The following is a 144,179-nucleotide window of genomic DNA, read 5'->3' as shown; positions in this document are numbered from 1 at the left end:
CTGTGCATAAGGCCTCCGCTTTTGTTTGAAGAATCTCAGCTTTCATTTAAAAAAAAGTTTCTAATATTCATGAATACAAAGAAAAGCTTGAAAACATGATCCAACTCAAACTGTAGCATCTGATTGAGATTGCAGACATCCCAAAAAAGCTCCAAGAGATGCAAACTGCCCCTTTCATGTTTACTATGAAACCTGCTGCCACCCCAAGTAGAGGTGGGGCCTTGACATGGGAGGAGGACCATATTGTGGGATGTTGCTATAGGGACCTCATGTGGGGTGTGCATAGGACCATCATCTTAACTTGGCTTTACTGAGAGATATTTGGGCTGCTGTTCAACCATACATCACTTCGTTTGGTCATAGTTGGAATCAACCTCACCATCAGTTTTTACTTTAATTATCTTTCCAATCAATTCCTCTTCCTTTCTGAGACTTCTGTGATGTGTTGATTTGACAGCCTGATCCAAACTCTAGTCAGTGATTTGGAGCCAATTCTATTGGCTTCACCAGCTTAGGATCAGATCCTGAATGTCCTACTGGACTTATAGATTAATAGTCTAGGTAGTCACGTAGAAGCATAGAACTGTTTAGGTGTGTCTTCCACCGCCTTTTCATTGCTTTTATAAGTCTTTATTCTGATCAGCCTGATCAAGCAGAAGCTGGCTGGGGGGAAGATCTTTTCTGAGTCAGACAGGCTGGGTACTGCGCTGTGGTTCCCAAAGAACACAGAGATGATAGGTAACACTATTCCACACTAACTCTCCATGTGGACATTCTTATTCTGCAATGTTGTTGTCATTTAGGTGGATGTGGATTAGCCTAAACCACATAAAGTGCAGAATAAGAATGTCCACATGGGGGCTATTCCATACTAACTATGCTATGCCCCACCCCCACCCCTAAGTAGACAAGCCCAACAAAGAGTAGGAGAAGGAGTTACTTCTCAAGATTACACAGTTGGTCAGTAGCAAAATCAGGAACAGAACCCAGTGCTCCTGACTCCCGCTGCAATGTGCTGTTTACTAGACCACAGTGCCCTCATGTCTCTGTAGCCTCTTTGTGTTCTGTTAGGTATAAATTAGTGTGGCATAGTGCCATCTTTTGAATCCTGTAGTTATCTAACAATAAAAAGGTAAAAGGAAATCTGAGTGAGCTCACTATATCATATCAGATTGTCTACAGATATCTTTAGTATATAGGAAACAACCATTCTGATTACAGTTTATTGCCAGACAGTTCATGTAAAATGAAATTTCCAGAGCTACAAGATAATCAGTGGATCAAGAAGTTTCTAGTATTCATGAATACAAAGAAAAGCTTGAAAACATGATCCAACTCAAGCTTTCTTACTACAGAATGCCGGCTCTGTGCTCATCTGTCCAACAAAAAAATTAGCAACCTGTATCTCAATATATATTGCTTGCCAAACCTCCAAACAAACACGATAACTAAGTTACAACAGAAAGATAAAGAATGAGTCTGCTCTTGTTTAAGACCACGAATAGTCCTATTATACCAAATATAAAAAAATCCATAAATAGTTCAAATTATGTCTGAATTGGAATCTCATTTCCCACTATGATACTGTGCACAATTCAAACAAAGCAGGGAATAAACAGAAAAGTGCCAGGGGCTTTTCTGACTTAGCTTGGGTCACTACCAACAGTATCACTACAGAGAGAAGCTTACGTCTAAGATGTAATTAGCACAGCCCCTTCGCAGATACAGGAAGGCTCCTTTTTTGGCTAACCTGACCTGGAATCCTCGTTCAAGCTTGTGACACACGTGTGCATTCAGTGAGTCCAGGCTCCAGATGAAGACCTCTTCTATCTGATTAAATTCACTTTCATATCTGACCCCACCAACTGACAGTTTAAACAAAGGGACACATTCTTACACCACTTTGTTGTCTCTACGCACAGCTGTGGTGTTTGCATGAACGACGGAACCACTATTGATGATGGCTTATATTTCTGTCTCTCTTATACACAGAGAGATTTTCTTGACCTGATCCACTTCTCTTTCAGCCAACTTAACCTTTTCATATCAATGTCAGCTGCCTTATCCTTGTCCCATCCTCCGTAACAGGGATCTTCTGTTTCTATGTGTCTTTTTGGCTGTGAAATAGAGCTGTACTCTGTCCAAAGAGCCCTAGGCAAAGATGCAGGATGTGAAGTGGCAGAAGGGTCAAAAAATTTTGTTTAGCAATGGGGGAATCTGAGATGTTGCATCATGGAGTTCAAGTCTTTCATACACCCAGAGAAGCCCTAAACATTCAGTCTATAGTTACCATCTTAGATTAATGAAAGCAGTGTGCCTTCTCTTTCATATGCTGACAAAATGCTGGAACAAAATGGCTGCTGACCAGATCCCATTTTTCGGCCTCCCACGACAGAAAGGATGTGGACAAATTGGAGAGAGTCCAGGGGAGGGCAATGAAAATGTTGAGGGGGCTGGGGCACATGATTTATGAGGAGAGGCTGAGGGAACTTGGCTTATTTAGTCTGCAGAAGAGAAGAATGAGGGGCGATTTGATAGCAGCCTTCAACTACCTGAAGGGGGATTCCAAAGAAGATGAAGCTAAGCTGATTTCAGTTGTGGCAGATGACAGGATAAAGAGCAATGGTCTCATGTTGCAGTGGGGGAGGTCTAGGTTGGATATTAGGAAAAACTCTTTTCGCTAGGAGGGTGGTGAAGCACTGGAATGGGTTACCTAGGGAAGTGGTGGAATCTCCATCCTTAGAGGTTTTTAAAGCCCGGCTTGACAAAGCCCTGGCTGGGATGATTTAGCTGGTGTTGGTCCTGCTTTGAGCAGGGGGTTGGACAAGATGAACTCCTGCGGTCTGTTCCAATCCTAATCTTCTATGATTCTGTGATCCCATAGAGCAAGGTCTTAGTCATTTCATGGCAAACAAAGGTATTCTAGTTTCTTAGATACATGAGTCACAAAATAAATTTTGCAATTAGCACTAGAAACTAATTCCACTTTCCCATTTTTACCAAATGTGAATGTAATCAGTTTTTTCTAGTGGTGCAACCTTTTTAAATTTTACCAAGCTGCATCATACACCCAATGTTGTTTCCATATGCTACTAAAAACAAAGCAGGAACTAGGAGTCACGGTGGATAAAAGTGTAAGACCCAGAATGGTTAACATCTGTTAAAATTAAACAGATAGCATTCTGAGGTGCATATATGAATTTATTAACTGTGAGATCTGGGAATTCTTAGCTCAAGAAGTTAGTAAGGCTACATTTGGAAGTCTGTTCACAGCTCTTCACATCTGATTGTGGAATGGATATTATTGCAAAGGAGAAAATAAAGCATATGGCACTGATAAAGACACAGGGACTGGAGAATAATGGTTATTCAAAAAGGCTAAAGAAAGTACAGGGAATCTGTGCTTCGGGAAAGCAGAGAATGAGAGAGAAAACCCAGAGAGATACAACACACACAAGTCTGCATGGGTAGATATAAAAGAGGAACAAAGAATTCCCCAATATCAAGAAGTTAAGTAGTATTTATTTACAACACAATGAGTAGAGCACAGAATAAACTGCTAGGATCAGAGCAGAAATAATTTTGTAAAATGTCTAACAGAAAGAAACAGGTGTTGTGGAAGAGTACCACAAGAGGAAATAGACCTAACTGATTTGTTCTGCTCTCTTTCCATCCATAAATTTGTCCCAACTCCTGGAGAGAATCTATATGTAAAAGTAATTGTGTTAGTACTTGGATACAGTTCAACAGAAAAAGAAAAAAGATCTTGAAAGATGAAGCAGGAAGAACTATTTCATTTTTAATTAAAAAAGCCTCACTGAACTCTATAAAGCCAGTGTTCCAATAGAGTCTTCAGATAATTATCAGGATTTTTGTGTACTTTCTTCATTGCTCCTGTGTAGGAAGAGAAGGTTACTCACCTCATGCAAAAAGAAAAGGAGTACTTGTGGCACCTTAGAGACTAACCAATTTATTTGAGCATAAGCTTTCGTGAGCTACAGCTCACTTCTTCGGATGCATCCCTGAGGTTCTTTGAGATGTGTGTGCTCCACTCCAGGTGATGGTGCATCACGGTGCCATTGATCGGAGATCTTTGGTAACATTGCCTGGTAGGGCCGCGCATGCACAGCTGCTGTCTCGCAGCATTGTTGGAGTCTGTTCACCGTGCACACAGGCTGACCCCCTCAGCTCCTTCTCTACCATAGGTAGAGTCCTCTTTTTTGAACTCCAAAGTAGAGCAGAGGAGGGTGGGTAGTGGAGCACCCACAGGGACACACATCAAAGAACACTCAAAGAACCTCAGTTACTGCACAAGGTGAGTAACTTTCTCTTCTTCTTCGAGTGCTGTCCCTGTGGGTGCTCCACTCCAGGTGAATGTTGAACAGTACCCACTATGGTTGGGGGGACTTTGGAGTTATGTGCATCATAGCCACGGACAGGACATTAAGACCTCCTATGGCATCTGCCCTGGTGTCCTGTATGATGGCATAGTGCTTAGCAAAATTATGGTCCCTGAAGAGGGACGGGTAACCAGGTAAGGTAGGGGGGCAGGAAGTAAAAGGGATGGAATAGCCCAAATACACTGTCACCAAGACCCAGCAGTCTTGTGTGATTTGCTCCCAAGCATGGTGAAAATGACAGAGGCAGTGGCCAAATGGGCAGGTAGGCACTGGTGTTAAGGAGTGGTTGCTCAGTTGCCAAGCCTTCAAAATTGTGGTTTGTTTCCCGATGGTTGGGACGTCACTTGGTCTGGTTGGATCTGTCTGTGCCTGAGTGGTCTATTCCGATTTCTTCCTACCTCATAAGGTCTGGACTGTGGGCGGGTGTATTAGGGCACCCTGGTTCTTTGGTATGGTTGATACCTCTTTCTTTTGGGGGGTGGAGTGTATATGCCCAATGTACGTAGGGTAGCCTGATAGTCCTTAATTGTGTGTAGGACGTCATCTGTTTTTGTTGAAAACAGTTTCTCTTTGTTGAAGAGCAGGTCCTTCACCTTTATTTGGAGCTCCTTCAGGATTCCGGGTGATAGTAGCCATGAGGCTCTGTGCATCACTACTTCGGTAGCCATAGTACGGGCTGCAGTATCGGCCATGTCCAGGGAAGCTTGTGAGGCTCTTCTGGAAACCAGTTGTCCCTCAACCAAAACAGATTTAAATTGGGCTCTCCTGTCCTCTGGTATGTCTGAGGTAAACTTGAAGAGCTTCCAGTAGTTGTCAAAACTGTATTTAGCCATCAAGGCACTATAGTTGGCTATCCGGAATTGTAGTGTGGAAGATGTATAGACGTGTCCTAGGAGGTCTAAGACTTGTGGTCCTTATCTTGAGGTGTGGACTGGTGTTGAGATTGTTTTGCCCTGTGGTTTGTTGCTTCCTACCACAAGGGAATTTGGTTGTGGGCGGGCAAAGAGGAAGTCCACACCCTTGGCTGGGACATACTATTTGCGGCCCACCCTCTTGCATGTTTTTGGGGCAGTGGCCAGGGTCTGCCATACATTTTCTGCAGGCTCTGGGATGGTGTCATTAATAGGAAGAGCAATTTTTGATGCTGAAGGGGGTTGCAGAATTTTCAAGAGTTTGTGCTGATTCTCTTGAACTTCCTCCAAAGGGATGTTGTGGCTGATTGCTATTCATTTAAACAGCTCTTAGAATTGTTTGAAGTCATCAGTCAGGGTGGGTGGAGGTGGCATGACGACTTCGTCTGGAGATGAGGAAGAGTTGTGTTCCTGAGGCACCATCTTGGGGATGGTCTCTTCCTCTGGTTCCTCTGGTAGGTCCTCTGTGGCCATCGATGTAGTTGGTATGGGAATACCGGTGGAGACCGAAGTTGTGCCTTGGGTGGTGTGGAGGTCCAAGCATAGCATACTTTATATGTTGCCCATGGGTCCCATGGTGGCCATTGCACAGTATATGGAGACCCATCCATGGAGGATACCATGGAATGGGGTTGGGCTTTGTGTCATGAAGTCCCAGTCACAGGTTTTTGTGAAGGTCTTGGTCATCGTTGTCACTATCCATGAAAACTGACTGTGCTGTGGGTGATGTTGGCTGGGTTAAGGTTGATCCCTCGGTGCTGAGGAGAGGTGATTCTGGTACCGGCACCACTGAGATGTCTTTCTGTGTCAAGAATTGTTGCGGTGCTGGTGGGTGCAGCACCGACAAGTTGGTATTTGATGCTGGTGGTTTAGGTGTCTTACATTTCACCTTCGTCGGTTCTGGTGGTCCCATTATGGTGCCATCTGTTGATGCCAGATGATGTGTCGGTGCCGGTGGTGGTGGTGGTACCACCGAGGTGTGTGTCAGCTGTGTGGCTGGCGCTGGTTCTGCCGAGGATGTCGGTGCTGAGAAGGAGACATGGGTTGTTTGATGTCTCTACTCTTTAGTTTTGTGAGCGGTGCACCTAGTGCCGGGAGAGTCGTAGGTACTGACCCTTAGGGCCATCGGCACCACTGGTAATGACCTTCCAGGGGACTGTTTCTTCTTATGTGGTACCCTCTGCGGAGAGGTGGAGGTTCGCTTCCTCTTCTCCTAAGAGGGTGGAGCTGTGCTCTTGGTCCATTGCAACCGGGATGGAGAGCACTTGGGAGAAGGTTTAGAGTTGTCCTTCTCCGATCCAGGTTGGAGAGATTTCTCCATGAGGATCATTTTCAGGTGCAGGTCCCGGTTGCGATGGGCTCTTGCCTTTAGGTTGTTGCAATGGGCGAACTTTGCTGGAATGTGCATCTCTCCGAGGTACCTCACGCAGAGGGAATGTCTGTCGGAGCGCAGCATGGCCTCTCTGCAGGAGCCGCATCTTTTGAAGCCAGGAGAGCCTGACATGTTGAATTAAAGAGAGGTCATGGTGGACCAAAATGATGTAGCAGGGTTTTCACTCCACAGGGAGCAAGAACTTGGAAGAATGGGGGGAATTTTTTTTAAACAATTAACTAACTTATGTAAAGGGTAAAACTGGGTTAATTGTATCTAATTTTTCTATCACTAGGGGAAGAATCTACCGCACTGCCCGAGCTCCATCTTCCCCTGAGGATGGCTGATAAGGAACTGAGGGGGTCGTGCCATGTGCGCGCTGAACAGACTCCAGCGATGCTGCGAGACAGCAGCTGCACATGCATGGCCCGACCAGGCACTGCTACCAAAGATGTCTGATCAATGGTGCCAGGACGCACCGTTGCCTGGAGTGGAGCACCCACAGGGACAGCACTCGAAGAAGTGTTGGATCTGACCTCCACTGGGTTCCTTCTGACTTAGTTAAGCAATGCAACATTGCGAATAGAGTAAATAATGAGCAGCCATCTTCTTGATGACACTTTTAACTCATGTATAGGCATATTATGTTATCTGGGAAAATTTCCATTAGTTTCCACAGTGGTGTTTTAAGGAGCAAACCAGCAGAAAGGAGATTTGTTAGTGATAAAGTTACCCTATCTCTAAACATGGATAAAGAATAGCAAGACATTAGCCTGTCAATATTTGGTATATCTTATATTCTAAAGCTGTTTCGTGCAGCTTTTATTTTCAGTACTATGGGTCAGATTACAATACTGGTCTCTCTGACCCCATCAAGGACTAAGCCTTTTGCCCTTTCCTGTCATGGAGTGGAATCTCATGTTTCTCTTATACTCAGATCAGCACCCTGGTGCACTGCACATGTGTATGAAGTTCCAGAAGACTGAACAAAAACTAATCTCGTGCCAAACTTAAAAAGGGTAAATGGAATGACACAGGTAATTATAGGCCTTTCAGTCTGACATCCATCCCAGGCAAAATAATGGAGAGCTGATGTGGACTCAATTGATAAAGAATTAAAGGAGAGTAATATAATTAATGTCAGTCAACATGGGTTTATGGAAAACAGATCCTATCAAAGTAACTTAATATTCCTTTTTGATGAGATTACAAATTTGGTTGATACAAGTAATAGTGTTGATGTGATAACCTTCATGTTCTGTAAGTCATTTGACTTGGTACTGCACAACATTTTGATTAAAAAGCTAGAACAATATGAAATTAACAGGACACACATTAAGTGGTGAACTGATAGCTGGCGAACTGATAGGTCTCAAAATGTAATTGTCAGAGAATCATCATCAAGCAGGTGTTTCTAGTGGGGGTATTCAGGGTGGTTGGCCCTATGCAATTTAGCATTTTTATCAATTACCTGAAAAAAAATCACTAATAAAGTCTGCAGATGCCACAAGAAATGTGGGAGTGGTAAATAATTAAGAGGACAGGTCACGGATTCAAAGCAATCTGTATCTCTTGGTAAGCTGAGTCCAAGTGAACAATGTGCGTTTTCATATGACAATGTGAATGTGTGCATCTAGGAACAAGGAATGTAGGCTGTACTTACATAATGGAACACTATCCTGGGAAGGAGTGACTCTGAAAAAGATTTGGGGGTCATGGTGGATATGTGAATTGAGCTCCCAGTGCAAGGCTGGCCAAAAGAGCTGATGTGATCCTAGGACACAAAAATGGGAATTTCGAGTAGAAGTAGAGAGGTTATTTTACTTCTGTATTTGGCACTTGTGTGAGCACTGCTGAAATACCATGTCCAGTTCTGATGTCCACAAATTAAGAAGAATATTGAGAAATTGGAGAGGGTTCAAAGAAGACCCACGAGAATAATTAAAGGACTAGAAAACATTCCTTACAGTGAGACTCCAGGAGCTCAATCTATTTAGCTGAACAAAGAGAATCTTAAACCTTTATTACAATCTACAGATACCTATATGGGGAACAAATATTTGTTAACAGGCTCCTCAGACTAGCCGAGAAAGGTTAACACAATCCAGTGGCTAGAAGTTGAAGCTAGACAAATTCAGACAGGAAAAAAGGCATACATTTTTAACAGTGAGGATAATTAAGCATTGGAACAATTTACTAAGGGTCATGATGGATTCTCCATCATTGACAACTTTTAAATCAAGATTGGATTTTTTCCTAAAATATATGCTCTGGAAATTTTGGCAAAGTTCTATGGCCTGGGTTATACAGGAGGCCAGACTAGATGATCACAATGGTCCCTTCTAGCCTTGGTCAACCAGTGGTTGGTTCAGAGATTCCCTGAAGGACCATCTAGGTTTTAGGCACCTGCATTTCCTCCCTCAGCAGATGTGAGATAGTGACCAATAGTTTTATTTAGGAGCTGGAACAGAGCATCAGAGAAAAAAGGATTTTATTAATTTACATATAGCTTGCTTCAGACAAGCACATTTTGAATCCTTACATAAATTTCAGCAAGTTTGCCTCACAATGAGTGCACAACAGTAGAAAGCTTACTAGAATTTTCCCAGTAAGTGTGTGTAAAAATAGGGCCTGATGCTCCTTTACACTAAAGCCCATTACCAGATCAGTGTAAAGGGGCCTTAGTATAAATGAGAATCAGGCCCATCTGTACCTATTAATTGATCTTGCAATTCTTAGATACGCCTTCCAATAACATTCCAAGCATAAAAGCTGCTGTTTTATAATATTAATAGTTCCCCTTCTGTCGATATCCACAGTAGATGTGGTTGTTATGATCTTTGTGAATATCCCTCCCTGTGGGGTCAGAGGGTTAATTTTTCCTTAAGAGCAATTGCTGGTAGCTGAATGTCCTTTAGGCTCTCTCTCATTTCAATTGAAATGACATGCTGGGTGCTCTGACTGATGTTTGAGATTCCAGCTGCCTAGACAAATTCAATTTCTTAGTGCCTCCTTTGGCTGACTACTTTTAGGGGTTGCTATTTATATATTTAAAACAAGCTACAGATTCTCTTTTAAAAAAAATCTCAGAAGGAAGATATGTTTTATTTGAAAAGCAGTCAGAGCCAATTACTAGAAATAAAGTTCCTTGGGAATACAAAGACGGGATGTTATCCAACTCCTGATAGAAGTTTAGACTTTGGAGGGCGGGGGCGGGGAGAGAGAAAAAACCAAAATACATGAATTCTTCTGTTTCCTTCTTCTAAGGAAGGAGCGGTCCCTCCCCATTTTTTCGTAGGAGTACAGTTTGTAAATTGTGTTTCTATTGCTCCCCTTTCCAAGCCCTCAATAAATCAGTATAATGCCTCCTGGCTCTATGGGTCCTCTCGCTGCAAGTCATAATTTTCAGGGGACTAGTGAAATCCATTAAAAATCTATCCCAACTTTTGTGAAAGGTAAGGTGGCTATTGAGAGTCAAAGATAGGGAATAAGGTAGTAGGAAACTGCTGCAATTTGGGGAGAGTTGGAGTCTGGAGCTAGTTGAAATCATGAGAAAGGCTTAGGATCAGAGGAAGAGACCAATGAGTGAGTGGCAGGGAGGTGGTTCTTAGTTGGATTGGAGAACAGAGAGAAAAGCGTTACCAAGCAGAGAAGAGGGAGAGGAGGGGAGGGGAAAAAGAGAGAGAGAGAGATCAGTAGGATCAACTAAATTAAGATAAACTATGGCTAAGTTACCATATAGTTTTAATTTACATGACATCTTTGATCAAACGATATGCACACTACAAAGACTATTATACCCATCTTTACAGAATTAACCAGAGGCGCATAGGGAGCCAGTAGCAGATTTGAGAATAAGAACTCAGGTTTCCTGACTCTTAGGCTTGTACTCTAACCCCTACACTATCCTGCTGCTGGATTCAAGTTACATTTTCCAGGATAACTTGAAACCACAGCTTCTATACATTCTGAGTGATGTTATTTAACATGATCAAGAAAAACAGTGGGGACTTTTAATCATATATCAAAATATCTGATGATTTAGTTGGTGTTGGTCATGTTTTGAGCAGGGGGTTGGACTAGATGACCTCCTGAGGTCCCTCCCAACCCTGAGAGTCTACGATTCTATATTCAGGGATATATGATGCTTTGATTTTAAAAACATCATTCTTCCACTTGTAATTTGGGCACACTTTTTTGCCGTGAATCTTTCAACTGCAAAGCACAGCACATATAATACACTTTATCTGGTTACTTGTGAACAACTCGAGAAGCTCACTTGCAGGAATTTTTTAACCGTTAAAAATGCAACTCAAATGCAAAAGACATTTGGTCATTCATGTCTCTATTTATCGTAATTGCTTACAATGGAAAACAGCTTTGGGTGACCTTATTTCAGGGTATAATGATATATTACATTAGTTTTCATAGTAACACACCTTCTGATTATCCTATAACATATGCAGAATTTCATTTTAAATTTGCTATAATCCAGTATAGAGGGGAAAGAGAAGGACATAATCCACCGGTTAGATCATTTTTGCCTCCTGTCTGTACTAAATTGGACACAGAATCTAGTAAAATTACACTGGTAAAAGCGTAGTGCATGGGAAGCTCACACAGCAGTTGCATTTTGAATGAAATGTTTTTAGACATGACCTTGATCTTTAGCTTCTGTTTTAAGGCACTTCAATATTTAATGAAAAAAGTCATTGACAAATCTGACAATCTTGCTGGAAAATTGTTCAGAATCAAAGACACTGACTAATGATATCTGACTATTAATCATCATTTTATAATTAATTCATTGAATAGCTTAGTTCTCGCTGTACATTGATCTGTTGTAAGACAAGTATCCTCTGAAGATGAGTTTTATATTGCAAAGCAGACTGAGAGTGGCAGTGCATGAGATGCTTAATAATGACAGGAAAACTGCAACAGGAGTACAATTTCATCAGCACCAATATAATGTGTCAAAGATGGAAAAGTTAGGGTCTATTCAGTATGGGCTAGATTTTCAAAAATGCTCAGTATTAAATGAACATGTTTCAAAATGTCTCATTTTGAACTCTGCCAAATGGAAAAAGCCCTTCAACATTTTGAATTGTTTCCACTGCTCTACTATTTATATATTGCAGTACCATCTACAGAATGGAGAACAGAGATTCCAAGGCAAGAACCTCACAGAACTCTGGGACCAGAAAAGCAGGGAAACACTGCATGATGGGGGATCTCTGCTTCAAACGTTAATGAACCCATGCCTGCACACACCCAGCTCAGTAGTTATCAGACCAATTTTAGTAATAAATCCTTTGTTGGTATCCAGAATAATGAAGTTGCCTAATTGCATTGTGAGCTCCCTTGAAGGAACACCACCCAGAGCCAGGAATAATCAGTTACTATTGTCTAGCCTGAACAAAACAACTTTGGTGTACTCCTTGAGCCATCAGTTTACCCACAAACAAATCTAGTGTTCTCCCATGAACCACTGTTGTTTCTCTACAGAAAACCCTACCCATGCTCAAGTAAGTGCTCTGATGCCTGGATCCACAATCTGCATCAGTTCCACTGGGACTTCATCTTCTCCTGACTGATAGTGCTGTGGGCTCTGCCTGTCTCCAGCACTCTGGACCCTCAGCTACCACTACCACGTGGGGCCCCCGATCGATTCAAGCTTCATGGAGTGGTGAGAACCTAACTCTTTCTCTCTCTCTCTCTCTAGGTATAACCTTCTTGACTTGTGTGATCAGTTATCGTTTTCTAAACCTGAGTTTTGTAATCAAATTTAAGTTAGATTTAATATTATAACTGTTTTGATTGTTTGGCTTCCCTTGTAGGGTTATTACCTGGCAATAAATAATGGTTAAGCTGGTTGCTTCTCTCTCTCTCTTTCTCTCTCTCTTGCTGCAGCAATCCACCTCGTACCTAAGCTAAAGATCCCCACAGTGGCCAAAAATCCTGTGGGTTTTGCTCATCAAGTGGTTTGCTAGCAGAACAATGTAACGTGAAAGTCAGGATAGGGACGTGCTGAACCTCGGGCATATGAGGGTGGCAGCTTGAAAGTGCTGCTCGACCCAGCTTGCTCCGGCGTGCTCTATTCCAGTGCGCTGCCCATGGCATATGAGGGTGGCAGCTTGGAGGTGCGGTTCGACCCCAGCCTGCTGTGTCCAGGGACATATAAGGGGTTAGCTTTGGAGTGCTGATTATCCCAGTCCTCTCAGACGTGCTCTGTTAAAATGTGTGTATTTCATCTGATTCTGGGGCTGGAAGAACCCAGCCCTGGGGAACCTAGATCCTGCAGGGTAGCCCCATTGGGAGGGAACTTGCAGCAGGGAGAAGTAGAGCCCCATATGAGAACGCAAGTGACACAAGCACCACATTGACAGAATTACAGAATTCCCCCCGCCCGCGCAGAAGAGTAACCCTAATAAATGCGCGTACCCCAAAGTAACAGGCAAATCTGGTAACAAATAGCTATTGCACTTTAAATTCACACCCTAGCTATTTTGCGCTAACTTCCCCATGAATTCCCCCATGTACACAAGCATTTAGACTGTAAGATTATCAGGGCAGGGACTCTCTTAAGAAGTGGGTAAACCGTGCCTGTCACAAATGTTAGGGTGCTACTGTAACACCGAGGTCAATAAATAATAATGTAAAGGTGAGCTTGGGCATTCTCTAAGACACTGAATTGAGTCTTGTTCCTTAAGTTGTTGATGCAACAGTTAAATAAAAGCACTTTATTGAAACATAAGACTTTCCACTTCCGCAGGAATACTACCGGTAGCATGGTTTAGGATACCTAACCTAATGGGCATAGAGGTTAAAAAACAATACTCTTAAAGAGAATGTAGCATAGTTCTAGCACACTCTTATGGAGCAGGAAAGGATGGCCCCCAGCCCCATGCTGCAAACATAATTTTCCCCTGATAATTAAAACAGTAAAGCCAATTATGACCCAGACTTCTTGTGGAAATGCTGAGGAATGAACTGGAGAGTGTAAAACACTTCTGATGTAATCTTAATTGCATCCGTCAAGCTACCTCGCTTACTAAAGGTTACAAAATGAAAAAATATATATGGGCTAATATGTTGTGAGAGAGATCATCAAAGGCATCAGGAAGGAGGCTGCATTTCTTTAGGGAAAGGCCGATTCAGCTGGGAAGATCAAAGTTTACCTTTTCATGCTGGTTTATTTCCATCCTCCATCTGTTCTGTAACGAAGGCTGCAGAAGTGTAACTATAAAGTAGGAAGTAAGACATGCACTGGAACCCTATTCTATTATTCACATTCTGATGCCAGTTTATGGAGTTGTAAGAAGGGCCATGCAAAGTTGCTGAATATCACCCATCACTGTAGTATCTGAGCACTTCACAATCTTTACCACCCCTGTGGTAGAGAAGTACTATCATCCCCATTTTACAGAATGGGAACATAGAGGTTCAGTGACCAGCCCAAGGCCACACAAGAAGTCTGTGGAAGAGCAGGGAATTGAAATCATGTCTCATAAATTCCAGGCTAGCATCCTAACTATTTGACTAGCCTTGCTCTCTGAGGCAGATGAGGGGTGAAGTAGAGGATCCACACCTGCTCCATGGTCAAATGATGCTCAGGAGCCAGGAACATGCACCTTGATTCCCAGACATCTTTTAAAAAAATCTGCTACTTATTCTCTCCACCACCCTAGGGCTCCTAGAAAAGTCCCAGGAAGGGAGGATAAGGGGCAGAGATTGGGGTTCCCTTATAAAAATGAATGAAGTCAGTAACTTGGAGAATGTTTTGGGGTGATTTGAGAGAGATGGGGCTGAGTGGCTCTTTGCAAACTCCCAATCTCTCGATTGCTGGCTGGCAGCTCTTGAATAAACCATGAACTAGGTCACAAGGGGTACGTCTACACCACAGCTGGGAGCGGGCTTCCCAGTTCTAGTAGGCATACATGCTAGCTCCGCTCAAGCTAACACACTAAAAATAGCAGTGCAGCTGGGTTTAGCATGTGCGGCAGCCTGGGCTAGCTACCTGAGCATGTATCCAGCTCTTTGAAGAAAAACTCACCCCACTGTGAGTTACTGAGAACAAGGAGGTGGTGAGCACCCAAATCAGCATTACAGCCAGTTAGGTGCCTCTTTCAGGGGGTGTTGAAACGTCTGGCGCTGTAGAGCTGGTTTTGTCATGAAGCCATCCAGGGTACCCTCTGGAAATGCGAGGACCAGGCATTGCTCCACAGTGCAGAATGTCTTTCACAGAACAACTGCACTAGGAGAAGTGGCTCTGACATTCTGCTACATGGGGGCCCTTTTACTCTCCTGTGGCAGTGTAAGTCAGCCTTACTTGTAGTGGTTGTGGGGAAATGGTCCGGAAACAGCTCCTCAGATGGCCACCCAGACTGATGTAGAGCTGTTGTAACGGCGGCCTTGAGCTCAAACCCATATCAGAAGCGTAGCCAGAGTGTACTGCACTACAGCTGTTCTCTGCTCCCAAAAGCCACGGGAAGAAGAGCATAAATTAAACCAGGCTAGAAGCTCCTACATGAACCCAGTGTATGGGGAGTGGAAAATTGACTTAAAGCTACTCTTGCCTCTCCCAAGCTATCCCTGCTCCAAGTGCGGGAGCAGAGTAACAGAATCAGGCCCAGTGTTTCATTTTACCCAAGTTCACTATAAGGGGCTCTGATGTACTGTATACAGCTGTATTACATTTATTTGTTTTAGGATAGTACAGTTTAGATGACAGCAACAGATGGAGGATAATCAGTCTTCCCCATCAGCTCTGGACTGAGGTATTATGACAATGACGAGCCGTTTCTTACATCCTAAAGTGAAACGTAATTGCCCACATTTTTCATCATAATCTCCCTGTGGGAACACCTGCAGTGTGAGCTGACTCCAGATATAACAGAACCAGAGTCGAAGTGCAGTTCATCTACAATTAATCATTAAAATGATCATAAATCATCTTGCCACTGATGATGATACTATTCTGTTCATGCTTTCTTATTAGCATCCTGCTTCAATTAAAACAATGTCACGAGCTGTTCAGTTTTCTGGGCTTTCATGAGCCGTCAGTTTTTGGTTGTTTGTTTGTTTTTGTACAGAGTGTCTCTAAGAATATGTGAAATCTGTTTTGAAAATGCCATCAGAGCACCAACTAAAGTGTCATGTGAAGAGACGGAGTGTGGGCTTTGAAGTATTTGTGACCTCATTCAAATGGTATGTTTTTACTGCATATTTAATCCACTTATTGTGTCTGAAACATCCCAATACCTGCCCACACCAGCTTTCCACTAAATGATGCTTCATAAGAATCACTATTTCCTTTATGTTTAGCCTTGATTTCAGTCTTTTGGGTCAAAATAGTTCTATCAAGCAAAGTAGAAGTCACAAAATGGGCTTTCATAGCTTAAATGTAAAGAAACAACTTCTTTCTTCAGATCAGCTATCAGCTATCTATTCAGATAGCAGAGATTTAATAGAAAGTTGGGGCCTGATTCATAGTCCACTGAAGTCAGTGAGAGTCTTTTTATATGTTTTTACAGTTCTGATATGTTTAAAGGCAAAGCACAAATTCAACTTAATTTGTGGAGCTAAAATCTAACCTGTTAGAATAAAACTTGTTGGTGACATCGTTAGATAAAAATATGGTAAATATAATGCTGAGACTGTCAACTTCATGCATGTTTTGTGCGAGAAATCTGAGCAACACTGTAATATGACAGCAAAAAAAAAGGCCAGTGCAAATTGGGGGCGGGGGAGGGGGAGGGCATATGCAGAGACATCCATAACCTTATTCAGAAAGGTAATTTTGCTCTTTGTACAACTGTGGGTCAGCTGCATTTGTAATACTGTTTAATAATAATAATATGTTTAATTCTGATATTAACAAATTGTGTGGACTTCCAAGTAGTAAACATGGTTAGCTAGAGGGAACCTAATGAGGTAGAAGGAATATAGGAGTTAATTATTGGTAGGAAAGGGATGGCTATGAGAGACTAAATGGTCTACAGATAGTTACAAATATAAACAGTAAGCGTGAAAGAGGGGAATTATTTAGGACAAAGAAGGAGTTGTAACTAGAAGATATGGGATGACATGAATAAAGGAAAAAATTAAGATCTTCCTGATAATATGATTTAGTCAGGTGCGGAATTGTCTACCAAGGAGAGTAATGGAACCTCCCATTATTTGTGTAATTTACCCCTAGACCAGACAAAATCCTAGCAAATTTAGAGAAGGGAACAATTTTTCATTGTCAGGGAGATGGACTCGATGATCTAAGAGATCTCTAATTTATGTGATTCTATCAACTTCATGCAGGCTTATTCTAGTTACACAAACTGAAATGTTGGGAAGAACCGAGGATTAACATCTCTACTCATACAGAAAGGACAATGGGACCTTTAATGGCAATAAGTTGGCAAGATCTCAGTTCTGTGTCATTCAGAAGGCAGCATCTCCAGCAACATAGCTGGGACCCTATTTCGGTACCAACTCAGTAGAAACAATGCCATCTATTGACTCATCAGTGTGGCTTCCTGCATCACTGGTTTTCCCTTGGGTGTGTCCCACCAAATATTGACCAGCCATGGCCTTGCTTAACTTATCAGATCTTCTGGATGGTTGTTGCAATAATAATTGGTACACAGGATCACAGTGGTGTGGCCACATGCAATGATGGTAACTAGAATAGAAAATTCAGTAGCACAAAATTAATTCAAATATTAGAATGAAACCAAAGGGGAAAAACAATGTCTTTTATTACAGTAGTTAGAATTGTATTCCGCATGCTTCTTAGATATGGTATGAAAGAAACCCATCAACCATATCACAAATATTGTGACTTTCAGTGATTGACTTTAAGCTATGAAGCTGATAGTTTTCTATTTTTAAAGCACCTGTTGTCAATGTTTCATATTTTCCAGTTATTGCAAATTAATTAAGCACTTTGTTTATTTTTAGTTCACGCTATTAACCAGCAAAGAGCTCTCTTCAAAATCCTTTTTAGACAACATAAAAATTGAAGTGATAAAATGTTCAACTCGTAAATTCTGATCACAGTCAAATAACTCAGTATGTTACAAAAGTAAACCTTTGGTAATATCACATTTCATTAATAATAATAATAATTTATAATTAATACTTATTTACACTGGGGTAGTGTATAAGAGATCCAATCATAAACCTCATGGTGCTAGGCACTGTACAATACTTGACACTTAATTTTAAAGGCTCTGTATGATCATCTAATTATTTAATCCTCACAGTACTCTTAAGAGTGGAGGTAGATAAGTACTTAGATTTTACTTTGGTACTTAGATTGTAAGTTATTTGGGGTAGAAGACTGTATTTTAGTTCTCTGCTTGTATAGCACTTAACACAGAGGCATCCTGGTCAATGACGGGGACTTGTAGGGAATACCATAGTACAAATAATAATAAATAGATATTTCTATGTTGCATGTATCAATACAATACAGGAGTAAAGTAACAGACCTGAAGTTATAAGTCGGGGTCAGAGCTGGTACTAGAATTTGGAAGTTCCTGGCTCAAGGAATCTGAGTGCAAATTGGAGGCCACTTAGTTTTAATACTACCTAAATTGGTGGAAACATTGCCTTTTAGTGGGTTTCTTGCATTTCCCCTTTGTAGCATCTCTGTGTATGTAAAATAGATTCACCAGCTGAAGAAACCACTTTGAAGAACATATATATTTTTTCCTACCAACACATAAAAGATACTGGGATAGCAGCACTGGAAAAATTAAAACCATGGATGGAAAATAAATGTTTTGGATTATAGTTTTATATCAAGTATTGGGTGAGAAGAAGGAAAGATTTGCAAATAGATGTCTGCTACTCTGGTTGAGCATCCTTGTTTGTTGAAGGTAGTTTTAAATGTCTTAAAGTGTGTATCCCAGACTTTCTCCTCAGAGCATATTTGGTGGTATCTGAGTGCCTGGCTGTAGGTAACAGATTTCTGGGTATATTTGGGGTGTTTGTTGAATCTATGGAAGTGTGGTGATTCATGGGTTTCTTGTATATGGTTGTCTGCAGGGTTCCATTGTTGAAGCTGATTATCGTGTCCAGGAAATTAATGCAGTTGTGGGAGCGTGCTAAAGAGTTTGATGGATGGGGGGTAGTTGCTAAAGTTGCGGTAGAAATCTATGAGGCAGTTAAGGTTGTCTGTCCAGAGGATGAAAATGTCAGTCTCAGATATATCATTCATTTCATGGAGCATTTGTCCATAAATTCCCCCTCAAGGTGGCCCATGAAGAGTTTGGCATTTTGGGGAACCATCCCAGTTCAATTATAACCCACACTTAATGAAGACACAAACTCAGAGCTGCCCCCAGACCCTGCCGTAACAGCAGATGTAAAGCCTGCAAACATCTCCACGGCTATGATAATCAATACCCTATTTAACCCTTTACATTTCAGATTTTTTAACTCGTCTTCCTTCTTTTCTGTATCTCTACTAAGAGGGTAACAAGATTTGAATGGTGTTTGCCATGGTACTAAGCATGTTGAGGTCTCTGTATACCAAACCCCGAACCGTGTTTCCCACTGTTTTCTGTTGGACAGTGATTGGGTTTGGACAAGAATAGGCACAACCAAGTGTTGGGAGAAGTGTTGAAACCTTGTTATAGGTTGAGCTAAAACTCCATTTATCTTGGTCAGTGTGAACTCACCTGTCAACTAATAGCATAAGTGTAAGCAAAGCCTCACCTCAGACAAAAGGGGTTTGTGTGCGTACGCTGAAATCAGACGAAAACAGAGTGAGAGAGCCTAAAGAAGCAGCTAAAAGCACATCGCTGATCGTAGAAGAAATCTGGGGTGAAGTTGTTGGGTTTTTTTTGTTGGGGGTGCAGGCTGAAAAGAGTGTTCTTGTTGCTCTGAGCAAAGTAAGCAGTTTCCTGCTATTTGATTCCTTCTGCATCAGAGACACAGGACTCTGTATGTTCTTTGTGCATAAGAAAATTGCATCAAAGAAATACCTGACTACCACCAACTTCTGCTCCCAACTGAAACACCCAGCGGGTTCCAAGCTGGATCTAGTGCTTGAGTCGATGAGGGGCAACACTATATATTTTTCTTTAATAAAAAGGCACCCACAGGGCCCAGTCCTGACCTTCTTATATACCCAAACTCACAGCTACCGCTGGTACAAACAGGTTTTGCTGGTACAAGAACACTTAGCAATATTATTAAAAATGGCTGGTTTGTATAGAAATGACCTTTTGCGCTTGGAGAGAATTGATTAAAATTAATCTCTAAATCTCACGAAGGGTGTTATTTTCAAAACACTCAGGGTTGGGCTAACTCTGTTCAGTTCCCACTGAAATCTAGAGGAGCTTTGTCATTGCCTTCAGTGGAAACAGAGTTAGACCGATGCTCAGTGCTTGCAAAACTCCCGCCCTAAATCTTAAACCCTATATTACAGTCAGAAGTGTGATTTATAGCTCATGTAGGCATCCCAAGGCTAGCTTTAATCTGCTGAGCACAGCAACAGATAACAGTGAAGACTCAGCAGCATGGACCCTGGCATGGGCTAGGAACATGCGTGTATTCCCAGGGTTCCAGGTAGGCTTGTACAGCCTACACTGAAGCCAGTGCCACTGCATCTTCACTACTATATTTGGCCATGCCACCTAGATTGAAGAGAGTGTCAATATGCCCCTTTGAGCTGCCACCCCACCTTCCAATTGCAGTGTAGACATACCCTATGTGGGAGCTGGATAAGCTATTGTGAAAATCAGGCTTCAGTTCTGGGAGCTGAGCTGTTTTGTATACCTGGGCCGTTATTTGAAGTAGTTCTTTGAGTGCTGTCCCGGTGGGTAATCCAATTCAGGTGACGGTGTGTCCCAGCATTGTTGATCAGAGATTTTCAGGAGCAGTGCCTGGTTGGGCCGTGCATGCGCAGTAGCTGTCTCGCAGCGCCAGTGTAGTCTCGTTCAGCGCACACATGGACTGACCCCCTCAGTTCCTTCTCAACTGTCCTCGACCGAAGACAAAGCTTGGGGTCGTGCGCCAGCTTCTTCCCCTAGAGAGAGCAAAATAGTTAATTGTTAGCTTCAGTTTAATTTTCCTTAGATAAGTAGTTAGTTAGTTAGTTATTAGTGTTAAATGAAAAAAAAATTCTTAGTTTTTTCTGGTTTCCTGCTCCCTTGAAGGCTTAGTTGTGGGCCTGAACAACCTCCCCTTTACACCAGTGCCTACCTGCCCGTTTGGTCACCTTCTGCAGCACTTTTATCAGGCATTGGCTCTTAGAAATAGTATGATTGGGCTATTTCATCCCCTTTCCTTCTTCCCTCCCTACCCTACCCCCTTCCCCGTCCCTCTTCAGGTATGCTTCTCATGAGCACCTTTTACGACTGGAAGTAGATTGTCTGCTACAGCTAGGTGCCCTGGAGTCAGTACCAACATAATACAGAGGGAAAGGTTTTTATTCCCACTGTTTCCTGACCCAGAAGAAAAGTGGTGGATGGCGACTGATACTAGACCTATGAAAACTCAACAAATTCATACGCTCCCAAAAATTCAAGATGGTCACCTTAGGCATAATAATCCCTGCCCTGGAACAGGGGGACTGGTTTTCAGCCCTCGACCTACAAGATGCATATTTTCACATTACAGTACATCCAGATGATTCCTCTGATTCACAGTGGGACACGACCATTTCCAATACAGAGTGCTCCTGTTCAGACTATCTACTGCACTGAGAGTGTTCTCCAAAACCCATGCAGTAGTTACAGCTCACCTACACAAACATGGGATGATACTTTTCCCATACCTAGACAATTGCCTTCTCAAAGGTCACACATACACAGATACAGAAACAATCACATGACTGACCATCAAACTCTTTGATTTACGGAAAGGAAACCGTCAAACATCTGCCCCAACCCTGCCACCCCCCCCAAGCACCCATGGGCTCCCCCAGCCACACCCCCCAGCACCCATAGCACCCACCCGAGCACCCGTGGCACCCCCCCTGGGCCATGCCACCCCAGCACCCATGGCGCTCCCCAGGCTGTCCCGAGCCCGCCTTCCCCAAAATTTTAGTCAGGGGTATATTGTAAAAGTCATGGACAGGTCTTGGGCCATGAATTTTTGTTTACTGCCTGTGACCTCTCTGTGACTTTTACTAAAAATACCCGTGACTAAAACGTAGCCTTACTCATAAGGAGCTAATCAATTTGGGTGATGACAGACAATGTTGCATGCATGTTCTACATCAACAGACAAGGGGGAGCCCGATCCCACTCCCTGTGCTCCACAACCCTCCCTCCTCCCCGCTACTTTGGAGTTCGATATTAGGATTCTACGTTAGAGAAGGAACCGAGGGCTTTGGGCTGTGGGTGCATTGAACGAGACTGCAACAGCTACTGCGCACGCGCAGCCCGACCAGGCACGGCTTCCGAAAATCTCTGATCAACGGCACTGGAGCGCACTGTCACCTGTACTCGTGCACCCACATGGGGACACATCTCGAAGAACCTCAATTACTGCACGTGGTGAGTAACCCTTTCTTTTCCTTTGTTTACAAGGTACAGCATGTACATTTTTAAAAAAGATTATATTTTACTCAAATCAATATCATTTTATTAGGACATCTTTGAACTCGTATCTGAGTAATTTGACTCTGAGACTATGATATTACTGGAGAAAATACAGGAAGAGAAGAAGGAATATATTTCCAGGTACTTGAAACCAAAACCAAGTGGTCAAGGGAAAGACAAAGTGTGATAAGCCAAGCACCTACTTTGACCTCCTGTATCAACCCTCCCACCACAGCCCCTCAGGAGGGGAGCATATGTGGGCAGAGCAGAGGGCTCTGGCAACCTCCAATTACCATAGAGTCCGTTAGAGACTGTAGCCAGCTATTAAAAATTAGAGCAGCTTAAATCAGTCTTTAAAATGCTGTAGTTTATGCAGGGCTGTTGCAGTTCAGCCCAGCAAATCAAGACCTTGGTTCTCCCACCCCACCCTGCCCACCACTGCTACTGAGAAAATCTGCATCTATGCTTTTGTTGTAGTTGGGTTCTAAGGTACATGTACATGCAAACCTCATAATTATCCTCCTTATAAGAATACCTTGTCATAATGCACAAAATTGGCTTTCACTCAGGGTATGTCTACACTACCCGCTGGATCGGCGGGCAGCGATCGATCCAGCGGGGATTGATTTATTGTGTCTTGTCTGGACATGATAAATCAACCCCCGAGCGCTCTCTCATTGACTCCTGTACTCCAGCGCCGCAAGAGGCGCAGGCAGAGCCAATGGGGGAGAGGCAGCAGTCGACTCATCGTAGTGAAGACACCACAGTAAGTCGATCTAAGTATGTCGATTTCAGCTAGGTAGCTGAAGTTGCGTAACTTAGATCGATTCCCCCACACACAGTGTAGACCAGGGCTCAGGGTGTTATAGACAACATCAAGGACCTACCTGGCAGACATGCACAGCTGTATGTATGTCATTGCTCATCTATCTATAAAATGCACCGTATGTTACTTGCTTTACTTCAGACTGGTGGGAGGAATCCCACAGCACAACAATGTGGCTGTTTCTTTCCAATGATCACTCTTGCCTTTCTTTCTTTTTATCCCCTTTCCCTTTCACGTGATTGCAGCGAAGTTGACTGTAAGTGGCACCATTATTCAGCCAACTGCAGGCATTCATTTTTTTTAAGCAAGTGCTTAGCATCACTGTAGAATTAAAGAATTGTAACCTTCCTACATGCTCGATAATTCAAGGCCTAGACAAGTTACCTGACTGTACATGTACTGATACCTTCTCCTGGAAGGAATATATCAGACCTGCCATAATGATTACCAGTGTCACTTGTTTAATAGAGACACACACCAAAAAAAAAAAATATTTCTTAGCATGCTTGATTCCAAGCTGAAAAAGGGGATCAGCTCACCCAGTCATACTCAGCAGAACACAGATGTAGTTTGCAGTTAGTCACTTGCCAAAACATCAGTACAAGTTCATAGGGTAGAATACCACACTGGACTCAATGCCTCAATCAAAAATATTTGCTCCATCAAAAGAAACAGAAATGGATTCTAGTAGGAATGGAATCCAAACCAAATGTGTCTGACCTTGACACTAAATGAATGCTCTACTGGTCTACAATTTATAAATGATTATTTTTTCCAGTGATTGCCAAAAGTAACACGTCCATGCTAGTTGGATTTTTTGTAAAGCTGTTATGTATCCAGGGTAATTCTATAATATCTATCAGCTGCTTTGCCTTCCCTTGACTACAATGCACTGGCTAATACTTAAGAAATATATCTGCAAGCTTTTTTGAGTTAAGAAATTAATATTATTTGAAACCCCTTTGTCTTCACTTTTGGAAAACAGAATGAGTGAATTTCTGCTCATGGAAAACATTGTCATGCATCCACATTCAGTGAGGTATTCTACCTTTCATCTTGGATGCTGTTTTGATGTAATTGCATACCCTGAAATGAATTGCTTACAAACCACAAAAAATGAAATCCTGTAAACCGAGATTTTCAAAAAGGGGTGATTTTCAAAAGTGCTGAGAAATGAACAGTTTTAATTGACTTTGAATGCTTTTTGAGTGTTCTGTGCTTTTTAAAATTATACCACTTTGTTTTTTGGATTCTAACGTTATGCACTCATTTTTAAAATACTTCTTGAAGTCCTGTTTAAGTAAATGGGAGTTCTGATTGATGTTATGTCTACACTGCAGCTGGAGACGTCGTTTCCAGCGTGGAGAGACATACCCATGCTAGCTCTGATTGACTTAGTGCACTAAAAATAGCTGTGTATCTGCAGGAGCGTGAATGGCAGGGCAGGCTAGCTGCCCCAAGTATGTCTCCAGCTCCAGTGTAGATGTACTTTGAATGTGGACCACAGGTTTGGGCCTAAATGGATTAAACATTTTCCTCTTTTAAACCATCAATTTCTCGGTGCCTTTTCTTAATTTTTATAGAGTGTTCCCTATAAAAGTTACTGTTAACAAACCCTTTGGAACCTTTATCTTTGGGATGAGGAACAAATGATAATATACAACACACACACGGACATTCTTATTTGAAAGAATAAGGACAGTTGCTTGGCTTTTTAAATACTTTTCAGAACTGTCAATTCCCCACTGCACTGTCTCTGTGCTTTGCTGGTATACTGAGTGTGCACTCCTGCTTCATAAAACACTTAAATAAAACTAACAGCAGGTGTAAGAAATGTTTTCTTATTATGTACCTTGGTTATAGTATTTCCTCCTAAGTAAACGTGGATAAAATCACTTCATAAATTTAATGGCTTACTTATTTTTACAGTCCAAAGCCATTACATTCTGCAGACTTTGTATAACAAAGGTAACTATTCCCTAAATAATGTACCATCTTCTCCCATCCCCTCTTATAGTGTGGTTTTGGAACAGAGAGTCTCATTCAATCTGGAATTGTAAGGATTTAGGAGTGTTACCAATCCTGTCTACCAATCTTTTGTCAGATCTGACATCCTTATTACTCTCTGGAATGTAGGTTTTCTACATAGAGATCAGGGCACTAAATAAGGAACATCTCATTATGAGAATCGTCTGCATTATTCTGTTGAAAAAACAGACAGTATAAAAGCAATCCACTACTGTTCTATGTTTTCCAACCCTCTACTGGCTGCAACATATCTGATACTGGTTTTCCAACATATCTGATACTGGTTTTCCAACCCTCTACTGGCTGCAACATATCTGATACTGGACCTGTTCGGCTTTGTGAAGATTTTTTGAAATGTATAGTTGCTGGCTACTTGACAAAATGATAATTGTTTCCATTGTATCATTTAAAACCTTTCCCAGATAAACCAAAGTCGTCTTCAGCCACCTCTTTTTAATAAAATGAGTAAAGCAGGATGTTCTGTCTGTGGGTCTGACTTCTGTTCACTCTCTAATTCATGGCGCATGCACATTTTAATACAATCTGCTCGGTGCCAGGAACTGAAACTTTACAATGTGACTTACCTATTCTGCCTTCTTTCATGATAACTTGGAAACAAATTATTTGAGAAGAAAATTTTTTTCTTTGAATCAAAAATTCCTGTTTAAAGATTGTGCACTGAATCATTTAAATTTAATAAAATTAGTACATCTTATATTTCCTTACTACTGCAAGAATAGAATGCTGTAATAAAGAGCCAAACTAATATTTCAGGAACAGTGCTATTTAAACAGCACTATCTTATATCCCCAGAAGGCAATTATAATTAAGCCTGTACAGTATAATCTGTTTAAATAAAATATGTTTGGAAAATTATGTATTTGCATGTTATGAGAAATGTTGCATTGAAACCCACTTTATTAAAATAGGTAGCAAGAGTTCTAAATTGCTAGCAAATTAATTGATGTTTGAAAACCACCAATTCTGCTGAGATATGCAGGAATTAGTCATTTCCATCAAAACTGGTTAGATTAGAATTTCCTGAACTCCAAGGCTGCTCAGCAAATTTTATTTCTGGTATAATGGAGCCAGTTTCTCCATCATACCAGAACTGGGCTCGATCCTCTGAGAGGCTGAGCATCTCCTGCAGAGTGCTGAGCTCAGCACTTTGCAGGATTGAATCCTATGTGGATGAGAAAGGAGTGTTCTCATAATCCTGGCTGAGCACTTCCCTCTCAGATATTACCAAATGAGTATAGCTATACAAAATTATTTGACTCAATCCAGAGAGCTAATATGGTGGATAAGTCACTGGCCTGGGGTTCAGGAAATCTGTGTTTTATTCCCCCGTCTTCCTGTGTGACCTGAGGTGAGTCATTTGTGGTGAAATTTTCAATTCATTGACTTTCAATGAAACTTAGGCTCCTTAGTGCCTACGTTTCACATTTTTAAAGGTATGTAGGCACCGACAGATGGTCAATGGGATTTTTAAAAACAGGTAGGCACCTAACATCTGTTGCCTGTCCTGACAACCAGTCAAGAAATAACCACAAACAAAAGGTGAACTCGAACAACACTGAGGGTTGATTTATTGGCATCCATTACTGGTTTGAGCATGGGCCTGCTAAACCCAGGGTTGTGAGTTCAATCCTTGAGGGGGCCATTTAGGGATCTGGGGAAAAAATTGGGGATTGGCCCTGCAGGGGGTTGGACTAGATGACCTCCTGAGGTCCCTTCCAACCCTGATATTCTATGATCTATGAATTATACTCACACACACAACACATGCATGCTCGCAGGCTGCGGACACGGATGTTGGTTTCAATTTCACGGGTGACTGGGCTGGCCAGACAACAAGTGCCCAGAGATCATCGGTCATGGGATGGCTCTACTGCTGTTAGTCTGGTCCTGAGTTTAGCATGCTGTTACATTTCCTTGCTGGTACACCACCTGGCCACCCACCTCGAGATTCATACCTTCACCAAGACAATACCATGGTTCCATAAAAGGCAATATTTGCTTCTTTGTTTTGCCATTGGCTGTCATTCACTCACACTATCTCACTCATTCCTTACATTAATTGCATGAATTCAATTGGTAATATAGAGCAATGCAGCTTTAAGCAAGCATCTAACATCACTGGGGAGTTTCTGCTGCTGGTAGCTTTGTAACAGCATAACAGGAAACTGTGCAGGCTGCACTCGAACGAGAGTTTTGGGATAGTATCTCTGAGGCAAGAGACTGCCCAGTGTGCACCTGCAGTGAGGCTCCCCCCCCCCCACTCCAAGCAGCTGAAATCACTGAGAGCTGTGACCCTCTGAGTGGCAGATGAGTCACAGGTACTTATTAGTAGTCCTGGTTTGAATTTTTAAAATATTTATTTTTTCATGAGCATTTAAAAAAAAATTAGAAATTCTCCACATTTTCCAAACAGCTCTCCTTATACCTTCCATTTGTAATTATTCATATCTCTACTAAAGAGTTTTTGATGCACAAATCACACTTTGTAAAACCCAAAGGAACAGTAATGCTTTCAGATTTAATAATGTCCATGCTTCTGTAGCCTGTAAAAACACATGCTTTGTTTATGCATGCATGCAGAGCAGCTAATTTTACAAGATACATGAAGTTCAGCTTCTGCTAAGAGCAGTGATTTATTATGTTTTTATAGTTAACAATTTAATGTGGTGTTATAGCATCTCAGTCAGGCTAGACAAATTATATTTTTCAGAGATTCAGGGTAATTACTTGATTCAGATCAACATTGTTTCTATTTCCTTTGCCTTCAGACAAAACATCTAACTCATAGCATTATGACAGATCAGATTGGACTCCATCATGCATGAAAATGTCAAGGGATAATGTGGTGTTTTTCTTATCCTAGGATCAATCTGCTTTTGTTTCATAACAAACAATTTAGTTAGTTTCATGAGGAGCCCTGGGAAATAATTAGTTTTTGAACTTCTGCCATTAAAAATTGACTTTGTGACTTTGTACTTAAAAAGTTACTTGTTATATGTAGACAGAACTCATTGAAAGAAGGATTATCTCAAAAAAATAAATATGAAGCTTTATCCACTTAGGGAAAAAACCCTCTGTGTATAAAATTTTCCTGCATTTGACAAGCTCAGGTAACAAATCTCTTCCCATGTGTGCCTCTCACTTCTAGGTTAGAACTGGGAGAGTTTGGGAAAACTGCATAATAATTAAGATTGCTTGTTTTGAGGGCATGAAAATGAGCTAACTTACAGTCAGCTTTGCTAAACTACCTGTTACAGTTCATGCATGTTGTAGTACCAGATGTGGATACAATGAGTGATTCAAAACTGAGTGTCAGCATCATGGTATGTGTACAGCAGAGGTTCGGGGAAGTGAGTATTTATGCCTACAAGGAGATGGGGCTCCTAGGCAATTCTGGAATAAAAATCATAAAAATAATCGATAATAATATAGCTGTTGAAGTCAACTGCCAGGCATGTTTTAAGATTTGGCCTATGTTTCTATAATTTCAATAAAATGATATATTATTTTAATAAGTATTGCATCTCCAGATTAATTTACTGTAAAACGTACACACAAATTTGCTCTTTGTTATCTGTTCAATATTATATAAACACACAAGATGATCCCTAGATGCGAGAGACATACTCATTGTCTGAAGGCTTATCTGCACGAAGCTTTAATTTGTGGCAAATTGGGATGTGAATCTACCCCACACTAGCCTGCTGTAGACTAGCTGTCCTTGTGGACTCTGCTGACACACATTAACAATTCATTAATGTGTTTTGGTCTAGTCCTATTTTCAAAATGGTCCTCATAGACAGAATTGGGGAAATCAGATGCAAGATTACTATGGTGTAGTTTTAGGACTATAGCAAGAATGAATTATGTATTCTATTTTGGTACATGTTATTTATTAGTACCAGTGTTGTCACTTTACTCACTTGTTTTTACTATACACGTAGAAACACTATATTTTGGACATTCTCATTTGAGTATCATGTTCTCAGCTACTATACTCTTTCCTAATCCTTGAGGCACTATACCATGTGGAGTATGCTGTACTTCTGGGACATACTGGGTTTTTGTTATCCCTGTATGCATGTATGGAACCACAGTCACCTTACAAAAATAAGCTTCTATTCTTTTCCTTGATATTGAGGAATAACACAGTAAACAATCTGCATTAAACTAAAATGGTCTTTACTTCTACACAAATTCCCTTTTCTGTTTCACTGGAAAAGTACTGGCACTGTACACCACCTCACAAGGGTTGCACCTATGGCCCCCAAAATAAACTCTGAACCCCAAAGGTATATCAGATGCATTCTAAACCAGCATAAATATCACATAAAATCCATTGGGCCAAATCCTGAAAGGTGCGGAGGACCTACTGAAGTCAAAGTTAAGGAGTGAAATCCTGGAGCCGTTAAACTTAATGACCAAACTCCCATTAACTTCAATGGCATTAGGATTTCACCTGAGTGAAACTCCCCCTGTGCTGAGAGGCCACAAAAAACCTAAGCACCTTTTTAAGTCCTGCGTAAATCCTGATGACTTACACAGGACATGAGTGAATTTCTCCCCCCAGTTATAGCACCTTAGGTTTTGGCCCCAAGTTTCCATTTTATTCTGCATAAAATAGTTCATATTTTAATGCAGAGACCCTCTCAAGTTGATCTCCTTTTCATTTGCTTTAGAATAAAAGGAGGATAAAATTGGTGCCTGTCTCTGAAGACGTATGATTAATTGCTGGGAGACAAGGGAAATGACTTAGTGATTCAGGAGATTTCTCAGAAACAAAGCCGTAGATTACTCCATTTCAGATCACAAAGCTGAAAACATTCATAGTTGGTTTTTAAAAGTTGCATCTGCTATATTGTTCTGAAAGCGTCATCAGAAAGTATATTTCTGGTGTGACAAACAATAGTACTTTTTCAGTAAGAAGATCATCACCAGAAGAAGACTTCAAACCATATCCTGAAATATCATTCACAATGTATTCATGGTCACAATTGCTTTTCACCCTGTGATTATTTTGGCTCTGTCCAACATAGTTTTTAATGGAAGCAGAGGGGATGCTTTCCAAGCACAATATAAAAGCATATTTAGCACACCAGGAGATGCTTAAATCAGCATCTTATGTCACTCTTGAAAGCTGATTATTACTTTTGGCCCCTTTTCAAAGAAAAGGTCATTGTGTTCTCAATGCATTTACGATGTATTTCAATATACAACACAGGTAAAATCCAGAGGCAGTGAAGTCGATGTGAGAACGCCCATTGACTTCAGAAGGCAGGGCCAGCTCCAGGTACCAGCAAAGGAAGCAGGTACCTGGGGTGGCCAACAGAAAGGGGCGGCCTGCCCTGCGTTATTGGGGCGGCACGTCCGGGTCTGCGGCGGCAATTCGGCGGCGCGTCCTTCTTTCCCTCTCTTCCTCTTCGGCGGCAGCTCAATCGGGGTTTTTCTTTTTCTTTTTTTTTTCACCGCTTGGAGTGGCCAAAAAGCTGGAGCTGGCCAGGATTTCACCCCAGAATTTTTTGTAAGGCTCACCATTATAACAGCCCCTTAGTCAGTGATCTTAAACCTGAGCGTCTACATTAGATGGGATCTACATTGTGAACGACCCACCTATAAAACTAAGACTCCAATCCTTAAACTGACAGCACATGTGCCTTCAAAGAGCCACATTGAATTTCAAGGTGCTCTCAGATGTCGAATTGAAGGCTGAGTCACTTAACTCTGAGCTGAAATTTTGGAAACTTTGGAATGGTTAGTTCCCCTATTCTAAACAGTGTCAGCCAAAGTTTAAAGTCTGAATTTTGCAATTCACTGCATGTGGGCATGGCTGAAATCACTTTTGATGTGTTAGGTTATAGAGCAGCCTGTGCAGTGCTGACCTTTTTTCAGTTCTTTGTGAGTGAGGCAGAATTACCAGTCAGGGGCACCCAGAGTAATGTCTATAATTTTGCAAGCTTCTGAGCAGGAGCTCGAGCTGATTTTAGTTAAGTCTTTAAGAAAACCCCTAGAAAATTGAACCTGACCATTTTTGCTGACAATACCAGGCAGAGGGTTACACAAGTATTTGTAAGGAGTTTCAAATACCGGACTAGAGTCTCATTTACATTAAGGCCTTTTCACACCACTTTAACAATGTAAAGGAGTCTTAAGGTATGTCTACATTGAAGTCAGAGGTGTGACTGCAGCTCACAAAGGTAGAGCTGATCCATTTTTTCTCTTGAAATAACAGAACATGGCTTTTCTAGTGACATGACATTTTAATGGAAAATGTCCATTTTGGTTGAACATCTGTAGAGGTTTTTCTTATACTTTTTCTCCCCCCCAAAATATTGGAAAAAATAGCTTTTGAAAACCATTTTTTCCTGTGTTAATTTGTTTTCCCCCTTTCTTACACCTCTTTTTTCCTTTCTCTCCCTTTGCCTAGGGGCAGAGAGTTTTGAAAACAACAAACCAAACTATTTTTTTTTAGTCAAAAATTTTGAATGACAAGAAAAATATATAATACTTTTCTACCAGCTCTAGCAAAGGCATATTTATGCATCACAAGACAATATGCAAAATGTTATTGATAAAGTAATTATTTTCTGTTTCTTTTCCCATGTGTCTCTTTTCGTTCTATGTGGAATAATTTATCTGTAAATCCAATAAGCAAAGAAAAAATATGTATTTTAAAGTGTCTTCTTTATAATGATATCTTGTCATCTGATTAATCTTTTGGGTTACATTACTAAATAACACCATATGTTACCCCTTAGTTATTAGTGTAACAAATGCAAGGGAGGAGTGGTGCATGATAAACGGCTTTGGAACATTTTCAGCTGAAAATGTAGGGGGGAAATCATAATGTTGTCTTCAAAACCATCCAAGTCCTTTTGATTGATTTTTTCCATAAAACATCTTTCAGAATATAAACCTTTCTTTAGAGATGTGAATAAATGAATTTTCATAAGCAGTTGCATTTTAGAATGAGGTTCACTCAAGGGATAGAACTAACAGTCTAATTTCAGATGGTGTAGGTAATTATGGATTCTAAATACTCTAAGGTTACATTGTAAACCCAGAAGATTAAAAAAAAAATCTTTGTGGCTTTTTTTATTTGGAATGAGCACTTAGCGTTTTATGCCCTTCAAAACGGAGTCATAATTAGGCTGAAACTACAATACAATCCAGATTTATCTGATCAGTTGTAAATTCTACTCTTGTATACAAAAGTTTTGCCAGCTTTGCCAGTGCTGCATTTCATTTTCAGTCTTTTGTAATTTGCTCTCAAAGGACTTTTTTTTTTTTAGGGTCTTGATCCAAAGCCCATTGAAGTCAATGGATAGTTTCTCAATGACTTCTATGAACTTTGCATCAACCCCCAGGAACGGTTCATGATTTTGAAGGGGAAAATACTCCCTTATTAATGGCTACGGCTGTAGCTCTGTGTGCTTTGTATTTTTAGTGTCTGTTTATATTCCAGTAGCTCCCAAAGCACCAATTAGGCAGCAGGGCTCCATTGTGTGTGACGCTGAACAAACATATTGATCTGAGTTATTGAACTGGCTTAGCTTCCCAGGAATGCAGCATGCTGAATTCTGGATGATATGAGTGTAGATACAAAATGCACCCCCACTAGTCTCAAATGCAGGTGAGCTTTGGATGGACTGGTTGGGGGGGAAAGGGCTGTGGCTCCTTATAATGGGTATCTCCTTCCTGAGCTTGGAAGGATACCTGGGAGGAGAGGGTAACATCATCTTAGCTGATTGGCTGGTCACTGGCTCCAACACACCCGAAGGGAGTGCATACATATTAGCCCTTTTCCTCTTTACATCATTACAAGCCCAGAACCAGACACACGTGTTCTAGTCTATTTAAAAGAAGATAAAAAAGTACTACATTTAAAAAAGTGACTAGTGATTTTGGGGTGCATGATTTGAGATAACTTAAAGGTGCCTGATGTTCAGAAGGTAGGTGCTCAACACTTTCAGGGGGTCTCAAGTTGGGCACCCAGAAATTAAGGCATTGAAAATAACTAGTCACTTTTGAAAAATCGAGGCCAAAGTATATTGAGGATATTACTTTCTATGGAAAGTAACAATTAAGGACAGACATTGTTTACAAGAGATAAAATGATAGTTTTCCATTAAACAAAATGGAGAAACAATTTTCAGGGAGCAGTTTGAGAGCTTACAGCTCTTTTCTGGAGAATGATGGTTGCTTTGCTCTCCATTTGGTCAACCATTTCTTGATTTTTAAATTGCCCACGTCTTTGCTCCTCACAGAGTAAAGAGAGAGGCAATCAGTATGACAAATGACTATACAAATTCTAAAGTAATGGAGGGAAATAAGAAGGTATTTCAAAGGATTAAGTTTATGCTTTGAATCCATAAATCAACATATTCTGTGCAACAAACAAAAGGTAGAACAGTAGTGACTCAACCAATGCTCTTTAACAGTTTTGTTAATGACCTGGCAGAAAACAAAATCAGAAAAAAAGCTTTGTGGATGAGACACACATTGGGGGAATGGTAAATAATGAGGATAGGTCATGGACACAGAGCAATCTGAATTACTTGGTAAGCTGGGAGCAAGCAAACAGTTTGTATTTTAAATGTACATACAATTTCGTATGGCTAAATGTAAATATATAAGTCTAGGAATAAAGAACAGAGACCATAATTAAACAATGGAGAACTCTCTCCTCTGAAAAAGATTTGGAGGTTATGGTGGATAATCAGCTGAATGTGAGCTCCCACTGTGACACTGTGCCCAAAGTGGCTAATGTGATCCTTGGATGCATAAACGGGAATCTTGAGTAGGAGAAGAGAGGTTATTTGACCTCTATATTTGGCATTGGTGTGACTGCTGATGGAATAATGTGTCCAGTTGTAATGTCCACAAGTCAAGAAGGATGTTGAGAAATTGAGGGTTCAAAGAAGAGCCACGAGAATAATTAATGGATTAGAAAACATGCCGTATTGTGGTGGGCTCAAGGAGCTCAATCTATTTAATTTAACATAGAAAAGATTAAGGGATGACTTTATATCAATCGGCCAGTACCTACAGGGGAGACAAATATTTAATAATGAGCTCTTAAATCTAGCCGAGATACAGTGGATGGAAATTGAAGCAAGACAAGTTCAGACTGGAAATAAGGTGTAAATTTTTAACAGTGAGAGTAATTAACCATTTGAACAACTTACCAAGGGTATTGGCATATTCTCCATTATTGAACATTTTGAAATCAAGATTGGATGTTTTTCTAAAAAGATCTGCTCTAGGCATTATTTTGGGAAAGTTCTATGGGTCAGACTAAATGATCACCTTGGAATCTATGAAAATAACTTCTTGGTGCTATGGGACTTGAGCACTCATAAGACTGAGCCCTAGATGGATCTGATTAAGTCTGATCTCATTTTAAAGTCTACACTAATGTGCCTTACAACAAAGTCTCGCTCCATCACCAAAACTCAAATAAAGTCATTTATCAAGTCACGCTGTGAATAACGTCCTCATTTTGTACTCAGAAGCTATCTCTCTGAAGCCCTGTGGACAGCCCTCCTCTGTCCTCTCCTTACACACAGTAATTTGACATCAGCTCTGTAACCCTGTTAGTGTTTCCGAGTGTTCCTCTGTGCCAAAGCAAAGGTACAGCTCTAGAAAATAAGGGCAATCAGCTGTAATAAATGGCAAAATCATAATATTAATAAGTTAGTAAAAATCCTATTTTTTTCTAAGCTGTGTGTTTGTCTGTTCAGTTTTATATATTATTTTTGGAGAGTCAGGTCATAGAATGCACACTTAAGGACAAACCAATTCATCAGCAGTTTTTCCTTTTTCAGACAGTTGATTTTATTTTGAAATAAAAAAATAGATATCCTTGTAACATATGTTTACTCACAGGAGCTATTATCTATGGTATATTGATTGTGCTTTCAATTTGGGGGGGGATCATGGGGAAGGGGCCCTATGCAAAGAGCCAGAGAGCCTGGGGTGTAGGGTTGGCGGGGAGCACCCACCTGCAGGACCCGCTCGAGATAAACCTGAGAAGCAGGCAATAAGGCTGCCCTCACCTTCTGAAGTATGTGCTGGGGATTACAAAGGGTGGAGAGCCCTATGCATTGAGCGAGCATCAGGGAACCCACCCAGTCTCCCTGGTCGTAGCCCAGGAGGTCTCCAATTCTGGTGACTTCTGCCAGGACCAACCTCTGGCACACTGAGGGGGACTCTTCCACCTGCACATGGAGTTGGGGATTGTGTAGCAGGGGCTCCGTGAGGAGATCTACTCCCTCGGTGGCTGCCATAGACCTGGTTGCCAAAACCAGCTTCCAGGTCCGGAGGAGGTCCTGCTAGAAGACCGGCAGCCCCGAGAGGTCACACAGAAAACCTCTTGGATGGAGATAAAGGAGCTGCCAGTCACACAGAAGCCCTTGGAGGCGACAGAAGAAGGCGTGCGCCAACGTGCTCCACGCCAGACTACCTGCACCATAAAGGAGTCTCTGCAGGGCCTGGAAGCAGAAGACATGGACCTGGCTGCGGAGGCAGACCAGGCCCTGTCCCCCCTCCTCCAGGGGAAGACTCAGAACCCCTGCAGAGACCCAGTGAAGTCCCAGCCAAAGAACTCCAGAGCCAACCTCTGGAGCCGGGTCAGGATTCCCGGGGCCGGGCTCAGGGTGTTAAGCTGATGCCAAAGCATGGACAGGACTAGTTGGTTAAACACCAGTGCCCTCCCCCACAGAGAAAGGCATCAGAGCAGTCCCATCCATCTCCGCAGCTGCTCACCAACCCTGGCCTCTAAATCCCACCAATTCTCTGGCAGAGAAGGATGCATTGCAGAAAGGTAAATGCCGAGATAGAGCAGTGGACCCACGCTCCACCAAATGGCTTGAAGCCCAGGTGGGAGGGAGCTCGCCTGCCACCCGTCCCCGACCACAAGGCCAGAGCTCTTGACCCAGTTGACCTGGGTTGAGAAGGCCACTGAGTAGGTAGCCTAACAGGCCTCCACCTGCACCAGGTCACCCGGGTCCTGGACCACAAGAAGCATGTCATCGGCATACACCAACAGGACCAGCCGCAACTCCACTCTTGAAGCACCAACCCCGTCAACCTCTGGGAGGGGAGACAGAGGAAGGGCTCAATCGCCGGAATATACAGCTGGCCCAACAGCAGGCACCCCAATGTACCCCTCACCTGAAGCTGACCAGTTCAGTCAGGGTCCAGTTGAGCCTGACCAAGTAGTCCGTGGAGGTGTACAGCACCTGGAGAAAACCTACAAACTGGGGTCCAAAACCAAATGCCCACAGAGTGCCCAGGAGATACCCATGGTCCATCCTGTTGAACGCCTTCTTCTGCTCCTGTCATAAATATAAAGGGAAGGGTAACCCCTTTAAAATCTCTCCCGGCCAGAGGAAAAATCCTCTCACCTGTAAAGGGTTAAGAAGCTAAAGATAACCTCGCTGGCACCTGACCAAAATGACCAATGAGGAGACAAGATACTTTCAAAAGCTGGGAGGAGGGAGAAAAGCAACGGGTCTGTGTCTGTCTGTGTGATGCTTTTGCCGGAGACAGAACAGGAATGGAGTCTTAAAACTTAGTAAGTAATCTAGCTAGGTATGTATTAGATTATGATTTCTTTAAATGGCTGAGAAAATAGCTGTGCTGAATAGAATGAATATTCCTGTCTGTGTGTCTTTTTTTGTAACTTAAGGTTTTGCCTAGAGGGATTCTCTATGTTTTGAATCTAATTACCCTGTAAGGTATTTACCATCCTGATTTTACAGAGATGATTTTATTTTTTACTTCTATTAAAAGTCATCTTGTAAGGAAACTGAATGCTTTTACATTGTTCTAAGATCCAAGGGTTTGGGTCTGTGGTCACCTATGCAAATTGGTGTGGATTTTTACCAAACCTTCCCCAGGAAGTGGGGTGCAAGGGTTGAGAGGATTTTGGGGGGAAAGACATGTCCAAACTCCGTTTTTTCAGGAACCCAGATAAAGTTTGGTGGTGGCAGTGGAAATCCAAGGGCAAAGGGTAAAATTAATTTGTACCTTGGGGAAGTTTAACCTAAGCTGGTAAAAGTAAGCTTAGGAGGTTTTCATGCAGGTCCCCACATCTGTACCCTAGAGTTCAGAGTGGGGAAGGAACCTTAACAGCTCCCGAGACAGGAGGGCAAACAAGAGACCATCCGTACACCTGAGCTCCAAGAGATTCTGGACCAAGTACAGATTATTGAAGCTGGAGCAGCCTGGGACAGTGTAGGTCTGGTTGGAGTGGACCACATCCCCCAGCACAGACCCCCGCCACAGTGAGATGGCCTTCGTATGACTTTGTAGTCCGTGCTGAGGAGTGAGATGGGATGCCAATTCCGAAGATCGCAGTGGTCCCCCTTCTTGGGTAACAAGGTGAGCACAGCTCACCTGCATGAGAGAGAGAGGACCCTTCACACTAAGGACTTGGCCCAGACAGTGATAAGGTCCAGGCCGAGGACATCCCAGAACACACGGTAGACCTGTGTGGTCAGCCTGTCCATGCCCGGAGTGGGCATGAGATGGAGGGCTTCAGAGAACTCGGTCAGTGTGAGAGGTAGCTCCAGCCGGTCCCGGTGACCTGTGCAGACCACTGGGAGGGCATCCCAGAGCACCCTGCAAGCATCGGCGTCAGTCGGATCCGGGGAGAAGGCCCTGGCCCTTCTACACATCTTCTCCGGATCAATGAGCAGGGAACCATCCTCTGCCAAGAGGCAGGTGTTGTGCTTCTTGCCTCCCCCTTTTTGTTCCCTCTAGGGCATAGAAGAAGTGGGAGCCGTGATCCATCTCCTGAAGGAGACAGATGCAGGATCAAACTAACGCACTCCAGACCCTATGATCCTTGAGGGTCCGGAGCTCCTCCCACTTCTCCTGGCATGCTCTGCAGAGGGATAGATCTATGGGGCTAGTGGCGAGATGCCTCTCCAGTGTCAAGACCTACCTTTTCAACTGTTCTATTGCCACATCCCTCCGCTGGCTGGCGCCTCAAGTGTAGTCGTGGCAGAAGAACTGGGCGTGCACCTTCCCCACATCCCACCACCACTGTGCCCAGGGAAAGGTGCCCCTCTGCCCTTGCCAGGCCAGCCAAAACTCCTGGAAGGATGCCACGAAGCCCCCATCCTCCAGCAGGCTATTGTTAAAATGCCAAGAGGCTGGCCCTGGGCTCTCTGAAGTGAGAGAGGCCATCATGGCCACCAGGTGGTGGTCCAAAAATGGGGCCAGCCAAATGCTAGAGGAGTGGGCCTGTGAGAGATGGTGATGAAATAAATAAATGCAATCCAACCGGGAGTGGTGCGACCGATCTACCTCCACCGGGACATAAGTGAAAGTGGACTCATCGTCCAGGTGGTGGTCACATCAGACATCCACCAGGGAGAGATGATCCACAATCTCCTGGAGGACGCCTCTGGTGTCCAGGCACCGCTCGGTCCCTGAGCGGTCCTGCTCTTCGAGGGTGGTGTTAAAGTCCCCACCCAGGACCAGGCACTCACGAGGATACAAGGAGCCGAGGAAGGTGGATGCCTGCTGAAAGAAATGCACCTGCTCCGGGCCCAAGCTGCAGGCCTGCTGGTATGCCTCAGTGCCCTGCTTCTGGGCCCCTTTACCCTGTCCTAAAATGGCTCTTACGGTCTGGAGGATGCTGTGGAAGTCTCCCCAGCACTGGAGAGCGAGCTGCACCTTATTCCTGGAACTACAAGTGTCCAGGAGAAAAAGGCGGAGGCTCGTCTCGCAGCGCATCAGGGGCTGGAGTCGCAGATCCCCAGGCGTCCCCCGGTTGGGTTCCCTTGACAGGCTCATGGCCTTCTGAGACGGATAGGCAGAGGGCAGACCCCCAGTGCAGCACCCATTCTGCCGGTGCCACCCAGGCTGTCTCAGACCCCAGCGCGAGAGAGGGCAGCGGCGGGAAAACAGCAGCCCCTAACAGGTCGGGATGGAAGAACATGAAAGCTGCCTCCCAAAGATAGTCTAGCAAAAAGGGAAATGATACAACCCTGGGGGCAGCAACAACATGGGAGGTGGAAGGAGAGGAAGTAGGGGCAGTGGTGGGGATGGGAACGGGACTGGGAATGGGGGCAGGATCAGGGTCGTGACTGGGAGCCCCGGCAGTGAAGCCACCAGGATGCAGCACCTCTTGACTGGGCACGGGGGTCAAGGGAACAGGAAGAGGAAGGGGGCCCTCGTGATGCTGCACTAGGGTGCCATAACAGACTGAGAAACTAGACCATCCCTGACAGGTGTTTGTCCAACCTGCTCTTAAAAATCCCCAATGATGGAGATTCCACAACCTCCCTAGGCAATTTATTCCAGCGCTTAACCACGCTGACAGTTAGGAAGTTTTTCCTAATGGCCAACCTAAACTGCCCTTGCTGCAATTTAAGCCCATTGCTTCTTGTCCTATCCTCAGAGGTTAAGAAGAACATTTTTTCTCCCTCCTTCTTGTAACAACCTTTTATGTACTTGAAAACTGTTATCATGTCCCCTCTGTCTTCTCTTCTCCAGACTAAACAAACCCAGTTTTTTCAATCTTCCCTCATAGGTCATGTTTTCTAGACCTTTAATCATTTTTGTTGCTCTTCTCTGGACTTTCTCCATTTGTCCACATCTTTCCTGAAATGTGGTGCCCAGAACTGGACACAATATTCCAGCAGAGGCCTAATCAGTGTGGAGTAGAGCGGAAGAATTACTTCTCGTGTCTTGCTTACAACACTCCTGCTAATACATCCCAGAATGTTTGCTTTTTTTGCAACAGTGTTACACTGTTGACTCATATTTAGCTTGTGATCCACTATGACCCCCAGATCCCTTTCCGCAGTACTCCTTCCTAGGCAGTCATTTCCCATTTTGTATGTGTGCAACTGATTGTTCCTTTCTAAGTGGAGTACTTTGCATTTGTCCTTATTGAATTTCATCCTATTTACTTCACACCATTTCTCCAGTTTTTCCAGGTCATTTTGAATTTTAATCCTATCCTCCAAAGCTCTTGCAACCCCTCCCAGCTTAGTATCATCTGCAAACTTTATAAGTGTACTCTCTATGCCATTATCTAAATCATTGATGAAGATATTGACTAGAACCAGACGCAGAACCGATTCCTGCGGGACCCCACTCATTGTGCCCTTCCAGCATGACTGTGAACCACTGATAACTACTCTCTGGGAGTGATTTACCAACCAGTTATGCACGCACCTTATAGTAGCTCCATCTAGGGTGCATTTCCCTAGTTTGTTTATGAGAACATCATGTAAGACAGTATCAAAAGCCTTACTAAAGTCAAGATATACCATATCTACCACTTCCCCCAATCCATAAGGGTTGTTACCCTGTCAAAGAAAGCTATCAGGTTGGTTTGACATGATTTGTTCTTGACAAATCCTTGCTGACTGTTACTTATCACCTCATTATCTTCCAGGAGTTTGCAAATTGATTTCTTAGTTATTTGCTCCATTATCTTTCCGGGTACAGAAGTTAAGCTGACTGGTTTGAATAAGAGAATGCTTTTATACTGTCAGTATCGGTACCTTTAAAAAATGATGGCAAATGAGCCACAAAATGTAAGAACCTTTAGGAACATCAAAATAACTTGCATGATAATACACCACATTGCTGCTCAGTCGTGTGTGGTGTGTTCATCCCCCAAACCCTACCCCAACTCCAAGAGGCTGGGAGGCACTATAGAATCTTGTATGACTAACTTCATTTTCATATGTTCTGTCATTTTCTGTCTCAGTAGTTATTGCTCCTTCATAAATGCAGGACTTAGACAAGGCTATTATAAAGGGTTAACTATGTTTCCTGAGCTGGAACTGCACAGGAAGAAACAGTGTTGTAATCTTACTATATAATGGCTATGCTAAACCTCTTGGCACATCTAGTGTAAGTTAGAGGGTAAATCAACATAGCTCCATTCACTTCACCTGAGGATCTGGTCCTTCATTCACACTGGGCATGCACACTGGTTTACACCAGCTGAGCATGGATGTTTCCAGGAAGCTTGAACAGATTCAGTCTGATATAAATCCTCTCACTTGAAATGCCACGTTCTGTAATCTCTCTCCTGCCAGCCTCATTCCTGAGTGCTTTAATAATTGGGACGGGGCCCACCTGCAGTCTAACTGTAACTTCTATTTGCCAGTTAACTGCTTGACTCCTGCAGATACTGTGCATGTACGTAGCTCACACTACACAGCTGATGTATCAAGTACTATACACCTCAGCATTCCATTAACTTCAGTGCCGTGGGAACACCGTGGTGGCAGCAGAGAATGTGCACTGCGGGACCGATAGCAGAGTTCAACGTTGGTAACTTTAGGCTTAGTTGTCTTCAGGACATCTAGGGTAGATTTTCAAAGCAGTGTTAGAGACCTTAGTAGCAGTCATAGATCAAATCCCAGCACAACGTTTTGAAAATGTGAAAATTATCATCTGACTATTGTTATAGATCTGGTTGAATTAATTCTAAATTGGATACATTTAACCCTTTGTTAACTCTTCACAATTGTTGGATGTGTTTGAAAACTAACTTCACTTTATGAAATGTTTGCTTTGGCTTTGACTATTCACTATTTGTAGCATGTGCATGGTCACCTAAGCCAGGTGATATTGTTTCTGCACCCTGATGGGAAAGTTGACACTTTTGAGTCATGAAAATAACAAATAATCATTGACGCATAGCCAATAATGAACAACAACATTCATTAATGTTGTTATTCATTGTTTGTGCATGCATGCCCTGGTTAATACAGCTATTTGGATGAAGAGCCTCTTCCCCATGCATTTGTATGAAAAGCCCCTATCCGTGCACAAATGTTTGTGTGATGATCAGAACAGGCCACACATAGTTAAACCAAGAAGACACTTGGAATTTGAATGAAGAAACATTGTTTTGCAGTCAGCTGCTCTATTATTTGATGATTATGAATGACATGACTATTTATTTTATACCAGCAGGTGTCTGTTATCTGTGCAAGACACTTAAACATTTCTTGGATTGTCTGTCATAAGTGATCTAATATTCTTTAAACCTCACAATAGCAAAAGAACTTTTAAAATCTCTGGATGGTTGCCAGCCTTAAGTCTGTAGAATGACAAACCAAATTTAGGAAAGTTACAGGAACAACTTGTATTGCTTTTCAGTTTTCACTACTTCTTCCACTTAACAGATCATAACAGAACTCCTTTGCTCAGTTTTCCTAGATGTTAGAGCACCTCATACATACTGGATGTTGTGCCAGTGGTTGTGTATATTTAATATGACACAAGTTTTTCCAATAGTTTTTTTTTTTATTTTATTTTAGGCACTCTTCTTTCAGGAACACATCACCAAGCTAAGCATGTGAACTTACATGCAACTAATTTGATTGAATAGAACTAATCCCGTATTTAAAGTTAAATATTTGCTTTAAGTGCTTTGTTAGAATGGGGCCTAAAATCATAAAATCTGGATGCAAAAGCACAGCACATGCCAATGGCGGGAAAACTATTTGAATTTTTTTATGCAGAAATGGCTGTAAATTAGTGGTTTTTGGATGTCATCCATTTGGTAAAGTTGGATGAGTACAGTGGAAATGCACCAATTTATTTTGCAGAATAAATTCAATATGGGCCACATTTTGAGGTCATAGACAGAGTTTGAGGCCAGAAGGGATGACCAGATCATCTAGTCTACATCCTGTATATCACAGGCCAGCAACACTACCTACTCACAAAACCCAACAACTGAAATAAGACCAAAGTATTACAGCCCAAGGAGACAAGACTAAGGCAGATATTAATAGCCATTGATGGACCTATCCTCCATGAACTTATCTAGTTCTTTTCTGAAATCTGTTATAGTCTTGGCCTTCACAACATCCTCTGGCAAAGAGTTCCACAGACTGACTGCGTTGTGTGAAGAAATACTTCCTTTTGTTTGTTTTAAACCTGATGCCTATTAATTTCATTTGGTGACCCCTAGTTCTTGTGTTATGAGAAGGAGTAAATAACACTCCCTTATTTACTTTCTCCACACCAGTCATGATTTTATAGATCTCATATCCCCCCTTAGTTGTCTCTTTTCCAGGCTGAAAAGTTCCAGACTTATTAATCTCTCCTTATACGGAAGCTGTTCCATATCCCGAATCATTTTTGTTGCCCTTTTCTGAATCTTTTCCAATTCCAATATATCTTTTTTGAGATGGGGCGACCACATCTACACACAGTATTCAAGATGTGGGTGTACCATGGATTTATATCGAGGCAATATGATATTTTCTGTCCTATTATCTATCCCTTTCTTAATTATTCCCAGCATTCTGTTCGCTTTTTTGACTGCTGCTGCACATTGAGTGGATGTTTTCAGAGAACTATCCACAATGACTCCAAGATCTCTCTCTTGAGTGGTAACAGCTAATTTAGACCCCATCACTTGGTGATCAGTTCGATCTTCAGCTTGTGAGCAAGAAACAAGCCAGCCAAGTACCCAAGAGAGAATGTTTGGTGCCACCTCAGACCTCTGTCGCATCCACTTCAGTGTCCCATCTCCAACTGTGATTGGGGCCAGATTGTGACTAATCTGTTAGCCTTCTTACATCTGTGGGGCTGGGAAGGGAAAACAAGGAACCACTTGGTAACAGAAAAAAAGGCTAAATTATTTTGATATCTTATTAGCAAAGAATAACTTGATGAGATTCATTCAGGACTTTCATTCTGCTGCACTACACACTGCTTTCCTGTAAGGAAGTATGGCCATAGACTGTATCCTTGAACTATGTCTAGGCAAAGTAACATTCTAATTCAATCATCAACCTTAGACTCCTCCTGTGTGTATATTAGATATTAATATGCTATATTAAAAACTTTGTACAAAATGGTGTAAGGGAGTTGTACTGCTGATTTGCATTGGATTATCACTGGGGTAAGTAGGGCTGTTGCAGTACATCTACACTGGGGATTTTCACAAAAGTAGCTAAACTGGTGGGGAAAAATCTTTTCTATGGCTAGGTCCTATCCTTTTTGCGCAGATTGGAGTTTCACGCATCAAAGACAGATTCAGGGAGGGATTGAAAAGAATTGTTCCCAGGGCTTTGCAGGTGTCCACCCTCTTCAGTAATACATTTGGTGCAACATCCCAACATGATCCCAAGGCAGTTAATAGCTGCCATTTATATAACTGAATAACTTGTCAGGTCAGAGTAGGGTGACCAGACAGCAAGTGTGAAAAATTGGGACGGGGGTGGAAGGCAAGAGGCGCCTATAAAAGACTAAGTTCCTAATATCAGGACTGTCCCTATACAATCAGGACATCTGGTCACTGTAGGTCACAGCAGACTGTGAATTTAATCTTCTTACTTCAGCCTATTAAACGTAAAATTGATCAGCGGATCAGTGGACTTTGATGACCTTTGCTGCTTCTGTTGTGTGACCCTGTTACTGCAGTCAAGGAAAGAGAGCAATGCTAATGAGTGAGTGCATTATAATAGCCGACAAGAAAGATTTGTGAAATGTCTTTGCACTTGATGGTCTTTGTTGGTTTTTTTTCTCCCCAACACTGCCCTCCTAAAGAAGAAAGCTTTCTATACTGAACTGAAGGACCCTTTTTCCATCTTGCAATTAAGCTCTCCAAATGTTTTAATTCTGATTACTATGCACGTTCGCTCAGCAATGTAATTATAGTGTACACAGAGGTGACAAAAGTCAAGTTGTTAACACTGTTTGATTCATTTACTAAAATGTTTTACTAGGAAGAAGAAACTCAGTGAGATTAATTTCTCATTTCCAAGGTTGTCCTTGAGCAGAAAAAGAACAGAGTACAAGTGCATGCTATAAAGTTACCAGAATCGTAGAAAAATTAAGTAATGAAGAGCAACAAAGTCCCATTTTCAAAAGTGATTTAAGCACTTAGCCTGTCTCATTGACTTTTTTTTCCAGTTAGACTTAGATTCCTAGGTGCTTAGATGCCTAGTGGGATTTAAAGAGTACCTATTTGAACCTAGGTGCCTAAATACCTTTAAAAATCTAGCTCTTAAGCACTTAACTTCAATTGATTTCATCTTCATGACTGCCTCTCTCATTTTTCCCTTATAGCTACATACATCCTGCTCTTACCATTGGTGATTACCAGTTTGTTTTTCTTAACTTCAAAAATTAATTCAGATTTTTTTTTCTTTTTGCAGAGTTCTGTTTCATCTCTTATCTCTCCCTGCCCTTTCTTTTTGCTTCCTCCTAAACAAAAACTTACTCACACAACTATAAGCCTAAATGATAAGGGACCTCTGGAAGAATTACAACTTGCTTTATTTTCTATGGGAAAAATATTTTCAAGCAGTTCTGCAATAATGCCAGTACTATGTTCAATACATAACAACATCTATCTCCACATGTTCTTGCCCATTATGTTGATGGAGAGGTCTGGTTTTTACTCCTTCATAGTCCAGGAACAAAATTTCAGTGAACAACAGAACTACAGTACTATTAACCCCTTCCCTTTGGTCTTAAATTTTCCTTCCTCCTACTTGAAGGGATCACTGTAAGGACGTGGAGGGGTAGTTCAGTTTCCCTATCCCATTCAGTGATTAGCCTCTCTGCTAAGACTGTCAGCAAAGGTGTCAATTCATTTTATCTACATGTATTACATCAGAAATGTTGTTTGGGAGTTAAGTAGGTCTGCTTAGACTTTGTAGGATATGGGAGGCATGGCCCAATTGGGACACATTTAATTCCACTGAATGACACTCCTTAATCGATTAATGATTTCCATGGGTTTCCTACGTTGTGTTTAATAATGAGCTATTCCCTTTTGTCATGTTTAAAGTTATTGCCTTTCAGTTTCATTGAATGTCCCTTTGTCCTCATACTGTGAGGGTGACTAGGAACACACAAACTTTATCTTGGGCCTAATTTTCATTTAATTTAAGGTCTCTTTAAACCACTTTGGCAATAAAAAGAGGCCTAAAGCCTGGTCTACTTTTTAAAAGCTCTACCAGTGTAACTATTCAACTTAGGGGAGTGATTTTTTTTTTAAATTTGGATGCAATTATATGGTATAGAAGTGCCTTATAGCTCACCTTTCTTCCCCTATGGGGATAGTTATACCAGTATACGCACTCTTATATTGATATCACTTCATTCATCTTAGGGGGTTGTACCGCTTTGACTTTACCTTTATAGTTTAAGCAATAAAACTATTATGTGAAAAGAAGCCCTTAGTGTATGAGAGAATCAGGCCCTTTTTCTATATCATGCAGAGTGATACAAGCCAATCAGGAACCCTCTCTAAACTAAACAGTCCTTAGTTTTTCATTCTCTCTCCATGCCCCCAATAATATGTTTCTAAAATCCCTTCTATTTCTACAGTGTCCTTGCTTAGCTGAGAGGTATGTGTGCATTTAGGAGCAGTAATAAACTGCATAGATTGAAAGAGAAATAATTTGCCTTACCTTCTGCCCTTGCAGCCAGAATATGAAGCAGAGTTCGGCTCTCAGATAAATGTCTGCACATAAATAAATAACTAGGTTAAAATACAATTGGGCTTGTGGCTGTGTGTGAGAGAGAATCAGGCCATACTTGAAAAGTTCAGATCCACATCCAAACACCCCCCAATTTCAGGAGTGTCAGTGGGGTTTGATTTGTGCCTTGATCAGACTCTGGATGAGTTGCTTTGGATCTAGGTACTATTAGTGTACTTAACTCAATGTAGTTTTATCTGGAAATAGCACTGAGGATTAATTGACAGGTGTGACATTCCCTAGGAGACAATCGAGATCGTAGGACAGCTGTGCCCCCTTAATTATCCAGTCTGGTGTACACTGTGCTCTGCTTTGTTGTGTGAGCTGCCCACTCACCCATGCAAGTCACCCCCAGACATATACCACACAGCTATGCTCAGTCACTTTTGAATTACATATAGGATGACACCTGCATATCCCTAATCCCAGCCTTTCACCCCAGAAATGTGTCTTGCACAGTTCAAACCCCCCTTGGACAGTGCAAGCTCGTAAATTCATCATTTTATCAAAGAAAATGAATATGCACCAGCCCTTGTTAACCTGAGTAGATTCCCCAAGCCCCTCAGCCAAAACCGCACTGGTTTAGATAAAACATCAAAATAATGTGTATTAACTACAGAAAGATTCTAAGTGATAAATGATATAAGCATATAAGATCAGAAATGGTTACAAAAGGGAATAAAAGATAAAAACTGCAAGCTGTTTCCTGAACTTTACCAAGGCTAAATTTGAAGCAAACAACTTTTCTCACCCTTCTGGATATTGCAGGCTATTCTCAGTACACAGGCCGGGGTCCCTTCCCAGCCTGGGACCAGTCTTCCCTAGTTCCAAGTCTTTCAAGCAATCTTGTTTCAGTAGGTGGGGGAGAAGAGAAGTGACCCGGAGCCTTTTGTTCCCTCTTTTTTTATCTTGACCCCTTTTTCTGGAAAAGTCCTTGTTGTGTCATGGGGTCAGGCAGCCCCATTGCTCCCCCCAGCCCCATGCTCTGCACTCAGTGTTTCATATGGATTGCAAATTCTTGCTTGCACCTTCTATATACATGCAGCTCCAGGTGCCTCCCGGGATGACATGCCAGTCCTTTGTTTATAGTTTTTTGTTTCTAAAGAGCTAGTCTGTGGGTCTTCCTCAGACTCATGACATGTTTCAGTAACAAACATATAGCAAAATCTCAATGCCATATACAATACTAATACACGCATTTTAACAGGGCAACACTATTCAGCAGACGGACTTTTCCAATAATACCTCGCAAGGCATACTTTGTTCAAGAATATATCAGAATTTTGTAAAAGTGGTGACGATAATAGCGTAGCTTGTCACAACAGGGAAAGGTGTTTACAGGTGCTTGTGTTTCTCAATCACTTGTAGGTATGGTGGTATGGGAGGCAGGAGAGGAATGTTATTTCCAGTCAGTTTCAAACAAAATGCTCAGAGGCTGATGTGATTAAAGGCTGATCAAAACTGCAAGACATGACCATGTAGCGATGAAAGGATTCAGTACTTGGCAGAAAATGTAGCACTCAGAGGTAAAGGGGATCAAGCGGAGTGCTTCGCCTGGAGTGTAACTGGATTAATGCTGGCATTTTCAAAAGCTTGCATGGGCATGAGTGGCCTGTTTCATGTTCCAAATGGGACTTGGGATATGTCTGCGTTCTCTGGGGATTTGCAGGACAGCTTGTTCGGTGCACTCAAGAACCCTGAGTGCTTTGAGAAAGCAGGTTCAGGCTTTGACTAAAGGGTCTGATTGCTCAACTTGCATTTTCAAAAGCCCTCAGATCCCCTTATGCTCAACCACGCACCTCTGATTTAGTCATGTCAGTGGCATAGCTCAGCCACCATCATAGATTAAGGAATTTAGGCATCAGACATGGGTTGATCTGCACCCACAACTCACTTAGGAAACCCACTCTGAATTGCTTAAACTAACACACACACACACACAGAGGCAGTAGACACAGGCAGGTCTCTCTACCTACTGGACTAGTCCTGATTCACTAGCAGTTTTTGGCCATTGATTGATGTAGCTGTACCGTGGATGACCCCTAAGGGTAGTCAAGGACAAGCAAAGGTTTTCACTTTTGACTGGGGCTTACCCTTACTTCAGTTGCTGCAAACCCAGACTTGCCTTTCCTTACTTAGGTGTCAATCTGTGCAGAATTCCCCCTTATCTTGCTTCCTTCTCCATTTGTATGTGAGGCTGCTAGCAGGATTAGTGTGATAAAGGAAGGATGGGTTTAAAGCGTGATAAAGGTTAGGGCTGGGATTTGGGAGACCTGGGCTGAATTCCTGGGTCCAACACAGGTTTCCTGCGTGACCTTGGACAAATCACCGAGTCTCTGCCACAGTTCTAGCTCTGTAAAATGGGATAATAGCACTGCCCACCTCAAGGGGGGGTAGTGAGGATAAAACATTAAGGATTGTGAGTTGCTCATACTACCGTGAAGACAGGAAGATGAGAGATTAATCAATATAAGATGCTGCTGGAAATTGATGGTCTCTAATGAAAGGTATCATCTTGTGGAAAGTGTGTGCAAATGGTAGCCTCTTCTGTGCTGTGCATTTTTTTTTCTGTGACATTTCTCCAGCAGTAGCTGTTAAAGCAGCATCAGTGTTTCTTGGAGCTGTGTGGGTGTTCCCCAGGCCCCACCTGGCTTCCTGCTGAGTCGTTGAGCCCCAGAGTAGCACAGGGACACTTGCTTTTAGCAACAAGGTAGACAGCAACAGCTACAGTTTGAAAATCATGGTGGCTGAATCCGCAGGTACAGTCAAGACACACAGACAACTTGTGTGCCCAGATCTAGGGGCCAAACATGCAGAAGTTGTGCACACCCAGTCTCACTTGGAGACGTCCCTGGAGCATCCAAACCAGAGCGCTTCCGTTCCTGCCACACATCCAAATGGAGCGCCTCCCTGCAAACACATCAAACGCCAGGAATTATGCTGGCATCCAAAAGAGGAAGGCTGAGGTTTTCAAAGCTCCCTGAAAGCTCAGAATGTCCAACTGATGCCCATTAACTTGTCCTCCTTAACTAGGACAAGTTAATAACTTGGATAACTTCTTCAGCTCTGTCTGTACTTCTATTTTTTTTTAGACTGTTGCCTTCACCTTTAAAGACCCCTCCCCGCCCCCCCACACACATAATATTTACCTCCTCTTGGAAAGTTCAGAAAATCAACGCCTTTACCACTGCTTCTAATCTCATCAAATCTTCTCATGCCAATCTGGAACAATTCCTCATTTAAATTTGCAAATATCTTAAAACCCATACCCACTGGCTTACCAAAGACTCTAGTCCATACAAGTTACTGAACAGGCAACTTTACCTTCCTTCACATATCTTCGTGATAAATACCAGCTACCAACAAAGCAAGGTCTTTTCTACAATAACCTTTGACTCAAAATTATAAATTTGCTGGGGAATTGTTGGCAGGCCATAAACACTCCACTTGAAGTGCACCTTTAAAAATGTTAGCCAAAAACATTTTGTGGGTAACATACAAATAGCTTTCAGAGTGGTAGCCATGTAAGTCTGTATCAGCAAAAACAAAAAAACAAAAAAAAAAAAACGAGGAGTACATGTGGCACCTTAGAGACTAACAAATTTATTTGAGCATAAGCTTTTGTGGGCTAAAACCCACTTCACTGGATGCATGCAGTGGAAAATACAGTAGGAAGATATATATACACAGAGAACATGAAAAAATGGGTCTTGCCATAACAACTGTAATGAGACTAATCAATTAAGGTGGCCTATTAGTCTCGTCCCATTTGGCCCTGATTTCTTAAGTATTTTGTGGGATATCTGTGGAGTATTTGTATCCCATAATAATTGTTGAACAACTCTACTTATTCTTGTGAAAATTGAAGCAGGAAATTTAAATGGAATTAATCTTATATATACACATTAATCTTGGTCATACCTTCATCTTAATAGCTTCGACCTTTCCCAATAAAGATTTTGGGTAGTGAATGCTATTTCTTCATCGGTTTTGGCACTTCTGAGTATGACATCCATATTTGCAGATAGTATCTTTCATAAATCGGAGCATATCCTGATGCCTACATAGGTTATCGCTTTGCATGAATGAAAGGAGAATTATTGTATTTGAGATGGATTTGCTCTATGAGAAATTCATCACTTGAGACTTGTTCCAGTTTATCTGAAATCCTGATATCTCTGAACTAGTTTACTGTATGTCATAGCCGTGGAATTGAAGAGGACGGATTTAAGAGTGAGCAGAATATCATCTGTGTATAGACTAATCGTATACCCTTTATCCCGGATGATGATTCCTGGTAATGGTATCTGTCTGACATATGCTGCTAGCCATTCCATGGCTGTGTCAAACAGTAGAGGTGATACGGGACAAAGGGTGATTTGTAAATAACATAAATTCAGGTCAGAAATTTATGTCCAAAGGCTAATTTTCTCTGGATCACTTGTAAATATGGTCATTCCAATGGATCAAAGGCCTCTTCAGTAACATTTCTGGAGATGAAAGAGAAGTGCTGTTCATGTCCCACCGATAGGTTGTTTGTTTGTTTTTTTTAATTATCTGTATCTTCATTCTTTAAATGTGTCCCCTGAAGGAAAACTATATGGCATCCATTTGATTTTAAGTGTCTTAAAGTTTTGATTCTCCTGGAAGGTTCATTACGTCCCTATACATTCCAGGAACAAAAAATCTATTGAGTTTGGGGGCGGGGGGCAAATCAGTGATCATTCAGGTGCTAATTGATGCCCAATAAACTGCCAGCCTCCAAGTGACTCTCCATGCAAAAAACAGAAAACATCGTACACCACCCACTTTACCCTTAACATCCTTGACTTTCAGTACAGGCACATTCAGATCCTAGATGCCATATGCCTGCACCTACCCTCTCTCCTGCCATGCACAATGTGAATTACTTCAGAATATGCCAGAAATATACCTATATTTACCAAAATGCGTACACATACCAAGGTATATAAATGAATGAATCCTATTGCTTCATGGTTATGAATGCATAAGTAAGAGTATATAGTATATAAATGATAAGCATATGGTATATAACTATTTATACCCATAGAATAAAAAGGTAAATGTGAAGTGCCATTTATGTGTGCAAATAAATCTGAGTATATTGTTTCCATACACCTCATAAATAGATACAGTTTATGGAGAAAAAATAAAAATATCAAGTGCCCATATAAAGTGATAGACACAAAATAAATAGTTATGAATCTATTAGCATCAGGTGTATATTATATAAATAGATGCAGAAATTAGGGAAATAAGAGTAATATCGTTGTTTTGAATATATATATATATATATATATATATATATATATATATATATATATATATATACACACTTACGTTGGCTTCTCAATATATTAATTACCAAATAATACTAAATATTTTGTCAAACAGTATTAATTACACCCTATAATACTATAAAATATGTGCTTGATTTGCCTGGTTTTCCCAATCAGTTTCTTTTTCTTCAGGACTTACACTCACCATTTTCTTTTCCTTTATGAGAAGATCATGCTTCATGAGATCTGATCTCAGTTCCTATAGTGCTTGCCAAACATCCAATGTGGAATTGAAGTATTTCAGTCTCATCTTCATTATGAAGATAGCAGGCAATTTGAGGCTGTATTCGATATCTGATCTCCTGAGAGTTTGTTTGATGCCATTAAATGCTGCTCTCTTCTTGCTTAAATTTACAGAAGCTTGGAGACAAAAGAAAATTTAAAATCCTTATACTTATGAGTTCTTTTTGGCCTAGCAGCAGGCATCAGCTTCACTCGGTCACTAAATCTTAGCAATTTGAAGATGATAGATCTGGGTTGGTGGTGGTTTTCTCTTCTGGCCTCTGCCATTCGACAAGCCCTTTCAATCTCCAGGGGAGAAAACCAGGATCCAATCCCAGTACTTTAGAATGCATGTTCTGAAGATCCCCAGTAACCGCAAACTATTCCCATGTGATCTGTTTTCAAGGTGGTCTTATTTCTCCAAGAGTCCTTAGCCTTTGCCTTAAGGAAGCATTTTCTGGTTTTAACCTCCTTCATGTCTGTGGCAGTGTTTTTGTAATTCATTGTATAAATAGGTCAAATGAGCATTGACTTCTCCCACATCTCTAGAGCTCATGTATATCTTGAGATAAAAAAATCAAATTTGTAGTTAGAAAGTCCTTCATACCTGCAAAGTCCTGTGCCAGACTACTGGGTTTCCTCGGCCTACCTTTCTTTGGAGACTCAGGATTGGGTTGTCTGGTGTTCTCTTCGTCCCCCAGCAGGACCGATATAACACAACAAAAAGGGTCCCCTCATTTAATTAATAATTTTTGTACAGAAGGTTATGGTTTAGATACCTCAGACATACTTAATTGAGGATTAGTGGATTGGGATTGAGGAGACCACAAGTCAGATAGCCATCTTCTCTACAGATCACATGATTCCTTCCCCCAGCCATACTTTTTTTAAAGATGTGGTAAGACTGGAAACTGACCACACTTTTGACTAGGTTCAGCGAATAGTGCTCTATAGTCTTGTAAGATATGTCTGTTACAGCAGAGACTGAGGTTATGAAAAGATTATTTGGAAAGTCTTTCCAACCTTCACACAAATGAAAGATTGTTCAGGTACCTAACTTTCATGATCTAAATGCAGGAGTTCCCAAACTTGGTTTGTGGCTTGTTCAGGATAAGGCTCGCGCCACTTCCTGCGGCTCCCATTGGCCAGGAATGGCGAACTGCAGCCACCGGGAGCTGCGAGCAGCCATACCTGCAGACGCTCAGGTAAACAAAGCGTTTTGTGTTTCGCCAGGGGCTTACCCTGAACAAGCCGCAAACTAAGTTTGGGAACCCCTGGACTCCAAAGCACCTGTTTGTTTAGAAAAATGTCTGCTTTTAATGTGGCATTCATTTAATTTTAAGAAATTCTACCCAGAAACCATGGTGGAAGCTACACCCCAAGTGGAGGATGTACCCTCAAGATTTAGAGCTAGGGAAATTTTCAGTCTGGCAATTCTGAGAAGTTGGTGGAGGGAAATAGTTTCAGGTTGGACTAAAGCCAAACTTTATCAGTGAAAAAAAATATTCAGGTCAAATGAAAAGTTTTTAAAAATTAAATTACAGTTAATTTTGAAACAAAGTAGCTTCCAGCTGAAAAAATGTTGAAATTTTTTTTTTCCTCTGAAACAATTTGGCAAAATTGGCACATTCATTAATGTTTCAGTACATGTTTCACCTAAAAGGTTTGGGAGAAATTTTTCACCCAAACCCAGCTCTACTCAGGCTATAGAAGCACATGTTGTAATTCATCATCTTCACCACAGTAGATCATTTGAAACTAGCATATGTTACTGTATTTCTTAATGAAATTGCCTTGAGTACATTCTCATTATTTTGGGAAAGTTTCACATAAGCTTTAGTGAGTTGCTAAAAGTTAGAATTACCCATCCAAGAATTAAATTGAATTGTGCTCTGGCACAAAAATGGGATTCTTTAGAACGACATGAGCCAGGATAAGAGATTTATAATGTCAGAACCTAAACCTTTTTTAATGGAGAAAGCTTTCTCAAACTAGGTGATTGCAAAGCAATGACTGCATTTCATCTTCTGGTGCTGGTAATATCTGAGGGATGGCCAAAAGCCCTTCAGAAAATTAGTTTGATTCTTGACTTGAACAGATTACAAACTAGTGTGAGACTTGCTGTATGATTATTTTAGAATGATGTTCTCTTAAAAGACAAAGTCTTTTACTGCAAGCTTTTTAAAGCCATGTCTACGTGGAACATAGAATAGATTGACTTTGCCTGTTGAGTAGGCAGTGTATTTAATGAATAAATCTTGGGGTTTGTTTTTTAATATTCAGTGTTGAACATTTTCAAGTTTTATTCTTTGAAAAATAGATGCAAAGCATTAGTGTTAGACAAGAAGTTTTAATATACAACAGCACTCAACACCTCTGGAAAATACAAGCTGCTTTTATTTAGGTGCTTTTCTTTAGAGGAGAAGGATGCTCTGGACTGGAACTCCAGAGATCTCTATTCTATTCCTGGTTCTGCCGCAGATTTCTGTGTGATTTTAAGCAAGTCACTTATGGGAGTTAGCTACTAAATACTTCTCAAAACCTAGCTCTTAATCTCTCCATGCCTCAAATCCCCTTCTATAAAATGGAGTTAATTACTTTCTTCACCCTTTGTTTAGGCTGTCAGATCTTCAGGAGAGAGACTAATTATGCATATGTACAGCACCCAACACATGAGCACTCCAATCTGGGAATAATAAATAAGTTAAGGCACCAAGTTTGCAAAGTTTACCTATTGCACTTAAGATTTGAGAATGTATTTTAAAAAGTTCCTTTTTGAGTATATTGATTTGTGAACACAGATTGACCCAGGGATCCCAGCCTTTGCAGTTACACCAGCTGCACCACACACTTGGACTCTTCTAACGGGTTAGGATCTAATCCTGGAAGGTGTTGCACATCCTTAATTCCCATTGGGTCCAGTGGGATTTGAGGGCACCTGGCACTTTCAGGGTTTGGTTTCTTAGATTTCTCTTTCCTTGATGCACGTTTTCTAGGCTCAGATCAGCTGAGATAATATATATCAGACATGGGTCTTTTCAGCCACATTACAATTAATTCACCATTGTCATATGTTCCTAAAAGAATTTTAGGAACATAATGTTAGGAACCTTAGAAAAGGAAAAGATAATAAGACAGAATTGATCACAATGCCACTATATCAATCCATGGAATTCCCATACCTTGAATATCATATGCAGTTCTGATTGACCCCTCTAAAAAAATATCTATTAGAACTGGAAAATGTACAGAGAAGGGTAACAAAAACAAATAGGAGTATAGAACAGGTTCCATATGAGGAGATATGAAAGAGACTGGTCAGTTTAGAAAAAGACTATGGGGACTGGGGAATCTGATAGAAGTCTATAAAACCATGAGCAGTGTGGAGGAAGTAAAAAGTATTCAGCCCTTCACAGAACATATGAACCAGGGGTCACTCACTGAAATTAATAGGCAGCAGGCTTAAAACAAACCTAAGGAAACACTACTTCACACAACTCACTGTCAGTCTGTGGAACTCGTTTCCAGGGGAGGTTATGAAGGCCCGAGTTAGAACTAGGCTTAAGAAAATTAATATCATGAAGGATAGGCCCATCAGTGGTATTAGCCAAGATGGTCAGAGATGGAACCTCATGCTCTGTGTGTCAATAAATCTCTGACTACCAGAAGCTGGGAGTGGACAACAGGGGATGGATCATGTGATAAATTGTCTTGTTTTCTTTATTCCCTGTGAAGCATCTGGCACCAGCCACTGTTGGAATACAGGATACTGGGCCAGATGGACCATTGGTTTGACCCAGTATGGCCATTCTTATGTTCCCTAAAATATATGTATTAAAGTCTGATTCTGATGTGACAATGGTAACAATGTAAATGTCAAGATCTTATTCAATGTATCTTGGGTGTTAGCAGAAGCAAATTATTATGACAGCGGAAAAGTGGAAGGATGGTCCAGTAATTAGGCCACTAGCCTGCAATTTGGGAGACCTAGGTTCAATTTCCTGCCTCACCACAGACATCCCATATGACCTTGGGCAAGTCACTTAGCCTCTCCATGCTTCAGTTTTTTTCTGTGAAATGGAGGATAAATACATTAAAGATTGAAGTGCTTAGATACTGTGGCCATGGAGAGCCATATAATTTTCCTTAGATTATTATAATAGCATCTAGATGTCCAAACAGTGCTAGGTGCTCTACAAACACATAAGATACAGTCTCCAGTCTGAAGAGCTTACAGCCCAAATAGAAAAGACAGGTGGCAGGGGAAGAAGAGGCACACAGCCTGATAGTGGAAACACTAGCAAACTCGCTGACTGCAGTGGCAAAAATAGAATTGTACTGCTTGCCAGCTTTGCAGAACCCACACAGATATGAAAGACTCTTCTGGATCCTATTTGCAACTCATGCACTTGAAAACAATGGTTGACCACATTCCAAATGCAGGACCAAGTTCTACCCATATTCACATCCACAAATTCTCATTGTTTTCCAGTGGAAGTTGTGCGTACATTACTGATAGCATCATTTGAAGATGATGGTGTTACTTAGGTATACCTAAGACATAACTTCACCTGCAGAATTCTTGTTACTGATGATGCTTCATAAGTAGGAGAGATGCCAGCTTGACTTTCAGATCCCAGACTGAGTTTATAGGGCTGGTCATTGGGGGTGGGGGTATTTGACTTGTAACCTAAGCATATTTCTGGAAAAATATTCAGGTCCCAAGTCTACAATTAGCTCCCTGTAGGCACGGGGCCTATGACTTCAGTGGAGTTTGGCATGGGTGCAGGGATCCACTATCCAGAGCCCACTGAAGGACATAAACATGATGCCACTTTTACAGAGGCACAAGTCCATAGTAGGACCATATTTTTAATTAGAAATGCACCCCTATGAAAATAGCATTCAGTTTCTGTCCTGAGAGGCAGACATTCAGTCCCCAATCCTGAAAACACTTGTGCCCGTGCCTGACTCCAATAGAACCACTCACACACGTGCAATTAAACCATCACACTAGTAAATGCAAGATTGGGACCTTAGTTTCATACTTAATATAATTGTAGTGATTAGCTTTCTGGATTACTGTAAAGGGGCTCACATTTACTGAGCTCCCACTCATGGCTCTGCATCATTCTCCCTTTGCTCCCCCTCTTCGGATCCCCTTAGGAACTCCACACAGTGTTTCTTGGGATCACCAATAACCACCACCTGGGGCTGGGTTAGTCGGCAAAAGCAGTTCAAAATAGTCCTTAAGGTTCCAGACATAGTCCATCATAGCAACACAATAGTTCATACTGAGCTCATGTTTTGCCCCGGACTGTTCATTGAGCTGCTGACCCTTACTTCTAGGGTGACCAGATGTCCCGATTTTATAGGGACAGTCCCAATATTTGGGGCTTTGTCTTATATAAGTGCCTATTACCCCCACTCCCTGTCCCGATTTTTCACCCTTGCTATCTGGTCACCCTATGTACTTCCTAGCAGACGTGCCCTGGCTTACTTCTCGCTGGCAGCACACTCCCTGTTCTGATGCCAAAGACAGGGTATTTACTGCCCTCCTTCAAAGAACTTTCCCTCAATTTATTGGGAGAGAGGGGAGCCCTGCCCCACCAAAGCTATAGGGCTCCTAGTTCTAGGTCTTTAAAGGAACCGTGTCTTGGTCTTCCAGAAAGTTAGTGTTGGATGGGGACTGCTGCCTCTCCTCCTCCTACAAGAACATTTCTGGAGCCTTTCTTTATTCTAATGTCTCTGTATCAGGATCTTCTGGCCCCCTTTAGTATTCAAGGGCCAGTACACCCTGTTACAAGCACATATTTAAAAACATTATTTAACAGCTTTTCAAAATTGGAGTCTTCTTTGCAGAGTCTGACTCACTGGGTGGGGGGGGAGCACTCAGGGTATAAATTGCACTTAAATGAATACATTGCGTTTTCTCTCTTTGTTTTGCAAATTTTGTCTCCATTACGTGTCCACGAATGTGCCACTTGAAGTCTCCGGCCAGACCCTCAGCTGTTATAAATCAATGATCCCCTTACACACATCAGGGTAAATCAATACTAATTTCCACTGAAGTTGAAGGTGTAAAAATCAGTGAGAGTGGGTAGAAAATCAGGCTGATTTACACCAGGTGTGGATCTGGACAATAACCTTCTGTCTTTAGAAAAGGTTCACCCTTTCTTGTGAAATAGAGGCCTCTGCCAAATATCAAGGTAGTCTTTAAATACAGAAATCCATACCAAGGGGAAAGAGAGTCTTTTCTAACAGTTTCCCATGGCGTTAAATATGGACTGCTGCAGGACATCGTAGAGTGATAAAGGCTCTTTTCTGCTTCTCCAGAACTGGGAGCAAAAGAATGCAGTCATGTTTGAACCTTTAAATTTTCATGCTCCAAGCTAATTTTTGTGGTTTTTAGTTTTCCTTTCAGCCTGTTAATATTTTTGTCCCTCCCGAGGTATCTTTGCATTTGGGAAAAGTCCTGGAAACTGATTTAAGATCTCCTTTCTTATCTTTAAAAAAAGAAAAGGAGGACTTGTGGCACCTTAGAGATTAACAAATTTATTTGAGTGTAAGCTTTCGTGAGCTACAGCTCACTTCATTGGATGCTCACGAAAGCTTATGCTCAAATAAATGTGTTAGTCTCTAAGGTGCCACAAGTCCTCCTTTTCTTTTTGCAAATACAGACTAACACGGCTGCTGCTCTGAAACCTCTCTTATCTTTGTGTCACAAGCATTACTAATTTTACTAACTGATTACTATCCTAATCTGCTTTAAATATACAGAAAGTGGCCAGAATCTAACAGCATATTTAGTAAATCTAGTTCAGATTTCTGCTGACCTTGAAGCAGATTTCTCTAAAGGCATTAACTGGACCAAAGTCTGTCCTTTAATACAGCAACTAGTTTGGTTGGAGATATTTGCTCTGGCATATTTCTTTGCTTTGCATCCTAGAGCATTTCTAAGATATGATCAATACAGGAATATTGGCACTGTATTGATTTCAAGATTTTTAAGCCTCTGTGTAATGGGGCAGTTGCCCCACTTTGGCAGAGGAGGGGTTAATAGCAACTCTTGGAGCAGCTGCGCAGAACCCAGCCAATCAGAGAAGGGCAGAAAGGCAGCCAATCAGGGCCTGGCTGGGCCCTATATAAAGGCTGCAAAGCAGAGGCGACAGGTCTCTCTTCCCGAAAAGCAAGGGAGAAGGACTGGCTCTCTGTAGAGATAGCACCTTAGATAGAGCAGTGCTGGGCAGGCTCAGGGGAGCAGAGGGAAAGCACCAGCCTGATACCTGCCAGGCCGAGGCCCCTGAAAGAAAGGGCTGAGAAGGTGCAAGGGCCAAGGGGAAGTGGCCCAGGAAACGTGAGCAGTAGAGGGGAGAGAAGGAAGGCAGGACATGGCTGCCACCAGAGGGTCCCTGGGTGAGGACCCAGAGTAGTGGGCAGGCCTGGGTCCTCCCCTCCCACCTTACACCACACCTTACCATGGAGGAGCGTGGCTGATGGACTGCACCTTGTCCTTGAGGCAAGGGACTAGACTTTGGGGCGACAGGTGGCCACGAAGGCAGGTGCAGACTGAGGACTGCTGATACCCCCAGAATGGGAGAGAACCGAATGGGGCACAACTGGAGGGCTGTGTCCAGAAGAGGAAGCTGCAAGCCAGGGAGCAACATGGGTCTCAGACAGCACAGCCGAGCAGGCAACAGGCAGGACACCACCTGCAGAGGGCGTTCCACAGGTTGGACAGAATTAATTCCTGGAGCATCCAGCAGGAGGCGCCACGGTGGTGAGTCTGCAACCGTGTTACACTCTGCTTTTGCTGTGCTCTGAATCGCAAATGGCTGAATGCTTTTACATGTGTTCTCTGGACAGAGGAATTGTGTGTGAAAGTTAAACATGTAGCACTTAAAAAAACCCCTATAAAATATTTATCAACCTTGTCATTGGCAGCATCAATCTTTTATGATGTCTCAGATTAATAAGATTCCCTTTAAAGCTCATGCACCTAGCACCCAACAAATTTTTGAAGATATGCTATTCAGGTATATGCATGCTTTTTACGTAAAAGTAGGACCTAGTCAAACTACCTTTACAACTGTGATGCTTTTAAGAATGACAGGCTCTTGAAATCATTGGGGGGGGGGGGGAGGGAGAGGCTTGATACTTCTATTGCAGAAAATAACAACTCCCCCAGACTTCAATGACTCGTCATTTGCAGCAGGAGAATTGGAAGAAAGATCTGAACAGAACAGAAACAAGATGACAAGTTTTTCATCCATTATGACTGACTCCCATTCAACCTAGGAACTGATCCTGCAATGTTTGATGTCTGTAGTCCTTACTTATGCAAATAGTGCCCATGGGATTGCAGATGTAGGGATTATTTAAATGAGTAAATATTGCAAGATCAGGCCCTATGTCAGTAGTGGCCCAAAGTCACAGCTCTTCTGCGGGTCACTTGAAATGAGTTGATGGGCTCAGTCTAATCCCTGAGGAGCAGGTGACCCCATCACATAATCTGGCTCCACGAATGGCATTACTACAGGTGGTCTCCGCAGAGAGGTCAAGGACTGAAAGAATGCAGAGACTGAATTCACCTGTCAACTCCTAGAAGCATAATCCCTCCCAAACAGGGCCGAGAGCATGCGTTAGATGGAGGGTGGGGAGTCTGGCCCAGTATAATTCTACTAAATAAATGCTGCTATTCCGGGCATCTCACGGTGCTTTACAATATGTAGTGTCTGATTCTAAACTCACTTATGTTGGTGTAGATTGGGGTCACTCTAATACAGTCAGTTGTGGCAAGGCACCTTCTCGTCTCACCAACCTTAGCTGTTTTTAGCCTTGGTGAGATGGGCTTGGGGTAAAACAGTCCCTCTTGGCTGCACAGGGGCAGTCTGTCCGTCCTCTCAGCCAGTGTTTTGGGCTTGTTTTTCTCCCTCATGGGAGGGAATGCAGCCTCCCCTCCTGGAGAGGCTTGCTGTCTTGTTGCTACTCACCTACTGGTAGCCTAACTCCCTCCCTCTCTCCCTCCTCCTTCTCCCCACAAGGAAGCATTTAAAAAGGTCTCAGGCAGCCCTTATTTGGAATCAGCTGATCCCAATTGACCTCAGGTAACTCCCTCTCAGCTGATCTAATTGATCTCTGGTAACCCCTTCTCAGCTGAACCTGATTGACCTGTAGTCACCCCTCTTCAGTTGAAAGGGAGGAGGGCCTTTTAACCTTCTGGGACTGTTTTCTACCCCCACCTGCACCCCCACAGCCATCTGTCCTGAGTTTATCACCCAGTGATGTCACAAGATGTGAAACCAGCATGAGATCAGAACCAGGCCTTGAATCTTGATCTCAGTTTGTTTTGTAGGAGTGGACATTGGTATTGTAAATATTCACAGTGTGATCATCACACAGTTAGTGTAGATGTTTCTTTATTTCCGGGACAAATCTCAAAATATTCTCCCCCATCTATTCCATGGCAGGTTAGTGACTTAACATTAGACCCTAAATTAAAATAAAATAAACCAAATGTGCTTTTCATTGTATTGGTAGTTACATTTTCAGGATCTATGGCTGGATCTGACTTACTGTTGAAGTAGTTAATACATTTCATTGATGCCTTGATACTGTTTATAAACATTCAACATTTTATTGAGCTCTTACTTTTCATAGTTTCTGCTTTAACCTACTCCACACTGTCAGAAGGATATTTATCTACTATGGAAGAACATAATGCTAAACATAAGGCTCAATTGTCCATTATTCTGAACCCATACAAGATGCATGATAATGGAGAATTAGGATCAGGTAGTTGACATTTCCATTTAACCTAAGACAGACTAAAAATTATACACATTTTACAAGAGGAAAATGAGTTTTTTCTGTGACTCTTATTAAATCACAATAAGAAATCAGACTTGTCTATCAATATTTTCTACTGAATAGTTGCTTAATGAAATGCTTTCTATTGATGCTTTTGTGACCCTAAGAGCTCCTAGGTGCCCACTGGCAAAGGGTTCACAGTCAAAGAACATGACAGCCGCTCCTATTGTGCCTGACAAACTCACTACACCTAGCACACTGCTGTCATGATATTTATCTCTAAAGAATATTGTGCGAGAGATTAAATGAAAGCCGTGGCACACTAGTCACTAGTATCATTGTGAAATGCAAGTATTATCATCTGAGGCTTTATGGATGCTTACAGAGATTATGCTTTAAAGTCTGTAACCAAAGAGGAAAAACAAGTTTTCTTCCAGACAAGAGTGATCTCCCTGTCTGTAATGTAGAGTGAGCATGAAGATGCCAGAGACAGTGGGCATCTGTGTTAAACACCAGCTACCAGGAGGATGAGGAAACAGCATGGTGTTAGCACACTGGAGGACACCCTGGAGCCTTAACCCCAGGGGGTCATCCTGACTCTTGAGACAAAGACCATGAACTTTGGGGAATATAAAGAGAAGCAAAATGGCATCTTGTTACCCATCACTTGGGGGCTTAAGAGGACAGTGCTCTTTGTATCTTTGAACAATGGTCTTCTGCCATGAGAAGATGGTGGGGTGATGCTGAAAGTTGCTTTAGGTACGAGGCTTATCTTAGTCAAGGATGGTAGCCCGTTAAGCGAAGTTTTAGTCACTAAAAAGCATATTATACTTTTGCTTTGTTTGTGACTGTTATCTTTGCTTAGTATCAGTTAAAGCTCTATTCTTCAGCAATACACTTATTCTTGGCTTTACTGTAAATGCATCTCAGTGCTGTAATAAAGTATGCAACCTCAGCTGAGCTAACAGGCTAGTGTATCTACTAGTCATTTGGAGACAGTGGATTTACTTGGTACTTTCGGGAAACATCCAGTGACTGGCTGGATGATGCAGGGGGAGACTTCCGGAGAGCTGGGGAGATCAAGTGTACTAAGGCAAAGTTAGGCAAAGTTACAAGGCAAAGTTAGGACTCGTGGAGTCCTGAGAAATCTGTGAGGCCAGCTACCAAACTGGAGTGGTAGGGAGATGTCACTCAGGTTAGCACCAGCAGATCTTTTTTATCCTGTGGCAAAGGAGTAACAGGGTGACTTATAGGTCTGGACATCCCCAAAAGGTGTCACAATTTTCTTAAGCATTGCTTGAAGCGTTTGATGTAAATCAATCATTCCTAAAATTACTCTGCCAGCCATTATACTGCAAAACATGTCTAATATTCTATATCCAAGGAGTAGATTACTGGTACATTATGCTTTTCTATCTTTCAGAAGGAAGCATGTTCTAATGGTTAATGAACGCGATTTTGAGTCAGATAAATTGACAGGGATATTGGGATAGCTTAATAAAAAAGACACTTAACAAGATCATAGTCCTAATCGTTTAACTGAGTGTACATATTCTTTATTCTCCGTTATCAAATTGAAGATATACATACATTCAGCTAGATAAAGAGAGAAAAAGGTAAAGTGAGTAAAATGCTACATTGCTATTTTAAAGAAGCTTGCAGAAGAAAACTAGTAGCACTTGATATTTGTTTAACAGAAGATGAAGGATTTAAGGCCAAACTTCCACTGATATCCATGACAAAAGGATCAGGTTCTTTGAGAATGTTTGTTTGTCCAGCTATACTGAAAGGCGGATAGGAGACACTTGATATGGTTTTAATCAGACTGCAACTTTATTATTAGATGTCTGGGACTACTGGGCAGATAAAAGCGTACAGTGCAGGTAACTCCACATTCATTCCATAACTACCCAGGGGGCTTCCACCAGCCCCCCTCTTTTTCCATCCAGATTCCCCCAGCCAACCCGTTGCTGGGACATTACCATCCCCTCCTGTATATGAGTGTTAAGGCAGGCTATAAGAAAGGGGGATTGGGCTCCCTGCCACACCATTCATAGGAGCCCCTCCCCCCAATTCCATTCCTTTAACCAGTATCTCCTTTTTTTAAGCCCTGCACTGGACATCTGCCCACCCTTACATAATGAGTTGTGATATACAGCCTAACTCCCTTCACTCCTCACCATAACAAAGCCCTTCCTGAAACTGCTGTGGGAAAGGTGAAAAAAAACACCAAAAAACCCCCCAAACCACTCCACCTAGGCGCATGTGGTGGTTAGGGAAAAATTCCTTCCCAGACCCCCCGCAAAAAGGATCCGGTGGCACGATGCCCACAGCAGCTCTTGACCAAGCCTGATATGTTGCCACCTCAGGGGAAGGGAAGGTGGTTGCTGCTTCACCTGCTCCATGGAAAAAAGGGCTTCTTATGCCTGGCCTTGCTCCTTTTCAACCTCTCTGACCTTTTGGCCACAGGGGACGAGTCAGCATCGCCACGCTGCACCTTTTGCAGCAGCTTCTGACGTCTTTCCCCCACATCTGAAAAGCACGGTTCCCTTTCCCTTGGCAGGTTGGGAAATACCCCCAACCCTACCCCCCTTTAAGGTGCCGTGCAGTCCTTGTCTTTAAACAGCTATTTCCACTTCAGTGTTTGAAATGCACAATTTAGATTTTTAGGGGTTTGTTTTTTAAGTTAGTGGTTTAAGTTAGAGCATGTTTTAACATTGTTATATGATCATAGTAAGTAAATTGTATTGAATATGTTAGGGAACTGATATATTCATGAGTTAGTTTATATTTTCAATGAACGGCTGGATCAGGTCTCTTCAACAAACTAGGAAGAAAACTCTTTGGCACCGAAGGTTATGAGTTCTCTATGCAGTAATGCTTTTGGTTTTGCCTGATTATAGTATCTAATTATAGTGCACATTGACTAAAACAGATTAGCATCTTGGGCTGAATGCATCTGAGTTCCCAGATACTCTTGTAAGTAGACCATTGCCCATCTATTAGGCAAAATAGGTGAAGACTGCTTAATTTGCTTTCATGGAAATAACACGGTAGCTTACCATTTAAGACTTGTCTTTGGAGGGCACCATCGTGCTTTCCATGTCCAAGAAAGCTCGACAATAGTTTGGTCAACAAGACTGTTGCAGTGGGATTAGCCCCAGCCTTTTTACCACTTGGTCCTATGAAATCTCCCTATTGCAAGGATGCCCACAAGGGTCATCTCGTCTAACCTCTGCCAAGGTGCAGGATTTATTGTGTCTAAGTCATCCAGGACAGATGGCTATCCAGCCTCCTTTTGAAAACCTCAAGTGACGGAGCTTCCATGAATTCCCTAAGCAGTTGCCTCTGGTCCTGCCCTCTATGGCAAAGGAGAACATTTTTTCTCCATTTTTCTTATGGCAGCCTCTCAAGTATTTGAAGATCGCTATCATGCCCCCTCCCTACCTCGCTTACTCTTCTTTTCCCAAACTAAACATACCCAGTTCCTTCAGCCCTTGCTCATATGGCTTGCATTCCATCCCTTTGATCATCTTTGTTGCTTGCTTCTGGATCCTTTTCCAGTTTCTCTGCATGCTCTCTATATATAATACTCCATCTGAGGTCTAACTAGAGTGGTACTATCACCTCCAGTGACTTGCATGCTATGTCTCTGTTAATTCAACCCAAAATCACACTTGCTTTTCTTGCAACAGCATTGCATTGTTGACTCTCATATTGATGCTGGGATCCCCGACAACTCCCAGCTTCTTCTCACTAGTGCAGCTGCCAACCCAGTTACCCTCCATTTTGTATTTGCGCATTTGGGGCCTTTTGCCCAGTAAGGGTACAGCAGAAACAATAGTGTCTCCTTTTTTTAAAATGTATAGTGCCATGACTCCCTAGATAATATCCTACTGACAGTAGCTCACTGAAACTATCAGGCACCTTCAGTAAGAAGACATTTGAGTAAAGAGAGGGGGAAATTCTATCCACAGAGTAGTACTGTGATCTAAGAACAATAAAAGGCAGGGGATACTTGTCGCTAGTTTACAGAAATGTTAGACGATATAGAATAAAGCTCTGGAACTGAACTACCCTAAACTGACACATGGCAACAATCTAAGTTTGAAGCATGAACACTTTTTTTTCCCTGAATGAGTTAGTCTTAATGTTTTGCTAGAGCCATAAAATTAAAACAATGTTAACAGAACCCTAGAGGCAATTCATACTGAGGAAAACACAGGCTTGGAGTAAATGTTGGAGTACTTCGTGGATGAAATGTAGCATCAAAGAAATCTCCCAGTTCCTAACCCGCACATTCAAAAAGTATCCATGCACTAGATGACAGGCTGCATTCGTGACACAGTTTTTGAAGTCTGTATTGGTTAGTAGTACTAAATTTATCCATTATCCAAGATCATCAAAACTAATTGTTCCAAGGACAGGACAAACTGTAAATAAATACAGGTTATCTGCTGAGGTGGATATCAACTGGAAGTAGATTTGGGAGGGAGAAGAAAGAACCACCCAGGATCTGGTTGTGTTTGAGTTCATTTCTCCACCAGACTAGTGTAGTTTAGACCAACCTGGGGGCTATTGTGATATATTCTAGATGGCTATGACCCCCAGGTAGGGTTGCCAGTTTTGGCTGGAGCCATTCCTGGAGGTTTCATCACATGACATAACCTTTAAGTAAAGGTTAGTCTTTAATTCCTGGAGACTCCAAGGAAAAACCCTATTCCCCAAGCCTCGGTGTGCTAGCTGAGCATATAGAGTATGCCGAAGCACTTCGTCCTGACACTCACAGCAATGGCCCAGTGCCAAGGACTGCAAATGGGTTGGCATAAGAGCTAATTACACTGGCTGTATGCCAGGCAGGAACTCCTTGCAAGTTTGAATGGGAGATCCCTTTTATTAGCAGTGGTTGAAAAAATTCTGTCAATTTTCTGTCAAGCACTATTTTTGACTAAACTACCATTTTTTTGGCCAAAGTTTCCTGCTTTCCATAACCAAATATCTGACTTTTTTTCTTCATGTGATTGTCCTGACATGCTTCCTGGGAGTTGTACTTTGAATCATAGAATATCAGGGTTGGAAGGGACCTCAGGAGGTCATCTAGTCTAACCCCCTGCTCAAAGCAGGGCCAATCTCCCATTTTTGTCCCAGATCCCTAAATGGCCCCCTCAAGGATTGAACTCACAACCCTGGGTTTAGCAGGCCAGTGCTCAAACCACTGAGCTATCCCTCCCCCTTCACTACCCCATTCTCTATGGGCTGGGCTGCCCAGACAGACTACATTTTCCACGATGCCTCTTTGCACCTTGGAAGGCCCTAGCAACCACCTCACCTCATCATGAGGGGAGACTGTGCTGCATGATGAAAGACGTAGTGTGATCAAGGACCCCGGCCTGGAAAGGATACTCAGAGTATGAGGCAACCAAATTACAGCCGCCTGAAGCACTATGGAACCTTTTTCAAATTGAAATATCAAAATTTTCAACTGAAATATTTCATCTTTTATTTTTTGCTGAATAATTGACATATTCCATAAATCCTCATTTTCTAACCACATATACGCAGAGATAAAGGCTAGAGCTGAAGAGTTCAACGTGAAATTCAGTCTGAACGCTGCACTGGACATTTGACCCAGTAAAACCCATCACTATATTGGCTCTGTTTTGCTATTGCTCTCCTAGCTCTATTTGTCTGTCATTCTTTTGAGTGGTTACCATCCCTCTCTCTTAATGTGCTACTTCTGTGGAGAATACTGACCTAAAAACATATGTCGAGATAGTCTGGAGACAACCACAATATTAATGCAAAATGTTGGCAGGCAGAGTGTTTGCTTACTGTGGTGGCGGTATTTTATATTTACATTACAATAGCATCAAGAAACTCCAATAAGTATTGGATCCCCATTGTATTAGGCACTGTATGACCACTGGAACGCGGCGATGACTCACCGGTGCAGCGCCTCCTGCTGGTCGTCAATGGGAATTAGTGTTTCCAGCCTCCGGAGCGCCCTCTGCAGGCTGGTGTCCCACTTGCCACTGGCCCCCATGACCCTCCTGCACCCTGGTGCCCTTATACCTGGGGTGCTGCCCCTCCAGGCAATACCCTGCAGATCTGGGTCTCCCCTCCCCCACCCTCTAGCTCCACCTTGCTTCAGCCTATGGGCTACTGCCAGTCACCACCTAGCCCCCTTTCACTGGGGCTGACTGCAGTTTGTATAAGCCAGTCATCATAGGCCAGGGGGGATTTGGACCTGCTGCCTCTGCCTACCTGTTGGCTGCCCCCTGCTACTCCAGTACCCTTTCTGGCCTTACACTAGGCCTTCAGCTTGGGGGGTTTCCAGGCCAGAGCTCCCCAGCTCCTCTGGCCTTCCCCCAGCCATGCTCCACCTTAGGTACTCAGGTACGCTCCCCAGCAGCCAGGCCCTTCTCCCTCTAAAGGCAAAGAGAGAGAGTGTGTCTCTGCTTCTGGCCCACTGCCCTCTTATGAGGGCCAGCTGAGCCCTCATTAAGCCAGCCGCGGCCTGATTGGGGTGTGGCCCCCAGCTCAGGCTGCTTCTCCCAATCAGCCCCGCTTTTCCTTCCCTGCCACAGCCCTCTCCCCGGGCTATTTTAAGCCTTTTTAAGGCAGAAGCGGGTGACCACCCTGATACAACCACACATTATAAAAATATAGTCCCTGTCCCTAAGAGAATACAATCTAAGAAATCCAATTGCCACCCCAACCCCTCCAAGGAAAATATTTTTCTGTTTACGTTGTTTACTGCAGGTTTCATAAACAACCTATTGCACAGAGCTACAGCATGATTGTGGTAAAGTATCAATATCATCTCAGCTTCGTTCCATCCACCACAATCTGAAGCCTTTATCGTGGTGTCGCCAAATATACTTGCTCTTGGACAAATAATCACACACTGAAGGCGATCTGTTCATTCTTTTGCTTCAAGTTGTCTCTTCCATGGTTGCTCCCCAAAAGCAGTGAGCTGGATGCTCTTCTGTACAGAGTTCTGAATGGCACAAGAAGACGGGGAGATGAAAGAGGGCATCAGGGAGCCTGTTTTGATTCTGAAGCTTGCAGCTGCTTTGGCACAGGGATAAACTAGAGAGCCTGGGGCTGTTCTCAGGTGCTTCATTGGCATGGATTCCATAAGGGACCAGGTGCCAGTTGAGAACTGACAGGGTGGATCTGTGCTCCACCACATCCTTGACACAACCTGTGAAAAGGTAGGAAGCCAGTTGTGGAGGAGTAGGATCCACCAGCTGAGAGGTCCTTCCGAGTAATAAAATTCTTATCTGACTAGTTACAGCCAGTTTTCAGCCTTTTGTGCTGCCAGAACACTGCAAAGGAGAAGGAATGGAGAGGAAAGTGCAGCTCAGGAGGTTGGCAAACAAGTCAACACACTCCAGAAGGAATTCTGATGCTATGCAGGGCTATAGCCTTGATGCTGGGACCCAGAACGCTGACATAAGATGTCAGGGTTGAAATACACTGCTACACCGATTCATAGCAGCAGTGGGTGCTAAAGTGTAAAGGAATTGGGAGACAGGATGGCTATAAAAGTCATACTGCACATCTATTATGGCTTTAAAGAGTCTTCTACACAAATGCTATCAAACCATCTGCAACTACAATTGTTAATGGAAATCAAGTATATAAAATAAAATGCCATGCGATTCTGTTAAAACTTGTCTGAGCTCAACTGCCAAGAATCACTTTACAAAAATCTTGTAAGGAGACAAGGTAGAATTTAGGTACAGAATAACATACTGAAGAACCTTAATTCATTAATTTAAATTACTATGATAACAAGTTTGACCGAGAACAGAGCATTCTTTAAAGCCTTTCACTGTTAAAGCTTTAATGCATTTGGGAAACTATATTTTTCTCCTGCTTTGTTTTTTATTGCTATACGGGGCCTGATCCTGCAAACTTTTAATTGCATGAGTAATTTACTCATGCAAGTAATTCCATTGAATGAATGGAGCTAATGTGGGCCAGGATTACTTGCATGGGGGACATCTGCAGGATTAAGTTCCTAGTTATCAGTGGCTGAAACCTATTGAAGTGGCATAGTTAAAAGGATTGTTTTTTTCCCCATCAGTGCTTTTATATCTGCATATCTGATTTCTGCAAAGAGCTTGCTATCTTCAAAGACAATCAGTGGAAAATTTGCCTTAATTGTAAATTAGAAACATCACTCTTGCAGTTCAGATGATAGAACTACAGCATTCAAAGGACAGTTTCCACACTTTCATGTAGGAATTTCAGCTGGTTCTTTTTATTAGCTGGGAGAAACCATTTTATTAAGTGAAGCAATGATGTATATCTCAAGTGACTCAAAAGAGAGCTATCTAAGAACTCTAAGTGAATGATTTTTAAAAAGTGACTAGTGATTTTTTTTTTTTGGATGCCTTCATTTATTAGGTGCCCATCTCAAGACAGCTGAAAGAGGCCTGATTGATCTGAAAGTACAGATCACGAACCTATCAAAATCAGGCCCTTTTAAGGTACCTCAGACTGGGCACCCAAAATGGCTAGTCACTTGAAAATCTTGGCCCATAAGAATAGCACTGACAATTCTAAATTCTCTCACCTGTGAAAATTTCTCACCAACATCTGATCTGCTGAGAAGATTTTGTATAAAAGCTTGAGGCAGATGATCATTAACTTCAGTGGCTCTATGACAAATTAAACTAGCTGTAATGGTCCATATTTTGACCATCCTATCCCCAAGTTCTTTAGTGTTGGGCTCTGTATTGCTAATATACAACTACCATTTTTCATGTGAAAATACATTCTAGCTGCCACACACTTTATTTGCTTTAGCTTAAGTAACTGGAAACCAGCTTTGCATATTTGCCTAACAGTAACCCTATTAATTTCAAGTAACACCATTGCATAAAAGTTGCTCGATACATTGGCAAATAAATGCCCATGTGAATAATTTTAATGAGCTATAACATACTGCAAAACATCCCACACAGTTTGACTGAGTTTTTTCAGCTAAGAGCTATTCGTTTTCTAAGATACAATATAGAATTAGTTTTGATTTGATAGCTGATTACAGAAAATGCAACCCTGATTTAGCCTTTGACTTCAGCTTTGGTTTCTGACTGCTGGCTCTGACCTTTGGCTTTGCTCCTGGACCTGCCCTTCCTGGCTCCTACTCAAGCCACAAGGCATGACCATCCACATCCTGGTTACTGAAGAGGCAAAAAATTGAGTAAAATTAAAAGATGGATTAAACATTTATATGGAAAAGGGGAACATCCACAGTTAAATAATAGAAGTGTTCCCTTATTCTTCAGGACTCAAATCAACCGTATCTGTAAAATGAGGGTAATGGCACTTACCTCTACTGTGAAGTGCTTTAAGATCGACTGATAAATGCTTTGTAAGAGCTAAGTGGTATTATTTCTATTATAGGTACTTACATCAACCCTGGTAAGAGTATCTGAGCACCCCACACTCTTTGGGGTAATTATCCTCACCAAAATCTTAATGAGGTCCCTAAGTGCTGCTATTCTCCTCTTACAGATGTAGACGTGAGGGGTGGTCTACACTGAATACTTATATTTAGCCATAACAATCTAACCCCCAGAGTAAACCATACTAGGTCAATGGGGGAATTACCATCATATCCACCAGCTGAGCAGTAGATATTACATAGTTCATTTCACATCCATCTTTATCCAGAGTACCTGATACCTTGTGAACAAAGTCTGTTTATGCAGTTAGGGTAACAATTGCTTTTGAAAATAAAATGACTTATGTACTGTGACAAAGTTCCTCCTTTGCCTTGGTGGGTCCTGCGCTTATTGGCAGATTTGCTTGCCTCAGAGATTCACGGCAGCCCTCAGTTTGGCCACTTTTGCTAGTGGCTCAAACCTGCCGTTCACTCAGCTAACCTCATGGCTGGCCAGCATGGGAAAAAGGAAGGAGAACAATCCCTGCAGTCTCTGCTGATCCACCTAGTGGGCCGGGGGATAGGCCAGGGACCTTCCCCACAGTCCAGGTCAACTCCTCCTGTGTCTGATCAGAAGTTGGGAGGTTTGGGGAGAACCCGGGCCCGCCCTCTACTCCGGGTTCCAGCCCAGGGCCCTGTGGACTGCAGCTGTCTAGAGTGCCTCCTGGAACAGCTGTGCGACAGCTACAACTCCCTGGGCTACTTCCCCATGGCCTCCTCCCAACACAGGACCTTCCTCCTGATCTCTGATAATGCTTGTACTCCTCAGTCCTCCAACAGTCCGCATTCTCACTCTCAGCTCTTAGTGCCTCTTGCTCCCAGCTCCTCACACACACATGCCACAAACTGAAGTGAGGTCCTTTTTGAAGTCAGGTGCCCTGATTAGCCAGCCTGCCCTAATTGATTCTAGCAGCTTCTTAATTGGCTCCAGGAGTCCTAATTAGCCGGCCTGCCTGACTTTGTTCCAGCAAGCTCCTTCTTGTTCTGGAACTGCCCCTGTTACCTTACCCAGGGAAAATGGACCTGTTTAATCTGGGACTAATGTATCTGCCTTCTTAAACTCTCCGGTAGCCATCTGGCCTGACCCTGTCACAGCACCTAAGTCCTATTGTTTTGTTTTCAAAAGTCACTTGAGTGCTTAGGTATCTGAATTGCATTGAAAGGCAGTAGACTCAGGATTCTAAGTAGAGCTGGTCAAAAATCTTGTGATGCATCAGTTTTCTCTTGGAAAAGGTTCATTAGACAGAACTGAAATGTTCTAAATGAGTGTGTAGATTCCATCAGAACTTTAAATGGAAACCATGGAGGCATGCTGGTTAGACAGGCTGCTCTCCCACTTTCATACAAGCCAGCTGCTGGACTGGCTCCCTGGCTGCCTGCCCTCCTTCAACCCACCCTGCAGGGCTCCCAGGTTGCACAGGCTGCTGACTGCTCAACTCATGGGGTGCAAGCTGAAAAACTCTGTGCTGGTTCTCCCAAAACAACAGAATTGTTTTCTTGACTTTTCACTAGATGTCTGTAAATCACTGAGCACAATGAGGCCCAGATCTTTGGGGACCTCTAGACACTACCCCAATAGAAATAATACCTTGTTGACTTATACCAGTTGAATAGCTGGTCCTCAGGCGTTATATTAAAGTGAGCATTGTAAGCTTTATTCAAGGGAGGACTCACTTCCTCCAGATCGTAAGGAAAACGTGAGGCAAATTAAGTGTGCACTTCTGACCTTGTCCTCTTTTCTGAGTAGTTGTCTTGCACAAATATAAATGTTCACAGCGATCATTGGCATTTGATGTTTGTGATGCCGCAGAGAGTGTGGAGCACTCTGTATGCATCTCATACAAATGTGGAAAGCAGAGAGGACAAAAAGCTGACAACTGTTTGCTACAAACGACAAGAGCATTTACTAGAATGAAAAAGTGACTCCTTTTTGTTTCCTTACAAAGTGCTATCCATCCATCAGAAGGAGTTAATGATTACCCTGTAATAGCCGCCAGTTTCAACCAGAATTCAGCTACATAAGCATATTCCTTTTGTCCTTTATGAAATTTTAAAGACCAGCCCTAATTTTAACACCAACGGGAGTGATATCTCATACATCATTTATAGCATGTCCTTTTATTTGGTGTTTTACTTTGCACTTAATGATAGATTTCAGTGCTCAACACTTTGACTTGTCATGATCACAATAAATCGCTCCAGGAAGGATGTTTTTTTTCTTCAAAACTGATCACTGCTTATATTAGAAAATGTTTATTTCTGTCTCTTGTCGTTGACTTGTCTTAAAGGTTCTGAGGCCCATGAATCCCAGTTGGACTAATAGGCTAATGGAATGACAGAAGAGATGGCCTCTGCATTCATGTCTCAGGGAGCCACATAAAGCTCAGATGAATCAAGCTGGTAAATCACAAGGCTGATACAATGTTAGAATGCTGGCCCGATTATAAAAAGGTGTATACTACAGCATTTGGGGATATACTATGTAAAACTCCTTGGGAATATTGCCTACAGTGCAACAAACCTCATCAAAAGTTTGGAAAGAAGGAAACCCTTGAAGAATTATCTGTGCATAAGAGGATGATGGGGAAACACCAGAGCAGTACTGGAGACACTTGTGTTCATTTGCCCCCCCTTCACCTCCAAAGAGTTCACTAATTTTGGTATCCAATTACAGACACTGAGGCTGTTTTTCAGAAGTATGGAGCACACCCATCTCCCGCTGTTGTAAATGGGAGCTGTGGGTGCTCAGCACCCCTGAAAAAAATCTCAAGATGGATGCCCAAAATTTGATGCACCCATTATGAGAGAAATAGCCTATATGAGGATACAGACTTGGTATCAACATTGATTGTCTTTGTCTCAAATGCAGTTGATACTGACAAAATGTAAATTACTTCTGCTTCTAAGTAGAATGTTCCATGAGAAAGACATGACTCTTAACACAGTTAAGCCACAATAGCTAGCTCCCCATTTTGTGTCTGGTGAAAGGGTGATATGACAGCTGTCAGGAGGCACCCAAATTTAATTTAAGGAATACTGAGATGATGTATGAGTGTGGGTGAATGCCAAGGACCATTTGTTAGGCAATTAGTTATATCCATGCACATGTGAAGGCCTTTCACTAGAGGCTAGTGCCACCTGGTACCCTCCAGCCATTACCCAAAAGGTAGAGGCTGAAGTCGTTTCACCAAAATTGTCTCCTGTTTGTCCCACACTTTAATATTTTGGAGCCAACACTGCATGTGGTTGCAATGACAGAGATTGCAAAGACTGCCAGTTTAAGGGGGACTTTCCAAACTGACCACAGTTTACTAACTTTGATGAGGATTCGACCATGTTATGGGGTCCAATGTGGCTGGTCCATTTGATTTGCTTGGAAGACTTCTTGGGAGGTACCATGATGTGGAGTTGAATCACAACCATAAAGGTTCAACGTGAATAAGGCAGACTGTTCTTTTGGGCCATCAAGAAAGGCAGACAACCTGCTTTCTGAGGTTGGTCCTATGGAAAGAGGAGACCAAGAACCACAAACCATGCCAGCCTGACCAGCCAGGTGACCAAAAGATCCTGCCAGTGAAAGGTACTGCCTAATACGCCATTACTTGGTCTCCTTGACTGGAGACCTGTCTCTTACTCATGAATCTGAAGACCATGCAACCTGCAGAGTTCAGACCTTTGTCTCTCTTCTTGCCTTTTTCTCTGTTTTTGCCTCTTATTTTGATAGAGAGGATTTTCCATTTTTTTCTTGAATTATTTCAGGGTGTGAGAGTGAATGTCAATGTGCATATGTAAATGCTAAAGAGCAGAGGTGTGAATGAGCATCAGTAAAAGTTCAGATTGGGGAGGTGGCAGGCATAATTCCCTAAACCTAAAAACAACAAGGAAGTCTTGTCTTGTAAAAACAATGTGAGTTTCCTGAATTTTGATGTGTGTCAGAGAAACCAATCTGAGAGCTATGAGAGCCAGTGAGAGCTGCGAACTCCTCTCTGTTTGTGTTCAGTGTACGAGGAGGGAGAAGGATCGCCACAATACATATAGGAATTTCAGGGTGGGGTCAATTGACTTGACTTTGTGGGGTGAGAGGTAAATTAATTTGGATACTAAAATGTTCAGTCACTTTGGTTGATTTTTCCCTGCTGTGGGCAACATCCTTTAATTAGGGTTTAGAACTAAAAGGACAACCACCTCCTTAAATTCCTAGATTAGAATTTATAACAATTGACTATATGCTGTATTAACCTAATGATTTGATATTGGCTCTATTAATTTCATGAGCTTACTAATGATTTAATTCAATATCTTTTGCTAAACTATTTACTTAATTTCAATTGTGAACTTGGTTTGATAATGGCATTGTTTAATTCTTAGATTAAATTCTTTAGTAATTTAGTTTTAGCAATATATTTGGTTTTTAGTCTTGCTTGTTTAGTAATTTCTAATTAGACTCATAAAAAGTAAGCAGAACTGTTTTTTTCTTTAAAACTAGAAACGTAAGATAGAGAATTTAGGTAAATTAGCCAATTCACCTGAGAACCTAATTGGTGCTGTCGCTAAATGAAACCTTTTGTGAATCAAATCATCATCAGATCAGTGAACACTGTTGAAAATCTGCCTATTTTAGAACCCTACAAGCACAGTACTCCTCGGTGTTGAGGAAATGCATTGAGAAGCAAGTCATAAACTTCCTTTTCAGAGGTACAGCACATACTCTCTCTGACTCTGGTCTTTCCAGTGAAGAAGAGGATGGAGTCAGAGATACCCCACATCTTATACAGTCACCTTCACTTTGCGGGTATCTAGTTCCCCATGACATTGGCAAAACTATGATTTCCACAACCCTGTTGTACATAGGTTATTACACTGCCATAGTATCTGAGCACCTTCCAGTAGTGCATTAAGCAATATGTCCTTACGTCTGTTTTCAAGGGGGTATAGGTGTCTAAAGGGGTGGGGGAAGAGGGCTCTTGTACCCACCCAGAAGGAAACAAAATCTTGCCCTTTGTTTGGAGAGAGATGAAGCAGTATGCGGGGCACACGCTATCTTCTAATTTTATTACTTTTTATTATTATTGCAATGTTAGCTAAATATTGTCTTCCAAACAACAACATCTACTTATATTTCAACATGTTCCTAGTGGGATCAATGTGGATATCCGAAGAAGTAATTATTTTAGAACTTTGTGGTTGTTTTAATAGTAACAATGTATCTTTCCCTTGACACATGGTAGAGAAGGGTAATGGGCTAGAATTTCTTTAATACAGTATCGTAATTACATCAGACATTAACTCCCTAATGGTTTAAAAATCAGAGGGAAAGAACACAGGGCCTGATCCTGCAAGCTGCTGTATACACTTGACTTCCACTGAAGTCAGTGGGAGTTAAGGATGCTCAGCCGAATGTAGAATTGAGCTCTTGTAGCAGACTGGTACTCCAGGTAGTCTGGTATTTTACTGATGCTTTGGGGACAGACAATATAGTTCAACGGATAGCACACTGGAGTGGGTAAAAAGAGATCTGGATTGTATTCCCACCTCTGCTACTTACCTGATATGTGACTCTGGGCAAGTCACTCCACTTTTGTTTTTCCTTGTACACTTTGTCTTGTCTATTTAGATTGCATTCTCTTCTGGGCAGGGCAGTGCACATTAGGGCTCTGTTGTGCAGAATAAAACTTGCTAGTGTAGCACTCATTATTTCTGCTACAGAGGAAGGCATAAAATCCCACCAGTGCACCTGATAACACATCGCAAGCAAGTGCGGCTGTAGATTTGTTTCTTAGCTTACTAGTAACCATCAGCTCACAGTAGGAACACATAAGAAGTACATACTAATTTTAATGTGTATTACCAGTTGCAACAATATTCCCAATTCAACTCAACTGTCAATATCTTCAGAACCAGAATGAACTTTAAACTTCCTAATGTTTTGGGCTCTGTCTGACCCAATGCACACACAAATCTAAATAAAAATTATGCCAGAACTGTGCCTCTTCCTATACAAAGTATTCTGAAACTAGGATGAGTTCAATCTTTCCCCATTAGTTTTAGCTGTACATGGAGTGGGTTTTGTGTAGGAAAAAAGTCACTAAAAAGCTAATGAGGTCAGTTAAACTCCTCAATATTAGTCAAAGGGGAAAATGAAACTATTACATTTGCAAGTTCTCCTGTGTGTGTGTGGGGCGGATGTCTCTTGGACCCCAAACATGCATAAAAAACATAAATAAAATATGATAGACAAACCACTGCCTCTTCATTCTTTAAATTATTCTCAAACTATGATGAGGATGACCTGTTAAAATTGGTTTTGTCTGCATACGGGTTGTGGCGTTAGTACCAAAAGGGTCCGCAGGGTCTCTCAGACCCCCCATAACATTTGCCTCATGTATCATCAGAATTGTCAAGCAAATTGATTTCTTTGAAGATAATGCCATCAAACTGATTTTCTGGGAAGTCTACTCTTCCTACGAAGACTTTCTGGGAAAGCCACAATTGTCAGTCAGATACATTTTCTGGTATATATCAGCTCCGACTACGCCAGCCGCATTTGCAGCTGCCAGGGACCTTTTCTCACTGTGGGTACGGGTATCGCCAGCAGTATAAAAATTGGAATTATTGGTGGCAGCGGATATGAGAGAACCCGCTGGGTCATTTCAGTGTTGGGTACCATGCCTTTCAGTACCGTCGAAAGAGAAACCTGCAAAGCTTGCTGTTAGAGAGCTTATTCCTTCACTCTCCCACTTCCCTGGTCCTTCTTGCATGAACAGAGAGCAACAATACCCAAAGTCCGAAGGTGCAAACAATTCGATGTTTATTGGGGTGAACTTCCAGCAAGCTTAAATCCAAGTTCCTTTTTCCTTATTTTCGAATCCCAACTTACTTCCTGTTTGCCCCTAATTTATATAGTAATATTCTTAGCTATACCTTAACCAATCATTCTACTGAAATTTAACTAACCAATCCTAATATATTGTAACATGATTAGCTAACCAATTATATCCCACCACCTTCATTAGATTACACCCAGCAAAAATAATTATACAGCAGACAGAAGCAATCACAGAACCAGACAGAGATTATACAGACAAACAATAGCAAAGTGGGAACTATAATGACAAAACAATACAGAAGTGAGGATTTCACATCCCAGCTATTGATAAGTGAGTTCTTGCCAGACAGGATGCTATCAAACTAAGTTTCCTTTTACATTTTCTAGGCACTTCCCTTTCTCTGGAGGTGATAGGAATACAATCCTGTCCTGATAGTGCCTGACAGCCCAATAGCACCTTATTTCAATGTGACTAGTTTGGAATGTGAGGACGTGACTGTTCGCGTCCTAGCTTATGGCTGCCTCTGCTGCTTAGCCAAAGGCCTTAGCCTAAGAACAGGGCCTCAGACTGTCACAGTAAGAGAAGGCCCTTACACCAGCAGACAGTGATTTTGATTCTTTCTTTTATACCTCTAGAACTAGCCAAGTGATAAGAATACCTCTAAATTCTTAAAGTACAGGCCTTTGCAGACAGGCCTGAATATCTATATTTACCACAATGCAGACCTTTCCACCGTGCATTGATCTCTGGAAGTGTTGGGAACAGCACCCCTGTAGTCACCAGGAGAGACTTGCCCTCTTCGGAATTGGAGATTGGGTCTTACTTTTCCCATCCTAGAAGCCGTTTTTGTTACTTCTCAAGGCCTTCCATGGATCTGGGCAATGGAGTTCCATTGAGTGATTGGCTAGGAGATCACTGGGGATCTATGCCGGTCCAGTGGCCCTTTTGGAACTTGTGGGGGTTTTCCCAACATTTCCAGGACTTATTCCAGGTGTTCCTATTTGGTAGCCTCAGAAAGACGAGCAGCACTGTCCCACCTGGCAGCACTCAGTCCAGACTCCAGTACCAAGCCTGGCACTGGACTCCAAGAACCAGCTCCACAGGATCCTGCTGATGCAGAAAGGGAGGAAGAGCATCTACACCACTGCTGTTGGCCTCCTTCCTCCTCCCTTGATGAGGCAGCCTCAGGAGGGGGCATGTCGCCTCCTCTGGATGACTATAAGGCGCACCAAGAGTTATTAAAGAGGATGGCCTTAAATCTGCACATACAGATGGACCTCCCACAGCCTGGTTGACATTTTAGCCACAGCAGCCCCTTCAAAAGTAGCCTTGTCTCTCAGTGAGGCCATTATGGATGCACTTAACTCTGTGGCAAAACCCCGCATCCCTCCCCCAACTCAAAAAGGGCTGAAGAGAAATATTATGTTCCCACCCAAGGTTGAGTTCCTTTACTCCCATCCTCCTCCAGGATCCCTGGTGGTAACTGTTGCCAATGAGATAGAGAGAGAGAGACAGGGTCATCAAAATCAAGGGTCTCAAAGAAATTAGACTTGTTTGGTAGGAAAGTTTATTTTACCCGAGGATTACAACTTAGAATTGCAAACCAGCAGGCGCTATTGGCCAGGTATGATTTTAAAATGTGGGATTTCATGAAAAAAATCATAGACTTGCTCTCACAATAGGCCAAGCAAGAGTTCTCCTCACCAGTGGCTGAGGGAAAATTGGCGACAAGGCCCATTTATAAGCTGCTGTGGATGTGGTCGACTCAGTTGCCAGGTCCATGGCTTTGGCAGTGGCCATGTGCAGGAGTTCATGGCTACAGTCCTCTGGTCTTCCTGAGGAAGTCCAACAGACTGTTCAGGGCCTGCCTTTCAAAGGAACTTCACTCTTTTCAGAGATGATGGACGTGAAACTTCATGGCCTAAAAGACAGGAGAGTGACCCATAGGTCCATTGGGTTGTAAAGCTCAGCTCCCTCAAAGAAGCACTGCAAGCCTCAACAGCCCCTTCACTACTCTACCCTGGCTGCTCATCAGGACCTGGAAAGGAAAAGAGAGGTTATTGGTGTAGGCTGCCACCCCCTTCTACTGCAACATCAATGTACGCCCCATGCAGTCATTCAGGGGTTCAAAGCAGATGTTTTGATGGGATGCTCATGGACACTGTACCAGTTCCCATGATGCCTTTCCCTCTTCCTCAGTGCTTGGTCCCGTATTACCATGGACTGTTGGACACTGTAGAAATCAGATACACCCTCCAGTTTTTCTATCCCTCCTTCTCACCACCACCCGCCCGTCCTCCATTCCTCTTCAGGGACCCCTCTCTTGAAGAACTTCTGGTCCGGGAGATTCAATCTCTTCTTCTGGTGGAAGCTGTGGAAGAGGTTCTATAGAATTTAAGGGGGGAAGGAATTCTACTCCTGTTATTTCCTAATCCCAAAAACCAAGGGAGGTCTCTGATCTATTTTAGACCTGTGTGAACTCAACAACTATCTCAACTATCTGGTCACCCTGGCATCCATTATCCCCTCTCTGGATCCCAGACAATGGTATACCACCCTCTATTTAAGAGACACCTATTTTCATGTTTCAATATACCAAGGACACAGATGGTTCCTCAGATTCGTAGTGAAACACTTATCCTACAAAGACACAGTACTCCTGTTGAGCCTGTCTGTGGCTCCTCGGGTGTTCACAGAATGTATGGCTGTAGTAGCAGCTTTCCTGAGGAGGTTAGGTGTGCTGGTCTACCCTTATCTGGATGACTGGACCAGCCTTGACTAGCCAGGACTCAGGTAGTGTCCATCATTCGACTCATCCAGTTGATATTCAAAGCCATAGGCCTTTTGATAAATGCAGACAAGTCTACCCTTTCTCTGGTGCACAGGATAGAGTTCACTGCAGCAGTGCTAAACTCTACCCAGGCCAAGGCCTACCTCCCAGAGATACGTTTCCAATTAATCTGATCCCTGGCAACACACCTCAAAGGTCCTCCAATCATGAACTGAAATTGTACGAGGCTCTTAGGTCACATGGCTTCATGCACATATGTGGTACAACACAGTACACAAGACTACACCTCAGACCCCTTCAGATGTGGCTGGCCTCAGTGTACTCACCAAGCTGTCTCCATCAGGACACTGTATTTACGATACCTCCACAGGTTCTCATCTCAAAATTTGTGTTTGGATCCTCTCACCATTTGTGTGTGCGTTCCCTTTATATGCCCTCAACCATCAATGACTCTGGTCTCAGATGCATAAGTGCTCTGGCGGGGACCTCACCTGTGGCCCCTCAGAACTCAAGGTGGTTGGTCTCTGGCAGAACTTTCCCTTCATATCAACGTCTGGGAACTCAGAGTGATTCACCTTGCCTGTCAGGCCTTTCTACCCCACATCAGGGGCATAAACTTGTTTGTTCCCACAGACAACACTATAGCTATGTTTTATCTCAACAGGCAAGGAGGAGCTCGCTCTTCCGTCCTTTGTCAGGAAGCAATTCAGCTAGTGGAATTTTGCATAGCCCACTCAATGAATCTTGAGGCCTCATACCTTCTAGGGTCACAGAAGGAGCTGACAGATCACCACATCAGGTCTTTCTCCAATCACCACGAGAAGTATTTTCATCCAGATGTGGCAAGAGACATTTTCCAGCAGTAGGGGACTCCCTGAATAGACATGTTTGCAAATAGGTACAACCAAATATCACCACTTCTTCTCCCTGGAAGGCCACAGTGTGGGTTCCATCACAGATGCCTTCTTACTACCTTGGAGAGGATAACTTTTTATTATGCTTTTCTCCCCTATCCAACTTGTGCACAGAGTGCTGCTAAACATTAAGCAGGACCAGGCCTGGGTTATTCTGATAGCCCCACCATGGCCCTGCCAACTTTGGCTCTCAACTCCGCTAGACCACTCAGTGGCAACTCCAATTCCACTTCCGTTGCACCCAGACCTGATCTCCCGAGACCATGGTTGGTTGCTCCATCGGAACATGAGCTCACTTCATCTAATGGCTTGGAAGCTCCATGGCTAAATTCCAGAGAGCAAGCTTGCTCAGAGCAAGTTTGTCAGGTCTTCCTGGGTAGTAGAAAGCCCTCCACCAGGGCTACTTACATCTCAAAATGGAAGCAGTTCTCAGTCTAGGTATCCCAATGCAGAGCCTCGCCCATGTGTTCATACAAAACATACTGAAACAGCAAGGCTTAGCAATTTCCTTTTATCAAGGTCCACCTAGCAGCAACATCAACTTTCCACCCTTGGGTGGGTAACCGGTCTGTTTTTGTTTTGTTTTTCCAAATGACATGTCAGTCATATTCCTCAAAGGCTTTAAAAGGTTATACCCTGAAGTAAGGGAGCCCATTCTTTCTTGAAACATCAACCTGGTCTTGCCAAAACTTATAGGACCACCGTATGAGCCTTTAGCAATGAGTTCCTTATGATATCTCTCCTGGAAGGTGGTTTTCTGAGTTGCTGTCACTTCAACCAGAAGAATCTCTGAACTCCAGGCCCTCATATTGGAATGGCTATATATAGTTTTTTTTTAAAGATAAGATGTATTTACATCCTTGTTAGGATATAGATATTCAGGCCTGTCTGCAAAGGCCTGTACTTTAAGAATTTAGGGGTATTCTTATTACTTGGCTAGTTAGAGGTATAAAAGAAAGAATCAAAATCACTGTCTGCTGGTGTAAGGGCCTTCTCTTACTGTGACAGTTTGAGGCCCTGTGCTTAGGCTAAGGCCTTTGGCTAAGCAGCAGAGGCAGCCATAAGCCAGGAAGCAAACAGTCACATCCTCACATTCCAAACTAGTCACATTGAAAGAAGGTGCTATTGGGCTGTTAGGAATACAATCCTGTCCTGAATACAATCCTGTCCTGATAATTCCTATCACCTCCAGAGAAAGGGAAGTGCCTAGAAAATGTAAAAGGAAACTTAGTTTGATAGCATCCTGTCTGGCAAGAACTCACTTATCAATAGCTGGGATGTGAAATCCTCACTTCTGTATTGTTTTGTCATTATAGTTCCCACTTTGCTATTGTTTGTCTGTATAATCTCTGTCTGGTTCTGTGATTGCTTCTGTCTGCTGTATAATTATTTTTGCTGGGTGTAATCTAATGAAGGTGGTGGGATATAATTGGTTAGCTAATCCTGTTACAATATGTTAGGATTGGTTAGTTAAATTTCAGTAGAATGATTGGTTAAGGTATAGCTAAGAATATTACTATATAAATTAGGGGCAAACAGGAAGTAAGTTGGGATTCGAAAATAAGGAAAAAGGAACTTGGATTTAAGCTTGCTGGAAGTTCACCCCAATAAACATCGAATTGTTTGCACCTTCGGACTTTGGGTATTGTTGCTCTCTGTTCATGCGAGAAGGACCAGGGAAGTAGGAGAGTGAAGGAATAAGCTCTCTAACAATCCTCACCCCAGTTTTCTCCCAAAAGTGGTTTTGCAATTTCATAGCAATCAGGCAATTTACCTGCCAGTCTCTTATCTAAATGAGGCTATTAAATAGGCTCTAGCTTTCTGCATAGAAAGAACTAAACCATTTTGGCAATCGACCCTACTGTTTGTGGTTGCAGCAGACAGGATGAAAGGTGTCCCAGTCTCTTCAGATTTTCATTCTGAATAATATCATATATTCACACTTGTTACAATCAGGTAGGTGTTTTGCCGCCAACTAACCTGACTGCTCATTCCACAATATTGGAAGTATCCTCAGCAGCATTCTTAGTGCAGATCCCTATTCAGGACATTTGTAAAGCAGTGATCTGGTCACTGGTGCACACTTTCTCCTCCCATGACACCCTCTCTCAGCATTCAATAGATGATGCCAAATTTGGTCAAGCTGTACTACAGTCTGTCTGTCAACTCCAATCCCTCCACCTATTCAACTTCTTGGAGAGTAGTCACTGAGAGTGGAATACTTATGTGCAATCACTCATGAAAAAAAGTTACTAAACTTTCAGAACTGTTGCTCTTCAAGATGTGTTGCACATGTCCATTCCACGAGCCGCTCCTACCCCTCCACATCGAAATTTTCCAGAAGGAAGGAAATGAGGAATCACAAGTGGCACTTTATACTGGTGCTAATGGTGCATGGCAGCAGAGGGTGCTCAAGCCACCCTGACAGGTACCTCTGAAGGAAACATTTCTGGTGACCGCACATGGGTTGCGTGTGCACCTAGAGTGAAATGGACATGTGTCACATTTTAAAGAACAACAGTTATGAAAGATTAGTAACTGTTTTTACATAATGACAAATGTCTCTTTGGAGCTAGGCATAAAACTAGAGGAGTTGAGCATAAAACTACACAAGACCATATGCATATGCTTGTACTTGGCAACAAAGTTTGATTGCAAATCAAGCCTCATCTGACTCTCTGGCAAGCATAAAGAGTTAATACTGATGCAGTCTACAGAACAATTATTCTCATTAACTTCCTTTTCTTAAACTACAAGCAGTTCATTTCTCAAAGCTCTTGATTGATGGAAAACATCTTTTCTGCTGTGTCAGTCCCGTCAACTGCAGATTATCTTTCCATATAAGTTTTGACAAGTGATCTGCATTAGGTCTGCCTTTACTAGATTTGATATTGTGACACTTGTGGTTCTGTTGGAGATTCCTTCAGAAGATATGTTTAACGGAGAGCAGTTTACATTTTGCTTTATGGTTAATATTAGGCTTATTCTTTGTTTTATACTGGACTTTCAAAACAACCATTTTGCTATCTAGAATTAATTTACTAGAAGCAGTCCCAAGCCATCCCATTTCATTTTGAAATCTTCCTCCAATGGGTCAGATGGTGTTTTCCACCAAACTACTGAAAGCTCTGAAAACCAGTGGTGTTAAAAATGCTCTCAATGATATTAAGACTTTGAAAGTTACATCAGTGCCTCAAGGTGGGTGTGACAGATAACACATCTTCCCTGCAGTCTCTGATAGATGATAATGTGTCATATATGCTCCATTAAGTTTAATGGCTTATGGAGAAAGTATTAACCTTAAACATTAATATAAATATGAGTTCCAGACACCAACTGTTCATTTCATATGTCTTTAAAGCCTTTGGCCATGTTGGAAGGCATGAAGTTGAATCTCTCACCATCATTCAATTCACCTTTCTCATCACTTACTGTTTATCCAAAAAGGGGAGTGCTGTTCATATACTGAAATCAAGTTTGTATCTTTCTAAACCTTTTATTAAGTATAACAGGTTAAATCTCCCGTTTCCTGAAGGAAGCTAGGAAGAGAAGAAACACATCTACAGAGGGTGTCAGAGGAAGCATTAGAATAATGCAACACCAGTAATAGCTTTAATCTAATAGCGTCTGGACGAAGATTAGACTTTTCATAGCCAAGATTGAGAATAGTATCCATTTAACATCTGACATATCCACTATATGCTGGGCTGTATTCTGTTGATACTGATATGTGGATAGAATAGGTTTCTAAAAATAAATCATCTCCCAAAAATATTAGGAAGAGCTTCCCTCTGCTTCTCCAATACACCGTGATAAAATATTGAGGCCATAAATCTGCATATATAGTCTTTGCATTATTGGGGCTCTAATACAATATTACTAGTAAATATATATTACAGTGGAACCTAAGGTCTCAGTCAGGATGGCGGCATCATTGTATTAGGTGCTAAACAAACAGGCATAGAGGGAGTCCCTTCCACGGGATTTCTTAACATCCTCATTTTCTCATGCCACCCACACACTCATTTCCATCTTCTTCTTTTAGTAGGAGCCACTCCTACTGTATCACCTCCAGAAATAACCTGAGCAAGCGGAAGGAAAACACAAAGCAATGAAAGTGTTCTAAGCTAGTATCGTCACAGACTTGAGAAAAGAATGAATGGGAGACTATAACATGGAAAATATGAAGGACTATAACATGGAAAATATGAAGGAATATTTCACAGAGCTGTTTTTTCTTTCATGCTATGCACTGCATAATGTGAGATCATTATACTAGGTGAGATAGTGACAGCTAGAATTAAGGATACATAGTTGTTTCATGCTAAAGTCATTTTCAGTCATTCATGTTCCAGGCTGATATTTTCCATGTATCTTCAAATAACTAACGCTGTTCACAGACATCAGGTATTCTATTCTGTTCAGAGTCTCTTGCTGTCCTCCTCACCAAGTAGCTAAATACCTTCCAGAAGAGTATAGTGATATGACTAATATCTGCCACAGGTGGAGTGTGTGTATGTCTCCCAGTCCCAGTTTTCCCCGAAGTGAACCATTATGTGAGGCTTTTTGTCTTTTATTTTTTAATTTGTTTTCTGTCTGCTGTGCTAAATGTGTCATTGAAGGCAAGGTCAAAGTAATGTGCCTTGCGCTTGGAATGGAGAGTGATGTCTGAGGTTCTTAATTCCTGTAGGACGGGTGGGCAAACTATGGCGGCACCTGCAGACGGGGCATAGGAGCTGGAGGAGGGACATGCTGCTGCTTCCGGGAGCTGCTTGAGGTAAGCGTCATCTGGAGCCCACCCCTGAGTCCCTCCTGTGCCCCACCCCCTGCCCCATCCCCAGCCCTGATCCCCCTCCCACCCTCTGAACCCCTCGATCCCAGCCCAGAGCACCCTCCTACACCCCAAACCCCTCATCCGCAGCCCCATCCCAGAGCCCTCACCCCCATGCCCATCCCCCAGCTCTGATCCCCCTTCCACCATCTGAACCCCTTGGTCCCAACCTGGACCACCCTCCTACACCCCAAATCCCTCATCTTCAGCCCCACCTCAGAGCCCGCACCTCCAGCCACAGCCCTCACTCCTCCCCCCAGCCCCCTGCCCAGCCTGGAGCCCCCTCCCACACCCTGAACTCCTCATTTCTGACCCCAGAGCCCTCACTCCCTCCAGCATGCCAACCCCAATTTTGTGAGCATTCATGGCCCTCCATACAATTTCCATACCCAAATGTGGCCCTCTGGCCAAAACATTTGCCCATCCCTGCTGTAGGAGCTTGTTCTGCAGACCCAGAGTTCTATGTCTTGCCCTGATAAATTTCATCCATGCCCTGGACACCTGCATTATACCTGAGGGGTGGAGTTGTTGACTACAGTCATTGTCCTAGAGCTCCAGGCAATCTTTTAGGTATTCTGGGCTCAGACCATTGATATTTTGAAGATTAGTACAGGAAACCCTGAGCTTGACTCAACACGAGCTATGAGTTAGGTGTCGTAAATGTGTGCACCTCCCTTTGAAAATCTGGCCCTTGATATATATTGTACAAAGTATAACATGGTTCATTGTGATAGGTAGCATTAAATGTTCTCCAAAGGCAACTCAGTGCCGCTTAGAAAATAAGCGAGCTGGTGAAATAGAAGAGATTGACACTGTAAAACAAATTTCATTTGCTGAAGTGGTTAAATTAGTACCAAATGAGCCAGCGATGAGATTCTCAGCGAGGGAAAACAAACCAGTGAATGGAAGAAGAAACAAAATTGATGATAGAAATTGTTGAGTGGAGGCAGAACTTCGCACTTTTGCCAAAGATGAAAATACGTACAGACATCAGCGATGCGGTAGCGTAGCTGACTCATTCAAAATGGTGGTCACAAAGAGGGTCAGTTATTCATCTTGGACACAGAAAAGGGTATAAAATCTGAAGACATGCCAGAAGTATAGGATGGTAGATTCTGTAGTACACAGTAGTTAAATAGCAGAAGACATTGACCATGGAAAGACACTATCATTTGGATTATATTGGTAGTGCTTGGAGCACGGCACCTTTACTTTCGATACGCTATATCTGAAGAGACAATGAAAGGTTTTGTGATTTTTGGGGGGTGGGGATTGCATTTATTTTCTAAGGTGGGGTACTAGCATGCTTTTGTTTTCAAGTGTTACAACAAATGATACGTTTGTCTGTAGTGTTATATTTGAACTGACATGTGAAACTGAGGTCCTGACCGGCTGGGGTCTTTAATGATCTCCTGAGTAATAGCTTTAATTTTGCTCTCCCAGCCACATACTAGAGCTGATTGGAAACTAAAATATCCATCTCTCAAGAAATGTTGACATTTTGGAAAAATGTTCCAATGAGAACAAAAAAACAAAATTTAGAAATTCCCCATGAAATAAATCTTTCAAACATTTTTGTTCAGGACCATCTAAGCCTTTCTTTTCAATAGTGTTGAACCATTTTGTCAACATATCTGTTCCAATTTGGAACAAAATGATTTTGAAATGTCAAAAATTGCTATAAAAGGAGTTCCTTTTTGTCAAATTCCTCTATCTAAATCGATTACAGACCTAAAAGTGGCAATTCTTCAACAAAAAAACTTCAAAAACAGACTCCAATGAGAGACTGCTGAATTGGAATTAATTTGCAAACTGGATACAATTAACTTAGGCTTGAATAAAGACTGGGAGTGGATGGGTCATTACACACAAAGTAAAACTATTTCCCCATGTTTATTCCCCCCCCCCACTGCTCCTCAGAGGTTCTTGTCAACTGTTGGAAATGGCCCACCTTGATTATCACTGCAAAAGGTCCCCTCTCCCCTCCTGCTGGTAATAGCTCACCTTACCTGATCACTCTCATAGAATCATAGAATATCAGGGTTGGAAGGGACCTCAGGAGGTCATCTAGTCCAACCCCCTGCTCAAAGCAGGACCAATCCCCAATTTTTGCCCCAGATCCCAAATGGCCCCCTCAAGGATTGAACTCATAACCCTGGGTTGAGCAGGCCAATGCTCAAACCACTGAGCTATGCATCCCTCCCCCCTCTCATTACAGTGTGTATGGTAACACCCATTGTTTCATGTTCTCTGTGTCTATAAATCTCCCCACTGTATTTTCCACTGAATGCATCCGATGAAGTGAGCTGTAGCTCATGAAAGCTTATGCGCAAATAAATTTGTTAGTCTCTAAGGTGCCACAAGTACTCCTTTTCTATCTAAATTGTAATCTCTCTTCCTGCTATGGTCCCTCCAGGATCACCCATCATAGAGACATTTGTCAATCTCTTACATTTGAAAATAAAATTCATATTATCCTTTTACAGGACCACAGTTAGAGCAACTATCTGTGGACTACTAATAAAGAAAAGTAGTATTTCTTACAGAGAGGTAGAACAAACATCAGAATGTATTTCCATCTGTGATGATATAGATTATATGTAAGGAAGCTAAAGGCTTGATCCTTAGATGTGCTCCTCAGGTCCTGTATGAGCCAAATAAGTGTGTACAACATCTGTAGACAACTGAATATTGATTGTTAATAAACTTGAGAGATATTTAATATTTAATTAATATTTAATTTGAGAGATATTTAGTGACATTGATTACAAGTGGAAATTTTAATTGCCCTATTATTCAGTAGGGAGTATTACTACTGATCCAAATTCAAAATTCATTGACTGGCTCAGGAAGCTTTTGTCCTTTTTCAAATGGTAGCAGTAATGCAAAATTAGATTCCTAATCTGATACATTAAGTGATTTAGTTCAGAAAGAGCATATCCGATTTGTGAGTTTTCTAGAATTATGGACGAATGGGAATTGTACTTTCTTTTCCCAGTGCTGTCCCTGTGGGTGCTCCAGTTCAGGTATTGGTATGTCCTGGCACCACTGATTGGAGATTTATGGTAGCAGTGTCCATGTGTGCACAGTAGGTGTCTCGTGGTACCGTTGGTGCCACATCTAGTGCACGCACAACCCGAGCCCTCCAGTTCCTTCTCAACCGTTCTGGGCTGAAGACAGAGCTCTGGGGCAGTGTTTATCACTCTTCCCAAACCTTTTGAAATCCTAGATTAAATAGTTAGTTAGTCATATAGAAAGTTATAGTTAGTGTTAGTCATTATTTAAAAAAAAAGATTACTTTCTCCAGTTTACCCTCCCCGACCAGGGGTGGTTAACCGTTATGATGCCTGGTTCCCCAGGCTTTAAGCATTGCAGGTCCTGCAGCAAAGCAATGCCCATTTCTGATGGGTACTCCTTGTGTGTACAATGTCTCAGTGAGGCACATATCCCACAAAAATTGGCCCACTGCAGCAAAGTGAAGGGCGGATCTCAGATTCAAAATTATCTTAATGGAGAAATCTCTCCACTCAGAGCTTGTCTAAATGGATCTCCAGATGCATTCAACAATGTTACCATATTTGGACCCGCCTGTGCACATCAGAGCACATTCTACATGATCTGTTTCAACCTCGATAGCGTTTCTACACAATGTTCCACTATTAGAGATTTGTAAGGCGGTCACTTGGACCTCTGTCCACACATTTACTGAGCACCGTGCAATCACTCATGACTCCAGGGCTGACTCCATAGTTGGCCTAACCGTACTTGCCTCTGCGACTCAGACAAACCCGAAGTCCCTCCTGCCTTCTGAGAGGCACTGCTCTACAGTCACGTGAAGTGGAGTTCCCACAGGGACAGCACTCGAAGAAGAAGAGAGGGTTACTCACCTTGTGCAGTAACTGAGGTTCTTTGAGATGTGTGTCCTTGCGGATGCTTCACTACCCATCCTCCTTCCCTCTACTTTGAAGTTCACAGTTGGGACTCTGTGGTAGAGAAGGAACTGGAGGGCTCAGGTCGTGCGCGCGCTAGACGTGGCACCAAAGGCACCACGAGACGCCTACTGTGCACGTGACCTGCGTGGACACTGCTACCGTAAATCTCCGGTTTATGGTGCCAGGATGCACTGACACCTGAAGTGGAGCACCCACAGGGACACACATCTCGAAGAACCTCAGTTACTGCACAAGGTGAGTAACCTTCTCTTATCATTGACGGGGCAACAAATAAGAAGGCAGGACAGAATGAGCAGTATAGAAAAGCAGAGTGGGCTTTGTTTATATACAAGTGAGCAATATCTTTCATAGGAAAAAAAATAAGAGAAATCACACAGAGGAGCTCTTCAGGCAATCAGTATTTGTTACCCCAGATCCTTTCTCAAGGGACACTAAAATCTTTGTTCCCAGTTTACAAAAGGTCCCCAGCATGACCTTGATTTGTGTGCAAGTGTCCCTGTGAACATGAATATTGGCATGCACGAATGTCTTACATGCACCTGTCAGATTCCCATGCCTGTACTCAGAGAAAATTCAGTTTCCATGTGCAGTACTTATTCTGCCAAAGGAGGATGGTTTTTGAAAACTAGGCCCTGTGGGTCAAGTTGTGGCTGGCTGCACAAGGGGAAGTCAAGGACATAAGGAGATTTACTGCCCTTAATGCCACTGTGCAATGACAGGCCACAATTTCAGTCTTTATTTGCATGAATGCAAAGTTTGCTCCAGATTAGCCAAAACAGAGAGACAGAATGGAGTCCTCACCTCCTTCTTTACTAACTCACGGAGCTTAGCTAGTGCTGGGGAAGTAAATAGTGCACTCTTCTGAAGGACAGCGGTGCTGCAACTCCAGCATGTGTTCCTTATACCACAGGGGAAATTCTCACTGACAGACAGAATTCTTCAGGGAGATCTCAAAAATATTCACAAAGAGAAAAACCATTTCTTTAATTTTGCCTCCGTTGAAACATTTTGTTTTGATATATTTAGATTTCAACTTTCCTCTGTAAATATTTTTAGTCTAATTAGCTTAATGTCAAATCAAAACTTTTTTGAATCAGAAAACTGGAATTTTTCATTTAGAAAATGTGAAAACAAAACATTTTGACAAATTCAAAACTTTTTTCTCCATATTTTTTGAGACAGGAAATTCATCAAACCCAACCCTGTTTCACAAACAGATTACATTTGACTTAACATTTTTTGATTAAAAGCAATCCACCAAAAAATTCCTGAGGAGCTCGCTTAATATACTCTGCAAGAGCAATACCTTATTTCTCCTGAAGTGTGGTTTGTTTGGTTTTTTTTTCCCTCAGAAAGATGACATTATAGGGTTACCATTATTTGTGCTACAAGAATCATGAGAATGGCCAAACTGGGACCGGGTCACAACAATGGTTCATCTAGCCCAGTATCTTCTCTTCCAACAGTGGCTGACGCCAGGTGCTTCAGAGGGAATGAGGAGAACAGTGCACTTATTGAGTGATCTATTCCATGTCATTCACTCCCAGCTTCTGGCAGTAACAGGCTAAGAACACCCAGAGCATGGGGTTGCATCCCTGACCATCTTGGCTAATAGCCACTGATGGACCTATCCTCAGAGCTTCGCGAACCAGCAGCCAGAGCTTCGCGAACCAGCTGAGCAGCGGGAGACAGCAGAGCAGCACACAGCAGGAGTTTGCCTGGGAGTTCGCCTGGAGTGAGCCCAGTGAGGCTTACATCTTGTAAACTTCTCTGAGGAAGCTCATAGTAGGAAAGTGATATGGAAGGGGGGGGTTCAGCTGTTGTGACCTGCACTGGATGTGCCATGTTTGTCTTTCTTCCACAGGACAGAAGCGACTTTGTCTGTACAAAGTGCAAGCTGGTCTCCATATTGGAAGAGAAGATTGAAGGTCTGGAGCAACAGATAACGACCCTGTGTTGCATACGAGAATCTGAGGATTTTCTGGACAAACGTCAGGATATGCTTCTACAGGCGCAAAGCTCTAAAGATTTAGAGCAGGTTGCACAGCGGAGCCAAGAGGACAGTGAAGAAGCTTGGCAACATGTGACCTCCAGAAGAAGGGGGAATGTCCGGGTTCCAGCAACGCAGACACAGGTAACTAACCGCTTTCATATTCTCTCCACAGGTACCATTGCGGAGAGTGGACCAGACGATACGTCTGGGGGGAGAAAGCAGAAGGAGACTCCGCTGGTTGGAAGGCATGAGATGCGATGTCCTGAGGTTGGGGGTTCCACGACCACCACTCCCAAGAGAAGGAGGCGGGTGGTGGTGGTCGGGGACTCTCTCCTCCGGGGGACTGAGTCATCTATCTGCCGCCCTGACCGGGAAAACCGAGAAGTCTGCTGCTTGCCAGGGGCTAAGATTCGCGATGTGACAGAGAGACTGCCGAGACTCATCAAGCCCTCGGATCGCTACCCCTTCCTGCTTCTCCACGTGGGCACCAATGATACAGCCAAGAATGACCTTGAGTGGATCACTGCGGACTACGTGGCTCTGGGAAGAAGGATAAAGGAGTTTGAGGCGCAATTCTCGTCCATCCTCCCCGTGGAAGGAAAAGGCCAGGGCAGGGACCGTCGAATCGTGGAAGTCAACGAATGGCTACGCAGGTGGTGTCGGAGAGAAGGCTTTGGATTCTTTGACCATGGGATGGTGTTCCATGAAGGAGGAGTGCTGGGCAGAGACGGGCTCCATCTTACAAAGAAAGGGAAGAGCATCTTTGCGAGCAGGCTGGCTAACCTAGTAAGGAGGGCTTTAAACTAGGTTCACCGGGGGAAGGAGACCAAAGCCCTGAGGTAAGTGGGAAAACGGGATACCGGGAGGAAGGACAGGCAGGAACGTCTGTGAGGGGAGGGCTCCTGCCTCATACTGAGAATGAGGGGCGATCAGCAGGTTCTCTCAAGTGCTTATATACAAATGCACAAAGCCTTGGAAACAAGCAGGGAGAACTGGAGGTCCTGGTGATGTCAGGGAATTATGACGTGATTGGAATAACAGAGACTTGGTGGGATAACTCACATGACTGGAGTACTGTCATGGATGGTTATAAACTGTTCAGGAAGGACAGGCAGGGCAGAAAAGGTGGGGGAGTAGCACTGTATGTAAGGGAGCAGTATGACTGCTCAGAGCTCCGGTACGAAACTGTGGAAAAACCTGAGTGTCTCTGGATTAAGTTTAGAAGTGTGTGCAACAAGAGTGGTGTAGTGGTGGGAGTCTGCTATAGACCACCGGATCAGGGGGATGAGGTGGATGAGGCTTTCTTCCGGCAACTCGCAGAAGCTACTAGATCGCACGCCCTGGTTCTCATGGGTGACTTTAATTTTCCTGATATTTGCTGGGAGAGCAATACAGCGGTGCATAGACAATCCAGGAAGTTTTTGGAAAGCGTAGGGGACAATTTCCTGGTGCAAGTGCTAGACGAGCCAACTGGGGGGGAGCTTTTCTTGACCTGCTGCTCACAAACAGGGAAGAATTAGTGGGGGAAGCAAAAGTGGATGGGAATCTGGGAGGCAGTGACCATGAGATGGTCGAGTTCAGGATCCTGACACAGGGAAGAAAGGTAAGCAGCAGGATACGGACCCTGGACTTCAGGAAAGCAGACTTTGACTCCCTCAGGGAGCGGATGGGTAAGATCCCCTGGGGGACTAACATGAAGGGGAAAGGAGTCCAGGAGAGCTGGCTGTATTTCAAGGAATCCCTGTTGAGGTTACAGGGACAAACCATCCCGATGAGTCGAAAGAATAGTAAATATGGCAGGCGACCAGCTTGGCTTAATGGTGAAATCCTAGCGGATCTTAAACATAAAAAAGAAGCTTACAAGAAGTGGAAGGTTGGACATATGACCAGGGAAGAGTATAAAAATATTGCTCGGGCATGTAGGAATGAAATCAGGAGGGCCAAATCGCACCTGGAGTTGCAGCTAGCAAGAGATGTCAAGAGTAACAAGAAGGGTTTCTTCAGGTATGTTGGCAACAAGAAGAAAGCCAAGGAAAGTTTGGGCCCCTTACTGAATGAGGGAGGCAACCTAGTGACAGAGGATGTGGAAAAAGCTAATGTGCTCAATGCTTTTTTTTGCCTCTGTCTTCACTAACAAGGACAGCTCCCAGACTGCTGTGCTGGGCATCGCAACATGGGGAGTAGATGGCCAGCCCTCTGTGGAGAAAGAGGTGGTTAGGGACTATTTAGAAAAGCTGGACGTGCACAAGTCCATGGGGCCGGACGAGTTGCATCCAAGAGTGCTAAAGGAATTGGCGGATGTGATTGCAGAGCCATTGGCGAAAACTCGTGGCGAACGGGGGAAGTCCCAGATGACTGGAAAAAGGCTAATGTAGTGCCAATCTTTAAAAAAGGGAAGAAGGAGGATCCTGGGAACTACAGGCTGGTCAGCCTCACCTCAGTCCCCGGAAAAATCATGGAGCAGGTCCTCAAGGAATCAATCCTGAAGCACTTACACGAGAGTAAAGTGATCAGGAACAGTCAGCATGGATTCACCAAGGGAAGGTCATGCCTGACTAATCTAATCGCCTTCTATGATGAGATTACTGATTCTGTGGATGAAGGGAAAGCAGTGGATGTATTGTTTCTTGACTTTAGCAAAGCTTTTGACACTGTCTCCCACAGTATTCTTGTCAGCAAGTTAAAGAAGTATGGGCTGGATGAATGTACTATAAGGTGGGTAGAAAGTTGGCTAGATTGTCGGGCTCAATGGGTAGTGATCAATGGCTCCATGTCTAGTTGGCAGCCGGTGTCAAGTGGAGTGCCCCAGGGGTCGGTCCTGGGGCTGGTTTTGTTCAATATCTTCATAAATGATCTGGAGGATGGTGTGGATTGCACTCTTAGCAAATTTGCGGATGATACTAAACTGGGAGGAGTGGTAGATACGTTGGAGGGCAGAGATAGGATACACAGGGACCTAGACAAATTGGAGGATTGGGCCAAAAGAAACATGATGAGGTTCAATAAGGATAAGTGCAGGGTCCTGCACTTAGGATGGAAGAACCCAATGCACAGCTACAGACTAGGGACCGAATGGCTAGGCAGCAGTTCTGCGGAAAAGGACCTAGGAGTTACAGTGGACGACAAGCTGGATATGAGTCAGCAGTGTGCCCTTGTTGCCAAGAAGGCCAATGGCATTTTGGGATGTATAAGTAGGGGCATAGCGAGCAGATCGAGGGACGTGATCGTTCCCCTCTATTCGACATTGGTGAGGCCTCATCTGGAGTACTGTGTCCAGTTTTGGGCCCCACACTACAAGAAGGATGTGGATAAATTGGAGAGAGTCCAGCGAAGGGCAACAAAAATGATTAGGGGTCTGGAACACATGACCTATGAGGAGAGGCTGAGGGAACTGGGATTGTTTAGTCTGCAGAAGAGAAGAATGAGGGGGGATTTGATAGCTGCTTTCAACTACCTGAGAGGTGGTTCCAAAGAGGATGGTTCTAGACTATTCTCAGTGGTAGAAGATGACAGGACAAGGAGTAATGGTCTCAAGTTGCAATGGGGGAGGTTTAGGTTGGATATTAGGAAAAACTTTTTCACTAGGAGGGTGGTGAAACACTGGAATGTGTTACCTAGGGAGGTGGTAGAATCTCCTTCCTTAGAAGTTTTTAAGGTCAGGCTTGACAAAGCCCTCACTGGGATGATTTAATTGGGGATTGGTCCTGCTTTGAGCAGGGGGTTGGACTAGATGACCTCCTGAGGTCCCTTCCAACCCTGATATTCTATGATTCTATGAACTTATCAAATTCTATTTTGAATCCAGTTATAGTTTTGGCCTTCACAACATACCCTGGCAATGAGTTCCACAGGTTGACTGTGTATTGTGTGAAGTACTTCCTTAGGCTTGTTTTAAGCCTACTGTCTATTAAATTCATTGGGTGACCCCCAGTTCTTGTGTTGTTGGAAGCAGTAAAGAACACGTTTTCTCTAAACCATTCATGATTTTATAGCCTTCTATCATATTGCCCCTTAGTCTTCTCTTTTCCAAGCTGACCAGTCCTAGTCTCTTCTCATGTGTAAGCTGTTCCATACTCCTAAACATTTTTGTTGCCCTTCTCTATACCTTTTTCCAATTTTAGTGTATCTTTTTTGCGATGGGGTGACCAGAACTGCACACAGTATTCCATGTGTGGTATACCATGAATTTATAGAGTGGCATTATGATATTTTCTGTCTTAGTATCTATCCCTTTCCTAATGGTTCTGTTAGCTGTTTTGACTGGTGCTGCACATTGTGCGGATGGTTTCAGACAATGATCCACAATGACTCCAATATCTCTTTCTTGAATGGAGCAGCTAATTGAGACTTCATCATTTTGTATGTGTAGTTGGGATTATATTTTCCAATATGCATTACTTTGCATTTATCAACAGTGAATTTCACCTGCCATTTTGTTGCCAAATCACCCACTTTTGTGAGAACCCTTTGTAACTCTTCAAGATCTGCTTTGTACTTAACTATCTTGAGTAATTCTGAATCATCTGTAAACTTTGCCACCTCACTTTTTTCCAGATCATTTATGAATATGTTGAACAGCACTGGTCCCAGTACAGATCCCTGGAGGACCTCGCTATTTACCGCTCTCCATTCTGAAAACTGACCCTTTATTCCTGCCCTTTGTTTCCTGTCTTAACCAGTTACTGATCCATGAGAGAACCTTCCCTCTTATCCCAGGACGGCTTACTTTGCTTAAGAGCCTTTGGTGAGGGACCTTGTCAAAGGCTTTCTGAAAGTCCAAGTACACTATATCTACTGCTTTCTTTTGCATATAGTGTCACCTCTCCACCATGACCTTCTCTGTCATTCTTATATAATATATACCCTGGTATTACCATGTCCCATTCATTATCATCATTCCACCAAGTTTCTGTGAGCTCTATTATATCAATATCCTCCGTTTAATACCAAGCACTCAAGTTCATCCATCCTGGTATTTTGACTTACCATTTGTATACAAACACTTTTATAAAATCAAAGCTTAGCCTTGCTTCTGAATAGACATTCATTTTGAGTTCCATTAGCTTATGAACAATATACTGGCATGCATCACAATATTTACAAAATGAAGAAAACCGTGAGCACCCCTCCAAGGGAGTAGCAATGATATGCAGTTGTCTCACTTTTCATGATGCCATTTACAAAAAAAAAAAAAAAGGAAGGACACAAACTACAAAAGGCCATATATTTTCAAGGGAAATGGCAAGTGTGTGCCACTTTTCCTGCAATTGACCTTTCCTGTGACATACTCTCCTGTATGGTCAGCACTTCACAATGTACATTTTACAGATAACATTTGATACTGACATTGCCAAAAGCTCTTAATGCAATCAGTCTTGCTTGTCTTCATGATACAAAAGTTTATATAAAAGACTTGAGCTGGAACATGTATGTGTAATACCCACTGCAATCCAAAGATATAAATTTCCAGGTAGGGTAAATCAAGCCAAAATTGGATCAATGCTCTGTTGCCTTTATTGCTCTATCCAACGCAGCTGCCTTGGACTGTGTCTTAGTTTGTGCTATTGGAATAGATTTTCATGTGTCGTCATGATCATCTTTTTGGAAAATATGGGATATTAAATTTGTGGTGCCTGGGTGAAACTTTTAAAAGAACCTAAGTGCTTTAGGAGTTCAATTTCTATTGACTTTCACTACACTTAAGAGCCTAAGTTCCTCTGAAAGTCAATTGGACGTGGGTTTGTCACTTAAGTGCTGTTGAAGATTTTACCTCTGTATTTCAAAATATATTTTAATAACATCTAGTGACAGCTGATATTCTGGTTTATATATTGCATGAGAAAGATATGTTTTCTCAGCTGCCTGATTGCCTACTTTATCTAACAAGGGAGAAGTGTCACTTCAGTTGTAACCTTTGGAGTATGTAAAATGAGTATGAAAATTCCACGAGGAGCATTTTTCTGGCCATATCCCCAACACATTCTTCCAAAGAATATTTTTCTGAACAAAATTCATGATGATGTTTGTACAACAGTAGCAGCTACAGGCCCCATCAAGGCCTTCTTTGTGATAGGTATTCTACATAGCCATAGTAAGACTATTCCTACTCTGAAGTAGCTTAAAGAGACAAGACAGACAAAGGGTGGAAGGAGTAAAAAAAGCAGGGGGAGGGAGTGAAGTTATTTGCCCAGTATCACATAGCAATTCAGTGGAAGAGCCAGGAGCAGAGCCTAAGTCTTATGACTCATAGATCTCCTGATTCCCAGTATCCATTAGATCAGTGATACTCAGACGTCAGTGGTTCAGGAGCCAAATAAGCGATCAACATTACCCCAAAAAGCCACAATACTGTGAATTCATTGTTCTATTGTTTCACTTTATATAATAAAATATTTTTCCTGATTATTCTGACCAAGTATTATTTTTATCAACTACAACTGGTTAATAACATAGTAAAAGAATCCTGATTTTTGTTAATTAAATCATACAGTGTTTTAATATTATGCTGCAAAGAGCTGCAAGAGACTCATTAAAGTGCTACTTGCAGCTCCTGAGTCTTAGTCTGAGTACCACTGCAATAGATTATAATGCTTCATTTGAGGTACAATTGCACCTTTTAAACATGTACAGTAAACTTCACCACAACTTGTGTATTTTTATCCTGTTATTTCTGCAATGTACTTCTGTGATTTCAGTCTCTTTCCTCCCCTCTGTCGCCCACCCCACTGCAGCTGTATTTTCTGCCCTATCCCATACCAGAGCATACAGTTGCCTTTTTATTATTGACATTCCTAGCAGATATCTTTGTTTGAAGAAAATGTTACTCCGCACTTATCAGCTGTTCCCATTCCCAGATTTAAAACATTCTCTCTCAAAACACTGTCAATTTTCCAGACCAGCTGTTTGGAACCGCTTTAGAGAAACTGGAAACCATTTCTTCTTTATAGGCTCTCCCATCCCACATAAGTTCCCCAGTGACTAATACATTTGCACTTTTCCTCTTTTCAGCTATGCATTGGAACGCTGACATTCCCCCTGTCTAATTTGGCCCTGAATATTGAACTGGACCCACTTCAGAGATAGGGGTCCTAGAGGGCCTGGCCTAATGTCTTCTTCCTAACAACCAGAATTCATCTTTCAGTATCTACATCTTACACTTTTCCCCATGACACATGTATCACAACCCCTGGGCTCCTGGGTTTAAATGTTGAATGGCCTTCTTAGAGGAGGACCGAGACCTCTAGAACTTGCTCCCATCACAAAGCTTCCGAGTTTAATGAGCTTGTGTGTGTGAGTGAGAGATATATATGCATATTTATATATACTTAGAGAGGATTCTACAATAATCATTGACACCATAAGCCAAATTCTATAGGAGTAATTCCTACAGTTGTCTTCAAAAGAAGGAATAAGGACCACAAGATTTAGCTCGGAACTAATGTAAGATGTTCTATTTTAGATGATTAGATTATTGAAGTCCATATTTTAAGTCATTTACCAGTAAATCTCTCAGGCCAACTTCATCCCTGATGTCAGTTCATGGAAGCCAGTGGATTGACATTTGATCAAGTGAGAAGGTGACATTTCCATCCTTAGCCAGATAAAGTCTACACTCGCTCTATGAGGTCGGTCTTACTCGCATTCTCGTTTTTTTGTTTTTTATTGGTATGTCAGTACTAAGAGACCATGAACTTCATTGTAAGGTTTCTTTGTAAGCATGAAGGTTTCCCTGCAGAACCTCTTTGCTTCTGCCCTTAGTACCTTCTTGCCTGGAGGGTGACACCGACCTCTCAGATATCATGGTGGAATTAACAAACCAAAATTGCCACAATGAGTTAGCAAAAGGTAATTCTGTTCATAGGTGAATCAACAGAAGAGCACTGGAGTCCTATGTGTGGCTGCAAATCCTACCCAATTGTGAACTATTTCCAGAATAGGAGTACTTGTGGCACCTTAGAGACTAACCAATTTATTTGAGCATAAGCTTTCGTGAGCTACAGCTCACTTCACTTGCATCCGATGAAGTGAGCTGCAGCTTACGAAAGCTTATGCTCAAATAAATTGGTTAGTCTCTAAGGTGCCACAAGTCCTCCTTTTCTTTTTGCGAATACAGACTAACATGGCCGCTACTCTGAAATATTTCCAGAATGATGCAGAGCCAATGCTTCTTTGTTACACTCCCTAACAGCCTGTTATGAGTCAATCAAGTCTTTGTTTTTGAACTAGTAGAAAATAAGAGCACAGAAAACCAACCGATTTATTTTTTCCACAGTGTATTTTTTTTAAGTCTCTCCCATGGCTGATTAAATTTTTTAGCTGAGCAATGTAAATTCTTTAAGACAACTAGTAATACAGACAGGCCCTGAGCTACAGCAGCACAGGCAGCTCGACTGTAATTTAATACGTATTCCCACAGTAAAGCACCAAAAGAGTTCACCATGGTCAATGTTAACACTGTGAAGGCCAAAGAATTATTTTTGCTTATGGTACTTACGGTAAAGTGATGTTTTATCTTACAAGTCAAATAGGTAATAAGAGTAGTGATTGAATATGAAATTCATTTACCTTTCACATAATTTCCCTTCTTCACACTCTGTACGTACTGAAAGAGACTGCCACTTGACACTGATATAGGACATGTTGCGACTGGAAATTTTATGATTGCAGAGAGAGAAGATCCAGACTTCTTAGTGAGAAAAAAGAGAAAAAAATGAAGACTGATTTATTATTTAGAAAACAAACATCTCTGTAATTGCAATAAGTTATTTAGAGCAGCATCACGTCCATGGAGGTTAAATCCTTTTTCATGTCGCTGTTATCTCGCTACTGTGTGAGTGAATCATTGTGCTTTGAAAAGAGTAAACACTGTGCAACTTCTAATGTGAATGCAAACAGTGGCTGTGCAATGCCATTTCCACTCCACCAGTTCTGGATAACTTGGAATGGCTGGTACGCCAGTCTTTTTCAATGTCAGTCTCCATCAAATTATGTACTGTCTCATTAAATCATGCAGTGAATGAAGCCCTACAAGTTTTTGTTTTTGTGTTTTCTGTTTTGGAGTGTAATTACGGTTAACGCTTAAAGAGACAAAAGAGGAAAATCAGTGCTTCACATCTGAAAGATATGGGTGATTTATGACTTTCAGTCTTTATATCAAGTGTAACCTGTGCATTTAAATTATCCTTCTTTGCTCGCTCCAGATTTAATCAATTAGCCTCTGCAGATAAACTAGGCAATATGATCACCTTAATAGTCTCAAAGGAAAAGGAGAAAATCAATGGAAAGAACCAGCTGGGATTTCCTTTCTTCAAGCTGCTTTCCTCCCGTCACCCTTAGCTGTCAACACTTTTCACCAATTTAAAAAAGTAAATTAAGCAAGTCTTTTGTAGACTCAAGTTTCTTATATGAGAACAAAATGAATCTTTCTGTAGTGAAGGATTACACCTAAGTTCTGAGTTGTGATGTAAGCAGAGAATCATTAATACCTTCCACTCCAGACTTTGTTTAGAGCTGTAGTAGAATGCTTGCTGTAAATTTGGATGTTGAATAATGGCTTCAATGACTATGGCTGGAAAGCCTTATTCATCTAATGTTCACCATTAGAGTGCCACACTGTAGATATGTTAGTTAGATGAATATACTATTGAGCTTATCTGCAAGACCCATATACTGTCCACACTTAAGTCCCTTTTAAATGCAATGGGGGACATTTTTAAAGTCACAAACGGACACTAGATCCCTATTTCTCACTGATTTTCAATCCCCAGTGACCACCCATAGTGGCCGTTTTTAAATCTGTACAAGACCCAGCTCAGTGAAGCCCTGACCCTGATTTGGTAGTACTATACCACAAATGATATATCTCCATATGTTAAGGGAAGTTTCTTGGAACTGGAACAGAAATTCCAGAATGAGGAGAGTGCGGGATGGGGATAGAGCTAGCCACGACACACTGTGAAGGGAAAAGTCAAGGGTAGGAGAGGAGAAGGAGGAATGGGAAGTAGTTAAAGATGTGCAATCGAAGGTCTCCATGAATTCCACTAGGGACTTTGCTATTGCTATCGATTTTTACGGCAGGCACTCAGGTGCTATGGTGATTGCCAGCAAAAATAGATAAGACAAACACTCTGGGAAACAGTTAAGCATGTGGTTATCTTCATGAACATGACATGAGTACTTTACTTCAAAGGGAGGTCTTGTGCTTAAAATTAGGGGTGTGCAGTGCCTTGCTAAATCAGAGCTTAAAGATAAACTCTTGTCTTTTTACCCCAGTTTTAACTACACAACTTGTTGGGTATCAGACTGACATGCTATAGCAAGAGAAGGAATTATATAAACAGAATGTCTTTTTAGCTAACATACTGAGTGTGAAATACTTTAATATGTCAATGGAGGAACCAGAGTTTTCTTCTTTAACAGTGCCTGTTCCCCCATCTGTAAAATGGAGGAGAACAATGCTTACCTTCTTTGGAAAGTGCTCTGAAATCTACTGATGAGTGGTATATAAGAGCTAGGTATTTTTATATTATTAATAATCTATTGCATGTAACAAACAACAAACCTATCTGATAAAATGTTTCTGTTAAATGTTTTACATGCAGGACACTATTCATATACAATTTATACTCTGCATAAGATGTAGTTTCAAAAGGAGATCATGAAGCATGCCAATCCCCTTATAATACAAAGTCAGCATTCATCAATACAATAATGGTTTCCTCTGAAGGCAACAGGGTGCTCAGATGTTACGTTTGAGAAAGGATATGAAGTGTAAAAAAAGGCAGAAAATGAATTGCTCTTCCCAATGCTTGTACTGGTTACACTATATTACAGCAGCTCAACTAATTGACTGCAGTTATTTGGAAGTTAAGAATAGAGCTGGACAGGAAGTGGCTTTCCCTTCCTGGGAAACATTTCTAGATCTAATTTTTCTTCCTCCAAATTGGTCAATCTCAAAAATTCTTGCAAACTGACAACTCAAACTATTTCAGTTCAGGTTAATCAAAATATTTTGTTTCAATCACTTTGAAATGTTTTAGGTTTTTTACTGTAATTGGCTTAAATTTCAAAACAAAGTCATTTCAAACAAAAAGGTTTTTTTTATTTAGAAAATGTTGAAATGGAACATTTGGAGGAAAAAAGTTTTGGAATAGTCAATTTTTTTTTCAAAACAAATATCTTGAATCTGAATCCTTTTCTATGAACAGATTGTTTCAACAGACTCTCATTTTCTGACAAACATTTTGATGGAAAAAATTCTGACCAGCTCTAGTTAACAGATGTAACTCTTGGTAACATTTCTTAGCTCTCTGTGTTTGGTTGCGTGCACATTCTACATATGTATCCTGTATTGTAGTTCCCATTACTGCAAGGAATTTTAATCAGCATGCAAAAAAGCAGCAACAGGTAGCTAGCTATGTGATCTGTTCAGTATTGAGAGCCCAGCAATGATATGTGAAGAGTGACACTTTGAACATTCCAGCCACCTCCCAATATTCCAGCTATAGCAATTCCACACATACACCACATAGGTGGTGGTGACATCCATGTGATAAGTTTCATTCATCATGTGCTTTTGCCTAGCCTGCCCACTGCCTAGTAATCCTTCCTTCTTTCCTGGGATTGATTCAAATATTCCAAATACTGAGCAATTTCAAACAGCCACCTTTAAAACAAACACACACAAAATAATCTTGCAGAGAAATATTCCATCCTTTGCCCCTCCACTCCTAAGTGTCCAACTTCACTGGAAAAACATTATATTTGCAGTATTTGACCATGTGTACAGCTGACTTGTATAATTACCATAGCAGCAATGGTAATAGAGGTGAATAACAGGTGCTCAGGGATGGCTGAATAAACATAATTAACACCATAATTAATAATGTACTATATACAATACAGGCCACTTGTATCTAGTTGTTGACAGTGAAGAGCAGAACTCTAATACATAAGGAAAGCATGCACATTTGTATTCAGTCTCGTACGTGCTTGATCTGATTCTGATCTTGTAGGGTAAATTAAGAGTAACTCTGAAGTCAATGGATTTACAGAGGTGTAAAACGTGTAGAAGACTGGAATTAAGCCCTCTGCTTTTAGATATAATTATGTATTGTTTTAATTGCTATATTTTCTTTCCTAATGCCAACAAAATAATTTTACCTTTCTTAGAGGCATATGGATAGGAAGAGGAAGATAAGTTAAACAGGTCAGGAAAGAAACATTAATTCTTACTTGGTGATAATCATAAGGAAGCCATTGCTAATGAGAGCTAGCTTTCCAAATCTTGTGGACTTTGGCTCATGGGATCAGATGCTGAGCAGTCAAACAATAGTTACTGGTATGGACCAAAGCAGAATGGCAGATTTCACTGATAACCTGTTCAGTCTCATTTTGAAGCGGCAGAGGGGAAAAAATAAGACAAAAGAAAGTGAATCTTATGTGATTACCACATAAATATTGATAGGGGCAGCACTAATTAAACCGGAGCTCAGTTAATCAATTCTACTCAAAACAGTTGGCATAGAAGATCTCTGGGATCAAAGCTGGAAGGAATGTGTAAAAATAAGAATTAAATATATCAAAACCAAAGGATTAAGAGGTACCGAGCCGGAAAATGTGACTTATAAAGATTGGCTACTGCACACATTGTCTACAGCTACAGGTTGTTCTGTGTTCTGATTTGCACTCTGAAATAGCTGTTTTCAGAGGCCTGACTCCTCGGGATGGGTGGGTGCCAAAAAAGGTAGGCGGTTCTGTTCAGAGAAGCATCCATAGAATCATAGAATAGAATCATAGAATATCAGGGTTGGAAGGGATCTCAGGAGGTCAACTAGTCCAACCCCCTGCTCAAAGCAGGACCAATCCCCAATTAAATCATCCCAGTGAGGGCTTTGTCAAGCCTGACCTTAAAATCTTCTAAGGAAGGAGATTCTACCACCGCCCTAGGTAACGCATTCCAGTGTTTCACCACCCTCCTAGTGAAAAAGTTTTTCCTAATATCCAACTTAAACCTCCCCCACTGCAACTTGACACCATTACTCCTTGTCCTGTCATCTTCTACCACTGAGAATAGTCTAGAACCATCCTCTTTGGAACCACCTCTCAGGTAGTTGAAAGCAGCTATCAAATCCCCCCTCATTCTTCTCTTCCACAGACTAAACAATCCCAGTTCCCTCAGCCTCTCCTCATAAGTCATGTGTTCCAGACCCCTAATCATTTTTGTTGCCCTTCGCTGGACTCTCTCCAATTTATCCACATCCTTCTTGTAGTGTGGGGCCCAAAACTGGACACAGTACTCCAGATGAGGCCTCACCAATGTCGAATAGAGGGGAACGATCACGTCCCTCGATCTGCTCGCTATGCCCCTACTTATACATCCCAAAATGCCATTGGCCTTCTTGGCAACAAGGGCACACTGCTGACTCATATCCAGCTTCTCGTCCACTGTAACCCCTAGGTCCTTTTCCGCAGAACTGCTGCCTAGCCATTCGGTCCCTGGTCTGTAGCTGTGCATTGGGTTCTTCCGTCCTAAGTGCAGGACCCTGCACTTATCCTTATTGAACCTCATCAGGTTTCTTTTGGCCCAATCCTCCAATTTGTCTAGGTCCCTCTGTATCCTATCTCTGCCCTCCAACGTGTCTACCACTCCTCCCAGTTTAGTATCATCCGCAAATTTGCTAAGAGTGCAATCCACACCATCCTCCAGATCATTTATGAAGATATTGAACAAAACCGGCCCCAGGACCGACCCCTGGGGCACTCCACTTGACACCGGCTGCCAACTAGACATGGAGCCATTGATCACTACCCGTTGAGCCCGACAATCTAGCCAACTTTCTACCCACTTTATAGTACATTCATCCAGCCCATACTTCTTTAACTTGCTGACAAGAATACTGTGGGAGACCGTGTCAAAAGCTTTGCTAAAGTCAAGAAACAATACATCCACTGCTTTCCCTTCATCCACAGAATCAGTAATCTCATCATAGAAGGCGATTAGATTAGTCAGGCATGACCTTCCCTTGGTGAATCCATGCTGACTGTTCCTGATCACTTTCCTCTCGTGTAAGTGCTTCAGGATTGATTCCTTGAGGACCTGCTCCATGATTTTTCCGGGGACTGAGGTGAGGCTGACCGGCCTGTAGTTCCCAGGATCCTCCTTCTTCCCTTTTTTAAAGATTGGCACTACATTAGCCTTTTTCCAGTCATCTGGGACTTCCCCCGTTCGCCACGAGTTTTCAAAGATAATGGCCAATGGCTCTGCAATCACATCCGCCAATTCCTTTAGCACTCTCGGATGCAACTCGTCCGGCCCCATGGACTTGTGCACGTCCAGCTTTTCTAAATAGTCCCTAACCACCTCTTTCTCCACAGAGGGCTGGCCATCTACTCCCCATGTTGCGATGCCCAGCGCAGCAGTCTGGGAGCTGTCCTTGTTAGTGAAGACAGAGGCAAAAAAAGCATTGAGCACATTAGCTTTTTCCACATCCTCTGTCACTAGGTTGCCTCCCTCATTCAGTAAGGGGCCCACACTTTCCTTGGCTTTCTTCTTGTTGCCAACATACCTGAAGAAACCCTTCTTGTTACTCTTGACATCTCTTGCTAGCTGCAGCTCCAGGTGCGATTTGGCCCTCCTGATTTCATTCCTACATGCCCGAGCAATATTTTTATACTCTTCCCTGGTCATATGTCCAACCTTCCACTTCTTGTAAGCTTCTTTTTTATGTTTAAGATCCGCTAGGATTTCACCATTAAGCCAAGCTGGTCGCCTGCCATATTTACTATTCTTTCGACTCATCGGGATGGTTTGTCCCTGTAACCTCAACAGGGATTCCTTGAAATACAGCCAGCTCTCCTGGACTCCTTTCCCCTTCATGTTAGTCCCCCAGGGGATCCTACCCATCCGCTCCCTGAGGGAGTCAAAGTCTGCTTTCCTGAAGTCCAGGGTCCGTATCCTGCTGCTTACCTTTCTTCCCTGTGTCAGGATCCTGAACTCGACCATCTCATGGTCACTGCCTCCCAGATTCCCATCCACTTTTGCTTCCCCCACTAATTCTTCCCTGTTTGTGAGCAGGAGGTCAAGAAAAGCTCCCCCCTAGTTGGCTCGTCTAGCACTTGCACCAGGAAATTGTCCCCTACGCTTTCCAAAAACTTCCTGGATTGTCTATGCACCGCTGTATTGCTCTCCCAGCAAATATCAGGAAAATTAAAGTCACCCATGAGAACCAGGGTGTGCGATCTAGTAGCTTCTGCGAGTTGCCGGAAGAAAGCCTCATCCACCTCATCCCCCTGATCCGGTGGTCTATAGCAGACTCCCACCACTACATCACTCTTGTTGCTCACACTTCTAAACTTAATCCAGAGACACTCAGGTTTTTCTGCAGATTCGTACCGGAGCTCTGAGCAGTCATACTGCTCCCTTACATACAGTGCTACTCCCCCACCTTTTCTGCCCTGCCTGTCCTTCCTGAACAGTTTATAACCATCCATGACAGTACTCCAGTCATGTGAGTTATCCCACCAAGTCTCTGTTATTCCAATCACGTCATAATTCCCTGACATCACCAGGACCTCCAGAAAGCCTCTAAATTTGTGCATTTTTGACAGTCACTATTTTGGTGGACACGTGAACTAAACCAACGTCTCCCAATACTAAAAACTTGAGCTGCTAAAGCGTAAGCTAAAGAGACAAAGCTCCTTATCTGGGACTGTAACAGAGTCACCTTCTCTGTGAATTGGGCACAGTGGGGGACCTTTAAGTTATACTCACCAGTGGGCTACACATTCACAACATATGACTTTGACACCAATGCAGCTTTGGCCTTCCAACCCTCCCACCACTTGGGAATGACCATCTGGGTGTGTCTGAGCCCTGAAAAGTTCCCCTGTTGTCCAACACTCACTTGTCACTGGCAGCAGAAGCAGAATTGGGCACTGCTGATGTACTGATGTGATTCTAGCCTGGCTTCCAACCTGGGTGGGAGGAGAGCAGTAGAATTGTTCTAGAGGTGAGGAAAGAGAGATGCTGTGGTTTTCTTGGTCATTCTCCTCAGGTGAATTAAAGGAGATGGAGATTGTGCGGACACTGCTATTGGGATAAGGAGGGCAGGGTCTTGTTGTGGGTTGTGGGGCTTTGGTTTTGATGTAAGGATGCAAGTTAGTTACACTCCCATGACGAGGATTGGTCCCTTATATCATCTTGGTCAGGATAAGAACTTTACATGATCCAGCAGGGACTAGAGAATTTTGGCTCCCTGGCTTGGTCAGATACTTCCACATCCCTGGCCAAATGGTAGAAGGTAGGAAGATGAGTGGTGACTTCCCCCTCCCGCCACTCCCGGTATGGATCAGTGATTCCATAGTGAGGGTGCTGTTGCTTGTGACTGGTGCGGCTACAGTGGTAATGCTGGGGAGTATGTGGAATATGGAATGTGGGTGAAAGCCCCGTAAAATTGCTCAGTTTGAGGTAGAGAGTAGAGTTGGGTGGGAAATGACCTTCCTGTCCCATGACGATATTTGAGATTTCAGAAATTTCCCTGTCCCAAATAAGGATGAAAAGTCAAAATTCTGAGAACTTTCATGGACTGAAAATCTGAAAAAATTTAGGCTCAGATCAATCAAAATATTTTGTTTCAATAATTGTGCAACATTTCATTTTAATGTTGACCATTTTAAAAATTGTATCATTTTTGTACTATGATTAGCTTAAATTTCTTAACAGAAAATCTTGGGGTTCAAAGTGACTAACACTTTTCATTTGGAAAATGTCAAAGTGGTAGATTTCAACAATTTTGAAACTTTAGAAAATTGAGTCGAGAAATTTGTTGAACCCAATCCTTTCCCACGAAAAGTTTCAGTTTCAATAAATTGGCATTTTTCAATGAAAAAAAACATTTAATCCAAAAATTCCCCATCAGCTAGAGCTAGCTAGTGTCATGGGGAAGATGTCTGTTCTGTCTTTTATGTAGATCCTTTGGGGTGTTAGAACCTAATGGAGCAAGAGGATTTGTGTTGAGGGAATTCCTGATTATGTTGCTCTGGGATCTGTTTTGCAGGAATGCTGAAGTTAGGATCAGCTCTTGGGTAGTGGGTGGATTTTATTTCTAAAGATGACCTTTGTAGCTTGCCCCGCAGAGCCTACCTGTAGCACCTGAATTCCTTCGTAGATTGCTTATGGTAGCTAAAAGGGTAGAACACCACTTGTTTGAAGGTTAGAGGAACTAATGATGATGCCATATCTATCCCAGTATTCTTCTGTACCTAAATCATAAGGTGTAACATTTTCCATAGCTTTTTTTATGGAGAACTACTGTAAACATGTAGATGTGATGATGTTGCTGAAAAAAATTATTCTGACTAGCCAAACTGCCTGAAATTTCATTTTAGGGAAGAAAAGAAGTAATATAAAAGCATCAATGCAATTAAATACCAAAGTTCATTAGAGACAAGGTGGGTGAGGTAATATCTTTGATTGGACCAACTTCTGTTGGTGAAAGAGTCAGTTTATTGGAAATCTGTAGTAACTATGGGTTATTCCAATTAGAACAGGCCAAACAATTCTGGCCAAAACTTTTTCTGGGTGAAAAATGCAGATTGGGTGACACCAAAATGTTGTGCAAATTTGTACCGGTTTCATCAAATTGTTTGTACTGAGGGGAGAAAAAAATCAGAAAAAATTGCTTTATTTTGACATTTGAAATGCCTTTTCATTCCATTTCATTAAAAAATATATTTACAGTAAAAAAAATTTTCAAATCCAAACTTTTTTTAATTGCCAGGAAACTGGAAAATCAGTTACTTGCACAATGCTTGAATTCCAAAAAATGAACAGGCCACATCTTAAGATAAAAATAAAAAATCTAGGTAAGCTAAGGAAGGAAACAGGGAGGGCTAGAACCTTAGCTGGTATAAATCACCAGAGCTACACTTAAATTTATTGAGCAATGCTGATTTATACCAGCTAAGGAGTAGAGTCAACATTGTATTTCAAAAATAAGGGACTGTTTTCTTAGCACCCCCACCCCACCTTCTGCTGATATTTTTATTTATTTATTTATTTTATTGATGATGATGCTGATGATATAATAAGCAGTACTCATCTACATTCACCAGGGGTATGTCTTGCTGCTTTTTTCAGCACTCAGCAACTCCCAATCTTGTTATACAAAGAGGAAAAAACAAGGAACGTCCCTTGTAACAAGGGATTGCTGGCAACCCTAGGCCTGAGACATGTATAAGAGGATGTTATCAATACTTCTGAGGACCACAAATAACTTTATACAAGTTTCCCATCTAATAAATCAAATCAAAGGTGCCCAGATACACCACAGTCAGACACATTTTATCTAGCACATCGCTATCTTTAAATCTGCTTCTAACTGTGGACAACTTATCTGTTCAATACACAGTCAAAGTTTCAGGTTAACTGCTCCTGTATTCCTCTTCCACGGCTACTCCAGGAGTGCCTGGGCAAGTCTCAGGCCTTCAGCCATCACTGGTCTCTGGGCAGAGACTCTTGTCCCATTCTCTTCTGACCTGGGTTGAAAGGCTGCACAGTCCCTGTTACACATTCTGATATTCCTGGCAAGCCAGTCTGCCCAACAGCCAGGTCTGTGCTTTGCTTTCTCTCAGAGGACAATGACTGTTTTTACCAGTGAGTGACCACACATTTCTTCCAAAGTAAGCACATTTACTCTTAGGGCAAAAGCATTATGAAGAAAACACATGCAAAATAATAAACGCTCCTATATGCTTACTAATAAACATACCAGAAACCACCCATCTTCCATAAGCGGAGTTCAATAAGCCAATGTCCTTTCCAATCTTTCAGCAATGGTTGGGGAACAATACTGTCCCTTTTGCTGAATCAAAAGGAAGACCCACAAATTAGCTCCAGCTCATCCTTTTATACCGAAAGCACTATCTTTATTTCCCAGTCTCCAGAAAACTGAGCCTGAACCAGTATATGCAAACCACCCCAGGGGGCAGAATTTCTCTGGAACTGTTTACAATCTCTGAAGTAATCATCCCCTACTCTTTTGAGTTCCTCTAAGAGCTGTGGTATCCCTCCCCCATGGAGTAGAATGCAATCATTCATAAATTTAATACAATGGTCCCCAAAGACGAGGGGGTTGCAATAGCTGATGCCCACCTAACCAGTGCCATGTATTCATTGTACTCAAGAAGAAGAATAAAAAAAGGAATTCTGGAGTGCAGATCACATTAGGGCAGAAATTACATTCATCACTTTGTGTTGTGTAGTATTGTGCTAGTCCATAGCGATAAAGCTTCTCGTGCTTTGCAACCTGCAAAACTATGATACTTTTTTATTGTTTTTAATTTCCTGTACTGATATGATACTTTTGGCAGCTGGAGGGATGGATATTTTCCCATTTTTAAGCAGTTGTTATAACCAGGGACAACACTTCTAAAAATCAGAACAAAATGCCATTCAAAAGTCCAGTCAGTGAACAAAACCGGAGAGCTGTTCTTACAATAGGGAACTGTAAGTTAGATGGGGTGGGGTCTGAGTTACTACAGAGAATTCTTTCCTGGGTGTCTGGCTGGTGAGTCTTGCCCACATGCTCTGGATTTAGCTGATCGCCATAATTGGGGTAGGGAAGGCATTTTCCTCCAGGGCAGATTGGAAGAGGCCCTGGGGGTTTTTCGCCTTCCTCTGCAGCGTGGGGCACGGGTCACTTGCTGGAGGATTCTCTGCACCTTGAAGTCTTTAAACCGCGATTTGAGGACTTCAATAGCTCAGACATAGGTTAGAGCAGTGGTTCTCAAAGCCGGTCCGCCGCTTGTTCAGGGAAAGCCCCTATGGGGCCAGACCGGTTTGTTTACCTGCCGCATCTGCAGGTTCGGCCGATCGTGGCTCCCACTGGCCACGGTTCGCCACTCCAGGCCAATGGGGGCTGCGGGAAGCGGCGCGGGCCGAGGGATGTGCTGGCCGCCCTTCCCGCAGCCCCCATTGGCCTGGAGCGGGAGTGAGTGGGTGATATTCTGTGGCCTGCATTGTGCAGGAGTTCAGACTAGACCATCATAATGGTCCCTTCTGACCTTAAAGTCTATGATTCTAAAGTGGAACAAACATCTTTGAAATTAGGCTGAACATCACACAAGAATGGCCATCCTGGGTAAAATCAATGGCCCATATATACCCCAGTTTCCTGTCTTCTGACAGTGGCCCATGCTAGATGCTTCAGAGGAAGTGGACAGAAGAGGGCAGTTATTGAGTGATCCATCCCCTGTCATCCAGTTCTAGCTTCTGTCTGCCCGAGGCACAAATTATCATTCATTGAATCCTGGCACGTACACTTCCCCATGCCACTTAATGAAATGAGATTATTCCAAGAGTTTTTTATCCTTTGGCAACAGAAAAGGACAGTTATAGAGGTGCCAGAAGCAATTCTTGTCTGTGGTAAAGACACTTTCAGAGAAGTCTGCTCTGAAAAAATTAGGGGAAAAAAGAGGCAAACTGCTTTGATCAGATATACAAAGAAGGGGATAAATAAATTTGTATATCAGTAGGAACTGGCTATCAGTGCCAGCTATTAGCTAGAATAATTCTTAAGAAAATTATATGCCCCCAGTGGCATAAATGTAACTCTATTGGAAGCACTCTACCAGGCACTCCCCTTGAGAAACCCAGGTGGGGAAGGCTCTGTGTTAAAGATAATGCAGCATTTGGCCATGTTACCACTTCCAGGGATGTTCCTCTTCCTCTGGCATACCTTGTTTCCACCAAGGCATGGACTCCTCTAGACTTGTGGTGAGGTCTCAGTGGAATCCGGAGGATAGCTTGAACACTTTGCTGCAAAATAGCACCATCACCTCTTCTTCTTTCACATCTTCTACTGGCCTCTATGGTATGGTGGGTCTTCTTATTTTTCTTCCATTGCTGCTTCAAGCCGTGAATGTGACAGCTTTTATAACAGTGCTTTCTCCCTCCCTTTCACCTTAGGTGGTCTACTTTACACTGGTTACAAGTTAACTTTTTGGAGGATAACATTTGTGGGGGCCAGATTTTCAAGTGCTTAGCACCGACACTGGAGGCCACATTTTCCAAAGGGTTCCGCTCCCATTTAGGCATCTAAATGAAATGGCCAATTTTTTTTAGAAGTGCTCTCTAGAAGCTTCCTCTATAACATCATGACCCAACATCCCTTTTGAAAATCTGCCCACTTGTTTTGATGTGTGCTCATTGCAATTCTCTGCATGAAAAAAAATCCAGTCACAAAATGTAGTTTCATTTAAATCAAATTTTGTGTGGGAAAATGACAGTTTAAATTTCCAAAACAGTGACTTGAAATGCTAGATTTTCAAAGGAGCCAATTTCCCAACAATATATTGTGTTCAGCAATGGGAAAAATACAGTACATTAAGACATTTGGAAATTACCTTCCGTTCCAAATTGTAATGAAAAGTCAAAATATTGAACTTTTTCAAAAAATGAAAAATTCTGAACAGCTTAAAATCAGAAATGTCTAAACAAAACTTCTTTATTTTAAAACAACATTTTGAAACTACATTTTTCATTTTGCAGTGTCATTTCAAAATGAGAAAATATCAAAAGTCCAACGTGAATCTTTCCATATTTTTCCAATTTGCAACAGGAAGTCATTTTAAAGTATCAAAATGTACCACAAAAAGAAAATTCAATTTTTCAAACAATATTATTTTGGTGCGTAAGTAGAATGTCAGCTCTTTCAAAAAATCTGACTCCAGTTATCAATGCTGAGTACTTCTGAAAATTCATGCCATTGGGTTCCTCTTTTCTTTCTGTGTAACTTCTGGATATATTTGTTTGTTAACTGATGTGGGTTTTGGTTTGCAAAAGGGGTGCCATATTTTAGCAGCGAATTGGAATAAGAGTTTGTAAGACTAAAATGTTAAAGTTCCTGTTTAATAGTTTTTTCTTCCCCATTTGATTTTCATTAACATCTCCAGTCAGCTCATGAGTTTGAAGTACCACCAGAGGAATCATGAAATTAAAAGCAAAGTTAACACCAACATCCAACACTTTCTAAGCTCATAGCTCTAGTAAAAAATCTAATAAAGACTCTTCAGGTGGGATTGTAATATATATTTTAATTGCCTATTTGGTTTTGCTGTATGTGTTTTTATTTAATTTATAATCACTGCCTAAACCCAAATAAATCATAGCAAGTTTTGAGGGCTGCTTTTTTATTTATTTTTAAAAAGAGAGAGTGTGTGCTCGCTTTTTTCGTAGCATTGCCTGTGGGGAAAACCATGCAAACTATCTTAGAGTGGTATTATAAAAGTCAGAATAGTATATAGGGAATATCTTTCCCGATTACTAACTTGAGGTAAGTAAATATCATCACAGAGAAGAGTTCCTGTCTCTAATAAGACATGTATCAGGAGATCCCCACTCCATATGTGATGCATAATAGTTAGTATGACTCATACTGTGGCGGGGGAACATTGGAGAAGGTCTTCCTCAACCCAACAGTTCTTGGGAAGATTTCCATGAGGAGAATTCATCTTTTTTGAAAAATTATATGAGATTTCAGGAACCAACAGATGGGGCCAGGAAAAAATACTCCTACACTCCATCATCTACTATTATCAGTGTAGGCTGGTTATTTAGGGTGGGTTAAACGCAATTCTGAACCAGCCTGGATTGGCCAGGATAATGGAGGGAATAACCCACTATCAAGGTGGTCATTAGTCTATTTCATTGTATCAGTTTTGTGCAGAATTTTCAAACATGAGTGGCTAGATTTAGGCTCCTACCTCGAAATATAGGTACCTAAATGAAAGCAGCTGGCTTCTGAGAGGTTCCAAAGACCCATAAATCCCCTTGACTTTAAGCTGCTATGTACTCAGCACTTCTGAAAATTAGACCACTCATTCAGGTTACCTAAAAAAAAAACCAAAACGAATGAGGACACTGATTTTCAAGAGCTTAGTTCCCATTTAGGCACCTAAAGGAAGTGGCCAGATTTTCAAAAATGCACCGCAACAAGCCATCCCCCTTTCTCTCAACAGGAGCTACTGGGTGCTGCTTTTAGGTGCCTAAATTGGAGTTCTTGGGGCTGAGATCTTTTGAAAGAAAAAAAGATTTTCAAAAGCTGCTCATGATTTTGAGTGTCTCAGTTATTAGGTACCTAACTTGAGACCTTAAACAGGTCTCAAGTTAGGTACCTAATACCTTAAAAGAGATGGTGTTCAGCATATTCAATCACGTGTCTATTTCTTGGGCAACATATCTATTTCACCAATGTCATTGCTATGGGAACTGTTGGAGTACTGATTGGCCTCGTTGGTATTAGGATCCAATCATGCCATTTAAAATGGGGGCATGCACAGCTGTACCTGCACAGAGCTCTCTTGAAGTCAACAGGACTCTGTGGGGGTACAACGGTTTGCCTGCATGTTGTAAATTGCTGAATATGGTGTCTGATCTACATTATGTGCAATCATAACTCCTCACTGACTTTGATTTGGAATATAGATCTAAGCCTAGGTGCCAGTCTGAACTGATGATTCCTGAATGTTTTCATCCTTTCCAGAGACTTAGAGCTAGGTGTTATTAAAGTGGAGTCAGCTGCCAGAAGTATAGCCTGTCTCACATGAATGTGTGTGGCATGGGGATGGGAGGAAAGCTGTATGTTGTCAATTTCAGCCAGCATGGAAGCTAATGAAGCTTAAAACTTACTTGGCAGGTGACCATGAAGATCAGTGCAAAAAGAAACCAACTAGCTATTTTAATAGTTTCAAGTGTACTCTGTAGGACCAAGATTTATAAAAACAGGGGCTTAAAATTAGACTCCTAAATCCATAATTAGGTCCCTGAATAAGTGGCCTGTTTTGAAAAATAATGAGCACCCATCAATAACCACTGGTTTCTGTGGGAGATGTTGAGTGCTCTGCTCTTTTGAAAATCAGGCCTTTTAGGTAAGGATAGGCATGACTTAGTCAAACACAAGTTTGGGGGCTCAGTGCAGGAGTAACTGGGTGACATTCTATTTCCTGTGATACACAGGAGGTCAGACTGGATGATTCAATGGTCTCTTCTGGCCTTAAAAGCTAAGAATCTGAGCCCAAATTGAAGGCCCCATGATTGTAAATGACAGCCTAGATACATTATCTTGTCTATAACAAAGTAGGTATTAATAATGGACTGGATTCTACTTGGCCTTTACATGGGGGCACAATGATGCGGGCAGGGTTTGAAGATTCCCTTTCCTTTTGTGTGGCCTGCATAAGCACCAGACGGAATTCTAGTCCATCCCTGCTCCCATGGTGGTACGTGGTGCCCCGCAGAAAGTGGGATGAAGGCAGGATGTAGAAAGATCTACCCCCTCTCGTACAGGAAGTGCAACCTCCCGTTACTAGGGAGTTCTGCACCACTTTAATCACTTATGCAGTGTGCAATCAACCACTCTGATCATGGGCTGTGTCAATATGGCAATATCTACTCCACTGTGTCTTACATCAGTAGTTTTAAGCAAATATTTCCCCAGAATAATGTAATGTATTGTTCAACAGTCTTTTTATATCAACATAATGTAAATATTTTACTCTAAGCTGCTCAGCTCCCAGTGGATGATAATTATGATAAACACATACAGTAACTGACCTGACATTTTGTTTCCTTTGGATTTAATCCTCTGCCTCTAGCCGCCTTGAAAAAACGCACAAGCACATTCTGAGCAATCATAAGCACTTGCATAATTTGACACAGATTTTTTTTAGGTAGGAGTTATAGAGGACTGCACTGTGCAAGGTGCGGAACAAAAAGACAGATGGTCCCTGCCCCAAAGAGCTTACAATCTAAGTATAACACACAATACAACAGATGGATACAGACAGACCAACAAAGGAGTACATGGAAACAAGACGCCAGCCGTCTAACCCTCGTCTACTTTTTCGTAGATGTTATGGAGAGTTTGAAGAAGGATAATGACGTGGCTTTATGGATGTTTATGTGGAGCTCCTCCTAAGCATGATGTGATGCATGGGAGTAAGAATCATAGAATCATAGAATGTCAGGGTTGGAAGGGACCTCAGGAGGTCATCTAGTCCAACCCCCTGCTCAAAGCAGGACCAATCCCCAACTAAATCAATAAAATTGCTTGTTTGAGAACTTGACAAGAAGGTGATGGAGAATGGCATCCTGGGCCGAAGCTGGTTGTACTGAAGTCCTCCTCTTTCAGTCTTGTTCTCATTTACACATGTTATGTCTGTTAAGATCCCACCATCAAGAATTTATATCTCTAGCAAGAGACCATGACTTTCTGGCAGGTGCTATGGTATGGAACTCACTCCAACGTTTAGATGAGCAGGTGGTTTCAGGTCTGGATTTTGATTGGAATATATAAGGTTTATAAATGATATGTCTGAAACTGTGCCATTCTCTGGTCAAGTATTTGTAGTAAATACTGAGGAATATAAATGATAAAAATATGGAATTTCTACATTAAGCCATGTCTAAGGTTTTGACATTCCACAAATATTTTATAAGAGATTTTAAATAAATGATGAGCTGCTTATTTTTCGGTCTCCTGCATCTGATAAAATCCATATCCAATTAACCTGAAATTTAAAAATCAATAAAAAGTTGCCCGTGACTAGAGACCAGACATATAAGGTTTCAGGCAATCATTGAATTGGTGGAAAGGGAAGTTGAAGAATTTGGCTGAAAGCATTCTAATATCTTGCTTATAACATAATTACTGCTGCACTTCCATAATTGATGGTTTACTCTAGCAACTGACAACGAACCAAAAATCCAGGCTAAAATCTGTAGTTTCATATTGATTTTTTCCCTCTTACTTTACATAAAACCAATCAGGCAGTAAATTAAAATATTTGATTCATAATGATAAAATATAGTTTGATAAATGCCTTTTAAATTGTATTTGTAGTGAATCAAATGGAGCTATGTGAACCAATTGTAATCTAGATAAAAGAAAGCTGTCTAAAATGATAATCTCTATGGAAATTTCAATAATCATTTAGCTAAAGTTTCCAGTCCAGAGAAATGGAACTAATTAAACTTTGTTAAAAATGAAAAATGTCAACAATTTTTAATCCAAAAAAGTCATTTTTGAAAAAAAGGTAATTTGTGGATCGGAAAAGTAATGAAAAATGTCATCCAGTTTCTAGTCTTCAGATTTCCTTTACCCTGGCTGGTTTAACCTTCCTCTGTACACAGTATGCAATATGGAATTACTTTCTTTATTTTGAGGGTTTGCTATGGCAGTACTGCAGGATAGCCTGTAAATTTGAAGGTCAAGCAGCTTTAGGATTATAGACAATTCTAACATTCTTGTCCTGAGATCCCCGACAAACAGCCTTGGATGCCTTCTGTTTGTTAGCACCTCTGCGTTTTATATATATATACTGTATTACCTTCACCAAACCACTGCCACTCTCCTGTGCAACAGCTCTATCTGCAGCTTTCTCCACTCGTGAGCCCTTTCTTCACTCCTGAGCCCTTACTTCCTTTGAGCTCTGCCAACCTCCCCCTCTTGCACTTCCTTCCAGTGCCTTTTCACTACTCTCCCATGAACAGCTGCAAAATACTGCTTGCAGGGAACTGCATATACATGGTGGGGGAGAGAGAACACAACCCCCATCTAACCAATGGGTGCTCATTGAAGGGTACTGCACCTTGCTCCCTTGGCACAGTAATGAAACCCCTTCTGTCTCCACCGGCACTGGATCTAATCATCCTTAGTGTGTGTCAGGCTGGTGTGGAGCCAACATCCAAAACATGGGAGCAAGGCAATGATGCTTTTACGCTCCCCCTGCCTATACAACAGGCCTGATGATGTCATCCCATGTTATTTAATGCTGTGTTCACCAGAGAGTTTGCAAAATCCCAACCTAGATAGCTCTAATTTAAGAGACTATTTTCATGCTCACTCGTTTCTATAAAAAGAAACAGGGGATCTGCTAATAATTCTTAGTGGTACAGCATTTTTATCGTAAAAGTTGCCTTACAAGCGATCCAAGTGTCAGGCTGCAAGGAAGCTGCATCCCTTTGGGATTAGCCATGATGATAACTGTAAAATCAGGACCTAAGTATTTCAAACTGGGCACTCAAAATTAGTGGTGACTTTTCACCTTAATCTCTCTTTACCTCGGTTTCCCACCTGTAAAATGGGGATAATAAAACCCAGTCATCTCACAAGGTGGTATGAAAATAAAGTAATGATTGGGAAGCCCACAGATACTATAGTGATGACTGCCATAGAAAAGCCCATGAGGAAATTAATAACTCTGTCTTCAGAGCAGGATTTGAATAATGGGCAGGCAATAAGGCATGGGGAGAAAAAAAAATGGTGCACAGGAGCTTGTTAAGCGACTCCCATCCATCCTGTGCACTGAATGAGACTGAACCACTTAATCCTGACACTTCCTCACTTTCTGAATGCCTGATTTTTCAACCGTAATAAGGTGCTGTTAATGATTGTTGTGTGTAATACAAAATATATCTCAGAGACACAGAGAGGTTGTCCCTCTGAGGTGAAACCACGGGGAGCTGTGAGTGATCACAACCTTTGAAAATCAAGCCACTTGCTTAAGTGTGAAGGATGTAGGTGAGACCCAAATTTTAGGTGTTCCCTTTTTTTGTAAAGCCTTTAATAAATAATGACCCAAGGCCAGAATTAAGCTACAAACAGTGGAAGTGCTCAGGTTTATATGGAGCTAGAGTGAGCTCTTGCCTGGCAGGGGAGCTGGAAGGGACAGGACTCCATTACCCTCCCACTTGTGCAACAGTAAGGGATCCACACAATCACAGCCCCAGCTGCTTCCCCTGGGACTGAGGGGATAGGGAGGATTCACGGAATCGGTACAGCCATGGTTCCACCCTCCCTTCTGTTCCAGCCAGTTCAGCTGACTGGCCACATGGGAATGGGGAGAATATGCTGCAGACCATAAAGGAGTGTTGCAAATTATTCCCTCTCAGTGCAACCGGGAGGTATTTTGCCTCTATTAGTATGTGCATAGTTAACCTGGGCTCTTACCTGGATTTTAGCCCACCATCCTCCCCAATCCACCCTGATCAGGGTTTGGAGATGCTTTCAGATCAGGCTAGCTTACCTGGCTGGAGATGTGGGTTAAAGCCTGAGTTCTGCTTTAACTTGGACTGGAACCCCCCGACTTTGCAGTGAGGATGTAGGTTAAATCATTTGAGTGTTGATAGTCTTCCACTGTTTTCCCACAATTCTCCCCAAATGACAGACACATTCTCCCCAAATTGACACAAAAGTCACTGAAAAAGAATCACAGAGCGTCTCAAGAAAAGAACCATGGGATGTGCCCCCAGACACACACACAAGTCTGTGCAAGTTCAGAAACAGTGAAGACACAGTGAGGCGGTGTGCTAAGACAACCCAGATGCTCAGACCTGGGTGCCAATCCCTTGGGCTAACTCTTCAGTGAAGACACCCTCAGATGCAGGATACCTCCAGTGTGGCCGTTAGGACAGTGTGCCTTCCACACTATTTGTTATTTCTGAGCCGTGCCTAAGTGGCACAAAGTAGCCCATAACTAGCAGCAAACATAAAGCCACGATTTAAACAATGTCAAAAAGCAGAACATCTAAATGCTTCATTCTTTATTTATTGCTGTGGGTAATAATTGGGGTGCCAAGTTAAAATCCATAACACTAAAAAACAAACGAACCAGGATTGCTGACCTCTTTGTTTCTTTTACAGATGAGAGAGACATTTTTGCTAATTAATATAAACATATTGCAGTGAAATCCTTTAAATTAACATTGCTTACCTTGTTATTTATAGGTTTCAGAGTAACAGCCGTGTTAGTCTGTATTGTACTCCTTTTCTTGTTATTTATGAGTCACTGATGTGGGAAGAATTATTATTTTGTTAATAGACTGCATCTGGAACATTTAGCATACTAATTCATATATTCATTTGCCCAAAAGGTGAAAATGGAAATATTCTAATTAATGCATCTCATGCCATGCATTTTAGTGATGCAAGTCATATTAACTAAGTGCACACAGAAATCTGGCATTTATTGATCAGAGGAAAGAAGCAGATCCTGAAAGTATAGAGCAATTTAACACATCCTCCCTGGATTACAAAACTCTAGCAAATGAATATGAATGTAAAAAAGAAATAAGGGGGGGGGATGCAAATATTGCCCTGCCAGCTGTTCGGTGGGGAGTTGAAAAAATGACAGGACTGGTATCTCCAAATGAAAAAAATAAATCACTATTGTGTACTCAGGAACAGGTTTTGTTTTGTCTTTAAAAATAACTTTTTTTCATGTACATGCCATGTCTTACACACATGGGACACAAATACAAATCTTTTGCATGAGAGAGGCAATGACTCCCAGATCCTCAAGGTATTTATGTGCCTATCTGCCATTGATTTCAGTGGGAGTAAGATATGTAATACGTTTGATGATCAAGGAATAAGGGTCAAATCCAAAGCCCACTGAAATCAATATGAAGCTTTCCATTTATTTTAATATTCTTTGGATCAGGGTCTGAGACAATATGGTGATGGGGCCACACGAGAGCACAATGACGCCTGGCACCTATATGTATGATATGTTTTGATAAAAGGACATATTCGTCCAATATTAGTGGCCTGGACAAAAGATATATAGGGAATCCTAGCCACAGAAAAAATAGCCTTAAATCAGATCTAACAGATTTTGTAATATTTAGTTTCCATTCCTTGAATTTAAATAAAATAAATACACAGATAATGGCAGGGGGTTATCCAAATACAAATGGATCTCAGTGTTAACTCATGGTTAACAAATATGGATTAGCAATAGTGCTTGTTGAAAAACATTTTGACAGAACATTTTTCCACATTTTGTTGAAATCAAAAGGTTTCACGGGAACATATTTCAGCTAAATATTTGATGGGGAAAAGTTGCGATGAATTGTTTCAACTTTATTGTTTTATTTTGATAAGGTCAAAGCATTTAACTCTGATAATACTGAAATGTTTCATTTCAGCTATCATTTTTGATTCATTTCATTTCAACTTTTGTTGAATTAAAATATTTTAAAACATTTAATATTATGCATAATTTTATATATTGTACAAATTAAAATGAAATTAATCAAAATGATGAAGTTGAAAGGAATGTTTTAACCTTACTGGAAGAACACATTTCAACATTATAAAAAAACAACAACAGTTCAATGGTCCTGAATCTATTTTTTTCAGAAATGTCATTCCATGGGAAATTCTGAAATTTCAGCTTTTCATTCCAATTCAGAATGAAAACAAATTTGGCAAGAGTGGAATTTCCTGTAGAAAGGAAATGCTACATATGTGGTGTAGTTATGAATAAGATTTACTAACAGTTGTATTGAAAGTTCATTCATGTTAATGATAAAATAAGTTGAAAAACGAACTCTATTAGATAATGTGACCAAATAACTGTAAGATATAAAATAATATCCATTAGACAGTGTTAAAAAGCAGCTTATCCTCCATGAACAGTTCTAGAAGTGCACATGGGCCTGATTCACATCTGTGATAGTCCAGCTTTATACCCATGTAACTTCACTGAAAGTAGTAATGCAGCAACATAAAATTAGAGTGATGTGGGCGTGCAGGTGGCACTATTGTTAGAGAACTATTCTAGTCTGAAGAGGGTGTCTCCTGCTAACATAGCACGGTGTAGACGCCACGTTAAGTTGATGTAAGTTACATCACTCGGGTATGTGTGTGTGTTATAGCCTTGGGTGACATAACTTATGTCAACTTAACTGGAAGTGTAGACAAGGCCTCAGGGTGCCAACAAAGGCCCCAAGTGCTTCAATTTACTGCAGTTTATCCACAGAATTTAGCAGAAGTGTGACTCTCAGAAAGTTTTTTGCATCTATCACCAGCATATTTTTCTGTGGTATAACTGCTGCACTAGGGAATAGAAAATGTGTATTGCGTTGATGTGACACTTCATGACAGCTAAAGAACAGGCACAAAAAAGTGAGTCATAAAGGCTCTCTGTAAAAACTTTTTCTACATAAAAATAGATGTAATTAAAAAAATGACATTATGAAGGCTTAAGCTTCAAATACTGAGCACTGTTTTTGTATTTAGAGCTTAACCTCAGATTCACTAAATTCTTCAGTTTTCAAAATTAGATTTTGTGACATGACAACTTTTTTAAACTTTGTTTGGGGGATGCCTGAGAGTGTTGGTAATGGAATATGGAGCCTTTCGTTAAAGTCACTGGTTCAATTTCAGGCCATATTGATGGTAATCAAATATATAGCTAACTTTTATGACTTATGGGTTGCGGTCTTAGCTCAGTTTCTGTTGAACAGGTCTTTACAAAGTCACAGTGTTAGCATTCTGGGGAACTACAAAGCTCATATTTAAAAAGATGAATAATATATAGCTAGGTTTTGAATATGTAACCTGGTTAACATCATGTCTTTGGAAGAGCTACAATCTCTTGAAATGGAATATATTTTGGAAACTGTGCTCCATTGACTTCTGGGAAGGTAGTCTTAATTTATTTACATAGGTACAGCTAAGAACAGAATCTGGCCCAAAATGAAGAAGTTGAAGCACTGATCAGCGTGTTCTGCATCCACTGAAGTCACTGGGACAGATTCTCAGTTGCTGCAAATAAGCATAGTTCCATGAATGTCAATTAACTGATTTACACAAGCTGAGTGATTTTGCCTATCAGCACAACACCTGTTAACTTCAGTGAACACAGGACCCAGCCTAGAAAGAGCAAATAGTGCAGTGAGATGAGGTAAAGATGTATAGCTTCAAGGAGAGCTAAGCTGCTGAACGTTGTCTATAAAAAAAATAAAGTAAGTGTGAAGGGTTTAGAGATGAGTTATTTGCCTCTGCATTCCCTTACACTGAGCATGCAACAATAATAAAAAAACCCCTCCGTTTAACAAGTGGTACATTGGAGGGAGCTGTTTATACTGCTGCTAGCTGCAAACATGGAACCCGGTGAGTGGAAAAAAATCTGTCGCTATTTTGATGTGACTTTCTAAACGTGGACTCTAACTACAAAACTTAATTTAGCTTTAAATCTCCCACCCAGTACTGAGATGCTGCTGTAATAGCCCTGTGCTTATTTGTTCTAGAGTTTCTTATTTAGTGTGAAAGATCTTTCTGAGGAGAGCTGCTGGGGATGAAAAATTGTGTCCAGAAACTAAACCGCATAGCCATATATCTATATCTATATATCTCCTTTACTCTCACTTATTCACCCAAGTAGTCCCATTGAAGTCAAGGCTGCAGAAAGTTGCCCCAAATCTGGTATTGTTGGCAGATTTGTGTCATGGCTAAAACATAGGAAGGTGGGTTCAGCAGTGGTAATTCTATTATGATCTGGTGAAAATACATCTGCCCTCATTAGTGGGTTCATACTTCTGTGCAGCAAGTGTTGTCCAATGCTGAGAGAAAGTTCTCACAAATCAGGATATCTGGGTTCTCTTCTCAACTTTACTACTGAGTCTCTGTGTGTCCTTTTGTAAGTCCACTGGGGCTATTCGCCAATGCGAGTAAATTGTCCTATGCATCTTCAATATAAATCAAACTCTGATCCAAAATGTTGGCAATAATTTGTTAATGTTTAATTACACTTATCTGTGTTAAAGTTGCAGGGTTTTTTGGTGGAGGAGAATGAAAGCAATTGATTTTAAAAGCAATGTATATGACTTTAAAAAATGTTCAAAGGTATTTAGGGTCAGATATTTATGACAACTTTGGCGTCTTGTTTCTTAGAGACATGGTGTTTTACCGTCAACTTATTTGATTAATTTTGTTCCACTCTTTTAATAGGGATTAATATTTTATGTTAAGTGTGTATATATTGCAAGCTCTCTGGATAGGGGATTGTGTTGTAGTAACTGTCTTGTACAACCCCAGGCATACTGTGTTGGCACTTACTGCTGCTAATAATAATAATGGCAGGAATCTCTTTATTTATTGCTACGAAGAAAACATTAATATACTGATATCCTATTTTCTAGCCGCCACTGGATGTAATTCTTGTTTTCCAAAAAGTATTTTTCATTATATAGTTACATTTTGCTCCTCTTTAAGCCGAGGTGAAATGGTAATTTTTTTGAACATGGACTTTTAGTAAAATTCTGGCTGAAATGTAAGGTGATCTGAAATTAGCAATGCATGTTTCGTAGACCTCAGAGATAATCTGCTATCAAATACGATAATTCGATGGATGTCAAACCGTAGGGCCATCTCTTCTTGTGATGTTTGGCTGAATCTATATAAGAGACTAAAAAAGTTCATAATTTCATCAAGATATGAACTTACAACATGGCTGTTTCAGAGAAATTTCTGTAGTGATTGCTTACTGGAAATGACATGTAGCACTTGTAGTTCAACAAAGACCTCAATTTGGGTACAGATGTTTCCAAGAGTGAGGAAACTCGGGGGCTTATTTTCAGAGCTTATGATGTGCTGGAAGAAAAATGTATTAAGAGGAATGGTGTGACTCCTGCAGTTCTCTTCCAATAATTCTGTTACTGATTACATCGTTAGCAATGAATTTGAATCAGGAGTTTGATTAGTGAGTTATGTAAAGTGCAACACAATTTCAGACTGGTTTTATGTTTCTGCATAACTCTACTTTTATCAATGTTTTGTTTAAAAATGGCCAAAATTATCAGCAATTTTTTTTAATGGCTCAACTTTTGGATATGCAAGTGAATTGTCTGGATATATGTCCTATGGGCCTGATACTCTTTTATACTAATATTTCTTTGCATCCATTTACCAAAGGGGTACTTAATGTGAGAGTCAAAGTTCTGTATGTCTGTCACAGTCCTCCACAGGCTAAAACTATTATTGAAATATCTAATTGGCATATGACCCATAGGAGCTGGACTATGAAGAGTGCATGCTCTACTTTTACGGTATGCTTATAAAAAAAAAACAATTGAACAGGTCTAGGTTTTTTACATCAATGTGGTTTTTCACCAAAAACAAAACAAAAAAAAGTACGGAAAATGTGTTTGGGTAAAATGACTTTTTAACCAAAAAACTTAAAACTCTCTCTCTTTTTACTCCCCATCCCCTGCTTTCCCACTAGAAAAGGTGGGAGGGTGGGGGAAGAGAGAGGCCAAAATAAAAATCTTGAATTCAAAACATTTTGAAAAGTGATGGTTTCATTTTGAATTTTTCTTCTGGGGAAAAGGGGAGGAATCCTGTCATGCTCTTTTTTATATATATATTTTAGTTCCAATCTTCAATTTCAACCAGCTCTCCAACACACAGTCATCTGAGCTCAAGTGCAAGAGATTTTTTTTTTAAAGCCAAAATTTATTCTATTCCTCATGCTGTATAAGGATGTTCATTTGAGAATTATAACTGTTGCCGCATGGTCTGTTTCCATGTCTATTCTGTGCCATTTAAAGTGTTCATAGAATTACATTTTAGCTATTGTCTGTTACCAATTATGATAGCGGTGATTGACAGGGACACTGTGTCAGACAGAGCCGAGGGTGAAATTGTTTTTGTGGCATTCCCTACCACTTGAGTTCATGACGAGCCTTTAGTGCATCAGTGTGAATTACATCTACATTACTTGGTGACTGCAGAATTACCTTGGAAATAGGTGGTCTGGAGACAAATAAGTATATTTCCACATTATTATATACATTTCTTTCTCAAATAGGTGAAGACAAAGATTTTCTTTATGCATTTCTAAAGTATCATATATAGACAAATATATAGCTACAAGGCCATTACACAATGGACTGGTTTATTCAGAATAAGGTCAATGATGCAAACAAGAAGCCTGTCTCTTTCAAAGTGACCATATTGTAATTGATCTGATTTTTTTTTTCAAAGGAGAAAGCAAAGAGAGTGCCTGTTACGCTGCTCCAGAGAAATGCATCTAAATCTGCAAGATCATTTATCTGGTGAAGAAAAATTCACTCATGAAGGGGAAAAAATGAAGATAAAGCTATTCTGGGTCCATAGACTCACAGATTATAAAACCAGAAGGGACCATTGTGATCATGCAGTCTGACCTGCTGTATAACGCAAGACGTTGGATTGACTTGAATTAATTCCTGTTTGAACTAGATCATATCTTTTAGAAAACAATTCAGTCTTTATTGTAAAACTGCCATTGATTGAGGTTGCTTAATATTTCCTAAGTTTAAAAACTTTCATTAACACTGACACCTTTTAATAAGCAGAACAATTGGTCGTACGGGAGCCGAAACGTCCCCCCACCACCACGCTCCTACCAGGCTATTATCAATGCTCTGAGCACAGCTTTCTAGAACTATTATGTGATTCCTAAAGGGCGTTTTTACCCCACTGTAGAACATTAAAAAGAAAACACTGTTAACATCTATTAAGAAAGTAAAAACATCCTATTATACATGGTTCCGTGTCCCCAATTTTCATGTCAGCTGCATGTTGGGGATGGGAGGAAAACTGTTTCAAGTTCTGGGGGAGTTTTCTGTAACTTCCAAGAAAACTATAGCTTTTCTGTGCTGCCTCAAAGCACACTGGGGGGTGGAAAAAACTAGTGTATAGCATCAGAAAAGGGAATGTGGTCCGAGACCAAGTCGCTGCACTGTATAGTCATCACAACTGAACAGAATGAAGAGTGAAAAGAAAAGGAGGACTTGTGGCACCTTAGAGACTAACCAGTTTATTTGAGCATAAGCATTCGTGAGCTACAGCTCACTTCATCGGATGTAGCTCATGAAAGCTTATGCTCAAATAAATTGGTTAGTCTCTAAGGTGCCACAAGTACTCCTTTTCTTTTTGCAAATACAGACTAACACGGCTGTTACTCTGAAACCTGTCGGAATGAAGAGTGTAAGTTAAAGTCCTTCTTTGAGTGATGTCCCTGTGGGTGCTCCACTTTAGGTGTCCGTGCACCCCAGTGCTTGTAATCGGAGATCTATAGTAGCAGTGCCTGGTTGGGTCGCACATGCACGGTCCCCGTCTCGCGCACTTCAGGCAGTTAACTGACGCTCTGCGACCAACCCCCCCGCCCACTCCCTGTTCCTTTTCCACCATCTTTGGCTTGAGTCAGAGCAAATAGCAGCTCCTCACATCCTCTGAGTGGCATAGTTTCCCTTAGTTTTAGGTTGCAGTTAGAATAGTTAGCATTAATACTTTATCTTCGGCCTTTCGTTCTTAAAAAAAAATTTTTTTTCTCCTCATAGGACTGCAGGTTTCCAGGGTTTTTTTTACTGCAGAACCATTGTATTCATTCCCCCACCGCCCTTATGGGGAGAGTATGCTCCCTGAGGGGCATGCCTGGCTCCACAGGGTCCAAACAGTGTGTTACCTGCGGGCTTTCTGTACCTCTTTGATGGGCACTCTGTGTGTCGGTGTCTCCGCAGTACACATATACTGCAGAAGTGCTCACACTGTCACAATCGGAAAGCCTGCACAAGAAAGGCAAGAGATCTCCAACTTAAACTTTTCCTCATGGAGAAGTCTCTCTGGCATCTGAGCCTGAGGTATGCACCCCACCTGGCCAGAAATCACCGACCATAGCCTCTGACAAGGGTCCTTCTTCCAAGGTCCAGGCCCCTGATCAACCAGCCAGGTAGGTGGCAAAAAAATGGGGTATCATGTCCCCAACCTTGGAGTTGGCCAAGAAAAAGCACTCCACTAACTGGCAAATGTTCCCGGTACTGACCGCACTGGCCATGTCAACAGCCAAAACAGCAGGACGCTCCAGCACCGTCGGTACCAAGAAAATGAAAGCTTCCAAACAGCCAAGCTCAGATACAGGCACCAAGGGGAATACAAAACCCCATACCACGGTATCACCGGACACAAATAAACATGTGGTACCGAGCACGCTGGCACCCCCGCTGCTAATGTTGCCATCTAGTGTGGGCATTGTGCACTCCAGTCACACACTGGTACTGACAGGCAGTTTTCAGCATACGGTACCGATTCCTACCACACCAACAGTGCTGATGCCATGCACTTTGCAGCAATTCCTCCACCAGAAATATTTCTCTGTCTCTTCGGTACCAGAGTCTCCCATCCTCTGCATCGATGGTACCTAGTCAACCCAGCTCTCCACCTCTTTCTGCTCCACAATTCTCCAGTGAGGATGAAGATGCATATGAGGATGCCGGGCACTCTCCACAACATTCCTCCCTGTGACTGCTGTCATCACACATGCTCCTCCATGCAAGGGCTACCGAACAAACCCTCCCAGTGGTTCTCAAACTTTTCTACTGGTGATGCCTTTCACATAGCAAGCCTCTGAGTGCGAACCCCCCCCCCCGCTTATAAATTAAAAACATTTTTTTTATATATGTTTAACACCATTATAAATGCTGGATGCAAAGCGGTGTTTGAGGTGAAGGCTGGCAGCTTGTGACCTCCCCATGTAATAACCTTGCGACCCCCTGAGGCATCCTGACCTCCAGTTTGAGAACCCCTGGTTGGTCCAAACCAACCCTGGTACGGGAAATCCTGGATGCCCACTATGCCCTTACTGCCACAATGGCCATTTTGGAACCTGTGGGCAGCATAACCACAACAACAATGTGTATCTGTCAGTCTTCCCAGAGCTGTCACACATCAGTCACCTTCGTTAACACCACGGGGGCCACCTAACATCTCAGAACAGGAGGATGAAGAGGAGGAGAAATTCTCTGATCAGGCCAGTCCACCTGAAGTCCACTTATCTTCATCCTCATCTGACGACATGATTATTCCCCTACCTTCCAACACATGTGATGATTTCAAAGAATTCCAAGACCTCTACAAGAGAGTTGCCACCTCACTGGACATTTTCTCTGGAAGAAGTCCAGGAGTCTCTACATAAATTAGTAGATATACCGCACATATCGACCTCCCCAAAAATCACCCTTCTGATGAATGATGCAATTATGGACCCTGTGAAGTTGCTCTGGCAAGTCCCTGCAATGATTCCACTGACCTGTAAGAGGTCTGATTAAAAAGTACTACGTGCCTGCAAAGGGCACTGAATTTCTTTTTTTGCATCCAATGCCGAACTCATAGGTGATTCATGCAGTCAATGAACGGGGTAGACAATGATACTCCAGAAACTCCCCGTATGACACAGAATGGAAATGGCTCGACCTTTCTGGATGCAAAGCATACACTGTTGCAACCTCACAATTTAAGAATAGCCAACTACGAAACCTTACTGGCAAAGTATGACCACAATAATTACACAAGTCTTTCTGAATGTACTGAGTTTATTCCAGATGACAAAAATGAACTCTATAAATCTATCATCACAGAAGGTCAACTCATAATTAGAACAGCATTACAGGCCGCTCTTGATTCTGCAGCGAGATCCATAGTGACTGTAATGGTTGAGAAGGGCTTCCTGGCTTCATCTATCTGGATTCCCAAAGCCAGTGTAGTCAACTGAAGAAGACTTACCATTCGAAGGATCCAAACTCTTTGCAGACAAAACAGATGAGTCGTTACACACTCTTAAGGACTCGAGGGTAACATTGTGGTCTCTAGGCATTCACACACCTAAGATCAAAAGAAGACCGGGAAGTTATCAAACCCCTCAAAGATTCCGACCCCTTCCATATGCACAACGCCATAGATACTATGACCATCGGGGCGGAAACAGAAAACCTCAAGGAGATGACAATCTGCTCCCTCGAATGCTACCTCTCAGCCGTCAACTTCCAGACAACAAATTTGAAGTCCTGTTTGAGGGCCCGAGAACCCCATCTCTTTCAATGCTGGAGCCATCTACCATTTGAAAGAACTTTGGAGATTGCCAGAACAGGTAAAATGGAATCAGGCAGAGTATTACAAAAGACCAATGAGTGTTAGAAATTATCAAAAGTGGTTACTTCATCCCCTTTACCTCCAAACCCCCAACCTACCCCCCCTTCCCCATACTTCTTTAGGGACCCCTCTCATGAGCATCTACTGTGATAAGCGGTAACCCACCTCCTATCTCTAGGAGCCATAGAACCCCTTCCTTCTGTACTCGGATGGTATGGGTTCTATTCCCACCATTTTCTCTCACAGAAAAAAACAGGAGGCTGGAGACCTATCTGCAATCTACGGCGACCCAAAAAATTTGTGAAAACACAGTGATTCAAAATGATCACACTAGGCACCATAATCCCAGCGTTAGAAAGGAAGGACTGGTTCTCACCTCTCGACCTCCAGGATGAGTATTTTCATATATCTATCCATCCCTCAGAATGAAAATTCCTATGATTTGCAATAGGACAGGACCATTTCCAGTACAAAGTTCTATCCTTTGGCCTTTCCACTGCACCTTGGCTATTCTCAGAGGTACTAGCTGTAGGAGCTTCCTATCTATGCAAGGAGGGAATCATGATACTTCCCTACTTGGACAATTGTCTGCTGAAAGTACCAACACTGCAGACAGCCATAGAGTCCACCGAACAACCAATAACTCTATTTACCAGGTTAGGCCTTCAGATCAACATACACAGATCTACTGACACCAGTTCAACACCTGTAATTTATTGGGGTAGACCTCAACTCTCTTGAGGCAACTGCATCCCTACCAACACAATGATTTTTGACTTTAACCAACTTCATCTCCATGGCGCGAAACAGCCTGTAAGTGTCTGTCAGAACTTGCCTACAAATTGTAGGCAACGTGGCCACCACGACCTTCGTCATCTGGCATGCAAGACTACATACGTGGTGTCTACGAGCCTGGCTCCAGACAAATTATGTCCCACACAGGCATAGTATAAACACATGCCTCACCATGCCAGATACAATCAAAGACTGCCTTTTAGGGTGGAACAATCCAGACAACATTGACAGGGAGGTGCCCTTCCTACAGAATACACCATTGCTCACCATGACCATGGATGCATCCCTTCTAGGTTGGGGAGCACATCTGAAACCACACTCTATACAGTGCTGATGGTCCACAATGGAGTCCCATCTTCATATAAACCTGCTAGAACCTGCAAGAGGTTCAGAACACTTGCTCTCACTTCTTACTAATAACCAAAGACAAGATGGTGCCAATCCTCACCGACAATGTGGCTTATGTGTTATATAAACAGACAAGGAGGAGCCTGATCCACCCTCCCTCTGTGTGGAAGCCATGCGACTCTGGTAATGGTGCATCAAGTACAATCTCCATATTACAGCACCATACCTACATGGTTGTCAGAATACCACAGTGGATATCCTGAGCAGGAACTTCTATTAGGACCACAAGTGGCAGTTGAATTCATGAGTACTCCTAGACATTTTTCAGACATCGGGGTTTCCAACAATAGATCTTTTTGCAACTCCTGCACAAAAACACCAAATGCGCTCAGTTTTGCTCCAGGCCAGGATTCGGTCCACACTCTCTGGGCGATGCCTTCCTCATCAAGTGGAATGCTCCCCTCCTATACGCCTTCCCTCCTAACCCCCTCCCAGCCACATGTTTGACAAGACAAGATCCAGAGTGATCCTTATAGCCCCCCACATGGTCATGACAAACATGGTATCCTCACCTTCTCCACATGGCGGTCTGTCCACCGCGCACACTCCCACTTCTACCTATCACCATTCTTGGTCATTTTTAGTGATACAGGAAGTACAAGTAGAGATGGTTCAGTGTTAAATTTTGCCTGTTTCAAACTTCAGCATAAAGCGAGTCAATTTTTTGGAAAATGTTCACACCAAAAAGTTGACTTGCCTTTATTCATAAGCAGAGTTGGCTCAAAGACATCTGCCATTTCACTGATTAATGGAAAAAAACTGACTCAAAAGAAGTCCAAATGCAAATATGAGCCATAACAGAATTAGCAGTGAGATCTGATCTTAACTTTTCCCCAATTTTGGGAAAGTTTTGGATCCACACCTGGGGGAGAACTTTGAGTTGGACCCATTTCTAATTAAGATGCATAGCCTTAGCTTTTACTTACAGCACTTGAATTGCTACAGAAGTCATTTTGTCTGTCTGTGTCTCTCATATACAAGAGTTCAGATGTGGAACAGATCCTTCTCTTTAACTGAGAGAGGAAGCTTGCAGATAATAGGCTCAATCCTCTTGAAAATGACATAGTAACAAACCACAAATCTGTACATTGGGGAGGCAATGATCCTGTACATACCAGTGATTTGAAAACAATATATTTGCTCTATTGACAATCTCAAACCAAGGTAGGAATAGAATAATTAAACCACCAAACTTAATGGGGTAGCATCTGTCTCTGTTCCCTTTTGCAGCAACTGAGAATCCGGCCATCATCTCTGAAATGTAGGAAAATGCTGTAACTGCTCTTTTTTTCTTATTGGAAAAAGTAAAACACCCAATGCCCAAGTTTTCCCTCACTGGCACAGATGCACTTCATGACTCTTAGTGAGTTGCACCTGTATAAGTGAGCTTCAAGGAGACACTAAATTAGCTTTGATGTGCATTACATTTTTGCCTGCACAAAGCTTCGTATGAAAGAAGGAACAAGCTTTGCTTAACTGATGTTGCCTTTTTAGTTTGCTTTATTAATCTGTTTAATAGTAACTATGATCTAAATTGAAAGGGGATGCCCAGTGAATGGATAAAAGTTACATACCTTGCCTGTGCACACCTCTCGAAATCTAAGCTAATTAGTAACTGGTTCTGGAAAAATGTCCTGCAACCTTTGTTCCTTCAGTTTTACAAGTACAAATAACTATAGACATGGATTTTAGTACTAATGTGTCTAAATTCATGACTGTGCCCCCAAATGAGGTAGGAATTTATGGTAGGATTTTGAAAAGGGCTCTGTGTTGGTCTAACTGTCCTCCCTTTTTACGTCAGTGATAAAATTCCCATTGACTTCATTGGGAGCAAAGTTTCCCCAATGAAGAGCGCTTCTGAGAATCCCACCCCACATGCAATTTTTTTTAAATGTGCCTGCAATTACTGACACCTCCAAAACTTCAGGAGCAGAACCGATAGCCTGACTGAACCTGTTAGAAAACCAAGGACTTAATGTCAGATGGATCGGCACACTTTCAAAATTTAAGGGCATATGCTGTCAGGTGATATAAACTCAAAATCCCCACTGGAGTCAAAGGGATTAACATACAAGTATGTTCTTATAGAATTTATGATGATGGGGTAGCCAAGTTGGACCCAGGATATTACAGAGATAAGGGAGGGTCAGGTAATATGGGTAGAACTTAGCCAGCAGTAAACTTTAGGGTTCATAAAATAGAATGCATTCAACGAGATCATATACATAAAGTTCTTTTGACACAAAATATACTAAATCAGATCAAGTTCTTAATTTTTATACAATTAGACCTTATGTATTAAGGTAGCTTTAATATTAATCTTTCATATTTTATTCCTTAATACACAATATGATTTTTAATGAAGTCAGACAAGAATAGGGGAGCTGTACTGTAGTTAATTTAATAGCTGAACACTTCCACAGATCAGAACCAAAGTGTGTAGCCAACTGGAGAAAATTCTCTGCATCACATTTCAAAGGTAATGATTTCAATTTCTGTTAAATGGATGAGTGTGTGCTTTTTATTAAATTTTCTAATGCTCTTCCATCAGTGCAATCTTAGATTATTCATTTTGGTTTTTGTAAAGCAAAATTCTGTTATCTGAACTTTAAATATTTCCCATAAAAAGGCCAAGTTGGGGGTGAGGGGGGAGGAAGAGGAGAGAATGGAGCCAGACATTGACGTAATTCTAAAAACAACCAAACTAGGAAAGGATTCTCCAGGTTGGGTCCTGATTCTGGAAAGCATCTTTCCTCAGCATAGCACTTGTATTCAACGTTAAAGTAAATGGAACTTAAGCAGCTGCAGAATCTGGGACTTAAAGAAGACACAATGAACCATAGCCTACAGTCCTTACTTGAGTCCACATATTTCTTTTGAGGTGAATTCTTTCTGGTTCACAGCCCCAAGTCAACATGAGTCACTACCACTGACTGTCAGCTTTGCATCAAGCCAGAAGGTGCTAGTGTCCAAGTGGAGAAACTGAGACACTCTAAGGGTTAAATTGTGTCGGCCCCTACATTATGAGAAGACTGAGCACCTAGATCCTCTCCATTCTTCTATGTACTTGTGCAGGAAGCAGCTATAATCTGTTCCCAGTGTTCTGATACTGAAGAAGATGCTTTCTTCCTTGCTAGAACCGCATGGCTCAGAAAAGACATGTTTGGAGGTGGGTGACACCATGAGCCAAAGTATTTTGTGATCTAATGAGGAAAAATCCTGTATAGGAGTTAGGTATTAAGATGCTGAACTACCACAGGATAGTCCAATGGTTAAAGTCCTCTTGTGATGGAGAAGTAAATTTGTAGACCCCATGCTGTGAGCTCAACTGTAAAATGAGTGTAAGTTCATAAGATGTTATGATGACTGTAATACCAAATGTTGATGAGAAAAGGTGCAAAGAAAAAAAAAAAGAGACAGATTGGATTAGTCCAAACCAAAAGGTCCTCTGATAAAACTCAAGGATGGTGTTGAGATCATGCCTCATAAACACGAAAAATGTGGGACTGGAAATTAATGAACCAAAACTGGCTTCACATCTGACACCAAACTGGTGGACAAAACAATGAGGTTATTCAACCCATCACTCCCTTCTGAGGTCCTTTTAAAAAACAAATACCACCACCTCCCCCTGCGCAAGACTTTGGGAGGAAAAATTGGCTACTTGAGCAAACTTCATCATCATGGCTGCCATCTCCACTTTCTCAAGGGAATCTGGACCCCCTTCATCATGATCCTGAAAGATGTCCTGGCCAGGCCAAGCCAGAGAGAGGGAGGCAGATGACATTCCCACCTCCATCAGCTCTGGCTAAATCTCAGATACCACCTGGGATGTGAGACTTTGTCACTCATCCCATGTGTTCTTTTCTTTCCCCACACTTTCTTATCCATCCCCTGTTACTGTTTGTCTAATAAGTCTGGCTTAAGCTGGCCAAGACTGCATATTTTGCAACGCTGCTGTAAGCCTGTGAGCAGAAATGCCCCGAACTGCCCTATCCTGGTACGAGTTTGCTGGGTCTTGGAGTGGCTAATTTGACTGGGAAGTGTGCCTCTGCCTGTCCAGCGGTAAAGTTGCAAGTGGAAATCAGCAGTGGAGACAGAAGCTGTGTGCTGTATCTTTTTCTATCTGTGTCTGTTTTTTTTTCTCTAGGAAACAGGGTCAGATTGTGATGCCAGCTCCAGCCCATTTCTACTAAACTTTTTTTCTCTTTTCTCCGAAAGGACAGTTATTATCATCTTTAATACTATCTAAAAGAATGTCAAAGACAATTCCCCTGCCCCCCACCCACCCCAAACACACACACACACACACACACACACACACACACACACACACACACACACTCCTTCTACAGACTGTACAGATAAAGGGGAAGGGAACAAGGGATGTTGAAATGAAAGCCTTAATTAATATTTTACATTTTAAATGTAAAATTTAAAATGTAAACATTTCCCCCCCTTTTCTGTATCTTATCAAGCCTTTTAACCTTTTATGAAAAGGTGTTTTGCTGTGTACTATGCATGTTGAGTTCTCTGTATACCAAACTGCTAGACAGTGACCGGTTGGCTTATCTTAACATCTTTGGCCCATATATTCCATTTAAATTAATACCACAGTCCTTGCTTGGGCTGCTGAAACAAAGGTCAGCTTGTTCTGTCACAGATGTCCTGCATGATCTTGGATGAGTCATGATCTCGGTGCCTCCATTTTCCATCTGTAAAGTAGAGAAAATAGTACTGTTGCATCCGATGAAGTGAGCTGTAGCTCACGAAAGCTTATGCTCAAATAAATTGGTTAGTCTCTAAGGTGCCACAAGTCCTCCTTTTCTTTTTGCGAATACGGACTCACACGGCTGTTACTCTGAAACCTGTAGTACTGTCCTACATCACAGGGGTATCTGTGTGAGGATGGATAAATGCAGACTATGAAGATTTCAGATACTATGGTAATGGGGACTATATAAATACCTAAAAAGAACTTTGAGTAGAACAGAGGTTCACAGTTCAAGCCTGAAGGATCTTGCCCACTAAAACTAATCAGCTAGGTATAGTAAAACTCCACCTCCCCGTCATCTATAAAAAGAGAGAGCTTTCCATGAACTTTGATAATATGGTAAAAAAAATCCCATTTTGTCAAAGATGCTTCAAGAGTGTCTCTAATAAAATGAGATGAATGAGGAAATCCATCTTAAGGCCTGAGGAAGAAATACTTTCTACACATTATAAAAAATATGTAGCAATAGTCCCCCTGAACCTTCCAATTAACCAGGCAATAATTAACTTCATTGTTTTGCAATATGAAGTAGAAGTTTTTCCTTCACTCTGAAAAGGCTGTTTTGCTAGTCTTTACTTACAGTACAGTGCCTGGATTATCACCTGCTTGCTGATTGTGCAAAACAGAAGATAAAATTGAAATAACTTTTTTTAAAATCTTTTGTCAACAAACTGTCACTCTTGCTATTTCAATGGAATGGACTAATGATTCTGCAGGCAATCTTGCAATAAAGGTTTAAATGCCGCCTACCCCCTTTAAAAAAGTACATTTCCATACATAAATACAAATAGATGTCCACAACAAATGTAGACAGTTGTTAAATGTGAAGAAGTATTTTGTTGTCTAACAGTGAATGAGGGTCATTCAACAGAATGGAATTTAGTTAATTTAACTACCATTACAAATGTCAGGCTTAAGAGTCCAACTAATCCACGCAGCAGGCTACTAACAGATGGTCCTCTGGGCATCAGCCATCATTACCTAAATGTATTTGTGACCTTCTCTTATCAGATACCATCTGGAGAATGTTCATGTTCCAATAAAGCTGTCAGTACGTTTTTTTTTTTGCTTCCATCTGAAGTCTATAAAAAAGCAACCAAATTCCTATGTAATACTGAAGATTTATATAGCACCATAGGTGTGTGTGATGCTAAACAACAGATAAGCTGGACAAATCCCTGACCACTCGCAATATAAGACTCCCTATAGTTGTGGGGTAAAGGGTGCAACACAAGACTTCTGCCATATTTTTATAGCCTTGCTATTATGAATGTACTCCAATTCCCATTGAAGTCAATGGGAGTGTTCCTGTTGATAACCATAAACATTGAATCAGCTGGGCCAGTTTTCATTATATTTAACTTGGATGACCCAATGCTATTTATTTAGTTTTTGCTGGTTGATGGAGTCTCTAAAAAGTAGCAGGGAGCCTCTAGGGTTATGTATCTTTTCAAATGATCACAATGAGAATGTCTTAATTTTTTTCCATATAAGCTGTCACTACTGTTGAACTGCATAAAGACATTGATATCTACTAGGGCTACAGGTGGACCTGAGTTAAGATTGGTGTGAAAGGGAGAATGGAGATGTCACAATGGAAAGCATTGAGAGAGCAACCGAAGACTGAACATTGTTATATCCTCAGAATGATACCTTTCTTTTTTCTGTTAAACTATTTCTATCAGATGCCTATAAATACCAGTCCTTCCCCTTTAAGTGCTAACTAGTGAGTAAACCGAGAATCTTTTTGAAAACACCTATTCCTGAAATGATGGAATTAGTAAGAGACAAACTTCACTGCTTGATCTACAGCAAACTGAGCCAAACTTTGGCCCCTCTGAGGTTCTCCCTTCACTAATAACAAGAACAATGTTGAGATTTTTATCCCCATACACAGGAAAATGTGTAGTGTTCGTTTTCCTTTACTGCAAATAAAAAGGACAAGATTCTTCCACCCTCCCTCAGTATCTTACTCTCACTGAAGTTAGTAAGTGAGGATGACAGAATCTATCTCAAATAGGTAGTCACCATGGGAGTGAATATGACTCACTCAGTAACATGCTGCATCTGAATTGAAACACAAAAGGGAAGCAGGCAGGGCAATGCCTCAACATGTAAAGGTGTAGTACACAAAAAACTGAATGTTATCCCCTTTTGATACTCAGCACACCAGACTTTCCTCACTAGATGGTGGAAAGATGCCTGGTGCTTGTCGTATCAGTCCATTAGCCAGCCAGCTTAGTGACATGTTAATGTTAAGGGGTGACTTTGCAGTTAATAACTTACCATCTTACATTAGCCACCTTATGTTGTTAGATGTAACTAGTAGAGCGGTGTGGGAACTGAAATTTCCATTTCATGGGAAATTCTGCAACTTCAAAATTTGTCGCACTCCAAATGAGATTGAAAACAGAATTTATAAATTTCTCCCAACAAAATTACCACCAAAAAAAAATCCATTATTTTGGGTAAGTCCAAACATTTTTTAACTTTGAGGTTTAATGTTTTTTTATGAAGTCATTTTGAAAAGAAGACTTTTTTCCATTGTGGAAAAAGTCAAAAAGGAATGTTTTGACCTTACCAAAATGCTTTTCATTTTGTTTTTCTTTAATGTAATTTTGTCAATCAGCAGGTTCCCACAGGAAGCTTTGGTTTTGGCAAAACAGCATTTTCTGTCGTAAAACTGTTTGGCTGGCAAAATTTGGACCAGCTTTCATGATACCTAAGCAGTGAGTGTTGTGCTTTTGTCATAAGCAACAGGCTATCCAAAAGGAGGTGCTCAGGGAGAAAATAATGTCACTGTTGCAGTTTTAAAGTGCTGAAGTTTCACTATAATAGATTTCATTCATTTACCGGAATTGGAGCTCAGTTATGAAAGGGAAGTTTACACAGTCATTATTCCAGAGGGCCTTGTTAAATACTTAACAGCATACGAACACTCTGGGATTCACATGGAGAGATTAATCTGAGGTGGAAGTACAATATGTGTCCGTATAGATTTGGCAAGGTGGGTGAGGTAATAGCTTTTACTGGACCACCTTCTGTTGGTGAGAGAGAGAGACGAGCTTTCAAGCTACACAGCGCTCTTCTTCAGGTCCAACAGAAGTTAATCCAGTAGAAGTTATTGCCTCACCCACCTTGTCTTGACAATATCCCGAGACCAACACTGCTACAAGAACTCTGTATAGGTTTGTCAATAATAAAAAATTGAGTTCACTTTCTGATCAGAGAGAGAACCAGCTCAAGCTATCTCCAGTGCATGTAGGGAAAAATAGTCTACATCTTTAGGACTGTGGGTTTCTTTCCCTAAAATCAAGAAGTAGGCATTAGTTTTTATTGCTGCTGTCACTTTTCTGGGGCACACTTCTTCCCCTTTTTATGCAACCAACAAAATTGTTGGGCTACTTGTTTCTGCTTTGATCTACTTTGGCCATTGGTGATGAGCTTGTAGCTCCACTGAAATCTGCACTCTTGTATCAGCCCAGCATGGTACCAATGCTGAGCCAGGACTTTCACAAAGGCCTGTGCCTGGCAGTCTCCTAGCAACTAGCAGTTGCTTCAGTCACCTCACAGAGGCCTGTGCGTAAACGCAGCTGGAGGTGCCAAGTCAGTAACACTCAAAGGCCCTGGCTTAATGACAAGCTAAAGTTGCTGAGCTACTGATCACACCGTACTGAGCATGCTAGCACTGCTGAGACAGTTAACCCTTACAGAGTCTGTAGCTTACCACCAGCTCCAGTTCAGGGCAGAAGAGGGCGTAAGTAATGCAAAGGGCCCTGCACCAATCTTCTGTGCTTGGGTCAATTTTTGCTTAACTGAGTACAGGGGATACCTTTCTTTCCCCAAGCTTGCTTTATAGGATATTGTCTCTACCTTCAAAGGAAACTCACTCAGTACATGAAACCTATTTTGGGTCTAAATGATGCTCTGTATTCTGGTAAGAATTGGGGATTGGTCCTGCTTTGAGCAGGGGGTTGGACTAGATGACCTCCTGAGGTCCCTTCCAACCCTGATATTCTATGATCTATGATTAAGAAAAACCTTTCCCTGTGGACAGTTTGGTCTGAATGGCTATTGAAAGGATTAATTATCATACTTACTACAAGGGGCTGTTACGAAGCCAGTGAACTGTGGTGTGCAAAGTATCAGAGGGGTAGCCATGTTAGTCTGGTTCTGTAAAAGCAACAAGGAGTCCTGTGGCACCTTATAGACTAACAGATGTACGGAGCATAAGCTTTCATAGAATCATAGAATATCAGTGTTGGAAGGGACCTCAGGAGGTCATCTAGTCCAACCCCCTGCTCAAAGCAGGACCAATCCCCAATTTTTGCCCCAGATCCCTAAATGGCCCCCTCAAGGATTGAACTCACAACCCTGGGTTTAGCAGGCCAATGCTCAAACCACTGAGCTATCCGTCTCCCCACTTTGTCAGATGCATGTAGTGGAAATTTCCTTTGCTGTGGGGTGCAAAGTGGTTTTTGTTAGTACCAACAAACTCCTGAGACTTGTAGGCACAGTAGGTTTGTTTAAAAGCAGTATGAGTTTGGGGGCTTAGGGAAAACCTAGAGCGCCACTTAAAATTTTATATCCAGTGTATTTCTCTGAGGAACTTAAGGTACAAAAGATGAAGACTAGCTTAGTGTTTGGAGGCTGCATATTGTTCAGATTCGTTTTGTGGGTAATAAAAGTCAAATAGACTGATGCATTTACTCTGGATCTGAGCCAAGCAGTTTCCAGAGGAGGATAACAGAATTTAACTGGAAAAGATGTTGCTAAGACTGATCTATAGTGATTTGGGGAGAGGGAGGTCAGGGAAGGAGTCTTGATACTTAACAAATCAGTTTGTCATATTGAGTCTTTTCTTATCTGATATCACTTGGACATGGCTTGGAAATGGAAGTTTGTTTGCTGTGTTGAGCCATTGCGGGAGGGATGGTTGGAATTTTTGACAGCTTTGCTCTCTTGGTTTCTATGTCTCTACAATGTAGCGATTAGTTTGGCACATCAGAATTCAAAAGCACTTTGTGTAATTTGAGTTACTCTGTTACAGAAAGACACTTTATGTTACACACACAGGAATTTTACTTCACTTCATAAACCAGGTGTCTGTTTTCAAGTACACACTGGTACAAAGGAAATAATATCCGGTCATATATAGCACTTTTCCTCAATGGATCTCAAAGCACTTTACAAAGGTGGTCAGATATCATCAGGCCCATTTGACACATGAGGAAGCACAGGCACCGGAGATGTAAAAAAACTTGCCCATGGTCAACCAGCAAGTCAGTGTCAGAGCTGGGAATAGAAACCAGGTATCAAAAGTTCTAGCCCCATGTTTTTTCCACCACAGAGCAATGCCTTCCAACTAGAAAACCTACTTATCTACAATTCTATCCGTCATCTTTCTAGAAAACCAAAGGGTCTATTACATCTATTAAGGCCATTACATTTTTGCAGGTGTTTGGTTTTCATTTTTCATCAATATTCAGGCAAAGGATAAAAATGGAGATTCAGAAAAGACTCAGACAAATTAATAAATAATGCTAAATAGTTTTGACAATATAAATTCTACCCTCCCACACACACACATCCCCCCCCCAAAAAAACCCTGCCTTTATTGTGCAAAGGAGTGGTACATCTATAGAGTTTTCTTTTTAAATTCAGTCATGAAACTACAGATGGAAGGGCACAAACCTGCAACGCTGAAGTCAATGACAACAGTTTGACCTTAGTTGCTGTTGATACTGTTTTTATATTCTAACTAGAGCTCACTGGAAATGCAGATTCTTCTTCTGGGAGCGTCCCTGTGGGTGCTCCATTTTAGGTGTCTTGACTCCCTGCACTTGTCATCGGAAATGTGTGGTAGCATTGCCCGGTTGGGCCGCACATACGCCGTAGCCATCTTGCGCTGCTCAGAGGGTTACATAGCAGTGCGCAGCCAACCGTCCCCCAATTCCTTCTCTACCACCTTTGGCTTGAGTCAGAGTGATCAGCAGTGCCCTTTCTTTCTCGTTAGATAGATCAGAGTTCGTTAGTTTATAGTGTAGTGATAGCATAACGAATAATTAGATAGTTATCCTCCCTACATTTCTTTTTAAAAAAAAATCCCTTTTCTCTACTTATCTACCCCCTGTAGAAAATTAGATTTAAATAGATAGTCTGTCCTCCTGTTACGTTTCAGAGACAGACTTATCTGGCATGCCCAGATTACTGGGTTTCAAATGTTGTCTGATGTGCAGACTTTCTATCCCGGTCTCTGATGGACACACTCAGTGAGGTTGGTGTCTAGGAGAGACCCACATAACGTAAAAGTGTCCCCATTGTCACAATCTCACAGCCAGAACAAGTAAGGCGAGAGATTTCCAACTGAAATGGCTCATGATGGAGAAATCATTGCGACCGGCCTCGCACCCCAAGTCCTGGACCCCTGTGGACCAGCGGTCTCCATCAGCAGCCTCTGACAGAAGACCTGCTCCTACTGACCCTCACCAGAAGCCTTTATCCAAAAAGGCCATTAAGAAGAGAGTTCAAACTTCTCAGAGGGAATCAGCCAAAAAGAAGCAATCCGCACTGGCCAAGTCCACCTCTGTACCAACGGTACCGAGCACATTGGATTCAGAGACTCTGGGTACTTCTGGCAATGGAAGTTCTCACAGAGCAAGGGACCAGAAGCAGGCAAGCCCTG

This window comes from Natator depressus, chromosome 5 (assembly GCF_965152275.1).
Source record: "Natator depressus isolate rNatDep1 chromosome 5, rNatDep2.hap1, whole genome shotgun sequence".
In the NCBI taxonomy this organism is placed as follows: Eukaryota; Metazoa; Chordata; order Testudines; family Cheloniidae; genus Natator; species Natator depressus.
Note: the sequence above shows the minus strand (reverse complement) of the source record.